The 105,993-nt window shown below is 38.1% G+C and overlaps 5 protein-coding genes and 4 long non-coding RNA genes across 39 annotated transcripts in view; 8 read left to right on the top strand and 1 right to left on the bottom strand.

The window, feature by feature from the left end:
• Nucleotides 1-4,944: 4,944 nt before the first annotated feature.
• Nucleotides 4,945-12,366, top strand: LOC136258876 (uncharacterized). Of its 5 annotated transcripts, XM_066052249.1 has the most exons (6): nucleotides 4,945-5,371; nucleotides 6,548-6,669; nucleotides 9,849-9,921; nucleotides 10,810-11,007; nucleotides 11,428-11,490; nucleotides 12,089-12,366. In XM_066052249.1, exons 3-6 carry the CDS (start codon nucleotides 9,871-9,873, stop codon nucleotides 12,158-12,160), a joined length of 384 nt encoding a protein of 127 aa, XP_065908321.1. In that variant the 5' UTR covers nucleotides 4,945-5,371; nucleotides 6,548-6,669; nucleotides 9,849-9,870; the 3' UTR covers nucleotides 12,161-12,366. The 5 variants fall into 5 exon arrangements, with proteins under 5 accessions (XP_065908321.1, XP_065908322.1, XP_065908325.1 ...); XM_066052250.1 differs by lacking the exon at nucleotides 4,945-5,371 and having other exon boundaries at nucleotides 5,880-6,669; XM_066052253.1 differs by lacking the exons at nucleotides 4,945-5,371; nucleotides 6,548-6,669 and adding an exon at nucleotides 8,113-8,226.
• Nucleotides 12,367-13,949: 1,583 nt separating this feature from the next.
• LOC136257545 (uncharacterized) lies at nucleotides 13,950-23,317 on the top strand. 9 transcript variants are annotated; one of them, XM_066050766.1, is made up of 11 exons: nucleotides 15,121-15,564; nucleotides 15,614-15,680; nucleotides 15,726-15,837; nucleotides 15,886-15,986; nucleotides 16,036-16,275; nucleotides 16,331-16,387; nucleotides 16,440-18,986; nucleotides 19,639-20,154; nucleotides 20,212-20,466; nucleotides 22,636-22,685; nucleotides 22,998-23,317. In XM_066050766.1, exons 7-10 carry the CDS (start codon nucleotides 18,900-18,902, stop codon nucleotides 22,675-22,677), a joined length of 900 nt encoding a protein of 299 aa, XP_065906838.1. In that variant the 5' UTR covers nucleotides 15,121-15,564; nucleotides 15,614-15,680; nucleotides 15,726-15,837; nucleotides 15,886-15,986; nucleotides 16,036-16,275; nucleotides 16,331-16,387; nucleotides 16,440-18,899; the 3' UTR covers nucleotides 22,678-22,685; nucleotides 22,998-23,317. The 9 variants fall into 9 exon arrangements, with proteins under 9 accessions (XP_065906846.1, XP_065906844.1, XP_065906842.1 ...); XM_066050767.1 differs by having other exon boundaries at nucleotides 15,119-15,837; nucleotides 16,440-19,580; XM_066050768.1 differs by lacking the exon at nucleotides 16,440-18,986 and having other exon boundaries at nucleotides 15,233-15,837.
• Nucleotides 23,318-29,587: 6,270 nt separating this feature from the next.
• LOC136258883 (uncharacterized) lies at nucleotides 29,588-32,996 on the top strand. The gene is made up of 3 exons (XR_010703084.1): nucleotides 29,588-29,746; nucleotides 31,226-31,775; nucleotides 32,563-32,996. It is a non-coding gene; the product is annotated as an uncharacterized lncRNA (long non-coding RNA).
• Nucleotides 32,997-34,480: 1,484 nt separating this feature from the next.
• LOC136258870 (baculoviral IAP repeat-containing protein 7-B-like) lies at nucleotides 34,481-39,318 on the top strand. Of its 2 annotated transcripts, XM_066052229.1 has the most exons (7): nucleotides 34,481-34,853; nucleotides 36,035-36,166; nucleotides 36,461-37,358; nucleotides 37,925-38,002; nucleotides 38,184-38,444; nucleotides 38,493-38,546; nucleotides 38,639-39,318. In XM_066052229.1, the coding sequence occupies exons 3-7, from the start codon at nucleotides 36,474-36,476 to the stop codon at nucleotides 38,822-38,824; spliced, it is 1,464 nt and encodes a 487-aa protein (XP_065908301.1). In that variant the 5' UTR covers nucleotides 34,481-34,853; nucleotides 36,035-36,166; nucleotides 36,461-36,473; the 3' UTR covers nucleotides 38,825-39,318. The 2 variants fall into 2 exon arrangements, with proteins under 2 accessions (XP_065908301.1, XP_065908300.1); XM_066052228.1 differs by lacking the exon at nucleotides 36,035-36,166 and having other exon boundaries at nucleotides 34,482-34,853.
• An 8,657-nt stretch (nucleotides 39,319-47,975) lies between these two features.
• LOC136258868 (uncharacterized) lies at nucleotides 47,976-51,116 on the top strand. Its single transcript, XM_066052218.1, has 7 exons — nucleotides 47,976-48,966; nucleotides 49,020-49,292; nucleotides 49,349-49,696; nucleotides 49,793-49,855; nucleotides 49,934-50,158; nucleotides 50,210-50,761; nucleotides 50,811-51,116. The coding sequence occupies exons 1-7, from the start codon at nucleotides 48,846-48,848 to the stop codon at nucleotides 50,840-50,842; spliced, it is 1,614 nt and encodes a 537-aa protein (XP_065908290.1). The 5' UTR covers nucleotides 47,976-48,845; the 3' UTR covers nucleotides 50,843-51,116.
• Nucleotides 51,117-57,808: 6,692 nt separating this feature from the next.
• LOC136258866 (uncharacterized) lies at nucleotides 57,809-60,922 on the top strand. 2 transcript variants are annotated; one of them, XM_066052217.1, is made up of 8 exons: nucleotides 57,809-58,063; nucleotides 58,126-58,363; nucleotides 58,424-58,741; nucleotides 59,474-59,638; nucleotides 59,689-59,850; nucleotides 59,906-59,929; nucleotides 59,986-60,603; nucleotides 60,660-60,922. In XM_066052217.1, exons 1-8 carry the CDS (start codon nucleotides 58,001-58,003, stop codon nucleotides 60,725-60,727), a joined length of 1,656 nt encoding a protein of 551 aa, XP_065908289.1. In that variant the 5' UTR covers nucleotides 57,809-58,000; the 3' UTR covers nucleotides 60,728-60,922. The 2 variants fall into 2 exon arrangements, with proteins under 2 accessions (XP_065908289.1, XP_065908288.1); XM_066052216.1 differs by having other exon boundaries at nucleotides 57,810-58,063; nucleotides 58,115-58,363.
• A 310-nt stretch (nucleotides 60,923-61,232) lies between these two features.
• On the bottom strand, nucleotides 61,233-91,859 carry LOC136258878 (uncharacterized). Of its 15 annotated transcripts, XR_010703068.1 has the most exons (17): nucleotides 91,729-91,857; nucleotides 90,724-90,798; nucleotides 90,090-90,168; nucleotides 89,505-89,936; nucleotides 89,067-89,135; nucleotides 88,851-89,006; nucleotides 88,538-88,784; nucleotides 88,398-88,490; nucleotides 87,515-87,676; nucleotides 86,591-86,651; nucleotides 86,417-86,535; nucleotides 86,224-86,309; nucleotides 86,121-86,177; nucleotides 74,654-74,801; nucleotides 72,954-73,056; nucleotides 72,473-72,648; nucleotides 61,233-61,542 (listed from the first exon to the last, which is right to left on the bottom strand). It is a non-coding gene; the product is annotated as an uncharacterized lncRNA (long non-coding RNA). The 15 variants fall into 15 exon arrangements; XR_010703067.1 differs by having other exon boundaries at nucleotides 86,121-86,309; nucleotides 86,591-86,693; nucleotides 87,454-87,676; XR_010703066.1 differs by having other exon boundaries at nucleotides 86,121-86,309.
• A 15-nt stretch (nucleotides 91,860-91,874) lies between these two features.
• Nucleotides 91,875-103,061, top strand: LOC136258884 (uncharacterized). 2 transcript variants are annotated; one of them, XR_010703085.1, is made up of 5 exons: nucleotides 91,875-91,967; nucleotides 93,488-93,576; nucleotides 94,671-94,752; nucleotides 102,459-102,536; nucleotides 102,835-103,061. It is a non-coding gene; the product is annotated as an uncharacterized lncRNA (long non-coding RNA). The 2 variants fall into 2 exon arrangements; XR_010703086.1 differs by lacking the exon at nucleotides 102,459-102,536.
• Nucleotides 103,062-105,481: 2,420 nt separating this feature from the next.
• LOC136258881 (uncharacterized) overlaps nucleotides 105,482-105,993 on the top strand; it is a 17,702-nt gene continuing 17,190 nt past the window's right edge. For both annotated transcript variants that reach the window (XR_010703081.1, XR_010703080.1), the window contains exon 1: nucleotides 105,482-105,849. This is a non-coding gene — a long non-coding RNA (uncharacterized lncRNA). The remainder of the gene's footprint in view (nucleotides 105,850-105,993) is intronic.

Genomic DNA, 105,993 nt, shown 5'->3' with positions numbered 1-105,993 from the left:
TAATCCACTGGATAATTTATAGGCTTATTAATTAAATGGTTAACTAAATATCATCAATATTGTAAATGCATGTGTGGTCAAATGATAGTGAAGTTGTAAATTGTATAAATGACCATAACTATATGGAACAGAATAAGCTATGAACAAGTATACATGTGCTCCTTGGAATAAGATCTTTCATTTGACATTCAATTGTGAACAATTTTGAGTGCTGCATTGATGATATAAGGACAAAAGTCACCATTTTTGAACATAAAATGTTCATAAAGCTTATAAAGGTCAAATTCGCAATGGCTCCACCTATCAAATTGCATGTCATGAGGTGTTTTGGAAGTTTCATGCTTTTATCACACAATTCTGCTAGCTACTACTATGATATTCAGCACCTGAAATCTCTTTTATTTATGGTAGCTAGCTATACATTTAACACATAGATCAATTATGTGCATTGCTAAACTGAACATGAATTCCTCACGCTTGCTCCCCAGTGCTTTTAGCATCTGGCTCAAACCATAAGTTTTCTACATCCCCAGGCTCTTTAGAAATGATGCAATGTCTAACAACAGACCATTAAGCCATGGCCAAGCATATAGCAAGCATTTGTTCTGAAGTAGTTGTCCTGAAATCAATTTACATAATTCCTTAGAACTAAATGGGCTGAGAGTAAAATTTCTATATATATATAAGGAGACATGTGTGGCAATGTTTTGATTTTCTCAAGGCTTGACACACTTCATGTGAGCCAAATGAGCACAATAATATAGTTTAGTTTCGGTAAACTAGGAAATCAGGTGCCTTTAAATCAGTCATATCAATTTGAATAATAATAATCTCGTATGTTGGCAAAGGGTGGAAACTGGGTAAAGCTTGAATCAGTGTTAAATAGTGAAGTACAGTGCTCCCTTGATTATCTGAATCTCCTATTATCTGAACACTTGGTTATCCGAACAGTAGAAATGACTGCTCTATTAGAGTATTTTGTCTAAGATGTATGTTCTATTAGAGTATTTTAGCAGGGCTCTGTATATAAATGAATGAACTTTGATTATCTGAACATGCTTTGGTCTTGAAGGGGTCGAGGGAGCACTACACTTGTTTGTGCTTTGATTGATTAATAGATTAACAATTTTACTTCTTGATAATTGTCAGAGTCATTCTTCCTCACTGGAGAGACACAACCTACAAACACAGGAACTTGCAATGGCTCCCACTACCCAAATACACACAAACCCGCTCTGGTGTTGTATGGGTCTGGTTGGTTGAGCAAGTATAAAGTAACATTAATTTGAAGATCATCATTTACACAGATGGCTGTTAAGATAAGCTTCAGTGTATAGGAATTGTAGGTTCAAAATTATGAGTGCGTAGGAATCAGTATCTATAATGGTTAAAAAAAAGACAGATCAGCAATTTGTCAAGGGTGCTGTTGATGGGTTATTTGTCAGTTCCTTTATGTACAACTATAAGTCATAGTAGCAGATCGTGACCCCTCTATCAAGGCTATCCCCAACCATAAACAGAATTTTGAAAGGAGGCAATTGATAGCTATAGCTACTTGTTATAGGATGCATAAATCTCAAGTCCTCTAGATCACGGATAAAGTGTCAGGTAGTGTAAGAAGAATGTACTTTAGTAGGATGTCAACAAGGTGATGGATTGTTAAACATCATTTCCGTCCACTGATATTAATTTTATTATTGCTAGGTTTGAGCTACATTACACAGTACATGGTGCATATACATACTACTCACATAGAGTGAAAATATATAGCATGCTGGCCATAGATTTGCATGTATGGACAGAAATTAAGCAACTAAACTGTACAAGAGTGCGCAGAGTAATTTTGTTATCTTGGTAATACCATCACTAGTTTTTCGGTGAATGATTTAAAGTTATCTCCCAGCATCTCATCAATTGCATATAGTCATGTATTTAATATCTTGTGCATGTGGGCATATAAATTGTTGTTTCTTGAGACAAAATCGTGCTAATAAAACATCTACACGGTCACTCTGTACTCATGCTTGAGGTATGTGAATAATTTTAATTAATTATGGTTGTGTGTACTTCATGTAATAACACTCTGGTCAGAACCAGGATCTAACTTACCTAATACTGTCAGAAAGCACTTAACAATACCATTCACCAATATAACACTACACTGATATGATGACTGGCCATAACTCTTAACACACTATTGTTTCCATTATGTGCATCAGCTATCCACCCTGGTCCATCATTTGTGTCTCTGATGATTTCAGTTCCACTGATAATCTCATTACTAACAATTACACCATTTTTTCTCTTGATTATTCACCAAACTGGTACCACAAAGTTAGGATCAACTCCAGTACACATGTACAATTTGCCATTTGATTGATACACACTGTTGTATCTTGTGGACCATTAGTGATAGTGACAGGTACAGATTTATACATTTAGCTATATGTATGTGTGAAGTTTATTGTAATAACTCAAAATTAAAGTAATTAAAATAACATAGCTACGTACATCATCAATAAGACTAGTGTATAGTACCTTGTCAAAGTATGCATGAAAATTCAGCTGGTTTTTGATAGCAGTTTACCCAGTAGGCATGCAGTTATCAAATCACACTTTTTTCCCAAAATATTTTGTACAACAAGTACCACATTGTGCCGTATAACTATTATTCTATTTTATCCAATCTCTAAAAAGTTTGTTAGGGATGCTTCTCTGATCTGATCTGACAATCCTTTAACAACACAGAAAACTTTTATAATCTGACAATATTAAAATGTTGCTGCATCACCTCAGTAAAATAAATAGTTGTTTAACGAATGGCAATCCGTTATCTTATCATTACAAATTGACTGTTTAATTAGAACATTTGCAACAGATGCATAGGGTAATTCTGAATGTAATTTAGTTATTTGAATATTTTGGCGACTATCAGTATAGTTGTTAGTTAATCCTGGGTATGCAAATTATAGTGATGCTTGTAATAAGAAAGACATATGTCTCAGAAATTACCAAACCAATAGACTTGACATCCAGACATCTTGGAATGTAGGCAAGTGCCTGTAAAGAGTCACCCCATTAGGTGTGTGCTAGAATAGTGGAGGATCTAGATGGGTTTTAGGAAATGACTTAAGGGAAGAAAAATAAGGTTTTATGAGATTGGGGGTGGTTTAAAGATTTGTATGCTAGCTACTGCCGACACATGGCATTTAAGGGTATGCAAAATCCCTACTCCTTTTTAAAATCATAGATTCGCCAACTGTAGAACACTGAAAGTTGGTGTACACATGATACACACTGTCCATTAAACATTTTATTAGCTACACTATTCTACTGGGATCAGTCTGCAAGGAGTCTACTGAAAGAGCCTATGTAGCAGGAAGTGTCACATGACACTGACAAAACTTTGTTGGATGCAGCCCAAACCAGGTGGTGACTTGATCCCATAGACAACTTGCGGTCAGGCAAGTTGCTACAATCTGTGACTGTGAAATCATCAATTAACAATGCCAATTTTACACAAAGGCAGAGGCGGCGGAGACACCTATATTTAGGGGAGGCTGCAGGTCTAGCTTGGTGATGCCATAGCCTCTGGTTGTAAGTGAAAGACCAAAAAAAAAAAAAAATGCCATTACCTACTGGCAATAGTTGCCCTCTACCAACTAGACTGTATATCTCTTTATTTATAACTACATACGTAGCTTGTTGCACTGCTCCTCAAAGAATACTGTAACTGCTCTATTAGAGTATCTCGAATGATGCTATTAAGCTAGGCTCTCCATCACAGCTACAGATAATTTTAGAGGGGCTAAGCCCCCCCCCCCTTCCCCATCATTTTTTTCACAGGAGTTGCAGCCTCTCTTGCCCCCCCTTCTTCGCCGCCCCTGCACAAAGGACAACAATCAAGCTGTTTTACAGGACAGACAAAGCTGTGTGAGTGACTTAGCAACAATATTTCGATTGTGGGTTGGAAATTCATCCTTGACCGTTTGACTTGGCATGAATTTGGTGGCCTTGACCTGTGACTTAGAATTTGACTGTGGTTGCAGATCCTGTGTGTCACCTCTTGATATATTTAAGGTCTATGCTTCCAGTGAAGCTCAAAGATGAAGTCAGTAAATCACTGCAACACAGAAACTGGACACACATTCGGGAACAGACATGACAATGCCCTTATATACTCAGGTGTAACTACATAAGTTTTGAGCGGTCTTTAGGTCTTCCCATCCTAGCAGTATGCTGCAGGGTTATCATCTACCTCTTATGTGATGGCCTGGCAAAACGTGTTAGGTATCCACATATAATGGTCCTGTGGGTGTACCTTGGTAGCTACATTATTCATTTTGACAAGGGGTATAGTCGCTACCAATAATCCTGTAGAACCATTTGCAACTGAGAACAGAGAGAGAACCATCATTAGTAATATGATGACACATACAATACATTATTAGTCCTCGGTCTCGTGCGACCACAATCATATCAAGCAAAATGAGATCTTGTGGGCATGGCAAGGAGTGTGTACATGTAAAAAACAAACAAATAAAAAAAGACTAACAACAGCAACAACAATAATTACAAGACAAAATTAAGTTAAGTGCTCGGTTGACCTGGCCAAGAAAATCGTTTGCAAACATGTCATACATTGATGAGCAGCGTTTTTTGATCGACGAAAATACACCTTGATCACTTGATATTAAATCAACACATTTTTTCAAGCTAGATCACTTTCTAAAACGTCTTGATCGCCAGGTGATGGCTTATTCAGCTAGAGCAAGTTTAACTCTTGATCACTTTATTTCATTTTGATCCTGGTCACAGATGGTTCTACAGGGCTATTGGTAGTGGCTACCTCTTGTTTTGATCCACTGCGGTCCACAGTCAGTGTTTATTATTTCAGTGTTTTGTTATTTTGTGCCATTCCAACTAATGCTCATCATGTACCTGTTCCGGTCACGTGAATCGTGAGCGACTAAGCGAGTTGCCAGGTCGAGGAGTTGTGCCTCTGTAAGATTTTAAGGGTGTGTTCTGAGTTTTAGCACTACCCGGATTTAACGCAGAAGTTTGGGAGCTGAAATAACTACGAGCTGAACTAGCATTAAAAGTAATTTTTCCCGGGCTAGATGGACTGCCCTTGCCACCACCCCCAGCACTACGTGTTAAAGTGCTGGACAACTGGAAAGACTAGCAAGGCCACTAGACTTCAAGCGACCCTCGGAATAGGCCACATCTATGATTTGATGTTGATGGACTGCGATTCGAAGAGCGATGACCCCTCAAACACATCACTGAAGATCTTAAAAGTGAAAAACAAAGCCAGTAGTGGTCATGCATTAGTCAACAAGTGGTTACACAGAAGAAAGGTTTCAGGCGCGTAAGTTTAATGAACATAACTTTTGTAGTTTTCAGTTGCGTGTCCTTGTTCCATATGTAATTTAACTCCACACCTCGCTTAATGTATGGCTTAATATAGAGGTTTTACAGGGGGCATTCACCGATCACGTGTAAAGACATTGTGAATGGATATGGCAAAATACCGATACCCACAATACATTAGAAAACTAGCAACTAGATTTTCTATGATTGTACCTGTCAATGTATCTCTGTGCCAAAACTTCTTGCTTGTTGATTTTACAAAATGCTGCAGAACACTCATTATCCACTAATTACACGAAAAAATCCGAGGTTTGTATGTGTACAATTGTACATGTTACTCAGGAATGTCTCCTGCTAAACCTTTATGGAGGTTTTTGAAATATCCGAGGTACACTTATATTTATGGGTGCTGAGAATTTACATATAGTTCGGTTTTTTTAATTTTTTTATAAAGAAGTTTAAGGCCAAATGCATTATTCATTCTACAAGCTGGAAGCTGCAGCCACCAGACTTGCTACACAATATTGATAAACACTAACTATATCTGTTATTTTTCCAGTTCGTGCTGGTAGTTTTCAAAATGCTAATATAATGCCCAGCCCAGTAGTCCGTAAATTATCATGGCTATTCACAGGTAATCTGTAAACTATATGTGTTTTCAAAAGAACTCTGTAGCTTTGACTAGCTCTGCTGGTAAGCCATACCAGCTGCAGCATATACTATTTGAGGGGTTGGCAACCAAATAATTTCTCGCTTATGAGATTTCAAAGATTTCTAAGGTTTTTCTATCATCCCTGATAGATTTTGCAAAGTGATTGGGCTCAGAGTCTTCATTTGGAATGTTCCTAGTCCTCGATCTAGCTGACTTCAAGTTCTAAATGCGAGTACCAGTAATGAATTGTTCAGACTCATGGACATTTATATAAATGCTCCATTAGAGTATAATTGACTGCGTATATCTTGATCTGAAACTTCTAGACCCTGTCTAGTTTCTTATGTGTGTTAGGTTCTTTATAAGTCTACATTTCAAAAGAGACTCTTGGAAGCCTCCTCCCTATGTCCCTGGCCAAGCTTGGCTAGTCTGGTTTTTGACATAAGGCATCACTTTACCATTATATGGAAATGAACTTTAGAAACCTCTTTTGGTTATAATGGCTGTGATTGTTTATTACAGTCAGTGAGTGAATGCAAGAAGACATCATTGATCAGAAGACATCATTGATCAGAAGACATCATGGATCAGAAGACATCATGGAGGAGAATACTAGGACCACAGATGAGATGGACTATCAAATAGTAAGTGTCAGTATGAGTAACTGGTAATATTCAATGTGAGTTGAACAGTTCGAACTATACCTACAATAAGAAGTGTTATATCCCTTGTAGTAGGGATATAACACTTCTTATTGTTTACTGTGATTTAATATCATGCACTACTCCAGCTTGTTTCAGTACTTTTTATCGATGTGCTATGGTCCCTACTCTAGTTGAAATTTCCATATTTTTTGGTGTACTTGTTTGTTAATCTTTTCTGTAAAATATATTATTATGACTGGTAAACCTACGCATAAGAAAGAAATTGCGCCACACTCCCCAGATATCAATTACCGCCTGAAAAGTGAAATATACATTATGTTTTGTTGTCGGCTATGTTCAACCCATTACACAGCATTACGAATCAAGAACTGTTTGAAAAGCACCTCTGCAATCAAATCAGCCAGTATGAAAACGTGAACAATTTCCGTTACAAAGGGAAGCCATTACGTGTTACTGCTAAATTGATACTTTTTTGCTGTCAGCAAAGATGAATGGGACACAAGGAGGACACTGGTAAGTCCATGAAGAATGTATTGTATGTACTGCGGTATGCCAAAAGGCACCTCTCGGGCCGAAGCAACATCGAACAGTGGAAAAATCAAGCCCATAGCCTTAGCCATTGTCAAGTTATGCTTGTCTGAAGGCATCAGTCAGTTAGTTAGTCAGTCAGTTATTAGAAAATTCCATTAAATCATTTAAAAAAATTCCATAGTGATTTGTTGAAAGCATTTCGGGTCGATCTGAAGGCTTGTTTGGGCTTAGTTTTACCTAACCAATACTGCCTCATCATCGTTGGAGAAAAATGAGGCTGGTTTATGGGCGATGTTTCTTTAAAAAAAAAATTTTATGGGCAATGCCCACACCTTTGTGGCTGTACTATCTTATGGTATTTTGGCATTTAGCTAGGTATGTGTTGATGGTTTAGTGGTGGTCACTATAAAATAAACTGTAAAATTATAAGGTTTCCATGTGTTACTACCATATATGCACAGCAGTGTATTGTAACAAGATTAATTAGCTGTTAGTAAAAGTATTCCAGTTGGTAAAAATTACTGTATTACCTCGAATTACAGCTGGTCTCGTATAAACTCCTGGTCCTGTTTAGTTGCTACAAGTATACAGCATCATACGCCGGGTCTCAAATAAAAGTCTAGTGCAGTAATTATTTTTAACCATTCCGGGTGGTATTATAAACAATGAGGTGAAGAAAGTGTAACACAAAAAACAGTGTGTGAAGCCATACAAGTTTACGGATGTGCAGCATCCATACAAGATGTGTAACAGCCATACAAGTTTATGACATAGACACAGTGTGAAGCCATACAAGTGCCGGCTGACCGCAATTTTTTGTTCGGTGCTCCAAGAGGAGAGTGCTGGCTGACCGCAAGCCGTGCAAGTGCACTTGTATGGGATAAATGGTATAAAAAACCATCCCAGCTGAAGACAGCATTCAAACAGAAAACACTTGTGTTCACAGTGCTGCTATTATTTTGTTGATGTTGGAAGCAGTTGGCTGGTTGGAGTCTGATACAAAACGTGTGTATATTTTGTGTTAGAAAAGTGTAACCATGTGTTAAGGTGAATTACTTCTTCATGTATAGTATCAAATCAGTAAGCAAGCTCTCATTTTTGCCTATTGACAAGAGTATATAATAGAAACCAAGAGTGTCGAACGGTGTATTAACCCGTGATTAATGATTACGTAAAGTAACACGGATATTTCAGTAATTGTTTGTTTACGTGAAATGGTAATTTGAAAAGTGTACGTGGTAACGGGTCTTTGTTTGCCAGTTTTCCGTGTTATTCAGCCAAGTATTACAAAGAAAGTGTAGTAAGGACCCAAAATAACTCCAGCTCACTAAAACAACGGTTGCACAAACGAGCGTGTTGCCACGCCTTCAGGGATCTGCTTGGCAGTGCCAGAACTTTAACATTAGCTAATTCCCTTTAATGCTATTATGTTTTTGCTTGGTTTAGTGGCCGAATTGGGCTAAACACAGCAACCCTTAATGGCAATGAAAACGAACAATTACTGAAATATCCGTGTTACTTTATGCAATGATTAATCACGGGGTAATACACCCGTTCGATACTCTTGGTTTCTATTATATACTCTTGCTATTGATGATTGCATGAGCACAGAAATATACAATAGATGTGGTTTTTGTTCAATTAACAATGTAGCTGTGTTGTTTACCAGTTTCCTAAACTCTTTAAGCTTGTTATATAACATAGAACACTAAACTGTACATTATTTCCTTAAACCTAGGCACAGAATTATTGCAATATTGTATCACCATAGCTCAGTGTGTAGTTCTAGTTGTCAAGTTCACAGTAAGACTTATTGTTGCACCTATCCTGACCTTGTGTATATAGGAAAGCATCGCTGTGACTACTAAATGGATAAAATAGCACAAGGGTGTTGGCAAGAGGCTAATACAACACGAGGTAATGCCAAGTGCTGTATTTGGCTTTGAAACCATGCCAGAGTGCTATTTTTTTTTTCATATTTCAAGAGCGTAACTGGTTTAAAGTGCTTTCTGGTCCTCTTTTTTCAGAGTGTTCATTTTGTAGACTCAAAATGCTTTGGTTTTTAGCTATCAGACAATTGGTAAGTGTCTAAATAGTACAAATTTGGTCATAACAGTAATAGATAGCATCATTTTGGCTACTTCTGGTGATTAAAGAATGTTACACATGTGATCAACAGTGCTGTAGTTTCCTTTCAGTGTTGTAGCACTCTTATTTGTTTGATTTTCACCCACACAAGTGCTAAATAATAGTACCGTATATCGTAAATGGTTTGAGGTAGAAAAGTTTTGCAGATTGTCAGTAAACCGCGAAACTTTTATCATGAATATAGTCAGTGCTTGTAGATTTTGAACTCAGGAAGACTATAAACCACAAAGTTTTTAGCAAATTATGGCAGCTTATCACATTGGTGAAACTTTTTCTACCTTGAACCATTTCCAATATATAGTATAACAAAGTGTGTATTAATTGTAGATGTAATAAGTGTTATCATTATAATTTTAGACTTTCAAGTAATTTGTTTTATTACTTTACCAGTTTCTTGAAACCCTCTAGGTCTTGTTTGGGTAAATGCGACTTTATTATTCAGTCAAAAAATATTTTATTGTCTGTGTTATTATTTTTAGTTTAGTTTAAGAAGCAGTTAACATGGAGAACAATGCTAGGGCTAAAGAGGACAGTGAAGCAAACATCAAAAATGTGAGGACTAGTTGTAATAATTATTCTTAGAACATGGTATGCAAGTATGCTTTGATCTTTGATATTTAATGAGGTCTCTAATATCACTGAGAAACCTCCTGGCATATTAGAAACCTTCATGAGTTGGTTAGAAACGTACTGAGTAAGACTTCAGCACATTTACTTGTGTACCATTTAGTAAAATGTACTAGTTATGAATTTGATTGTGGGTTTTAAAATATATAATGTGGTTAAATATAAACACCGAATCATGTTCTAACAAAAATTCTCTTGCCATTCCTATTACTCCTTCAGCCTTCATCTGACCTCGTCCTGAATCACATGAACTCAAAATCACTAATGCTAGAGATATGTTCAGTGTCTCAATTTCATTTGGAAAGATCAAAATATGCTCTGTCACTGCTAATCCTGATTTGGGTATTGGAAGAGAAGAGGTAAAAGCCAAAAAACCTGCAGAGGCTGATCCATGTGTGGCCAAATGAATTATCTTAGCTGATCTCAATAATCGGTTAGGAACCACGCCCTCAGTTCCTAACCTATATATGTGACCACATATGTAAAAAGGTACCTTTTCCACACATTGTACATGCCAGCAAACAAAATAATGTAACCTTTGTCTCCATATACTGATTAAGTTACTCTTACCAGTCAGACACTTTAGCTTCTCTCATTAAAAAGTTATGAAGCTTTAAAGTTTAAGAAAATGGGTCAAATTTTGTGTGTGAAAAAGGTACCTTTTTGCAAATCCAGTCACATAGTATATTGTTTACCCATAGTGCAATTGTGTGTGGACCTAATCAGTTCGGATTTCTACTGCATTTTGTGTTAGCATATTGTCGCCTTTAGTTTAGAGGAAATGCAGTGGTTATTTTATTTATGCCACTACAGCTTACAAAAGGAAATCTCTGTGTACAAACATTTTCCACTGATGATGTACCACCAGAAGGATGGGATGGGAGAGCTCCTCAAGGGTCGATCATCCCTCCTGACTTTTATTCTCCAGGATCGAACAATAGCCTACCGATGAACTCTAATGTTGTTGGTAATTACCAGGAGTCTGTTGCTGCTAGTAACCAGGAGACTGAGGTGAGATACAGGCTTTCGGCTTGCTGGTCCCTGGTGGGGTAGTTAGTATACACAACCTTGTGATGTGTGAGAAGTACAGTAAACAGGTAATACAGTGGATTTTGAGTTTCTATATCTTGCGCATAGCAAGCACAATCAAAATCCACTGAACTGTAGTGTAATGTAGTTTGAATATAAAGGTGTCCCAGGCTGTGTGGCTCCTCATTGGGTACTGTCTTACTCTACACACTGGGGATGAAATCACCTCTTAGTGTGAGATATTTTTGGCATATAGAGTTGTGATGTCAAAATTCTTATGATATAGTCTTTGTATACTATACATGTTGTCCCCATGGGATAGTGAGTAATAAACGTTCAACAAATACTTTACGTCACTAACTGACATGTAATAATACATTGTATACTGTTTTATTTCTATCTTATTTTGAACTTGTGGAGAACTACAGTGTGGAGCCTGTGTCACTTAGCCTTTCTGATAGTAATGTAAGTTATAGATAGTTAGAAGGAACAAATGTATTTACTTGGCTTATTACAACAAAGAGTATTAAAGCCTAGATCAATCTTTGCAATAAATTTTTACTGAGGGTAATTGTACACCAAACTTTGTTGTCCCAATGACAACCAAACAGTACTCTGAATCTATTACTACCAATCAATTGTGATTATTACTAACCTCGTACTGTAACAGACAAATTTTTTTACTGATATCCTTACTTGTAGCAACTCACATAGAGCGGGCATTAATTGGCATATCAAAACAGTCAGGCTATGAAAAAAGGGTGTGGCTCCCCATAAAAGCCAGGATGAAAAAAGATGTTAAGTCCAAGGTGGCGGCCAAGAAATGGCTCATATTATTTCATCAAGCTGGAAATTTGTAATGCAAAAAGAAGAAAACATCTTGAGATGGAGTTTGAAGAGTTTGTTTTGTGTAGCAGGACCTCAGTCCATTAATCTAATATAATATTTTCAAATAGAAAATTTTACATATTGAAAATTTCCAGCTAAATATCATATGGTGTCCAGAATAATTTTATTTGGATAGTAAATCTTACTGTTTGTATTAACATGTTTTACCTGCTAGGACCTACAGGCTATAGTATCATCTCAACATGTAGATGTCACCATTGCTCACAGTGTATCACAATCACAATGAAGATCACCACCTTATCATACTGATTTGACATTCTCATCATCAACCATTGGGCATGTATCACTTCACAGTTTTGTATATATCACTGGTTTGTACATACTGTATTGACTCTTACACCACAATATGTTTTTATATTTTTTAATGTTGTTATACCTGTATTGTCCAGTTGACATAGTTTTGATGCATAATCTATTTGTCTGGGTAACCGTGTTTGCATCTAATGGGAGTTGTGGAATGGACCACTTGAACTACTCTAGTTTCGTGCATTTAGAACAGACAGAATGGAAATAGCACATGTAACCACTATTTATCTATAGTGCCGAGCAGTTTTGATATTTCTGATAGTATGGTATTGTCAAGTCAGACTCAAGTGTCAACTTGATATTGTGGTATGACTAAATTATTGACGTACCTTAGTTTGATGTTATTTTTAGACCTACAGTACTAGAGTTAGACACAGAAATAACACTAAATATTTTCAGTTAATGACAAAATTGTGTTGAAAACCATTTGTAATATATTTACTGCAGTACATATCCTGCTTAAGTAGACTCCTTCACACAGGATTTGTTTTGGCTACTAAAAGACTTATGTTTTAGAATTCACGGTAGTTTTAAAATTGGATGGTATCAATAAAACATTGTCATATTGCTCAGCACTACTTATCTACTGCGTGCATTGAAAAAGTTAATAGATGAGCAAGTATGGGAATGTTTGCAGGAAATTAAATGTTTGGTAGACATGCAAGGAGCTTTGAGATTTATGTACATGCACTCAACAAGGGTGTCAGATCTGTAACCAGGGTCAAAGTCTTGACCAGGCAAAATTTCAATGAGTTGAAGCGTTAATCCTGTGGCTTGTGCATTTCTTATTGAAGTTTAGAGTTTTATTTTCTTGCAACATTGTATAATAATTTCTTACCAGTAACTGTGAAAGAAACACCATTGCACAAATCACAGCAAAATGTCTGCTACAGCTTTGAAACATCTTACATCTTGTGAGTTACATAATCCTGTAATTTAAACTCGGATATAGTTTATTAGTGGGTTTTGAATTCTTCATCTGTTATTAATTTGTTGCCGCCTAGACTGTGGTCACAGATCTACATAATATATACAGCAAGTGCCTGTGTGCGACACCCCATGAGTCAACCAAAGATCCCTGTACAGGTCAACAAACTGCAGTACATTTTTGATCTGACTAAATATGGGCTGGGGCTAGTCTCACGTTTTTTATTTTGTGCGGGGGTGTGAGACTAGGCTGGGGCTGATTGGAGTATAAAATCTCTGGCAGTAGGTATCTGGGGGGGGGGGGGGGGGGGAGGGCTCTGCTCCCACAGCTCAGTATTTTATTTAACACAGGCCATGAAAACTGGATACACACAATATTACAACACACAAAATGTTTCCTTACAAGGCTCTGGTCATAGATAATATTCCACCCCTCATAGTTGCTCATCGGCCTCACTGGCCGTAGATTAAAAGCCCGCTGGTGTAGCTGTGCCGGTCTCCACCCACACACAAAAAGTTTGTCTTTGACAAGATGGTCCATGTGGCCTTTTAGAGTCTGGCCTGTATAATTATCATAAGGTATACTATCTATGATATGATTTTCCAGTGTTTCAGTCGTACACCTCATGATCTAGGCCAGTTTCATGTAAGGGAAAGTATTTTAATTGATCTTTTAATTGTGGTTGCGCAACCACTGGATGCTGTGGTTAGCCATAAAAATGTACAGAAACCATTGGGAAAAGGACAACCACAGACACAAAATCTATTGTCACATAGAATCTAATGGAAATATCCGAGTTTTTAAAGCAGCACTGTAGACTACATTGATTTCTACTCCCTGTGGTGTTTGTCTGCTGTAAATATGCTAAGCCACTAGCGAGTTATGAGCCAATAAAGGTTAGAATGTGTGATAAAAATGTTTTCTGGAGACGAGAAACACACAAGCAGCTGCTTGTTATTCTTGTTTACCAGATGTACAGTATAAGAGCAAACTGTACTATCACCTGGATGATGTATCTGGGCTCCCTGAACACGCTGTTAACTTATTAGCTCTCATGCCAATTCAGCGCTTTCCTGCGAAGTGATTCGCAACAAAAACTATTGTTAAGACTTGTTGAAGTTCCTATGTTATTTTCTGACTTCGAACTTACAAATATCAGCTGTGGAAGGCCTTGTCTGGTGACATTTCTAACTTCACCACCCTATTAACTCGGGCATCTTTCGTCCTATTCACAGCGGACAACCACGAAACGAAAGAGAAATCAATGTAGTTTCTTTCCATGTACAGAAAATTAGAACATACCGTATACTTTGTAAGTTACCGAAGTTTTGCTGCCGGTTATCATCGTTTTCCCAATGGCTTCAATACATTTTTATGGGCATCCACAGCATCCAGTGGTTACGCAATAGACAATTAACACTGATAGCATTCTTAAGGCCTTATGTGAAACTGGCTTGCATAGTTGATTACTTTGCCACGTGATCTTATTTGCCTCCTTTGGAGTTCTCTGTGGAGCGCGAGAGTAACAGAGAAGCCAGGAGGGCTAAACGAGAAGTAATTAACACGTACGTAATTAACACGCTGTTGGACAAGAAAGATTTAAAGCGGTGAGTTGTTTTGACACTATTTTTGCGCATATTAAAAGTGAAACCTTGTGCGAAGTGTACCATCATAGATCCACTAGAACACAACCTTATGTGTTCTAGTATTTGTGACAGATGTTATCCTTCTAATGGGCTAAAGAGGGCTGGATATTGTGACACACCATCGCAGTACTTCTTGACCATTTTGTCCCTTGAAAGGACGCTTCGTGAAATAGGTTGGTGAAACCTTGTGTCAAGACACAGTTGCTCTATAGATAGTATGGTATGACTATACTACTCACTGCTACAGAACTGTAGAAGTCAGTGTTTTGGGCCATTTTCAACCTAGTTCTATTGCTGCAATCATAGATACAGTATACCATAGGGATTGGAAACGGAGACTCGCGCACAAACATATCCGTGTCTCGCATGACGTAAATAGCGTGTCTCATATCCGGCACTCACAACTCTACAAAAACAAGTCCTCTCTTCAATAGAACACTAGCTATAGTACGTTCGCGTTGAGCTGAATCCTGGGTTGTTGATTAAGAAGCCATACAAGATCAAAGGCTTTAAACATAATGTTTATGACGCATTTATTCGTAAGCCCATGTTACGGGCGCGCACTTAATTGTTGTGAATATGGCGTCCAGTGCACCGTCAGCGAGTGCGGAGAGAACCCCCCTTGGAAAGAAGTTAAACAGCCAAACGAAGTATCTACTTATGAAACTATGTGAGTACTTTAAGCAAGAAGCGAAGAAATGTAAAATTTCTATCAACATCACGGAGAGAATCTAGAAGGCCACCGGTATTGTATGTAATGCCTTCTTTGCTGGGTTTTGGCATACATTACGCCATGCAGGGATTTCAAGGACATCTATTAGAATGGAGCACCGCAAGAAAGGTGGTTTATTTACGCCAAGAAAAAGGTGCAAAATGCACTTTGCACAAGCCCGCTCAATTGTAATCGTCAGGTACAAATGTTCACGAGTCCATGTTGATGCAGACAGTTTTGACCCAGATACTGTCAGACAAGATCCATTCATTGTACGGAAGGAAGGAAATCTATCGCTCTCAAAGATTTTGGTAAGTTAAATTTTGAAACCTGCAACTTTGTCACGTACTCCGTCTTAGACCAAACTTAAGAATGATGGTGTTTTCTCTGGGGGTAGAACATTGCTTTAAAGAGTGTTGAGTGATATGGGATTTAAGTACAAGACGATTAATGACAAGAGGTTAGCATTGAAATTGTTTGTGCTTTAATGTCACTACACGTATATGCAGGGTATGCTATGAGTAGCCCTGCACAGTCCATCAGCATCATAAATATTAAAGACGAACGAGGTGCAACAGAACTGAAGGAAGACCGGTTGTGTATTTGGATGAGACTTGGGTAATGAAGAACTTCTAGAGCAATTCCTCATCCAAATCAGCAGTGATAGTGAAGATGGTGATGGTGGTATTAATGAATCTTCCACTAGCAGCAACGGGTCCAAGTCTTCTTCTGGGCTTACTTCATCTGATGTAAGATTGTTTGATATTTGCAGCATTGGTGTTACAACTTGATTTTGTTCCCCAGGAGTCATCGGGTAGCTGGGATTAAACTCTGTGAAGTACATGAAAATACAGATGAAGTGTAAGTGTGTGCACTTTAATAAAAAATACCATTGCTTTATTGTGCTATATAGCAGAAGTTGAACATACCATCCCTTGTATATTAAATCAGTGCAGGAGTGTTTGGCCAAATTCATACAAACAGTGTTATTTCATTTGTTGAAATTTTAGAGTTTTTTGGGAATGTAACTTCAAAAACAAAATGCTGGCTTTAAAAACTGTGTACATGTGTGGTGAAGTGATGAGAAAAGGATTAAAATGACAAATTGACTAAATGGGAACAGAAGATGATAGTCAGCTGTGGTGAATGTGAAATAAAATACATGTTGTTTGGCTCATTTGCAGGAACACCAATGCTAAATAACAGATTTTGAGCTGTTATAATTTGGTTTTTTTCTCTTTTGAGGCTGAAGAAGTTTTTTACCTGAATATAAGCAGGCCACTTATCTTCTAAATAGTGCAACAGTGGCCCCAGCTCTTCTACTTATGCAACTCTGTTTTACACACACAAAATCTGTTTTATTTTTCTTGTAAAAGTGTATTACAGCCTCTTACATAACGGATGGTGAAATCATGCGTGTTGAGGGCGGGTGTGTGACGTCTGGCTTGGCCACAAACATGTGTCAACATGACCATCAAAGGGCCACGCTTTAGAGGCTTCCCCATTGAAAATGTATGGCGAAACTTTACAGTGTCATAACTGGAGTGTCTTACATTCGAATGAAGCGCTTTTAATATATTTTTAGCGGATCGAGAAGCGCTACGTATCGAGCAATACAGGAGGCCCATGCGATGTAGCAATCATAAGTTATTAATCGTTTTTGAGGGTTCAGCTCAACGCGAACGTACTATAGTCATTGTCAACGTACAGCACGAGAAGTATCTCGGTGTGAAAGTTCCTATAGTGACGGTCGCTGGCGCACTGCCGACTTTCAAGACTGACCAGACTGGCGGGGGGTCCGATGGAAGCCAACCGCCTGCACCCACCGTAGTCAGAAACATTCAAGCAGAGAGATAAACGTCATAATAATTGACAATTACATGAACAAATAATTACAAGGGGTCAGGAGTCCAATCTCAGGGTTACCAAGTTATTACTAAAAAGTATGGAGCCCTGGCAAGACCAAAAAATCTACATACAAAACTAAACAATTATACATGGCTTCTCAACAGGTAAACAGATCAACTACATCCCAAGTAGTGGAAGCACGGGAATTAAAGATCCTATATGAACAGGAGATTGCAACACAAGCTGCTTGCTGAAGAATACAATGAATAGTATTCTTCGGTAGATGGCATACATCGCTTAGGAAGCATTGCCATCAGTTGGATTATAGGTTGATGTATGAGTTAGTCACTTACCCTCTGGAAATCGGAAACTATTGTTCTTCCTTTCCAGCCATTGCTGGGTGGCAGTCATTAATGTGTATACATGCTTACTCTGTTAGACCATGTGGTGGTGGTGGGACTGGTATGAGCTAGTTAATGCCTGGCAGTGTAACTGATAGACGCAAGACCATGATGTCATGTGACTAGCAAGCACAACTCCGGTTTCATACAACCCACATGCACCCTTCATGCCAGCTTGTCTACACTACACATTCAACAGAGCTAGTACCTTCTATATAAAACACAATTTAAAGCTCAGTATATTAGTGACCAACTGATAATGCGCATGCTCATTGCTATAATAGTACAACACAATAGCTAACATTAATTTTGCAACACTACACAAGCAAAACGTAAAGGAAGGTAAAAAAAACAACAAATATAACCAGTTACCACCAAGTGTGCACTGATGTGAGAAGCACAGCTCAAGATTCACTATCAATATCTTCTGGTAAATGATACTTCCGTGTTAATGTATTGATAACATGGCTTCAAGTTCACTATCTGAACACTTGGATTGTTCTGCACATACATATAATGGAATATTTTGTTGCTGAATGTGTGTTCTTCATCCTTATGGTAAACAACTCTCAGATTCTTCAGTGTTAACAGTGGTTATTCAGCAATATTGAGTGTAGGTATGGATTCCATCATTGCACCTCCCATTTTCTGTAGGATTGGTTTCAGAACAATCTAATATTTACGTTACACTCTACTAATGTACTAGTAACTAATGACATGGTATATTGGTACACAAAGTTACTGATGTGTCCTCCAAAATAACACAAGTGTAAACTGTAAAATTATTAAAATGTCCAGTATGGTAACACAAATAGTAATTTCAATAAGCTATTTACACGGCACTGACGATGTAAACACCAGAAAACATAATACTTTTCTAACTGCTCTTACTGGCAGGCTTACAAAATAACACAACTGCTAGAAGCGCTGCTGGGTTACAATAAGCTTACCACAGAAGTTAGCGTCAATGGTCATTTCAAATCACTCGTGTACTAGAACACGCACAGGCAATTTCGCCCTCGAGCAGAACAGAAATTAGCCCAATTGTCGCAACGCTTAGGCTGCAATTCTTCTACAACGTGCACAAAAGTGGCTTCTAACGAATTCGCGCTGCACTGGTATCTATGGTGACGGTCACTCGCGCTCGAGACACGGATGGTATTTCACGTCTGTTAATTGCGTCATATTGGGAATTTGTACAGAGATATCACGTGAGTTACTTCCGTTTCCAATCCCTGTTGGTATACTGTATCTATGCTGCAATTAAGGATGTGATAAATTTTACCCAGCAAGTATCCCTATTTTCCAAGGGAAGTGCTAGAAATCTTTTGTTCAAGATGGCCAGTGCCTCAATTTCTGCTTCACAGAGAATATTTTATGGTAGGAACTCTAAAGAATGGACAATCAACCCGGACTGTTTTTAATCTGTATATAATTTAAGCTGTAACTTTAGTTTTGTACTTAAATATAATTTTTTTTTCCTTGCCATGCCCACTGCTGTCCACTGTTGGTCAGACATGTGGTCGCATGTTGTCCGAGGACACACACATAATAATATAATTTGTTTGTAATCATGCATGTTTTCTCATCAATTATTAGTGATGGTTCTCTCTCGATGGTTGAACTAAAGTTGCTTCTTATAGGTTGGAACTTCTTGGAATATAAAGCAACACCAAATAAGGGTTATTGGTTGCATGCTTGTAGTAAACAAGCATAACAAGAGGGTACCATATTCCTACCACAGTTACCATTGTACTCCACACTGGCTTAAGTAGATCAATGGATAACTGTACATCACAGTACATGTATGTGTAATAGAAATTACATAATAATTCTGATAATAAAAATGATTGTGCTTTATAGAAGATGCCGGTGGGTGGTATCAGTGGGTCTCGCTTAAGCAGAGAAGATGAGAATTCACAGTTGAACCTGCTTGCTACTGTTGGAAGAAGCTACACTAGAGCAGAAAGGACTGAGGAACAGCTCTTGCCAGAGGAACAGCCAGAGGAACAGCTGGATTGTGATAGTTGGGAGAGAGTTGTTCAAGAACATCGAAAATTCCAGAAAGACTTGTCAACCAAACCTAGAAATGTTTTGCCCTTATCTTCCATTATTAACAGGCAGTACCCAACAAAACAGTTTGCTAAAGTGAGCAAGCAGAGTGCAGGCATGAATAGTGCAGCTGCCTCTTCATCAGGTCAGGATGTAAGACCAGATAAGGAAGTGAAAGAGTTAGCAGTGTCAAAGCCAGACGATAATAGTGGACGAATTGTAAAAGTACCTCATCCTCAATTTCTACCCCCTGGTGGACTATCAGCTAGATCGCAATTTGTAACTGGTCTCAATAATTTGACCGCTAACAGTTACGACACTGTACTGGTGAGTATACATTATTAGTTGTGTATGAGAATATGAGAACAATACTTTTCTGTGTAGATGTACTCAAGACACAAAGACGTTAACTCTCGTATGCTGACAGTGAAAAGTGTTTTTGGTACTGATAGTCCACCACTGAGAGGTCGGAATGGAGCAGCTACTCAAGGATGCATTAATCCTGGCTACTCTTCTCAGCAAGTGAAACTGCATACCATTCCTGAGGTTGGTAGTCCCTGGAAGCCTGTTGAGATCAACCTGGGGAGATGTGTCACCAGTATGAGTAGACCATGGTACTCCCAAGCTGACATGTGTATGGTGAGTTGTAGTAGTAGTACCTAGTCAATCTATTAGTTGTGTACCGACTGTTCAGTAAGATTAAAAATAGTTTTTTATCAGCTAAATTTTAACTATTAGTAGATGATTGGCTGCTTTCTTTTCATGGTCTTACATGGACTTGCATTTAATGAAAACTTTGGATGATTACAAATATCAACTACTATAGTTGGTGAAATCTTTTATTGCTACATTACTAGTAGCACGTGTAATGGAGGTGTATTAAGTATTCAGTGTAGGTTATCGCACAAATCAAGGTATCTTCACTATTTTAGAGACCTGAGGAATGGCACAATAATCACTGAGGGCAAAGCCTGAGGTGATTATGTGCCATTCCGAAGGTCTCTAAAATAGCGAAGATAACGTGGATTTGGGCGATAACCAATTTAGACTATGGCTCGTGTGGCTCTGGTCACTGCCAACAATGGCAGCTTCCTGATCGAATTAGTGTTAAAACAACTCACTGGTAGGCTTTCTAGATGAATACAATCATCTTTATTATCCAGTGATGTTTTCTTCACACTCTAGTGATGATTTCTGATGGCTGTTGTGACCGGAATCTAGCAAAACTCTTGTCGAACGTGACAAAATTATTTGTTACGGGTATCTAACCAGTTTAGATACTTACCCGCGGGTATCTATTGTATTTTAAATACCTCATTAACGACAAAACTTCAAAGCATACTATGCAAACATGTACCATAGTCTAATTGTGGAGTTATCTACAACCTTGACCATAACACATGTTATTGGGAGTTAGTAAAACACAGAATAACGGAATTGCGGAATAACGAAATAAGCATGCAACTTATCTTTTGCAGATGATACAAATGGTTATATGCTCTATAGCAATCATACTTTATTTACACCTTGCAACAGTTCTGCATGGCACACCACGGCAATGAATAACAACAGCTGGGTGAGTATTAAATGGATGGGTATTAAATGGATGGATACACAACCAATCACCCTAGAATGATATACCTTCGCTAAACTTACTTATCTATACTCCTTAGTGATATAGCTACAAAACGCCAAGACCTAGTTCTATTCTTAGATTAAACTAGCTGCCCTTCATCAAGGGGGTGTCACGTAGGTACACGCTGCAGGTAGATCTGCGACCGCGGTCAAAGTCTTGACCGGCCGAAATTTCGCTTTGACCTGTGACTAAGAACCTTTTTCGACCTTTGACCAGTAACTTAGCGACGATATTTCAGCCCTTTTCGATTGTGGGTTGGAAGCTTTTACCCTTGACCACTGAATTGACACAATTTTGGTGGCCTTGACCTTTGACTTAGACTTTGACCGCAGTCGCAGATCTACCTACAGTGAGTGCCTGTGTGTCACCCCCTTGCTTCATGTGCATACGACCGAATTTATTAGACTCACACTAGAGTTCAGTAGGGACAAGGGGGTGTCACTCCAATAAGCACTGTACTACGATCTGTGACCGCAGTCAAAGCCAGTCAAGATTGATTTTTGATTTTGACCGTTGACTTTTATCGAAATTTTGTCTTGCAATTGGCCACTGACCTGTTTCCGTTTATTTTCGCTATATTTTCGTGCACTACTTACTCGCAAAACTATGACCGTGCTGGGAAAACAGCTTGACCGTTGTTCTTCGTGAAAAACCAGTCTTGTTCATTGACCTTTAGTTTTGACCACGGTCGCAGATCGTAGTACAGTGTATATTGGAGTGACACCCCCTTGTAGGGAAGTCCAGTGGTCGTGTGTCTTAAAATGGATTTCAAAACTCTTCAGGTTTGAATCAAGAGTGTAGGTAAGTAAGTTTAGCGAAGGTAGATTGTTCTAGGGTGATTGGTTGTGTACAATCTGCAAAAGATAAGTTTTGCTAATTTTGTTATTCCGCAATTCCTTTATTCTGTATTCTGCATTTTACTAATTCCCCATGTTATTGGGCATTCATGCATGCTCTTGTAGTATCTTAGCAACACAGTGTTAATGGGGGACCCTAGATTCTTGTTCCTGCCTACTAATATGCTACCATACTAAAGGGTGAATACTGGCTACAAGAGCATGAGTGTTCTATTGGTGTTAGGTTTATAAGTGCCACAGTGTGGTTGCATCACTTATGGCTTACACTGCATAGCAGGCTATGTGTATTATTTCACTGTCTGATTTTAATTGTAGCTCCCTCAGGACTTGGAGAACAACACTATGGAGCCGTTATAACTGACAATGTAAGTTGTGTGACTTGAGTACATTTGTTAGCCACCAGTGAAGTTGGTCAATGGTCATTATTCCAACTAGAAACTGTGATGACTTAACTGCGACCAACTTTCTTTGGCTAACCACATAATTATTGTAAATTGCACATCCGTGGTCATAAGAAGTCTTATTGAAAATGAACCAACAAGACGGAGGGATTTCTCACATTTGATTGGTTATTTTGGTAAACTTTATATGACTACGGATATGCAATTCATGATATGTGAAGGACACTTCACAGACATTCACAAAATGATGTAATCTATTGTATTTTGTGTTATTAGATGATTGACTGACATGATGATCCATTGCCACTTCTACTGCCTATGGCTTTGATGTACTGAAGCAATGATGCAACACTTACATCACTTTGCCACCTACATACATACAATGTGAATTACAGGTACATTCTTGTATTTTTTTTAATGATGCTGTTTTTGTACGTTTTAGTGAAGTAGTTTTATACCTTTTACATGTTTGTACTGTTTTTATTTTGTATTGTGAACCATTGCCATTCAGTGAACTGAACTGCTTTTACCTATTGATGTACAATAATAAGTGAAATGTGATTTATGTATTAAATACAATGAATGAATGCGACATTTGTATACAAATGGTCAATATACTGTATAAGCAGGAATTTTGGCATGAAATTAAAATTGGCGGATGCTTACAAAATCGCCAAATTAAAATATCACCACTATATATTCTAATATTTTAACCAACTGATTGAACAGGTGCAAGTTCAAGCAAGAAGCAAGGTGGTGTATCTAGATGTACTGGAGGTCAGCCTGCGGTTAATCAAATTCTATGATTGTCTGTATAAATTGGGATAGAAATACCACAGATTAAGGAGGTCCTATACTAGTATTTCACCGAACAACTGGAGATAGCTACTGCTCAAAGAACTGAGAGAAACACACAGTGGAGATCAAAACTAGCTACTTGGCATGGAGAATGTTCCCAATCACTTCATTCCCTTTTGCTATACTGTCATGGATTCTCCATCTCGCATGAAACTCTCCAGTATGCAGGCCAACAAAGTAAATGAGAAGCCAGCTGATTTGCTACCATGCGACACTCCATGTTGCATTTCGTCAAATTAAACTCTTGCCAAATACAAATTATTAAGCAAATGCCAAATGTTCTGCTCGCCAAAATTCCTGCTTATACGGTATTCCACATACAATTACTGCACAACAGGAAATATTAATGAAAGGAAAATTTGATGAAGTCACGATCAGCTTTGATGAAATGCAAGAAATCACAAATCTAAACATTGACTATTGAGGCATTTATTGTATTTGACGAACGTAACATATGCATCAAATTAATCTTTCATCAAAATTCCCTGTTGTACAGTATGTGGGAGTGTAAGCTTGCATTAATTTGAATGTGATAAATTGTGGTTAATTGCATCAACATTAGACTAGTTTGTTTACTCCTTTGTAACCTGTTTAATCTCATAGCACATCATGTACTTTTACTATACAGTGTAGGTTATACAGTAGTTGGTATGCAGAGACATGGTAAGTGGTTCATGATATTGCTGCAATATTTTTGACCACACAGTGCAAAAACCTATTAATGCAATTGTTGATAGCTGAGAAGATTTCCTGCAGAGGTCACAGCTCTAGCGTCCATTACATGGAAAGTTCAGTTTGGCATGAATAGCTCAATGTTATGTGGGAGAGTACCTTAGTAACATTGTTGCATTTTTTGCAATAAAATCATTGTAATTGTGGTATGCAAATCATCCAAAATTGGTCCTATAATCAATAAAGTATTCAGGAACCTCTTATAACAGACACACAAATTTTATTGTTATAAGAGATTGTGATTTCAGAGGTAACACAATATAAGATGTCCTTTATGGAGAGGTTAAATGTAGTGCAGTATGCAGCCTGGTATGTAGCCTGATCCTTTTGGATAAATCCTGATTACTTGGGGAATAACAATAAAGTTGACTTGCTGCTGAATGGAGTGTGCATGGGTCTGTCCATCCACACTTGTTTCATGCCCAGACTGTTTTTCCTCTTTTGTACAAGGTGAGGAAGAAACATAGACTATGTAACTCTCAACCTAAAGCCTTAGTCATCAGAACTGAGGTTACACACAGTCAACACATCTATTCAAGCTAATAAGGCAGGCCACTATTTGTGTTGTATTTTTTCATTCTTAATGTAGAGTGTGAGCGGGGTGGGTGGGATCATTACCATAGTACTTGCCACAATATAGCTACATAGCTAGCCTTATTTTCATACCTCTATTCTGATACTCTCTACACAACAGGCAATTTTGACTCTCAGTTAACTCACCATAGCTAGTTAACTCACCATAGCTAGTTAACTCACCATAGCTAGTTAACTCACCATAGCTAGTTAACTCACCATAGCTAGTTAACTCACCATAGCTAGTTAACTCACCATAGCTAGTTAACTCACCATAACTAGTTAACTCACCATAGCTAGTTAACTCACCATAGCTAGTTAACTCACCATAGCTAGTTAACTCACCATAACTAGTTAACTCACCATAGCTAGTTAACTCACCATAGCTAGTTAACTCACCATAGCTAGTTAACTCACCATAGCTAGTTAACTCACCATAACTAGTTAACTCACCATAGCTAGTTAACTCACCATAGCTAGTTAACTCACCATAGCTAGTTAACTCACCATAGCTAGTTAACTCACCATAGCTAGTTAACTCACCATAACTAGTTAACTCACCATAGCTAGTTAACTCACCATAACTAGTTAACTCACCATAGCTAGTTAACTCACCATACCTAGTTAACTCACCATAGCTAGTTAACTCACCATAGCTAGTTAACTCACCATAGCTAGTTAACTCACCATAGCTAGTTAACTCACCATAGCTAGTTAACTCACCATAACTAGTTAACTCACCATAGCTAGTTAACTCACCATAGCTAGTTAACTCACCATAGCTAGTTAACTCACCATAGCTAGTTAACTCACCATAGCTAGTTAACTCACCATAACTAGTTAACTCACCATAGCTAGTTAACTCACCATAACTAGTTAACTCACCATAGCTAGTTAACTCACCATAGCTAGTTAACTCACCATAGCTAGTTAACTCACCATAGCTAGTTAACTCACCATAGCTAGTTAACTCACCATAACTAGTTAACTCACCATAGCTAGTTAACTCACCATAGCTAGTTAACTCACCATAGCTAGTTAACTCACCATAGCTAGTTAACTCACCATAACTAGTTAACTCACCATAACTAGTTAACTCACCATAACTAGTTAACTCACCATAGCTAGTTAACTCACCATAGCTAGTTAACTCACCATAGCTAGTTAACTCACCATAGCTAGTTAACTCACCATAGCTAGTTAACTCACCATAACTAGTTAACTCACCATAACTAGTTAACTCACCATAACTAGTTAACTCACCATAGCTAGTTAACTCACCATAGCTAGTTAACTCACCATAACTAGTTAACTCACCATAGCTAGTTAACTCACCATAGCTAGTTAACTCACCATAGCTAGTTAACTCACCATAGCTAGTTAACTCACCATAGCTAGTTAACTCACCATAACTAGTTAACTCACCATAACTAGTTAACTCACCATAACTAGTTAACTCACCATAGCTAGTTAACTCACCATAGCTAGTTAACTCACCATAGCTAGTTAACTCACCATAGCTAGTTAACTCACCATAGCTAGTTAACTCACCATAACTAGTTAACTCACCATAACTAGTTAACTCACCATAGCTAGTTAACTCACCATAGCTAGTTAACTCACCATAACTAGTTAACTCACCATAGCTAGTTAACTCACCATAGCTAGTTAACTCACCATAGCTAGTTAACTCACCATAGCTAGTTAACTCACCATAGCTAGTTAACTCACCATAACTAGTTAACTCACCATAACTAGTTAACTCACCATAGCTAGTTAACTCACCATAGCTAGTTAACTCACCATAACTAGTTAACTCACCATAGCTAGTTAACTCACCATAACTAGTTAACTCACCATAGCTAGTTAACTCACCATAGCTAGTTTGGCAATGATCCTCGTTAGATGTAGCTACATATTATAGTCGCCCTTCATCATGTGATCAGTTCCACTCGAGGATGAACTTCTTACTTGTAAATTTCATTGCTTTCACATTCTCTTTGCTACAAAGTGCAAAGTAGCTACTGTATGAGACAGCAATCTTGCCAAAAACTGAACTGCACATCCTCAATTTGGTTAATCAGCTGAAACAATGGTTAAATTTTTAACAATGGAATATGTGCGGCAGTAAAAAATACATGCAAGCACTGATGAAGTATGAGCCTAAAGTTGAAGGCACTAAGAAACTAGACACACACTCAGTACCCTAGCTACGTAACCTTCAATGCCCCAAGTTTTGCATGCACGTCATAGAAAAGCCGCAATTTTCAGTTTCTCTGAGGTCCCCCACATTTATGAGCCTCTTAAATCAGGCCTAAAATAGTTTTTAAAACATTGCATGATGATATTACAATGAAACAAGTCCACAAAAGCTAAAGCATAAAGCTCAATGGTTTGTCCAGTCTTTAGAATACTCAGTGTTCTTCAGTGTGGGATCTAGAATAAGAACAGAAAAAAATACTGCGAGATGGACAATGTCAAACTTTAACTGGTCAAGTTCTGTTACCCACACATAGACAAATAATTATCAAGTCTACACATTTTTTATTAAATCTACAACCTTGTCTTCAGGACCAGCGTGGTGGTAGATCGTTCCAGATTGGCTTATTCAGTTTAAACTTTGCATTACCTACCTCTGTAAAAAAATCAGGGGTGAAAATCCATCTTTAGGCACGCTGTATCCATGGATACATTCCTGTCTGAGCATTATATAGAATAGACTCTTTCCAAAACCACGCCCTCTTTAAAATAACTATGGTAACCAACCGGCCGCCATTTTGAATGGGGCCAGTGCAAATAATCTCGATTGCGTTGCGTAGAAATTCGGTGTTGACAGCAGCCCGAACAGAACAGTTTTGATGAACAACAGACTATGGAACTCTTCGAGGTTACAGAATTAGTGTTTCTGGTCAGAGACAGGTGGTTATCAGGGCTGAACAGGGCGTAAAACATCGACAGCACTAATTTCATTGTCTCCTGGTATCTCTCGCCTTGTGTACTAGTACAAGTGGGTACTGTTAGCATCTGTGAGCTCAGCTGCTGCTACAATCACAAGTTTTCAAATGCAGTATAGCCACTGAAGAATATTGGTATATACCTCTTGGACAAGCTCTTGCATTATTAGTGGGCGAATAAATGACCCGCCTTGTATGGTACGTGCAAGATAGCCTTGGTGTGTGTAATCTGAGCCATTGCACATAACAGAAAACAAACAGGGTGTGAATTTCCAGTACAGAATTGAGAGACGGCACTGCCCATTCACCTGTGACTGCAATACAATTTGACATGCCGATGTAAATAAAACTTATTGTGAGCCGGTGTAAAATACAGCTTACAGAGAGCTACCATCTATTACATACTGTGACTACTGGTACACATTGACAATGTACTGTGCCTCACTACTAGTGCTATGTGAAAATGTTGAAATTGTTGTACTCAAGCTGAAGAAGTCAGGAAAGCAACAAACTGAGTCAGAAGAAGTCACTTCTTCAAAGTAAAGCATAGCTGCCCCCTGGTGTGGTGAGTATGTACTCCTCACGCCCACACTTATCTGAGGATAACACATTGGTCAAGTTTGATACGAAACAAGACATTGTAGGGTGGCTACTGTGGTATATGTGTATGATCAAAATCATGTGTGTATGTGGTGGGGTATGATGAACTAATTGTATTATTATTCATGTGAGTTGATGTATTGTAATTTAAACAATAGTACTGAAATGATACATGGGATGGCACAATGGATTGTGCTGTTTTTATAATATCACTGCTTGTGTACATCTGCCAAGTATTCCTGGATACTATGTGGGCTGATGTACCATGCAGCACTATGCAATAATCAGATGTTCTCAAAGATGCATCTTCTATGCTCAGTCATTGAATGTGTTGACTCAGTGGATCATAGTAAGCATGTACCATATACTTACAAAATGTCAGAAAGAGAAAAACCATCATTATTCATTATTATTGATGAAAACCATGTGATACAATATAATGTAAGGTGTGTCCTCAGACACAGACTGCCACAAATGGGGTTGTACCCAATGAGTGGGTGTGGTAAGGAATAACAATTACAAAAAATAATTTAGCAATAGTGTAAGATTCCATTTGGAGCAATCCTTGTCCAATCAGTAATATTCTTCTGGAAGAAGAAACTGCCAGATCAAATATTCTCCTGTAGCTTGATTTAGATATGGTGGTCTCATCAATGAAATTAATACAATCGTACTGTAAAAACAAGGAACTCCCAGGTGATCAAATTCTGACTATTCCTTGCTTATGCTTGATTTATTTGCCTGAATAATCCAAGAGCTTGTCCAAGAGGTATATACCAATATTCTTCAGTGGCTATACTGCATTTGACAACTTGTGGTTGTAGCAGCAGCTGAGCTCACAGATGCTAACAGTACCCAGTACACAAGGCGAGAGATACCAGGAGACCTGAATGAAATTAGTGCTGTCGATGTTTTACGCCCTGCTCAGCTGCTCAGTCCTGATAACCACCTGTCTCTGACCAGAAACACTAATTCTGTAACCTCGAAGAGATCCATTGTCTGTTGTTCAACAAAACTGCTCTGTTCGGGCTGCTGTCAACATCGAATTTCTACGCAACGCAATCGAGATTATTTGCACTGGCCCCATTCAAAATGGCGGCCGGTTGGTTACCATAGTTATTTTAAAGAGGGCGTGGTTTTGGAAAGAGGCACATGATTGTACGGTACACGTGATACCCGAGAGATTATTAATCCCACTCAAAAGGAAAGAGCGAGGGAAAGAGAAACCTTGAACGTAGGAGAGTGTACAGATTGCAGCCAGTCCGAAAAAAGCCAAGAACGTGAATAGAAATTAATCTTTGGGTTTCGGTAAGTTATCTTGCACGCGCGTAAAAGTGTATCTGACATCTTGTACGAATCTCACACTGGTTAATTGTATGTGATGTTTGTCCTATTTCGGACGGTATTAATTAAAAAATTTTTTTTTTTTTTCCTCCGGCCCTAATGGCACTCCCTTCCTCCCACCATAGATAATAGACACCCCATACTGGATTGGAAACTTCTAAGCGCCACCTAATCTATCCGCGCTTCGCGCCCCTTATACTGTACACAGTACCGGGAGTATATTTTATAAGAACATGCTTTGCTTACTGGTGAGTAGTAAACCTACCGCTATGGAATATAAGGTTTGGCCTATTCATAGTGGGTGTACTGATGTGTATTAGCTAGAAGTTTGACAGGCGCGAAAGGTGATACTTGACTAAACTGGAGCGAATATACCATGAAACACATACCAGTACACGTAGCATTAGTTAGTAATAAGCATCAGCCTTAAACTAAACTTGTTCACCCCGCCATTTTCACAAACATGTTCAAATACTTTTTATACGGAAAGCGCCTATACCAGTAGTAGGCCAATCGCCACCCAAGAAACAATCTACTAAACTTACTAGTTAAAGCAACCGAGCTGTATCCAGACAGTAAAACAGAATCTTCGCATGAAAAAGAGTGTTTGAAAACTTCAGGCGCGAAACGCGGATAGAACAGTAGTTTTGTATGGGCAGTATACGTGTGCTTCCAATCCAGGTAGGGGTGTCTATTATCTATGCTCCCACACATCTCTATAGAATGCTAACAAAATATTTGAAAAATTAATTATAACCTACAGCATGCCCAGGGTTCAATGGGCAGGCAGGTGCCCCTCAGCAACAGCAAGATCAACTGCTGGAGGCACACACAGACACTTGGATCTTGAGTGTGATCCCCTGATGCACATAAGTGAAGAACGGAGCAAGGAAAACCCCAAACTACAACGGAGCCAGCCCATCACCACAGAATATGGGGAATTCCACTTCTCGACTTCTCGCTCAGCAGGCGGGCAAGATGTTTATAAGTGGTGGTAGCAGCCCTTCCCATGCCACCTGAAGTGGAAAAAACAAGGGGGGTAAAACTCCCATGCTCCACCTCCCGAATCCGTTCCTCATAGGCACAACGTTTCTCTAGTTCATGTTTTCGAAAAGCAGTAGATAGCGTAGAGGAACGATTAGAAGCTGCAAAGCAGTTAAAAACCAGTTAATTAAGTGTACGTTTCTTGAAAGCGGTGGTTGTATGGGATGGGCTGGTGAAGCCTTATCAAGACACAATGACGAAACGACTGACATTCGCTAATGGTTTACAATCAGCACAGAACTGATTACATTATGTATTTTTTCATCACTTGTTTTTATCATCCAGCAGTCAATCGTAATATAGTTGGAAAAGTTGGTAAACCTAGTGGGTATTTTTACCACACAGCATGCATAATGAGATGTGTATGCATTTTACTGTTCTGTTACAATCATTCTATAGAACATGTCTGGGGTTGTGGCTGGTGTAACTGGAACGGGATCAAGTAGAGAAGATGATAACTCACTGATAACTCACTGATAAACATGCGTGCTACTGATAGAGGAAACAAATCTAGGGCAGAAAGGTAGTGGCTGTTTGAAGAAATAGAATGCCTGGATTGGGTTAATTCAGATGTGTATCAAAAAGTTTGGACCGGATCATCAAGTAAACCCAGTAAAAATGTTGTGCCTTCATCTTCAAATGTTACTGTCATGCGGTCTCCAACGAAGCAGCTTGCTGAAATGAGTGACAGTGGCTATTGCAGTACACAGCTTAATGGTGCAACTACACCTTCTAGTCAGGGCATAAGACCGCCACCAGATGTTACAGAAATAAAGGGGTCTCTAATGCCAAAGTTGGAAGATAGTGGAATACCCCGTCCTCCATTGCCACCCTCTCCACCCCCTCCTCCATTGCCACCCCCTAGAAATGGAGGTTTACAACATCACGATTAATAACTGCTTTGACCACCAATATCCTGGATACTGGTCACAGAACTGAGTACACTATGGTAAGCAAGCATAATTGTTATACATTAATGAGTAATTTAGTATTTTTAAAACATTGGGAGTGGATGGTTTCTGTGAATAGGCCGAAAGTTGGTGACATTTGTATGAAAAGGTTATACATTTCATCAAGAGTTCATAATATATATACTGAGGAGAGTATCCTACTCTTATACCTCTGTAGAAGGGAATATCGTGAAGTTATGATGTAATGACAAGATGTTGTAGTTGGTGACGTATGAGCAGCCGTAAAAATGCAAAAATCGTTAGCACCGTTTCACACTCGCAACGCTCAGGATAGCCGTATTTGCGAATGGCCTAGCAACAGTAGCAAGAAACACCTATGAAGCAGTCTTAACCCATAAAGGAACGATTGTAGTTCAGTGAGAAACGCTTAGAGCCGGAGTTAATTTGCGACATTGTTAGGCACGCATTCAATCGATACCATGTTCAACTAATGACATCATTAATTATACAAAGAAAAACAGGTGAACTCAGAAGTGCTACGTCATAACTTCAAGATATGCCTTTCTACAGGGGTATATGAGAGTAGGATACTCTCCTCAGTATATATATATATTATGAACTCTTGGTTTCATGGAAGTAGCCACCTGATCATTATAGTGGTTATGTCAAGTAGATTTTGACCTCTATTTGCAATTGATTCTATAGATGGTATTATGTGTATGATCAGGAGCATATCAAATCCTATAAGAGAGCATGTAACACTGTATACAGAATTCAAACATGGTTGCTGTATATTATTAACTTTTAAAACTCCTTTATGATTAGAACACCATAAGGAGGCACATGCTCGTTGCCAGCACAACGAAAGCAAAGTGAAGCTATGGAAACAAAGTTGATTGGCACGACGGAAGATTGAAAGCACAGGCATTGCAGGACAGCTTTTCTGCATTCGCTATAGTGACACGATGTTACTCTGACGAATTGTGTTTTTTCATCTTGACAGTACAAGTCTTCCTGTCAAAGCATTAGCACAAAACAATGGAGCAGTGGCCCATTCTGTGTATCCCTGTTGCACTTAGCGTACCTGTTGCATGTATATAGTGCATCACCAACACAAGACTCCATGTTTGAATTTTGCTTATAAAGTTAATAGGATACAGATCTCCACGCTCCCTTGTCCATAGGATATGATTACTCCTCGTGTACAAAGTTGCACTGTGTAATGTGATGGAAATGTTTGTTTAGAGTATTTTCCCCTTTTGCAGCATTCACCAATATTTGAAGTCAGTTTGTCAGTGCCAACAGTGTTTGCCACTGATCATCCACCATCAGAAGGATGGGATGGGAGAGCTTCTCAAGGGTGTATTGTTCCTCCTGACTTCTCTTCTCCATCATGTCCAGATTTTCCTCCAGTTAACACTTATCAAAGCATTCCTGTTGTTGGTAGTTACCCAGAGTCTGTTGCTGCTCATCACCGATATGATTGCTCCACAATATGCTCGTGCTGACATGGTTAAGGTGAATAGTGTTAACATGTGTGTGCGTGTGTGTGCGTGCATGTGTGTCATATTGGGAGTCCATAAGTGCTGCAAGGTTCTAGTGGCACTATAGTGTGTATACTACTTTTATTTACTATACTGTCTATTTCAGCTATCTTGAGATTTGTGGAACTACAGTGTGGAGCAATGTGACTAAAACAATGTAAGATCTGTTAGCAACAGGTATGACTTGTATAGGGTAGCTAAGAAATATATTCTCTGTTTACTATGGACTTTATCCACAATGACGTCACATACAACAAGATGGACGTGTTATTTGGGGTACTAATGTACAGACGCTTATGGAGAAATTGTTTTGATCGATCATATTTCACTCGTGAAGCAAGATACCGACCAGTAGCCAACAGGTATGGGTATAACTATTGCACACAAGTGATGAATTATCTCGAAAATTTTCCGGAATGTGATACAATTCGTTTATTGTATTGTCTTGTAACCATACCTATTGCTTAGAGCTTGATATTTTCTTCCCTGGCTGAAATAATAATCAATCAAAAGAATTTCTCCATAGTCGCCTGTACATTAGTACCCCAAATAACATGGCCATCTTGTGCTTGTGACGTCATTAAGGTCCATTCACTGTCAAGTATTAATTCCATTATTTTGTATTCTTCCTATTAGCAAGTCAGCACTGTTTTGTTATAGCTACCTGCTAACTTGCTGCTTTAATAGGTCGAGGTTCAAGCTTATGCAGTTTGCTATGGCTGTAATGTTGGCTTGAATACCAGCGAAAAAGACCACATGGAAATATATATATACTTGACAGGAAACAAAGAATTTATTTGGAGTGGCCTAATGTGTAATGCAACTAAGAGCAACAGCAATGTAATCAGTTGAATATTTGTTTGTTAGGTTGACAAGGAATTCTTGGTGTCTACCACTTCAATGTGTATTGAATACAAAGTCCTGTCTATTATTCAGGCGTCTCACTTCATCATCATGGACCATAGAACAATCTAGTTGTCCACAACAACATGCACAGGTGTAATTGTTTGCTTTATTTTTGTGTGTGTGTTTTTATAATGTACCATGAGTGTGGTTGCAGCATTTCAGCTTTTTCTCTTCTCCAGCACTAGATGGTAAAGTGCTGACACAGGTCCCTAGTTAGTAGTTGGATAGCTGAGCGTTTACACTTAATAAAGAAAGCGCTAATAAACGCGTTTTAGCGGGGGTGATAATTATATAATTAGCGCGGGTGGCTGAACAGCACGAGACTGTGGTTTACTACCTTCAAAAAATGATTTGTTGTAAAAACCTGTTTTTCAAGCTGTTCCAGCTCATGTTTTCTATCAAAGATATAAGTTCGGTATACAGGTTTTTATTATTACATTACAGAAGAAGAAGGTGGGAGTTGTTTGTTAAGATTGCTAGCTTTCACGATTGCAGTGGTTCGCACCGTATCTTTTACTTCGTCGCCTAAGGCATCGCCACATGGGTGAAACGAGGACTTAAAGACGTATGTCGGTGACTTTTCTTACTAGTGTCCATTGAGGTTTGGAGACACAGACACAGACCAACTGTTTAATCTACGTATACGCAGTCACATCAAGGTTTAAGGTACGGTTTGGTGTCTGTACAGTGCTGACCAGTCCTAGTTCACAAAAAAAAAACGCACAAAGCCTGAAATGGCTCCTGTGATACTGTGTATTTGTTGCTTTATGGACACTTCCTTAATAGCTTATATTGAAAATTAGCAAGATTTAGTGCCAGTGAGGACAACAAATGTGAGTATTATGTTTTGACACACAGCACAACTCTTGGTGTGATAAGATGGTGCAGATCGGGACAGTCTCGAGATGCCATGAGTGGGGTATATAAAAGTATGAAGTGGATGTTAAACTGGTTGCCTGTCACAGTGCTCATATTTATGTAGCCAGTCATTTGTTGTATGAACATTAGGTATAAAAAAAACTCACTTGTAGGACTAGAAACACCACCCCTAACAGCACTCCTAGGATGCGCAATTAGGATTAGGGCATTGTTTGTTGCTCTTAGGTTCGTGGGGTTAGAGTGGTTCCATTGTAGTGCAAAAACCAAAAGCAAGCAGTGGTGCTTTTTCTTATATTCTCTAAGTTTTTTTCCTGGTTTGCTGAAATTGTTTTCATATAACTGTGTGTGTGCGTGTGTACGTACCTACTTGTCTGCCTATGTTTGTCCATACACACCCATGTGATCAAAATCATTAAATGGCCTTGCTTGTAAGAAGTAAAAGTCTATATTAAGCTTCTGCATGAGTAAACTTTGTTCTAAGGTGGGTTCTTTTCAATGGTCTGAAATTTGGGTATGGTAACTCTCCTTAAGACTTTGTGAATTACCTTCCCTTCCAAGTTTTACAGGCATTTAACAACTGAAAAACAATAGTGGAGGCCTCATAGACTACCAGACTATCCTTTCAAGTTATCAACTTGTTCAATGACCAACTAAATATCAACAGCCATAAAAATAAATTTGGTGAAGCTAATTTGATTGCTTGCTTAAGTACACATTAGGTGAGATTATGGCAAAATTTATACTGTGGGTGTGACTAGCCTGTAACTTTAATAATTATATCCCTTTGGCCCCTATGTTGATAAAGAAAAGTGTTCCATTAAACGCAAAAGCCAATATATTGGCTTTTGTTACATGCATGCGTTCAAACGCACATATCTCATAAACGAAATATCCTATAAATATATGGTTTGGACCACGCTACTCTGTGGTTAATGGGTTATACCCTAAGCTTTATCCAAACATTGTAGCATGATCGAGTGTGAAGTAAGGCCAATACGCGTTTAAAAGAATTTTCGGCCGTTTTTAAGACGATGATTGTTATGATCATTCGATGATTGCTATGATACTACCTGTCATAAAGGAAAGACGGATTAAAGAAGGTTAGTAAAAGTTATATGATGTTGTAGATCTATCCTTCATGAGTAGTTTAACACAAACCATGAAGGAATAGGTTGTTCCTACATGGAGTAACAGAGCCCAAATTTATATGTCAAAACACATATTTTTCATAAAATAACTTTCGTTTTTAAGAACCAAAGCCAAAATATTGGCTTTAGGGGCCAAAGAGTTAAAATCATTCTTCGCAAAACTTGTAACAAAATGAACAAAGCTAGGACTTGTACCAGTAGTTACGTGCTAATATGTGAAGTTGTTACTACTTTCTGAACCTTTAGTTAAATGTAGGTGATGGCTAAACCACCTGACTTGAGTCAATATGAACAGTTAGACAGCAGGATGAGAACATTTACATCAAAATGGAAAGGATCACTGGATGCTCATTCAATGTCAGAGGCAGGGTTTGTATATTCTGGTCAGGAAGATCTTGCCTACTGCTTCAATTGTAACATCAAACTTGATGGGTGGACTAAACACATGGATCCATTACTGAGACACAAAGAGGAGAGTCCTACTTGTTCATTTGTCAGACAACAACTACAAGTAATAAAAGGAGAAAAGGGAAAAGTTGAATTAGTTGTTGCTCCTTCTAAACATCAGATAATGTCAAGTATTGTACAATCAAACTCTTTACCTTATTTCAGTCATCAACCTGTCCACACCATTGTGACTGGGTTCAGTGAACTACAATTACCTAATGAGAGGAGAGAAGATGATTGTTCAGGATCAGTTATACGTACAAATTACCAGTCTGAAGTAGAGAGGATGGAATCATTTGCAAGTTGGCCATTGGAGCATCTAGTCCATGCTGAACAGCTTGCTAAAGTAGGGTTTGTATACACCGGGGAGGGATCTCTAGTACAGTGTTTCCAGTGTGGAGTCAGATATCGTAACTGGTTAAAAGGAGATATACCTCTTAGTGTACATCAGAGATATAACCCTGACTGTGTGTTTCTCCAAAGCTTGTCATGCAAGAGTAAAAAGCAATCTTTAGAGCAAGGACCTCGTCTAAAAGTCAAGCAGAAGCAAGGTGGTTCCAGCAAGACTTACCAACTAAGGACATCCAACCTTCCTCCATTGTCTGGGCTATCTCGGGAGAGTATCAAATCAAAGAAGAAGGATGGTCACAGTGTTTTTACTACTTTGGATGCTACTAGTAAAATTCAACAGTCTGTGGTAGGTATATGATAACGTGTTGGTAGTGTTTATATAGTTTAGTGGTTGTTGTATAGTGCAGGCCACCTAAAATATGGAACAAAGTATATTCAGCTGTTATGATTGGGTTTCCTGTAAAAGTCAAAGCTACCGTAGCTCCCATTCATACAACTATAAACTTTGCTATAGCGTGGAATGAACTGTAGTATGGACCAACTGAGAAACCAAGATAAGGTGGACTTTACTGGGGTTCAGTTTAACGAGTCCCAAACTCACCATAGCATATGTGTTGCAAAGCGAAGGGATTGTAGGGAACTTTGAAATTTCAAACAATTTTGTGAAAGCAAGTGATATGAAAAGAGAAGCGATGGAGACTTGTCTTATGTTTCCATCCCTGCCATATGTACAAAAACATATACAACATGTGTTAACTGACAATCAGGACACCTTTGTTATATAAAGGTGTCTGTCCATCCGTCTATACTATACTGTATTGTACATGGAGTGTGTGTGTGTTCTGTAAGTGGGTAGTAGTTGTTTTGAGTGTGCTATCACTTATTCAGTACTCGGGTATTTCATACATGTAGTATGATGAGTCACTGTCAGCACCAGCAACAGGTATCGTCATCATAAGCACTTTGGACGAGGACAACCTCCCTACTAATGTAAGTGTAACATATCATGCTGGTTTTCACAGTTTAAATTGTGTGTTCAGTCTTGTGATATTTTATTTGTGTGTTATCTTCTTACAGGGCCATTTGACGTGTTGTCAAATAATCATTTTATAGTGTATTTTGTATGAGAAGTTGCTGGGGGTTGTGAAGGTAATTTATATCGCTACTGTAGACATTACCAAGTGGACAGTCATTCCACTCACAAACACTGACTAAAAGAAGTCAGTTCAGTACTAACTGTCCACCACAAGAAGGCTGGGATGGAAGTGCTTCTCAGGGATGTATCATCCCTCCAGATTTTTCTGCTCCGGATTCTACAGATTCACCAGAATGTTGTTCTACTCACCCTAAAGTTCGCTATGCTGTCATGAGCCAGGCAAGATGTGCCGTTGATGTGATCAAACCGCGATGGTCACATGCTGATCTGTGTAGGGTAAGCATTGACTATTGTGTTTCTATTTATTGCGCTTCATTTTTTCAGCTAAATAAAGATGTAGAGAACAACAACGTTGATCCTGTGTCAGGGAGTCATAATGTAAGTACGCTGTTTGCTTTATTATCCAGAGGTGTTACTGCATTGCAGACTGCATAAAATCATGTGATAATACACACTTTGTTATTTGTTAGGTTGTAGATGACTTGACGACTTTTGGTCGATGTCAAGTTTGTATGGAAAATAAGGTGGACTTTATGTTCCAGCCATGTGGACATACTGCCTGTTCGTTTTGTACTACACTGATCAGACAGGAATTTACTCAACGATGTCCATTCTGCAGACGTCTGATATTAAGCATTGTTCATGTCTACTTGTAAGAACTGCAACTCCCAGTAACAACATATTTTCTGTAAAAAGTGCACAAGTGTGAGAGGCTAAAGTTTGTAATACAGTAGCTTCTGTTTTGCTTTTATCAGATGCACAGCTAAGGTTATTAACATAGGAGTCTAAAAATTGAAAGTGAAACGGGTTTTTTATTGTTTAAGCTTATTTAAATGTTGATTCACTCTTACTGTGTTCAGGCTATTTAAGATGTTAAATTTGACAGTGATTGTTTTGCTAAACATATTTGTAGCATTACAGCTTACTTGAGCTTGCAGAGTGAATTTTGTTCGAATTATTTAAATACATAACAGCTGTAGTGTAGTGTAGTTGTTTTTTTTTCCCAATAAACTATGATTTTAGTTGTCTCAAATTAGTGCACCACATGCTTTTTGTATCATTTCTCATAATGTTTCATCAGTTGAAGTAAGAACTTGAGGTATTATGTATCATGTTACATGTTAATAGAATCATCTCTGTGTCCCCACATAACCACAAATGCGTACATCATTGCCCTCGTCATTGCGTGGTGATTGCTGTATTGATTTCATAGCTCCATTGGTATACCACTACAACGGTTAGGTTAGTAGAGCTTTCCAGTACATGCCTATAAGTATGGCAGACAAGGTGAATGGGCGAACTATAGGTGAATGCCAGCAATGTTCAATATACTGCATTATGCATGTTGAACTGCCCAGCTTTGTCATGTACCTACACTCCCTCAGTGGGTTATATGGAGGATTTGACACTAGTCAAGTCCACAATATTGGAGCTATGTCAAGTGAGTCAGTAACTTCTGGTAATACTGTTTAGTGGGGTTTCCCCTAAAATGAATGGCACCTGCCAAAATCCTGCATGGTGTACATGTGACAAAAGCCACCTTTACAGAATGTGATCGTTAAGGACCATCCGTAATTCTTCAGAAGTGTCCTACCAAAAATATAAATTTATGAACTCTTGCTCCTACAAGGGGCAGTGAAGACAGGGATCTGTAGTCCCAAAGAGATTATGGAGGGGCTTAGCCTCTCTACAATTATCTCTAGCTGTCATTGAACAATTACATGCGCTGATTGTAAATTACCTAATAGACTAGTCACCCTGAATGCAACACTAAATATTAATGGTGACTGCTGAAATCATTCTCAGATTTGAGCTTTAAAAAAAATTTTTTTTATTATTTGAGGATGGCATGCCCACAGCCCCCAATATAGGTCCACTGGATACTAATAAATTCTTGAGATAGTCTAATAGAGCAGTCATCTTATACAACAGCATGCTACTCAAAATTTTCTTGAGGAGGGGGTGCATCCCCCCAGACCTCCTTTGATTGGCATACTTCACATGCTAGTGTGCTTCACACAGTATAGATGTGTCATCACCCTGGATATACTTTGAGAAACATAACTACACACCAGTCCCCCCCCCCCCCCCCTCCTAAATGAAAGGGTCTCCTGCTGCCCCTGCAAGTGTACTCTGTAACCCTTGATTGTACCTTCTTTAGATATTATATTTTTTCTACATCAGACTAATCAATATAAACAGTTAGGATGAACAGCTGGGATCAAGGTTTATTATGCATATGCGTAGTTCAGAAGACAGTCGTAATAGCTCTATAGCTCTCCTAGCCATAGATACTAGACTTGTATGTCCTAACTGACAATTTTACTGCTAAACAGCATGCAGCACAGTAGCATCATGCACAATGAACTGGAGCAAAAATGGTGAAAAGAAGTCACTCTCAGCATATCTTTGACCTTATAATAATTTTATACTTACAAACCTTTGCTCTTTCATGCACATACCAATACACCTGAAATTACACTGGTGCAGTCAATCACTAATCAGTAAACTATCATCGAAACTATACACTTTGGTGGGAAAGGAAGAAAGATGATGGACCGTATGTATAGTACATTTGTTAGTGTGTGTTGTATGCAGTTTAATATAAATGGTGAACCAGTTCAGTCAATATCCACACTCCCACAACATGGTATTCTGGCTCAACCAACCCAATGAAAAAGAAAAAAGGGCTGGCTACACAACACTAATAGTTGTTGCATAAGGAAGACACTTTGTTATCCAGTTGACTGTTCTATTAGAGTATTTTAGTAACATGCTTGGTAGAACTTTACTGTGAGCATGATCCTAGATTGTACATTATTAAAGGGTGCTGATCATTTGCATACTCTAACAGTAGTCATTGCTGACAAGGAGTAGTCTGTTGTCAATGACAATGTTACAGGCACATAATTGCCGTGGTTTGTATCGTCCAAGAAATAATCTATTGGGACATAAACAAGGGATCTACAGGATTTAGATACCTGTAAGTAGCCAATGAAATTTGAGTAAATCATCTTGCTGTGGTCTAAAGTTCTATATGTTGTTATTATACAGCAACCATACAGTCTCACCATCAAGTTTCATTAACCAAATTATATGTATAGCATATTGGACTGGTATTTCTGTGGTGGTCAACAGTGGCAAGTTTGTTTTATATATTAGTATGTAGCATAAACACATTCACGTAATATTATATACTTGTTCAGTTACTCCAATAAAGCATGCTCTAACAGTACACTACTGCTATACAACATGTCACTAAAATACTCTAATAGAACAGTCAACTGGATAACCAACTGTCGTCCTCTTGCAACAATTACATATATTTTAGTCAGCCCTGCTTTCTTGTCTGAGGGAGGAAAGGGTCTGGTAATCCTCCATAGTCTTCTTGCTACAGAATGCCCATATACCAGGTAATGTTAGTTGGCAACGATAAACTAGGATAGTCTTTTGACTGGAGTCCTTTGTCCTGACCTGGTGGAAAACATAAGGTGGCTGGCTTTGCAAAACTAACATCCACTTAACCCTGTTTTTGTGGTCACATAATATGATCATAAGGTGGTCTTGTTAGAAATAGGCTCCCTATGATGACCACACTGAGGGTAACAGCACTGGTACACAATATTGTTGTTGTCATCACAGAGAGAGAGTTGTTTGAGTTGGAGGTGTTGGTTGATTTGACACTACTTACTATATCAGCCAGGAGAAGATTGAGGACATCTTGGTGCTCTATTTAGAAGGAGGGAAAGATTTCTTTGTATCAAGTGTTAAAAATGGTGACGTATCCCCCTCACCATAGAAGCAGGAGCTGGAAACAGTACTCACAATAGTGACAAGCAAATGTAGAAATAGATCCAGGGGGAGTTCTGAGGTTTCCAGAAACTGGTCAAATATGTTAAGGAAATTAAGATCGATTTTGCATCGATTTAAACATCAAAAGGTTCAGATCAAAGTACTCTAATAGAGCAGTCAACCTCTACACATTAATTTTTGTATTTTAAAAATAACCAAACATAAACTAAAATCATACATCAGTGTTTAGGACCTGAAAGTGTTCCTGGGAGCATGCCCCCACCCCCTAGATTTCCTAGGGCAGCATGCCTCCAGACTCCCTAGCTACACATGCTTAATTTGGAAACTTGTGAAAATTTCTGGAGCTGCTTTTGGCACTACCATCACTGGATATTCCTAAGGTGTTATGGAAACTGGTCTACTTGTTTGGTTTTAGGCTAGGTAAAGTGCAATACTCAGTATTAATTTGCTGTTGCAACATGTACAGTTGTATGTGACAGTACGTGTGACTAAATACAAGTGTATTTATTATTATCAAGTCTACCAGTTGGGCACTGGAGAGTTTGCACAGAAGGCAGAGCCTGTACGAGGAGCTTCACCACTAGCCCAGGGACCTAAGCGAAAATCGTTGAGTTTAGTATCCTAGAGTAAAGTGTACCTGTGAGAGAGAGTATGTGCATGTGTGTGTTGTGTACATGTGTGAACTGCACAAATTATGCAGAAACAATCTTCAGCTTTGTTTTATCATAGTTTTGAAAGCTAGATAGCTATACCACTGAAACTTTATTGTGATGATTAAATATATAAATCACAATAATTATTTGCTCATGCAAGGGAATCAGAATAGGTGCAACCAGTGAGGCCAGAGCCTCACCACATTTTGGCTGAAATTGAAAAATGGCTATTGACATTGACAGTCAAGTGCCACCAAAAACTATTAACACTGACCGGAACAACTCAATTATAAAACACACTAAGAAGGTAGCTAAGTTTTGGTTGGAGGGTCCGACAATTAATAGAAACAACACTTGTTTAACCTCATATGTATCTGTCTTTCACCCACTACATCTTCATGTTTGATTCACTCCATCCGTATTAGCGCCATTACCATCATAAATTATTCTGTTACAGCTTTTTTTTCTCTTTGCAGCTACTTTGTAAACATTCTTTACAGCATTAATTATCAGAAATGGAAATGATATAAAGGTTTTGAGAGTTGAAGAGGTGATGTTTGGGCAGTATTTGTGAATTTGGCTTTCACACACATCCAATTCTTTGACTTTGACAACCTGTAACATAACCTACCAGCATGGTTTTGACCTGGAATTTTTACATAATCCTTCCGTCCATAACATTATGAAACTATAGGTGAAAATTTGAAGCTGATGGTATGCTTTGAGTTATGATATCTCAAAATCATAAGACTGGATGTGTGTTGAAGCCTGGTTTTGTCAAATTCGGTTACATTTTGTTCCTGACATTGAACACTTGTCAGATAGCTAACTATAGCGCCTTATATAATTAGCTATACACACAATATTTTACCTCCAGATATATATATATATATATATGTATATGTTATACTACAGATATCATGGTATTCGAAATATATACCAAAAGATATACAAACTTAGAAAAGATGTTATAGTGCGGGGCTTTGCCTTGCACTATGGCACCCTTTCCTAAATATGTATATCTTTTGGTATATATTTCGAATACCATGATATCTGTAGTATAATATGTTAATACAACATCTCGTCTCCCACTTGGAAGCAGTAACAGCAATTTCTAACATTTTTACACCATTATTAGTACTGGTAAGTAATTTCTTGTGATTAGCATGCTCAAGGAGTATGCACATGTGTTTCAGCCTGCGATCTTCTTGAAAATCGGTCCAACAATCCATAGCAACTGTTGCTAGGCATCAAAATATAGACCTGACCTAGTTACATGCTTTTTGGTGTTTGCTTAGCAACCGTTGCTATGATGTCAAAATCATTTCTAAAATCGGTGGTGGTTGCCTAGCAACGGACAACAATGTTGTTGCTAGGTAACAAGTATTGGTTACTATGGTAGCAGTAGTTGTCAAGTTGGACATCCCTAACTGGTAAAACAATCAAACACTATCTAAAATTTTTAGCCAATCAGATGCGTATATCAAATGTACAAGTGATATACTAATTCTATAGGCTAGTTTGCTGTAGTATATCAAAAATATACCACAAGCTGCTATTGGAGTTTTTGTACAGGACACGATATTGATGTTGTATTAATTTATATCATCTCAAATTTTCCTGCAACAGAATGCCCTTCAGACCCAGGGGCGGATCCAGGGGGGGCACAGGGGGCACGTGCCCCCCCCCCTCCCTTAAAAAAATGTATATAAGATCGAGATACTCTAATAGAGCAGTCAATCACCAATCACTCTAATAAAGCAGTCACAGTGTTCATGGGGAAGTGTAACTTACTTAGGAAGCTATAAATAGGATTTTATTTTACATAATATACGTGATATAATATATTTGGTAAAGGATAACTAGCTATTATTGTTGTGACCTTTTTTTTTTGTTTTGCTCTTCAACTTTTTTTCAGCAAGGTGCCCCCCCTCTTTCCAGACTCTGGATCCGCCCCTGAGACCTCTGTATAAGGACCGAGCCTTACTACTTTCACTTTTATCCTCCTGTTCTCATGTAGCAGTTTCTCAACTTCAAGTGTACTATTTTTAATCTTGTGATGTTAGTGTTCGGTTGTTTGTCCTTTGATGTTTGTTACAGTTTACAAATAGTAGATTATTATTAAATGCTATCCCACTAGGGACCTGTGAAAAGACTAAAGCCTGTGTATACAGGGAGTCTGAAACATGTAATTGAAACATTGAAGAATACAACCAGACCCAGTGGTGACTTGATCCCCCACAACATGCAGTCTAGGAATTATGGTTGGAGATTGGTGCTACCAAGGAACTACTAACTGCTAGATACTTGCTGGCAGATCCACATGGTGGAATATCCCCCCCCAATAAAAATACAAACAAGATTGAGATACTGTAATAGAGCAGTCAGTCAAATAGAACCATCACTGCATACTATTAAGAATCCCAGCTCCACGAGTATACAACATGAAAACTGGCATCTGCAGCACAATCCCATACAGGCACTTTAAGCCTGCTAGGGATATTGCAAATAATGATGGTCCTTTGTATAGCATACATATGACCCATAACAGAAACTGTCACTGATCCTTACTACTCTTGATCAATGCAGACCACTAAACTGAAACGACACTACACGGAAGGCACACCTTAAATGCAAAGCATGCCATGTACAGTCATGTCCCCCAGGTAATTTCTGACAATTAAACCCACTGAGATGGAATCTGAGAGCATGATTAGAAATGATTGTTCTATTAGCGGAGTATCTCGATCTTGAAAGCTCAAGGTTTCTATTGTCTAAATACATACTACCCACTTGAACATTAGACCTCTGAAATTGAATGTATATGGCTGACTTCAGCAGTTTATTAGAATAGCTAGTTATACTGTGTTACTATTCAATTTGCCTGGCAAATTTATCATGCACATTTGGTGAATAGCTTGATTTTGATGTTTCTATAGTGTACAATTGTTGCAGATGGGCCAGGGTTTGCAGTTATTTTATGCAGCCTGTATACAGCACTTCCGGCAATATTGTTTGACTATACACTGTCACTTGTATACAGCTAACTGTGCACATTTATACAACACTAGTACTCATATATTTAGTGTGGGCTTTAATTAGCATGCAGGCTGATTTGGGGGTACAGCATTTTTATGATAGTAGCTATTTATGTAGCTAAAAGTTACAAATAGGATAAAACATCACAGCACATCTATGTATAATTTTTTTTGGAGAGGTTCAAGACCTCCCCCAACCTGGCACTGCTTGTAACATCACTCCAGTAATCTTGTGGGCTAGATAGAGAAGCTAAGAGCAAACAGACACTTTCTAGCCTTCTTATAATCAATCCATGCCTTGGTAAATTTTTCTCTAATATCCGGTTGTAAACGGAGATGGCGTTATCGTGTTGCTATGGCAAAAAGAAAGGGGTGGTCCAGTGCAACGCGACTTGCTTGTCAACTATTGCAGCTACTGGCTACCTGTTGGTGGGCTGTGGTGCAAGAAGGTTTTGAAGTAGTGCCTAGTCGTCATGGTAATGCTAATAATCAAAACGGAGAAAGCCTGCTCAACACGAGAGCAGCAGCAACGGATAGACCTCACTGATATAGATGGTGTTGATAAGGTGCTAAACTTGTGATGGGGGTTGTTTGTAGACAAGATAATGACATACAACACACGACTGATGAACAAGTAAACAATGTACTGTAAACAAGTAACGTGATAAACAGCTTCAACAGAAAATAAACAAAGAAAGTTAGAATAGTAGACAACAATAACAGATACAAATAGTAAACCGATAGACAGTGGTGTAATTCCTGCAGGAAATAAACAATGAGCTAGAGACTTCAGAGGATAGCAGACAACAACACCTGGAAAGAACTTTGTACAGAGATCAACATACAGGATGCTGTCGTCTGCAACCAAAATGAGAAAGAGATGCAGACTTCAGAGAAATAAACAAGTTATGTTGTAGTTGATAAACAACCACAAACAAGAAGAGCACCAGCATATTCCACCAGTGGAGCTAGTAGCTGTAGATAACAGTGAAAGGAACAATGACGTGGAGCTGAGGATTAATAGCAATTATGCCTACACCTTCTGCTACACCACTGTACAGCCACAAGGGGTGAAATCTGTTACACACCACAATGACCACTAACAACAACACTTACACACCTCAGTCCCACTACATGTGATGTCCGACACAATTATATAAATATTGTTGTAGTAGAACATGGATTACCCATTACCACAGAGATGGATATGCAGCCCACTGTCATAGTGATGTTGATGTGGACACCATACAAGATGACACACTATGGATGACAACACAGCATCCACCGTACAATACCTAACAATACATGTACCCAAGCACCACACCACCACTCATGGCCAGTAGTGTGCATGGAGCCAGTGTGGAGTGGCAAAAAGCTCATTGTTGGTCCTCTTGCATTGTTGGGCTGTATTTACAACTAGGATTGTTAATGTGACATCTGCTGAGTTGGATGTGTTAAAAAGTGAGACCATAGGATGGCTATACCATAGATTTTAGATGCCTTTAGATACATCTCTGAATCTATGGCTATACAGAGTATTTATATATGGTATTGTTGCATGTCAAGCTTGTATGAAATGCATTGTGTGAATGTGTATGTATGCATGCACAATTTAGCTAATCGGTGTATTTTGTGTTGAAGTAGTGACAGCATGTGCTACTATATTTGTATATGTAGTTATTCTCATCTTTAGTAAAGACACTTTCAGACAGCTATTGATCACTAGAAAACCTGCATGCCAACAACAAATGCACATGTGGCAGCAACTAGCTATACTATGCATTTTGTTTGTGACCGAAATTGTAAAATGCATTAACTTTCTATTGTGTACTCTTTGCAGTGTATAAACTAACTAGCAAAGCATGTCTGTGTGAAGGAGAGAATCCCAATCATATTTGTGCTAGTTCAGGGATTCAGTAGTGTGCAAGCCTCACCAATGTCCATGATAAGGTTGAATGTCTTGATATTAACAAAACAGGTTTGGTATACTCACTGAAACTTCTATACAACCGCATCATGAAGATGATTCCCTTCAATTTTTAAATTTTTTTTTCCCGGGCTAGATGGTCTGCCCTTGCCACCACCCCCAGCACCAGTTGGCATGTGCTGGACAACTGTTAGAGGATAAAACAGGTTGGACTCAGTAGTCCCTGTGCCCATCAAAGCGGCCCATCTTTGGAGAGACATCAGCTGATCGAAGTGAGATGGACCTGCTACCATGAATGCACACTGTCGCAGAGCGCAACAGTGACAAAGACAGTGTGCACCTCATCCAGGCCAGAGTACGGCTATATGTAGTTGAACTTCGGCGGGTCAGTAGGTCAGCCAGACGTCTATAGAAAGTACTCTTTTCCCATACCCCCAGTAGTAGTAAAAACAAGGGGGGGGTAAAAGAAGGCTGCTCTACCTCCCTAATGCGGTCCCCATATTCTCGCTTCTTCTGTAGTTCGTGGCGCCGATACAATGATGGGATACTGTATTGGCAGTAACTCCGTGCGTTAGGGTGAAAGACCCTTACATCAAAAAAGGCACTTTGTCGCTGCCCCCAGAATCCCCTAGCATGAATATCAGCCCTAGCTTCATCCTGTCGGTTTGCAGACCTTGGTTCAATACTTTCCCCAGTAAGTGGTTGTAGAGGAGGTTCAATGGCCACATCGTAACAAACCTTAGAAAGCCATTCAGCAGTGATGTTTCGAAGATCATTGTGGCGAATGATTCCCTTCAATGTGAAGCCGGTGTTTTAGAGACTTGACATGCTTGAGTTTTACGGATAGACGGAGACTGGGAATCTTTCAGTGCCATGTAATTTAGAGGGTAGCAAAGAGTTGATGGATGGGTAACACACTGCCTGGAAGTACTCATAGTTATTATATAGTAGTTCCAGGCTGTGAGCCAGTAATACAGGTAATATAATTATGCAGATGTTGCCCAAGCTACTTTGTGTAATTGGGTCCCTAGGTATATTCCTGCTGTATTAACTTATGCTTCATTATCTTGTTACAGGTAGTTGGGTTGTGAAGCTGTGTTGGCTAATCTTGGACTCAGTTTAAAGTTTAAAGACGTCAATTAAATGACGTCAGTACGTACAGTCAGCATTTTGGCAATAACTACCCGCGAATTGTTGCATTCAATTTATCAGTTAGTATTGTTTTGGTACAGGGAGTGGTAGTGCCATGAAGAACAGCACTTTAGTAGTTATCCTAGTAGTCTTTTTGTTGTTCGTGATTGTTAACGGATCTGATCTACCAGAATGTGAAGCCGAAACCAGTTGTCCTAGGCCTAGTTGTGATAAAGGTAAGGTAGAAATACTAGGGCGACTCGTCCTTAATAACTATTGAATCTTCTAGTTCCCTTAACGATGTCCACGACCACGTCAAACGTTCTGTGTATCGATAAGGGCTCGCCATCATCTTTTCCGCTCTATCTGATAGAAGACTGTAATGGTACCTACACCAACTTTATCGGCAACACTAGTGGAATCTGTGTGGTTACCGATAAGCAGAGTTCTACTGTAGACCTGTACCTGACTGTCAGCAAGCTCAGCATAGGAGTAAAGGAGCTGAACTGTTTCATCCGGATCGATGGTGTTGCCCGATTTATAACATTGACGACTATAGTGTGTAAGTTAAAGTGTTAATAGTTGATATTAGAGTAATAGCCGTTCTGTTCCGTTTAGTTCAAGTTGACGTTGAATTTGACGTCGTGACTGAAATCAATGGCGAGGCGAGCGAAGTACTACCGGACAGCGACGTTACTGTAACAGATGGCGATAACGTTACGATCACAGCTCGAGCAGTAGGTGGAGAGCCTGGTATTGACATCAGCTCTGTTCCGTGTGATGATATGGGCAATAACAGTGTACATGTGCCTTGCCAGCGAGGATTTCTGTGCAGCAGTCTGCTGTCTGGGCGAGATGTACCTGGGAGATATGCCCAGTACTCCTTCTCGCCAGTCACAGTGAATGAAGCTGGACTAAATATAAGCTTCACACTGGGCAGTATTGTTAGAAATGTCACTTTAAATGGTGAGCATATTATCACTCAATGTTATTAGATAATAATATTATAATTGGTGGGCGAGTTTATGCGTGTTATTGCTGACCTTGTTCTGGTTACCGTAGTGACAGAGAGGCCCCCTAGTCCTCCTGTAACTTCACCCACACCCACAAGCACTACTACAAAAAGTGAGTATCTGGCGTATTATTACTTTGTGTGTGTGTTGTGTGTGTCCCTGACATAACAGTATGTGTTCACCCCAATAGCTCCAGAGGATGATAGTAACACACTCTCCACTGGTGGAATAATAGCCATAGTGTTAGCAGTAGTTATAATAGTAGGCATTGTTGCTATTGTAGCAATAGTGGTACTTGTGTGGAAGTGCACAAGTAGAGACCAGACTTCATCCACCTCAATAGATTATCATAGTACTGAGAAAGGAGTTAATAATGCTTATCAGCAACTCCCTGGTCCTAACCCACATGCAAAAGGTGAGGTGTCTGTGGACATAAGGGCTACTTGATCCCTTGGCCTACTTCTAGCTATGATATACCTGTGTCCCAATTGTATGGATGATGATAAGATTGTGAGTGAGCTAAAGAACACTGACATAGAAATAGTTGACTTGCCAGATGAATCATTGACTTTCATGGATATCAGAAATGAGTTATACTCCTCGCTAGATGATGGCGTGGCTTTAATCGTTTGTGACTGTCCAAGAGCCACCGAGTCTGACCTTCGAAGAGTTGTACAAAGAATAACCAATTTGCCGTCAGAAGCTGTGGAGACTAAAACGTGGACCGTATTTGTCATAAGACATACTGACCAAGACACAAACAAACTATTAGATAGTAATAAAGTAGTAGACATAGTGTATTACACTAGCACTAATGATGCTGTCCAGAAAATAAGATCTCGAGTTGAAGATGGCTACAGGAAATCCATTACTGAGGATGAAGTGAAGAAAAGGTGGTTAAGCGAACAACTTAAGGAGATTAAAACAGAAATACATAGTGTTAGAGATCAGGCTACACAAAATCATGAAGAAACAATGGAAGGAATACAGGTAGTACAGACCGGCCAAGATGTTTTAAGTAAGTTGTTGATTGTTTCTGTAAGGCTTAATATTATATTATGTTATAGTTAAAGAGGCACTAACCAAACCAGATCAATGAAATATGAACAGCAGACAATTACTGGTATCATTTCTCAAGGTGATTTTGCTCAATGATTTTATTGTATCCAACAATTGGTGAACACCTCACTTCTCCTAACTCAGGTCACTATTATTATATTTTGTAATATATTTAGAACTTTATTTACTCACGACCTCATTGCAGTTTTGTTTATTATTTTTGTGTACAATACCACAATCATGTACAGTGTACGTATGTATGTATGTATGGAGGTGCCATATTTGGGTATATATAATAATACCAATGAATATAACATGTGGTCAAGTAAGAAGGATGTTCTCACACTGTTGTGGTGTAATGTTCTCATGAGATTAGTCACTGTTGTGTGAACAAGTGTGGTCCACCCAGTTGTAAAATGCTTTAATTCTTTCACTACAACTGATGTTTACACATGGTAGATGGGACCATGTGTTGTACATGTGTGTAGTATGTAGGATGGGCAGACCTGTACATAGTAGACTAGCAGGAACCTCTTTGTAACAAACATTGAAATTTTATTGTTATAAAGGAGGTTGTTGTGTATAGAATAATATTGGTAGTGATGTGTAGCAACCTAGGAAACTGTCCTTTATAGAGAAGTTAAATGTATAGTGTCTTTAACCAAGAGTTCATAATATATATACTGAGGAGAGTATCCTACTCTCATATACCCTGTAGAAGGGCATATCATGAAGTTATGACGTAGCAATTCTGAGTTCGCCCGTTTTTCTTTGTATAATTAATGATGTCATTAGTTGAACACAATATCGATTGAATGCATGCCTAACAACGTTACTAGCAACCTGATTAACTCCAACTCTAAGCGTTTCTCACCAAACTACCATCATTCCTTCATGGGTTAAGACCGTTTCGTAGGTGTTTCTTGCTAAGCCATTCGTGAATATGGCTATCCTGAGCGTCGTGAGTGTGAAATAATGGTAACGATTCTTGCACTTTTACAGCTGCTCGTACATCACAAACCACATCATCTTGTTGTTACGTCATAACTTCACGATACGCCCTTCTACAGGGTATATGAGAGTAGGATACTCTCCTTAGTATATATATTATGAACTCTTGCTTTAACACAATCTTCTTTATTCCAAAGAGAGTTTCCAGCATACTACATGTTGACATGTGTCACTACAATGTATATGTGTGTGTGTACATCTGTACAAAGGGTTGTTTATGATTGGAATCACTTCACTGACATGTTAGTATCAGAAAACCATCAGCTAATTGAAAGGATATTCATGTTCAAGCCATGCAATATCATTGTTAGTGGTATGCTTAATGTAGTGCTAGTCCTTCACCTAACAACAGAACTCTTAATAATTATTGTCAGATATAAAACCCCAATACATGATTGGCTCACCTTGACTGTGATGAGCAAGCCTGCTATGGATTCCACTCATTCCAGTTGTGACATCAGGGTTGTGTGATGGGTTCCACAGCAATGTACTGTGCAAGCTTGACAAGGTGTTGGCCAGCTAGCCCCTCCCCTTAACACACCAGTGACCTCATCATATGACACGGTAAATTGTAGGGGAATGGGTAACCCCCCCAAAACTGACCAAACTCAGTCAACGAAGGCGAGGTTAACTCTGCTGTAACCCCAGAGGGGTGGGAGGGAGAACTTCTGGGTTGGGATATAGTGAGTTGGTACTAACTGGAGAGGTTATAGAATTGTTATGCTGATGTGGTTCCATACATTGCATTTCTGAAACAAATTATCGTGATTGACTTGTTTTGGATGATAATATGCCCTAATATGGTTGCTTTTTGTCGTTTTGAATTTGAGAGGAAGTGAGCTCATAATATGAAAACATAAATGTTATTACATTTCCTAATATAGCTAAATATAGTACAACCAAGAGTTAATAATAGTAGCATTATTAACTTTTGGTACAATGATAGGCTTTATTCTCCTTTGAAGCTTAGCTGTATTCAGTATTCTATCCTTAGACCTCAGACCATTATAGTCTCATGATAATATTATTGTATATATGTTTGTGATGGATATATACAAAATTACACTATTTGGATACGCACTCCCATATTATATAGGAGTGATTTTGCGTAGGGGTACGTAAAATCACTCCTATATAATATGGGAGTGGCAGCATTTATATAGCGTACCCCTATGCATCAGCGTTCTCCCATAATATATAGGAGTAATTTTACGTACCCCACGCAAAATCACTCCTATATAATATAGGAGTAATTTTGTGTACTCCACACAAAATCACTCCTATATTATATAGGAGTGATTTTGCGTACCCCTGAAATCTATAGCTACAATGTGGTGAATATTATATTCCAGCTTCATCCAGAAGCCATGGTCAGCATATTGTATGTTCCTTGACACTGATGTAGTATGAGGTATGAATAAAATACCCATTATATGTTTCACAATCAACTTGATGTAGTATGGCTGACCCAACTCAGTTGTGGCAAACCACTACCCCTATGCTACGTTGTGTATGTATGCTCACATCAGCACATGTAGTGACAACAATACCTTAACTTACAGTCCAGTTAGCCTAGGTATAATCATATTCAATGTTATGCTCTAGTGAAAAATAATACCAAATTGTCTGCAGCTGTTAGCACTGTTGCTTGTGTTTTGTTTTCACTGTATCCATGGAGAGCGCATGATCTGTGTAAAAAATATTATTTGATAGTTTGCTAATTACATTCTATTATGCCTTATCAGCAAAGTGCATGGTATTGATTTCAGGTGATACAATGTGTGGAAACTGATAATGATTTGTTCATGCTTGTCTTAAGAATCAGTGTAATCTCACCATAACCACAAGATTACTATGTACCTGCTTGACCACATGTTAGTCTGTCTGAGTGTGGAAGTTTATGCCAACAGGTCAGGTAGGGACTTTGGATCACCTCACCTTCACTCATGATAATATATAGCCTCCTGTAGGGTAGCTACTATAGTCTGGTCCCCATGCAGGGTGTAGCCAGCTAGCTCTGATTCTCTTACAGCCTCAATTGTTTCTGTATACATGATGTGCTCACACTTGAATGCAGGATGTTTGAAAGTTTTCATATGGATGTATTATGTGGCTATTTTCTTCTGTGTCCTATAGTGTGGTTGCTATGTGCAGTACTCATGCTATCCTAGAGGTTATCATAGTAGAGTAGTATAATATTTGGTTACAGTACGTCTCATTGGTTATTGTAAACAGTAGCACATGATCAATTATCACCCAATCATAACATTGAAACTATAACAAGTCAGGAAGTCTGCAACAGTTATGTGTCCTAATTATATACAGTTAAGTGGGATGTTGTTGGTATACACATGCACCCACACACATCAAGGAGTCAAACAAGCATTATAATGAATAGTGTCTTTGTTATGGTTAAGCTACATATTGAGAGACCAGTCAATACCAGAACTATGTCTCATATATTCAAGGGATGTGTTGGTATTTGTCTGATCCTGTAGGCTGTAGCTGCTTAAGAAATACTTCACTTTCTTATGTTCTGTTGATGTAACAGCTATAATTGGCCTTGGTCGATAGACTTGCTTGTGCCATATACATTAGTGCTGATCTTATTTCCACCATGATGTGAACATTTACCCAAGTGGTTGAAGTAGTGTGTGTAACAAGTAATAATTATAACAGTAGACCTGCCAATTTCAGAAAAAAAAAACACACACAATATGTCACATGTGCGCACACTACATAACTAGTAAAAAAATAATTTCAGAAAGTGCTTGTCTGTCATTCATGATTGTTTTGATATAGAGAACACATTCAATTTCCCAGGTAATTTACCTAAGCAAGTACACATTTCATTTCCTGTCAGTACACACTCCCATACAGACTGAGATGACACATGGCCAGCATAATGCTGTACTTTGTCCTATACAGGATGTATGCAAAATAACATTATGAAAATAAGAATGCAGATGACTGGTCATCACTATTATGTATGATAGATATGATTTATTCCATACAGCATATAGTATACTATAGGCATGTAGCTATAGTGATGTATGTCAATTTCCGATAACTCTGAACTTATTCACACAGTGTGTATGTACACATTGTACAGATAAATGTTTGGAACACCAGCAATATGTTGGTATTAAAGATATTCGTGCTCATGGAATATGGGCCTTGTTAAATGTGCATCCATGTTGACATTTGTTAGGCCACTAGGTAAACTTGATTAAATAATTGGTTCTCATCACCACCCGCATCCTGACCACTTATATTAATCACATGCATGCACATGTATTTTGATGCTAAAATGGCTGGCTATCATTTTGCAGTACAGCAAATGTGACTTGAATCTTAGAAATGGTGGCTTTAGCTAACCTTATAGTAATAGATCGCTTGATTTGGAGTGTAATGAATAATGAAAAATGATGCATGAAAATTCGCTTTTTTTTTGTGGATGAGAAACAAGGACTGTATGGAGGGAAACTTTGGCAGGGTTTGGTGAATAGCAAGCTAAATTGCATTTGGAGAAATTAACTTTGGCAAATTTAAGCTCAATCTATTGCTAATCTCAGGCTCTGCAAGTAATTGGTGGCTTAAACTTTGGCAAATTTCTGATAGTGAATTGCCAAATTCGCTAAAAGTCCCCCCCCGCCAAAGTTTCCCTCTACATGGTAATCAAATTAACTGGTAAACATTGAAAGTTAACCCCTGCGTGCACTTCATGACCAGGTGGAGGAGAGCTATCCCCAGTTCCATAATCATGATACTTATCATTAGTGGCTGTTTCACAATCATCTTGATGCATGGCTGACATCACAATGCTAACTCAGTTGTGACACACCACTATCTGCATGCCCTTATATGTTGTGTACGTATGCTCACTTCAGCAGCTACAAGTGTTGACAACAGTACTTTGACTTATAGTTAGTATATCAGTTAGTCTAGGTATAATCATGTTATGCTCTAGGGAAATAATACCAGCAGCTGTTAGCACTGTTGTTCTTGTTTTGTTTTTCACTGTATCCATGGAGAGTGTAAAAATATATTTGATAGTTTGCTAATTACATTGATCAGCAAAATGGTATTCATTAATTTGATTCAGATGATACAATGTGTGGTTTCCTGTGTGGAAACTGATAATGATTTGTTTTTGCTTATCTTAAGACATTCCTTCCCAGTCTGATCACAAGATTATTATGACCACATGTTAGTCTGTCAGTCTGAGCGTATATAAAAGTTTATGAATATAGCTGTGTGTGCTCACTGAGTTTATGAATCAATATGTCAACTCTCCATGTCTCACTTGACAGGTCACATAGTTCAGGTGGAACTTATACCTTAACTTGTGATTTTCATTAACTATATACAGTTAATGTGGGATGTTATCGGTATGCAGACACGACATGCATTGAGGAGTCAAACAAGCATTAATGAATAGTGTCTTTGTTATGGTTATATTGAGATACCATGAGTATCATGATTATCAGTGGAACTGGGGATGATTCTCCTGGTGCAGCTGTGGGGGTTACACTTTCAATGTTTACTGAGAAACACTTGACACAACACAATGGTTATAGAGCATACTGCATGAGTGCTACCTTTGCACCACTCATACTGGTTATACTTGTTCACACTGATAAGTCATGCATATGGATAACTGTACCTGGTATAAACATGCACAGTGCACAATATCAGGTTTTCATGATCAGCAATCAGTACATACTCTAGTTCACTTAAGTGTTCAAGCCTTCTCTCAGGGTCCTAATTGGATACAATTTCAAGCATACATTGCATGCTTGAGTACAGACATAGCTAGCTTGCAGACATGGTGTTTTCACATGACCAAATCTGTACTTTATATATATATTGGCATAAATTTCTGTGCACGACTTCATCTATTCAAGCCTAGGCAGGTTAATTGTCATACACAAATGACACATTTGAGGATTTTCAATAGCCAGTTTGACCTTATTATACAGTGACTTCAGTGATTAGATGGCTATAGGTCTGAGGTTACAAACAAAACAGCTATATAGCTACTGCGTAAACTGCAGTTCTGGCCAGGCTAGTAACAGATACTTTACATGGGATCTTACTAAGGCCAGGAAAACTTGATTACTTGTTTCTCTTCCACAAAAAATTGGATTTCCATGCATTTGTGCAGGCAGGAGGTCATTTTTCATCTCCAAATCAAGCTGTTTGTTACTATAAAGGTTTTTAAAGAACTGTACCAATGTAGTGCTGATCACTCAGAGTAGAGAACTGTCTTATTAACATGTACTTTGTATAAACACGAGGTGTCTACAATGATGTTAGTAAAGCCAGTGCTTTGCACTGAGACACAGCATGGCCATAAAGGGTAATTCTAATTTAAAGTTATTTGGTGTGTGTGAGCATGACGACCTATCCTCATAATTTTATGTATACATCCTGTATAGACATATAGTACAATGTTGCATGTGCTGGTCATGCATGTGTCATCTCAGTCATCCCAAACATACGTGCAGTCTGTACCAAGCATGCAAAACATACCAAGCATTTCACAAGCACTGGCACTTCCAATTGCCACTGGCTTCTTCTTATTATGCATGTCTACAGCTCATGATCAAGTATAGCAGTAGTACACATTGCTCAGTTTGTAGTGAACTGTGATACTTATTTGTTCAAATGCATTCCCCGCTCTTGAAATGGAAGAGCAGTAAGAAAATCATACATATACCCATGGAATAGTGCAAGTTTTCATACTAAGGCAACTAAACAGTGGTACATGTGGTGACTGCTCTATTAGAGTATTTCAATGAGGGAAACTTTGGCGGGGGTAAACTTTGGCGAACAGCCGCGTTTGACGAAATAAATTTTGGCGAATCCTCAATTTGTAGCTAATCTGAGTCAATTGGCGGGTTAAACTTCAACGAATTTGTAAGTTTCTCTATATGCGGCGGCCCTCTAAGGAGTGACGTAATGGAGCCGATTATGACAGCGCAGCAAATAATACTAATATAACACTGCTGTGTTTGACTTCATAAATACACTTGTTTTACGTTTTTCTTAAGTGGGTAAAGCTTTTTAGCATAGCCTATAATTATTATGATGTCTAGGGGAAACAGAACAGCCCGCTTACCTCGAGCTATACCGTTTACTGTTCTCTTGACGATGGTGTCATTAAGCTGTAGTCAACAGATCGATGGAGAATATCGTAGCTGTAGTCCAGAAGAGTCTTCATGTGGATCGACTCGTTGTAGCGAAGGTAACTTAGTGACGTCCAGTGTTATGAGCTGCGATTAAAGCCCCTTAATAGTTCCCTTACAGGATTCTACCGTGACTGAAAACATCCTGTGTGTCGACAAAGACAGGACGTATCCACTTCGCTACAACGTACAAGGGTGTGTTGGGGGAAGATACACCCTCGAGCTTCCCATGCAAAACAATTCCGGAATATGCCTTTCCGACATGGGCTTATTTATGACCGTTGCGGATTTGCAGCCTGGCAAGGAACAGTTCAACTGTTATCAAGATTCTCGGTTCACTTCCATGACAATTATTGTCTGTAAGTGTTTATTGTTGTACGCCACGGTGGTTAAGTATATATGTGCCACGCCCTCTATAGTTGATGGAAGAAATCCGTACCGGGACGTCATAATTGAGGTGAATGGTGAGGAGAGAGAAAATGCCAGTGACTTAGTAGAAGGAGATAAAGTGAAGATTGTTGCTCAAGCTGTTGGCAGTGTTGGCAATATTGTTGATTCAGCAATTTGTAGTAGTGGTACCCACGTCACATGTTCCAGTTCATTTCTGTGTAATGGATCCCAGAGTGCCAACCGCTACTTTCAGTACTTATTCTTTCCGTTGACACTTGCTCATGATGGCATTGTTGTTCCCTTCAGGACCAATGATGGGAATACACTAGGAAATGTCACACTCCATGGTAAGATCCTCTATTATACTGTCATGTGGGAGGGGTATGCATCGACACTCACTGTGGTTTTGTACACAGGGCACGTTCATGCACAGCCTACTGTCTTGATTGGTGCATTATATGCATACAAGAACTATAATGTTACTTTGGCTTTTGAGGTGCATAACACATTGACAATATGTACAGCTCAACAATTCAAGGCGACAGCCACCAAGCTGGGCTTAAACTTTTCAGGGCCAACTGTTGCCTACATTCACAGCCATATAATTTATAACAATGCATGAATGGCATGAATTACTTTGATATTTGTACAGTATGCATGGTTTTATTCTGGTATAAGAGACCTATCTTACTGGGTAAGATAGTTAGCCACAAACTTTGTGGGTTTTCCTATAATGAAATGTTTTCCTGATGAAATTCCAGTCACACGGTCCATTGTCTAAATAAGTAAGACAAGCAGTGCTAGGATTCTTCAGCAGTCAAACAGTACAATAGGCATCATGTAATTGTCACCCTGCATGGTTCTGCCTGGATGATCATTACACCATTCCTTCACTCAGAATGTTTATCCACTGAAGAATTCTAGCACATGTCTTACCTATGCTTCTTCACTTGAGGTGTAATGTTAGTTGTGTATAATACACTGATAAATTGAAAATAAGTGTATGCAAGGGATCTGCACACTGAGTAGTACAATACTGTTGGCATGCCACAGTCACTATGGTGTCATATTCATTACAGTAAGAGGGACTATTACTCCGTCGGCCACTATTATAGAGTCACTCTCATCCATGCCACCTCCTGAATCAGCAATAGTTACACTGTCCATGTCATCACCTCCTTCATCGCCAACACCATCATCAAGTATGACATTGCCTGATGCTACCCCTATCGCCAGCCCAGCAGGTTTGCTATTCCTCACATCAAAGTCTTCACCAACTGGTTTGTCTTGTTAGGTGACAGTGTGTCGGATGGTGAAATAGTACTTATAGTGCTGGTAGTTGTTATACCAGTGATCCTTTTCATAGTTTTGATAATTATTTTCTATTTCTATTGGTTGAGAAAACAACATAACAACTGCGTACGCAGGAAAAGTGAAGAGGATGGAAACCCATCAAGTAAGCACTGATGTGTGGTGTGTTGCTTTGAATGTACTATTGGCTACATATACAGTGCCAACTATGGAACTACTTAAAAGTAAGTATCAACCTGGCAGTAGTTGAATCAGGAAACAATGCATGGTCTTGTTACAGTGATGGTCCATACATGTGCTACAGACTCATGTCCCATCAAGTCTCTGAAGGGGAACCTTCTGAGTGAATTTGGTGATATTGTAACTGAAGAAGACTTACCGAATAATCCATCAACAGATGCAATCATAGAGCGGCTTGATAATGGTGCGATTTGGACTACATGTGGATGTGAGGCAAATAGACTGCAGAAAGTGCTTAGTAGATCATCATACAAGAAGTGGAAGAAAATTGTTTATTTAACAAACACTCGCAATAACAATGATCAAACTCATGAAATGGTTCTTAGGATATTGTGTGATAATTTGTCTGATGATGTTGTTTTGAGAACAGTACGAGATCACTTATTAGATATCCAGGAGAAGAAGTCCAGCAGATCATCTTCAGTAAACTCTAGCAAACGACAGATTGATGGACTGTTAGAAGATCAAGAGCAGATAAAAGCAAAGATTGTAGCAAATCAAACGCAGGTGTTGGAATGTCATACTCAAATATTGGAAAATCTAAATAACCTTGAAGTAAAGCAAACTCAGATAGTAGAAAGTCAAAGGAGAACTGAAGAAAATCAAGTTCAGATATTAGAGAAACAAGACCTCCAGATAACACAAGGTCATGCAGAATGTAAGTTGTACTAAACAATGTGAAGCTACGCTGTTAGCAATGTTTTACCTCTGTAGTAAATAATCTCCAGTGTCTAGAATCAAAACTGCAGGACTTACAACAACAATCACATCAGAGTGCATAATGCACAAAAACTACTTTTTTGATAACCTTTTAAAACCTCCAACCAGCATTTATAATGATCATGCAGGTTTATCGTATCATCACAGTTAACATATCTATATGTATATAGTACCTTGTACAGATGTATACTAGCTGGTGTAAGTATATGCGAACACAATGATTTCCTTTTTGTTTACAAACTGTATATAGAAATCCTATTGGTGATTGGCTAGACTTCCTGCTTCACTAGCAATGTACATAGGGGTACTGAGGAGTTGAGAATGGACCAAGTACATACATGCATAACTGGTCACGGAGTAGGTATAGAACAAACACCTTATCACATTTGTAATTATAGATCAAGGGATTTTCACAGGGAGTGTCCCAATACAGTATCCAGTTACACAATATTTAATGGTGCATGGTAATGGTTATTATATTGGTTAGTAGGTTGGTTCTCAGTGGTCACACCAGCTGGATTGTCAGCAGTGTAATCTATTATAATCCATGCATTAACAGTAAATTGATCTATACTAACAAAGACATTCATACACTGCTTGCCTTATATACAACATATCCCAAAATGATCTGGCAGTGTTAACTCATACATATACACTTATTATACTTGTGTGTGTAGTGTAGTGTGTGTAGTGTAGTGTGTACTAGAGATCTCTTGTTATATTCTCACCAGTTGCATGATGCAAGTTCAATTTGTGGTCTCTAGGTGATAATTACATGTTAACTAATCTGTAATGTTTACCACTTGCTGTCAATGCTTGTCAGGTAGTGAGACACCATGTAAAGTAGCCAGGTAGAGTTGAGCTTCAGTCCCTACAACTGCACATCACAAAGACATAATAAAACACACTTAATCACTAAAGTGATGCTAATCAATCATGTTTAATTATCATGTCATTTTACATCACAACCAACACATGACAATGGTGACTTCATTGTTGAAGTGTTTTGCAATATTGTGGGATAGGCCTGAGTTTTGTAGTAAACACATTCCATTGACTGCACTTAGCAATTCTCTACATATACACAGTGTCAATCTTAACTTTTGATCACATTATTTTGTGATCTTTCATCATGAATCAGAAGCATCGCACTATATGTAATGCTTTTTGCTTGTTCACAGGTTATTATTTTAACATACGTACTACACAATAAAATTGAGTTGATTGAGGCATATGCTGCATATCTATACGGAACTATTGAAAATTGTGTAGCCTGATAAGTTAGTACTTGCATATTGCAAGTACAGTTGCTCTATGCGTATCTGTTGACCATTATGGGATAGGAAAATTAATGACCATCATGTAAATTAATTTATAAAGCATTTAACATGGCAGTTATGATGCACATAAGATCCAGTAGTAGTGCACGATATTAAATCACAGTAATACAATAAGAAGTGTTGTATCCCTACTGTGCTCAAGGTACCATAGTGGAAATGCACTAGGGATATAACACTTCTTATTGTTTTACTGTGATTTAATATCATGCACTACTCCAGCTTGTTTCAGTACTTTTTATCGATGTGCTATGGTCCCTACTCTAGTTGAAAAATCTAATTTTTTTGTGTACTTGTAATAATAAAGAATAAAGCAATACCTATTGTTTGGGACTCAGAACCAAGAGAAGAAGCCAACCCTGTTACCTATTATAGCGATGATAGTTTATAGGTCTTCCATATTGACACTACTAGCTCAGCACATTGCTCAACACTTGCACAACAACTAACGCTAGCAGTTGCCATGATCTTTCATGACTAACTCCCACATGTATAGTTGTATTGTTATTACAATAATGGCATCTGCCTACGTGTGTTATACCCTTAGTAGAAAAACAATTACAAACAAGGTATAATATAGCGTCTCTTCAATAGAGCTACGCAGTAGGCATGTGCCTAATATGGATGTTTTTGGGACCAGTTGGTATAGTACTGTGCATGGAGTCCTCAGTTTACATATTGCCAAGTCTCTGGATTATGATTTGTGAATGTAGGTATTAAAGCTGTGTATATGATACATTTCTTCTCCAATCAACACAACTGCATAAGTTTCTGTTTATACAGATAGCAATTATCTAGAATTATTGGAATGAAAATTGTAAACAGTACATCCTGGAACACATGCCACATGGCCTTTATACCACACAAGGGAATTAACTATAGTACCACAGGAATCCATATTAACTTGTTTACTGTTATAATAGCAGTATCCATCAGGCCACCTTATTTGGAATGAACTCCAGCTAGATTGTTCCAGAATGTTCTAGAACCTGAACTGTTATTGTTATTAGAGCTTTACAGTGCAGCACTGAATGTCTGACAGCAACATGTGCTGTGGCCTTTGGATTACCTAACCTAACAAACTGGAACTAGAGACTTAAACATTACTTAACCTACAGCTCCAATAAGGTGAAACAGAAAAGAGCCAAAGAAAAGAAAAAAATCTCTCCTACCCCAGGATTCAAACTGCAGGCCACCGAATGTCTAGTTGAGCGCCACACTCAGTCTCCTCCAGGAGGGATAAACCAGCTGTCATGGCTTGACTTTGTCATGGTGACACATCCTGACAGATTATCATGAAGACCAAATTAGTTGATATGAATTAATTGCATATTGTATTACAATGTACTAGTTGGCATACATGCTGTGGTAGCCAATCAGCTCTTTATTGTGGCTACCAGTTTAGTACAGTGGAGTAGTTTGATTAGTAGTGTGTCTGTGTGGTAAACACATGTTGTGCCATGTCAGTATTGGTTGTAAGGTTTCTGTTATGATGGTGGGAACACTACCCACCAATTGTAGCCCCTCCTTGTCAGGTCATGTGACAAGCCACACACATCTACTATACTTAAAGTTTTACCAAAACTATAATCCATGAACCGTATGATGGAACCTGGGACCACAAGGCTAAACTGAGTTCCTTTATTCATTTTGGTTATAGAGATTATCACAAATATTAATGAGACTATGGACAGGTGCAATGGTACAAACAGGACCATAGGTGTCAGCATTTTAAGGTGCAAACAGTGCAGTAAACAATTGTTTACAGTAGGAGAAAGGAAGGAAATGACCTACCAATACCTATAACACAACACAGTTGTCTAATTTCCAGTTTGACAAAGAAACACATAAAATAGTTTGTTATGCCAATTGAGGACCATTATTGTTGAATGTCAGATACTAACAACAATAATCAGTGTAACAGCAATTGGGCACTTCAATTACATTAAACATTACAAGACATAATAATTATACTGTATAGAGACATAACATTGATAAAACAACATGGCCATCAAGTTGACATTTTCTTGCAACGTAATTGAGATAGGCAGATGTATGCAGCCAAACTGACTCTGCAGTTATGATAGTAGCAGCTGAATACCAAATTAAGCCACAATCTAAATGGCTGAGTAGTGTTCTAATGTGGTTGATAGCACAGCTGCTAGCGGAGGAATACAATTGTTAGTGGTGCAAGCCTCAGGAATTTTCAGACTGACACATTGATTTCAAAGTAGTAGTGACTAAGTGATATTCCAATAGATCACACAAACTGCAAACTCCCCCCACAACTTTTGGGGATGTAGTTACCCTCTGCATTTAGACAGCCTAGCAGTCAGGGCCTACTCTACAAGTACAATCAAATGCCTGGGTGGAACAGTGCCAACCAGACAAGAAATTCAACTTCTGCAACAAAAAAGTGATCAAATTTGGGCATACACGATGCATGATACCATTCAAGTCATGCTGTGGTCTCTAGGCCAACTACAAGTTGGATTAACATGCAACTCACTGTAGGCTGACATTAAGCTTATTATAAGCATACCCATGCAATAATGTGCTTGGTAGCAATTTTGTAGATAAGAATTTAGTGAATTTACCATATGCACATACTTTATTGAATTTTTGGATATCTTTCAAAGTTATTCATGGCATAACGATTACTCCTACTAATTTACTGATGTAGCATTTAAAGTTGTGTATACAACAGGGCAAGTGGCTATGGTGACACATCTCTTCTAGCATGTAATATTTTTCGTGCAGATACTTTCTAGTGTCTTACAATAATAAATGTAACACTTTCATGCCTCACATCAAAGGCAGGCATGGCCTTGATGTAGATGAGGTAGTGGTACCACCCTCCATTTGTTTTATACAAGTTCAGACTGAAATCGATTGTGGGAATAAATTATAATGCTCACGTGATGATTACCTCAAATTGAAATGTTGTCACAAGAAGTATTCAAATGAAGGCGATTCAGTATACTTGCTGTTCTACAAGTTGGAAAAATGTTACTTAAAGGTGAGAGCTGGTCTTACAGTGCATCCACAAGCATTTCAGCACGTTTTTGAATGCAGACACACCCACATTACGGACGGCATGAGTTAACCACTCTGTAACGAAGAGTACCCCTTTAGGTCTTCAGTATATGTTGTGATTAGTCTTTAAACAATGTGAAAGCATTAAAACACTTGTAAATTCCCAGAAAATTTACCCTACTTGACTTTCTGTGATATTGTAGGACTCGTCTATTTATTATAACAATCGTAGCTACAACGTTACTTGCTGCCTAACTATAACAGAATCTTTCAGGCATGCATATAAAACAAATCCAGTTGTTACACTCATGTTGGCATCAAGGCTATCAGACTGAAATGGAAGTGTTACATATTATCTACAACATGGGCACTTGTGATTTACCTATATGTATGTGCTCAGCCCTCGGGCTTTTGGCATACATATCAGGCAAATCACTTGTGCTCCCGTTACAACTATAAACTAAAAAATTATGTTATATAACACTAATGATTATTGTGATGATTCTCTTAAGACTCAGTTCATCATAACCATGACCCTCTCCGAGGTGCCTTCACTGACACAATTTGCTGCTGATACATGGCTAGAACAAGGAAGCTAAATAAAATATAAGCAAATTTCATTGTCAACAAAACACATAGCAATGTAATTAGAAATTGTTTCTTGCTATTTGTTTAATAGGAAATTCAGGAATATCAGGTTGACTGTATTGGTGACATCACTGGCCTGTGATGTACAGGGATTTCACCATAATAACTATACTGGAACACCTAACTTAGTTACAATACACCGTATCAAATTAAATTATACTTCAAGGGCCTAGTTATGAGTCTGTGGAGGTCTTCACTTGGCAGCTGAGTGCTGTGACATAAGACTCCATGGGTGCATCAAATAAAAATTTTGTGTTTGCTATAATTCTTTTTCTGTGCATGTGTGCGTAGTGTGTGTGTGTGTGGTGTGCGCACGCGTGCAAGTCATTCAATTGACATTGAAGGATGCAATTACAAGGTGTGTGTGTGTGTGTGTGTGTGTGTGTGTGTGTGTGTGTGTGTGTGTGTGTGTGTGTGTGTGTGTCTGTGTCTGTGTCTGTGTGTGTGTCTGTGTGCAACAGCCACAACCACCAGGGCCTACTTGTCTGATAAGGATTCATTGAATCAATCACACAAACCTCACAAAACTAACCATCTCTTGTGGCTACAGGAAGGGTACCATAATTGGCTTTATCTTTGTGTAAAAAAATTTCGTACATGCCTACATGGTATAACATCAATATATCCTCATTTGCATCAAAATATGCTTATGTATTAATACAAGCTAATAGCAGGTGTTACGTCACTAGTTGGCCAACCAACTCAATTCCTGAAGAAAGCAGTCTTCCTTGCACACATAGAAAACTAGGTCAAAGAGAAAATGAGGAACAACTGTAAAACAAGTTGACTTATGTAGATGAAACTTGCTTACTTGACAACTTATCAACCACACAGCCAAGTGCTGCTTTTTGCTAAGTACAGCACTACATATTGAATCAACTGTTATTCATTACTTTGCTATAAAACTTTGTAAACTCTTTAGCCACAATAATGTTTTCCCTTACCAAATGATGAATGCCATTACTATGATAATTAGAAACATTACCGCTTGATATTTGTTTAACATTTACAATAAAAATTTGACTAAGTATGCACAACGAAAAAATTGTTATTGGCCAGTAGAACTACCAAGTCATCACAGACTATACACCCCTAGTAACATGTCTCAATGATGATACAGTTATAATTTGGATTAGGTCTCTTTCCCATACAGTAAGGTTTTCAGTAACAGGATAACAGGTTTTGTTATTGTTGGAGAACTGTCACTATGGAGGCCAAATATAAACAACACACACAATTGGCTCAGTGGTTAATACCACAAGTTGATCATCAAACATCACATGATCTCATAGTTCAGGTGTTCAACCCCACCACCTCAGTATTCTATCCATGTCATATGTGTCCCCAAACCCTCACAAAGACACAAGCCTATTTTAGCCACCCCAACACAATACAACTAATGGTACCAGCTGTACTACAAACTGTTAAACTCTGCTTGCCAACCATCGCTTTAAGGATTTCATGTATTTCATTTTGCAATTCAGTAAGAATTGTAATTAAGAATCAATGACCATCCACAGAGTAAATCTGGAAGCATTTGCATGAAATTAACTATCACATGTTTAGCAAGCTGGACAAAATCATCACAGTTTAGTTGTAATGACTACAACACACTAGACACTCTGAACTCCAATGATCTTGTTTAGATCAGTGAATTGTTTAAATACTCAATAGATCCTTCTGATCGGCAGTGGGCCCTAACCAAGAGTTTGTCAAGCACTGCCTCCAGGAAACATTTTTCTGTTCCATCTTCATCGGATCATTTTGCTGCTAAGTTATCTACTTGTATCAATTAAGCTACTCCTGAAGCTTACCTGGACCATCCTTCTGATGTGTTATGTCACTTTAGAGTTAAGAAGTCTACAGTCCATTGTGTTTTCACACATCTTGACCCTAATAAGGAGATAATGGTATCAGCCCCAGAATCTTAAGAAAATTGTGAGTGGCCCATTGACAGCCTTATTTTGGAAGATGTGACGTACATCCATTTTTCCATCTTCTTGGAAGATTAGTTGTATCACACCTACTAATAAGCATGGCTTGCATACTGATCCTGCAAACTATTGCCCTGTAGTTCCTGTCTGGTGTTTTTAAACAAGTTTTATTGCCCTAACTGAAGAAACATATCCCGCTTTTTATTCCTTCTGAACAATTTGGTTTTTTGTCAGGCAGTAGTATTTTGGTGCTGCCAGAAGTCACTTGGAGCATCTGGATGCTCATCAGCATCAAGCCGTCAGTATTTGTCATAGCACCTTTCCATCCCTGGAATCACGCCAGCATGCTGCAGCGATTGGTCTCACATGTCGATTATTGGATGGTGGTGGTTGTGGTGATTTACAGTCGTTTCTTCCTCAATTTGTTATAACTGTCACTAGGAGATCGTCTCACTTAACTGATTTATGCCCGGGCACTTAAACTGCACGATCCTATCACTTCAAATCTTTGGATAGTTTCTTCAAAATTTGGCATGCTGCAATTTTAACAATATGGGACACTCTATCTGCCAATTTATTGCAACAGGTCCATGCCATTGAAATGTCTGCTGCCACTAATAACATTTATGTTGTATGTATTGTACACACATTGCTGAGCTTATATAGTTTGTTCTAAAATATCATTTTAAAAAAATGAACATACACTTATACGTTGATATCTTAAACAAGTGCAAGAAAAAATTAGGAATTTTAAGGATCAAAGAAATAAAAAGTAACAAAACAAGGAAGGTCACCTACACCTTCCAGAGGAGGTACAACACAAATTAAGCACTATTGAAAGGAGTTCATAGTAATTTAAAATCACAGAAATTTATGCGTAGATGAGTTTTGATAAACTGCTAAACTACTTAGACACTTGTGCAGTTAATTTACAACAGTTTTCTCTTCTCAATTTGCTGCTTGGCTCTATTTTGTTTGGTCAGTTATTGATCATGTGACGACATCTCCAATTGGCTGTGTACATTAAAACTAAACCATTGGGGTTGAATGGGGTTGATTGCACCGCTGCATTAAGCATCAGAAAAGGGTTCGATCGGCATGTATTTTACATCAATAGCCTCATAAAATAGCCTCTCTGTACAAAACATATGTACTCACGTGTGCGTGTCGTACCTCCTCTGTACAACTGCAGACAATACCGGTGGACATCTATTTTCTACAATGTACTTCAGATGCCCATGCATAACTGAACTAGGGATTAAATGCCCACTAGTATATCTGCACAATATGCCATAGTTGCAGTAATGTAACTCAAGGGCTATTCAATTAGAGACATGTGGTTAGAAGAACAAAGAGAATTGCAATTAACTTTGATAAACAAGTTCATTTTCAACAAAACACACATAATGCTTACAAGAATATCAGGTTGACTGTATTTGTGACATAACTGGTCTGTGATGTAAAGGACTTTACTTTCTCAACTACTGAACACTTAACTTAGTTACAATACCACAGCCATATGCTTCAAGGGCCTGTACAAATGCATTCCATACACCATTCAGTTGTGAGTATATGTGACCTAATTTTAGAAAACCATTGATATCCACATAAAATGCATTTTATTTGTTATTTGTTTTCTACAGGGACAGAGGAATAGACTAGCTAAGTTTCAGATTCAGAAGTTAAGCAGCGTTGGAAATACAGCACTAGACAGCTGGACGAGCAAATTATTTGATATGTACAGAAGCTATCAAGAAAAGAATCTACAGGCACTTACATAAACCATCATAACTCACTGATACAATGGCGTATGGAATTGAATCTTCGCTCATTGTGTTCGTCATGAATTTGTGCATCCACCAAGGTATAGTTTCCCCCCCCGGGCATGCTTCTGTGTTCGAGAAAGAAGGAAAATTCACTGAAAAACGATCGTCGGTAAATTCTTTCGTCACCGCAACGTAAACAAATGTCTGTAACTTTGAAATCCTTTCGTGTATGGAGATGAAACAAATATTTTTTTTACTTCCTATGAACAGGCGAACACGATGATGCCCAGGATTATCCATTGGAGGCTTAATTTTCCTACCAGTGAGGTGATAAATACTTGCATAAATTTTTTTCAGGAGCTTACATTTTTTACCCATAGTTTTTAAATGCGTTTTATTACAAAAGTACTATTGTGCGTATACCGACAGTTTTCCAAAATTCGGTCACATATACAGATTCAAATGAACTATTCAGTTGCCAGCTGAGTGCTGTGATATTAGACTCTATGGGAATTTTTTTCTCGAGTAATGGGTGATACATGAAGGGAGTATAACGTACACATTAGTTATAGCATGCACATATCAGTCACAGAAAAAAATACACCGTATTTGACTGTTGAATAGCCGTGGCTTGTATAATAGCTGCCCCCAGATAGTAGGCACTACATAGTCTAGAATTATTGTCATAAGAGCTGCGGCTTGTATTCGAATATACTAATGCAAGTGTTGATAAGAAACGTTTTGAAGCAGAAACTGGGCAAAGGAGCAAGGAAATAACATTTTTGAGAGAAGTTAAAATGAATGATAGTATTGAGGGTCAGTCACTCATGAAACCGTATAAACACCACAGGCTGCTGCCACATAAGCCCATAGTCAGTAGTTGTCCTCAGATAGTAGCCACCTTCACATACACTGTAGTAATCGCAAGGTTTTTTTTGCTGAAAGTTATAGTAGCAAATATGGTATATGTCAGCAGACTTAGCCATAGTATGTGCTATATAATGAAGTGATCAAGCAGCTAGAATTCATTGTACCATTACAGAAACCTCACAAAGGTACTCACAAGAAAGTTACAATATTCATCTGAAGCCACATGCAGTATAACATCATTACTAAAGTAATCACATAGTGATTTAATTTGCCATACATTAGTCCCAATAGTAGGAGTGCAATTAATCCCAAATCGCATGGCCTTGTTTCTGTAATTGCACTGTAAAGTAGCCAATAAAAACAGAAGCCTTTTAAGTGCAACAAGAAAGTAATATAATGAATAGCCAATCAAATAAACTGACAATAGAAGCCTATTAAGTGCAACATATGTAGTCATTTTGAGTATCCAATCAGAATTGCTGACACGTGAAGCCTTTTAAGTGCAACAACAAATGATGTAATACAAAGAAGGATGATGCAATCACCTGGTAGAAGTTAATGGCCACATAGAACAGGATAGATGTGTACTACAAACCACGAAGGGTGGTCACTATGTGATTAGTAGGCAATCACACGCATTTTCGTACAATTATTCCCTAATTGCACTCAAATGTGTGTGATTACCTATACTAAATATTGAAATAAATACCTCATTAGCATCAACTATATCAACTATACAGACTTCAAAAGTTATTCATAACTCTACTATTAGATATGTACACATCTGAAATCACTAAATTTCCTGATGAAATGAAGTGTGACTATTCTAAATATCTTATACATTATCATGTTAGCTTCACACTTTGATTTACATGTGTATCTTCTCAACATCCACTTGATGTATACAAGGAATTGCATTCAAGCTTACAAATGAAATAACGAAATTCATACTAGCCATAGGTCTATATAAGTTATCAAGGGGCAAACACAATGCCAGCACTGGTAGAGAATGACCCCGTAACTTGTTGACAATGGATCCCATCTAACATCAAAAAAGTAAACACTACTGCCAGTTACAAGATGATGAAATATTGCCAAAAAAATTGGAATATTTTAAAGATAATACCTCAATATAACTAAATATAGGTATTTCCCTTGAACAAATACGTACACAATTAATATTGATCACAAATGGGAAAGGTACGTAATTAGTAGGGCTGAGACAAATAGCTTAGTTTGGTTTTATAACATTTGGATGCTGTTTTATCCCACCAAAGCTTCATTACCGTGGATACTAACAAGAAACCAGTTGCACAAGTATTGTCACTCCTTGTGGAGGTATTTTGGTGTAGTTATGGTTTAATACTGGGACTATAACAAAGTGTAGGAGTTTGTACTACAGTGTAACTCTAATAACCATCAACTGCTGTTGACATGACATTTGTAACGAAGCTTCGGTAACATTTTCAAAAGAAGCTTCAGATGATGTATTTGTACATTTATTCCAGCCCTAGTTTTCAGTAAGTGGCAAGGCAAAAAAAGTAAAAATAAAAATTGCACTCAGCTACTACCTCTTTTCTAAACACATGCATAGTTTATTTTGATGGCATAACATTTTAATTCTTGTATTTTACTACAATATCTTCGATATTTCAGTATCACAGTTACAGTGGCTTTGTTATCTGGAGCCCTACAATTAATTTAAGATAGGGAAGCTCTAGGATATGACTGATTTGAAAATAATGCTTTTGAGCAGTGCTCAAATATCCAGCCTATTATGCTAAAAATTATGTTTTCAAAATCAAGATTATGTTCTAAAGTTGGCTGTTTTATTAGAGTATATCAGTCTTTCCTGACTGCTGTATTAGAGTAAGTGACTGCTCTATTAGAGTATCTCAATCTTATTTCCGCAAAATGTGAAGAATGATAAGCAACAATAAAAATTTACACATTTCTTGATATGAAATGCAATATTAAGGTGTAGTGTGTTCATGTATTGCTGTGTCTTTTGGCACACGTATTGCACATTTAATTAAAAATCTTGAAAATCGTCCTATTATGTTGGCACAATTCTTGATGCTTTTGCTAGTCTATTATGCTTGAAAAATTATGCCGGCATCATTGGCGTAAGCTCTCCACCAATTCACACACCATTATACTAACATTTACGCATGACTTCATATGATCATATTTCTACCATAGTAATATGTACGTACCTCTTTCAGCCTCACAGTTTGCCAGACACTTGGTCAAAGTAGAAGGCAAATAGAGTCATGGTGGAAAGTAGCCAATAGAAGCACTGTATGAAATCCTACCCACCAGAGCACAGCACACTTCCAGAGGAGCCAAATTCCAGAGACAACATAGACACCATAGTGTTTGCGTTACTACCCTAATAGAACAGTCACCATGAGATTATTAAATTCTTATTCAAACACTTCAAGCACATTTAGTAAGAAAGTTAAGGAGTCAATAAGGCTCCGTTTGATTATGGATGAAATTACAGGGACGGCCCCCTAAGCCTTGTTATACAACAGGTAACACCATCTGTGTATTGTCACATGGCTGTCAGTATTCAGTGGACTGAACAGCTGGATTGAATTTCTACTGAATACTGTATTGTCTAGTAAGGCTCCATTGACTCTAATTAGTGCACAAATAGTAACATCTGTACATCACGTTGTGACACTGCCTCACCTTGACAACCATTCCAGTGGACACGTTAAACACCTTCACTGGTTCTTTACTATTACCCCTCTGTAGTGTGGTTGGTAGTCAAGGAATCTGAGATCATGTGATACTAAACAACACAACACAGTAGTACTAAATGCCATAATTCTGTGATTAAAAAATTTCATGTAAAAATATTTTTGTATGATTTACTGTGTATGACTGTTCTATTAGAGTAGTTTACAGTAAGACTGTTCTATTAGAGTAGTTTGATCTTATGTAAAAAAAATTTGTCTAAGGAATTTTCGTACAAGCTTTGTATAAGAAAATTAGCAAATTATGGTACTAACAACACAGCAGTACTAAAAAAAACAACAGTTGGCTCAATTTGAACATTTGCCCATGGATTTCAGTCAGACCAATTTAATGCACACTTTCAAAGCAGTAGTATAGTGATGGATCCACATGTGGATGTGAGGCAGATAGACTGCAGAATGTGCTTAGTAGATCATCAGACAAGAAGAAAATTATTTGTTTAACAAACACATACAATAATGATGATCAAACTCATGAAATGGTCCGTAGGATATTGTGTGATTTGTCTGATGATGATATTTTGAGAACAGTACGAGATTATTTATTAGATGTCCAGGAGGAGTTGAGCAGATCGTCTTCAGTAAATTCTAGCAAACTGAATATGCACGTATCAAGTGATAGGCACCAATGTTGTGAACGAAAGATTGATAGAGCGTTAGAATATCTAGACCAGATGAATGCAAAGATTGAAGCAAATCAAACTCAGTTGTTGGAAAGTAATACTCAAATACTGGAAAATCAAAGTAACCTTAAAGAAAACCAAACTCAGACACTAGAAAGTCTAAGGAGAAGTGAAGAAAATCAAGTTCAGGCATTAGAAAATCAAGAGCTCTTGATAACACAAAGTCATGCAAAATGTAAGTTGTGCTAAACAGTGTGAAGCTACGCTGTTAGCAATGCTTTACCTCTGTAGTAAAAGATCTCCAGTGTCTAAAATCACAAATGCAGGACTTCCAACGGCAATCACACAAGAGTGCATAACGCACAAAAATTACTTTGTCTATAATTTTTTAACTCTCCGACCAGAATTTATAATGATCATGCAGGTTTATTATATATAATCACAGTTAACATTATTTTATTTGTGCTGTATGTAAATTTGTTATTACCTTGTAGAGATGTATACTAGCTGGTGTAAGTATATGTAAATAATGACTTCCTTTTTAATGATTACAAACTGTATATAGAAATCATATTGGTGATTGCCTAGACTTCCTGCTTCGCTAGGAATGTAGGGGTACTAAGGAGTTGAGAATGGACTAATGGGATATACATCATAACAGGTCATGGAGTAGGTATGATATAGAACAAACACCTTATCACATTCGTAATTATAGATGAAGGGATTTTCACAGGGAGTCCCCCATTACAGTATCGGGTTACAAAATGGTTATTTTATTGGTTAGTAGGTTGGTCCTCAGTGGTCACACCAGCTGGTTTGTCTGCAGTGCACTCTATTGTAATCTATGCTTACAAAATCCATCCTGATACCAATAAATAAAGATATTCATATCACTGTAGCTGCATGTTGCCTCAGTACAACACACCTCCCTTGCTCTGGCAGTGTTAACTCATAAACACACACATATTATATTCGTGTGGGTAGTGTAGATTTCTTGTAGTATTCTCACCAGTTGCATGATGCAAGTTCAATTTGTGGTTTCTAGGTGGTAATTATGTCAACTGATCTGTAATGTTTTCCACTTGTTGTCAGTACTTGTCAAGGTAGTGAGACCCCATGTAAAGTAGTCATGTAGAGTTGAGCTTCAGTCCCTACAACTGCACATCACAAAGACATGATAGAACACACTAATCACAAAAGTGAAGCTAATTAATCACATTTAATTAACATGTCATTTTACATCACAACCAACCATACAAACACAAGACAGTGGTGACCTCATTGTTGGAAGTGTTTCACAATATTGTGGGATAAGCCAGAGTCTTGTAGTAAACACATTCTATTGACTGCACTTAGCAGTTTTCTACATACACACTGTGTCAATCTTAACTTTTGATCACAAAAATCTTCCATCATGAATCGTATTGTACTATAAGTAAATGCTTTTTACTTGTTCACAGTTTGTTTTTCTAAAGGTACTAAACAATAAGCTAATACTTGAGTTGATTGAGGCATATGCTGCATATCTATAAGGAACTATTGAAAATAGTGTACACTGATAAGTTAGTAGCAGGTACAGCTGCTATGGTAGTTGTTGACTATTATGGGATAGGAAATTAATGGTCATCCTGTAAATTAATTCATAAACTTGCATGGAAGCAGCTGTGATACACTTAGGATCTGGTATTAGTTGACATAAATTCTGAGAGCAGTGCTAACGCTGGCATGGCTGATGAGATCACCATAATTATAAAGCAACAGCCTATTGTTTGGGGACTTAGAAGCAAGAGAAGCCAAACCTATGAAGTACCTATTACAGTGATGATAAAGTATAGGTCTTCCATATTGACACTATACCAGCTGACCAGCTCAGCACATTGCTCAACACTAGGCTAACTGCACAGTGCACAACAGCTAACGTTAGCAGCCGACATGATCTCTTACAACTAACTCCCACAGATATAATTGCATTGTTATTGTAATAATGGCATCTGTCTATATGTGTTATACACTTAGTAGAAAGAAGCAATTACAAACAAGGTATAATACAGTGTCTTCAACAGAGCTACCCAGTAGGCATGTGCCTAAGATGGATGGATGCTTTTGGAACCAGCTGGTAGTGTCATGATTATTGTGCATGGAGTCCTCAGTTTACAATTGTGTTATATTAAAGTTGTGTATACGATATAATATTATTCATTTCTTCTCTGCCAGTCAATACAACTGCATGAGTTTCTGTTTACACAGGTAGCAATTAGGATGATGGGTATGAGGGATTCTATAAACTGCACATCCTGTCCATTATCACCACTCCACATAGTCTGTGGCCTTTTGTACCATACAAGTAGGCTATTCTTAGTAACGCCAGAAGCCATATTAAGTTGTTTACTGTTATAATAATAGTAGTATCCATCAGGCCACCTTATTTGGAATAAACTCCTAACCACACCAACTAGACAGTTCCAGAATGTTCTAGAAGCTGAACTGGCTGGCTGTTATGGCTTGACTTGTTGTCATGGTGACACATCCCAGCATATTATCATGAAGTTGAATTAATTGCATATTGTATTACAATGTACTAGTTAGCATACATGCTGTGGTAGCCAATCAGCTCTTTATTGTGGCTACCAGTTTAGTACAGTGGGGTAGTTTGATTAGTAGTGTGTCTGTGTGGTAAACACATGTTGTGCCATGTCAGCAGTGATTGTAAGGTTTCTGTTATGATGGTGGGAACACTACCCACCAATTGTAGCCCCTCCTTGTCGGATCATGTGACAAACCACACACACTTACTGCATGGTGGAACTTGGGACCACAAAGCTAAACTTTTATTCATTCCGTTTACAGAGGTTGTGATTTTTACTGAACACAAATGGGACTATGGACAGTTGCAATGGTGCTCTAAGATTTGTATAATAGAATACAAGCAGGACCATAGGTGTCAACATTTTAGGATGCAAACGGTGCAGTAAACAATTGTTTAGAGTAGAAGAAAGGAAGGAAATGACCTACCAATACCTATAACACAACACAGTTGTCTAATTTCCAGTTTGACAAAGCAACACATAAAACAGTTTGTTATGCCAATTGAGGACCATTATTGTTGAATGTCAGATACTAATAACAGTTAGTGTAACAGCAATTGGGCACTTCAATTACATTAAACATTACAAGACATAATATACTGTATAGAGACATAACATTGATAAAACAACATGGCCATCAAGTTGACGTTTTCTTGCAGCATAATAGAGATAGGCAGATGTATGCGGCCAAACTGACTCTGCAGTTATGATAGTAGCAGCTGAAAACCAAATTAAGCTACAATCTAAATGGCTGAGTAGTGTTCTAATGTGGTTGATAGCACAGCTGCTAGCGGAGGAATACAATTGTTAGTGGTGCAAACCTCAGGAATTTTCAAACTGACAGCTAACCATGCACATTGACTTCAAAGTAGTAGTCTCTAAGTGATATCCGATAGATCACACAAATTGTAAACTACTTCTACACGTTTTGGGGATGTAGTTTCCCTTTGCATTTAGGCAGCCTAGCGGTCAGGGCCTACTCTACAAGTATAATCAAATGCCTGGGTGAAACAGTGCCAACCAGACAAGAAATTCAACTTTTGCCGCAAAAGTGATCAAATTTGGGCATACATGATGCCATTCAAGTCATGGTGTGGCCTTTAGGCCAACTACAAGTTGTAGGCTGACATTAACCCTTTATTACCGAAGTTGTTTTTACAAAACCGCAAGTGTGAAAACTTTTATGGCTTGTGTGAACTGTGTGTGATACGAGTGGACCCCACCCATTAATTAACCCATCAAGCTATATACCGTTTGATAGCCATCTCTCTCTTCTACCAATACAGCTAGAATACTTACAGATCACACACACAACTCACGCGCTATGAAGCGAATCTTCTCCGTATCGCCATGGCATTGAAAGATGGGCGCCGCCATCTAACTAATCAACGCGATGACATCACACTATTTATTTTTAGAATCCTTATCACGTGGGGAATGGAGTAATTCTAACTAAAGCCTCCTAGTAGCAGGGAGAAGGCGAACATGGAGTTTTAAACAGGTATTATTGTTTTGTATACGCTATTTTATATTGCCAAGTGCTATAACTTGCCCATGCTTCTTCCTATCGCCGAACGGTAAACTTCATTAGAAGCGCCCGGTCCTTCTGAGCAGTTTGCTAGCAATTTCAGCTTTGTAGCCCCTAGGAAAAAGGAGTTATGGCTCCGTTTATAAAGGGCACTTGTTATGGCAATATAGTAGCCATTCGATAATAAAGGGTTAAGCTTACTATATGCATACCCATGTAATAGATAATATGTGCTTGGTAGCAATTTTGCAGATAAGAATTTAGTGAATTTACCATATGCACGCACATAGTAGCCTTTATTGAATTCACCTATATCTTTCAATGTTATTCATGGCATAACAATTACTCCTACTAATTTACTGATGTGGCATTTAAAGTTGTGTATACAATAGGGCAAGTTGCTATGGTGACACATCCCTTCTAGCATGTAATATTTTTCGTGCAGATACTTTCTAGTGTCTTACAATAATAAATGTAACACTTTCATACCTCACATCAAAGGAATTCCAGAGGATACATGTACATTTGCCATGTATGCCTCTTTATAGGGAGACATCTAAATGTAAACGTATCCCAGGAAAGTGGTTGTACTTCTAAAAGAGCAAGCCACTTCAAAGCAGGCATGGCCTTGATGTAGATGAGGTAGTGGTACCACCCTCCATTTGTTTTATACAAGTTCAGACTGAAATCGATTGTGGGAATAAATTATAATGCTCACGTGATGATTACCACAAACTGAAGTGTTGTCACAAGAAGCACTCAAATGAAGGTGTTCCAGTATCCTTGCCGTTCTACAAGTTGGGAAATGTTACTTAAAGGTGAGAGCTAGTATTACAGTGCATTTATAAGCATTTCAACACGTTTTTGAATGCAGACACGCCCACATTACGGACAACATGAGTTAACCACTCTGTAACAAAGAGTACCCCTTTAGGTCTTCAGTATATGTTGTGATTAGTCTTTAAACAATGCGAAAGCATTAAAACACTTGTAAATTCCCAGAAAATTTGCTTTTCCGTGATATCCGTAGGACTCGTCTATTTATTATAACAATCGTAGCTACAACGTTACTTGCTGCCTAACTATAATAGAATCTTTCAGGCATGCATATAAACAAATCCAGTTGCTACACTCATGTTGGCATCAAGGCTATCAGCCTGAATGGAAGTGTTACATATTAGCTGTAACATGGGGACTCGTGATTTGCCTATATGTATTCCTTCGCCCTCGGGCTTTTGGCATACATATCAGGCAAATCACTCGTGCTCACGTTACAACTATAAACTAAAGAATCATGTTATATAACACTAATGATTATTGTAATGATTCTCTTAGGGCTCAGTTCATCATAACCATGACCCTCTCCGAGGTGCCTTCACTGACACAATTTGTTGTTGATGTCAGGGCTATTCCGCTAGCTATAGTATGTTCACGTTGAGCTGAATCCTGAAAAACAGTTAAAAATTAAAAGTGGATTTTTTCTCAACAGAGTTAACATTTCAGCCAACCAGATGATTATTGGTAACAACAAAGGTGTCAACAACAGACACGTATGGTTTGGCTCCAATACAAGTTCGGGAAAGGGCTGTAATGGACACTGTACTTATATGGCTTTCCCATAGGAAATGTATTGTGGAAATTTTGATTGGCCGTAAATATTATGTCAAACATTTGAAAACAAGATTTTGAATATTTTTAGCGGGTCAAGCAGTACCACAAAGAGCCAAATTTCAAGATCATGTATAATTGCATCCATGAGTTATTAAATGTTTTTGAGGATTCAGCTCAACGTGAACATACTATAATACATGGTTAGAACAAGGAAGCTAAATTAAAAATATAAGCAAGTTTCATTGTCAAAAAAACACATAACAATGTAATTAGAAATTGTTTCTTGCTATTTGTTTAATTGGAAATTCAGGAATATCAGGTTGACTGTAGTGGTGACATCACTGGCCTGTGATGTACAGGGATTTCACCATAATAACTATACTGGAACACCTAACTTAGTTACAATACACCATATCAAATTAAATTATACTTCAAGGGCTTAGTTATGAACCTGTGGAGGTCTTCAGTTGACAGCTGAGTGTTGTGACATAAGATTCCATGGGTGCATCAAATAAAAATTTTGTGTTTGCTATAATTGTTTTTCTGTGCATGTGTGCGTAGTGTGTGTGTGTGTGTGTGTGTGTGTAGTGTGTACACACGTGCAAGTCATTCACGTTGACATTGGGATGCAGTTACAAGGTGTATGTATGTGTGATGTATGCAACAGCCACAGCCACCAGGGCCTACTTGTCTGATAAGGATTCATTGAATCAATCACAGAAACCTCACAATAGCTAACTATCTCTTGTGGCTACAGGAAGAGTACCGTAATTGGCTTTATTTTCATGCAAATTTTTTTGTACATGCCTACATGGTATAACATCAATTATACATTTGCATCAAAATATGCTTATGTATTAATACAAAGCTAATAGCAGGTGATACGTCACTAGTTGGCCAACCAATTCAATGCAAGACTTCTTGAAGAAAGTCTTCCTTACACACATAGAAAACTAGGTCAAAGAGAAAATGAGGAACAACTGTGAAACAAGTTGACTTGCTTACTTGACAACTTATCAACCACACAGCCAAGTGCTGCTTTTTGCTAAGTACAGCACTAATCATATTGAATCAACTGTTATTCATTACTTTGCTATAAAGCTTTGTAAACTCTTTAGCCACAATAATGATTTTCCTTACCAAATGATGAATGCCATTACTATGATAATTAGAAACATTACCGCTTGATGGGCCCTAACCAAGAGTTTGTCAGGCACTGCCCCAGGAAACATTTTTCTGTTCCATCTTCATCGGATCATTTTGCTGCTAAGTTACCTACTCGTGCCAATGAAGCTACTCCTGAAGCTTACCTGGACCATCCTTCTGATGTGTTACTATGTCAATTTAGAGTTAAGAAGTCTACAGTCCATTGTGTTTTTGCACATCTTGGCCCTACTAAGTTTGTGGGATATGATCATGATATCAGCCCCAGAGTCTTAAGAAAATTGTGAGTGGCCCATTGGCAGCCTTGTTTCGGAAGATATGACGTACATCCATTTTTCCATCTTCTTGGAAGATTAGTTGTATCACACCCACTAATAAGCATGGCTTGCATTCTGATCCTACAAACTATTGCCCTGTAGTTCCTGTATGGTGTTTTTGAACAAGTTTTATTGCCCCAACTGAAGAAACATATCCCGCTATTTATTGCTTCTGAACAATTTGGTTTTTTGTTAGGCAGTAGTATTTTGGTGCTGCCAGAAGTCACTTGGAGCATCTGGATGCTCATCAGCAGCAAGCCGTCGGTATTTGTCATAGCACCTTTCCATCCCCTGGAATAACGCCAGCATGCTGCGGCGATTGGTCTCACATGTCGATTATTGGATGGTGAGGGTCGTGGTGATTTACAGTCGTTACTTCCTAATTTGTTATAACTGTCACTAGGAGATCGTCTCACTTAACCGATTTATGCCCAGGCACTTAAACTGCACGATCCTATCACTTCAAATCTTTGGATAGTTTCTTCAAAATTTGGCATGCTGCAATTTTAACAATATGGGACACTCTATCTGCCAATTTATTGCAACAGGTCCATGCCATTGAAATGTCTGCTGCCACTAATAACATTTATGTTGTATGTATTGTACACATATTGCTGAGCTTATATTGTTTGTTCTAAACTATCATTTTAAAAAGAAATTGAACATACACTTATGATATCTTAAACAAGTGCAAGAAAAAATTAGGAATTTTAAGGATCAAAGAAATAAAAAGTAACAAAACAAGGAAGGTCACCTACACCTGGCAGAGGAGGTACAACACAAATTAAGCACTATTGAAAGGAGTTCACAGTAATTGGATTCTTTAAATGGTAAAATCACAGAAATTTATGCATAGATGAGTTTTGATAAACTGCTGAACTACTTAGACACTTGTGCAATTGATTTACAACAGTTTTCTCTTCTCAATTTGCTGTTTGGCTTTATTTCATTTGGTAACTTATTGATCACGTGACGGCATCTCCAATTGACTGTGTACATTAAAACTAAACCATCGGGGTTGAATGGGGTTGATTGCACCGCTGAATTAAGCATCAGAAAAGGGTTCGATCGGCACGTATTTTACATCAATAGCCTCATAAAATAGCTTCTATGTACAAAACATATGTGCTCACATGTGCATGTTGTACCTCCCCTGTACAACTGCAGACAATATCAGTGGACATCTATTTTCTACAATGTACTTCAGATGCCCACGCATAACTGAACTAGGGATTAAATGCCCACTGGTATATCTGCACAATATGCCATAGTTGCAGTAATGTAACTCAAGGGCTATTCCACTAGAGACATGTGGTTAGAAGAACAAAGAGAATTGCAATTAACTTTGATAAACAAGTTCATTTTCAACAAAGCACACACAAAGCTTACAAGAATATCAGGTTGATTGTATTTGTGACATCACCGGTCTGTGATGTAAAGGACTTCACTTTCTCAACTACTGAACACTTAACTTAGTTACAATACCACAGCCATATGCTTCAAGGGCCTGTACAAATGCATTCTATACACCATTACACCATTCAGTTATGAGTATATAAAGATTCGAATAAACTGTTCAGTTGCCAGCTGAGTGCTGTGATGTTAGACTCTACAGGAATTTTTGCTCTGAGTAATGGGTGATACACGAAGGGAGTATAACACACACATTAGTAATAGCATGTACATATCAGTCACAGAAAAAATACACCGTATTTGACTGTTGAATAGCCGCGGCTTATATAATAGCTGCCCTCAGATAGTAGGCACTCCATAGCCTAGAATTATTGTCATAAGAGTTGCGGCTTATATCTGAATATACTAATGCAAGTGTTGATAAGGAAGCAGAAACCGGGTAAAGGAATTGTTTTAAGCAAGGAAATAACATTTTAGAGAGAAGTTAAAATGAACGATAGTATTGAAGGTCACTCACTCACGAATCCGTATAAACGCCACAGGCTGCTGCCACATAAGTCCATAGTCAGTAGTTGCCTTCAGATAGCAGCCACCTTCACATAGTAATCACCTTCACATAGTAGCCACCTTCACATAGCAGCCACCTTCACATAGTAGCCACCTTCATATAGTAGCCACCTTCACATAGTAGCCACCTTCACATAGTAGCCACCTTCACATAGTAGCCACCTTCACATAGTAGCCACCTTCACATAGTAGCCACCTTCACATAGTAGCCACCTTCACATAGCAGCCACCTTCACATAGTAGCCACCTTCACATAGTAGCCACCTTCACATAGTAGCCACCTTCACATAGCAGCCACCTTCACATAGTAGCCACCTTCACATAGCAGCCACCTTCACATAGTAGCCACCTTCACATAGTAGCCACCTTCACATAGTAGCCACCTTCACATAGTAGCCACCTTCACATAGTAGCCACCTTCACATAGTAGCCACCTTCACATAGTAGCCACCTTCACATAGTAGCCACCTTCACATAGTAGCCACCTTCACATAGTAGCCACCTTCACATAGTAGCCACCTTCACATAGTAGCCACCTTCACATAGTAGCCACCTTCACATAGTAGCCACCTTCACATAGTAGCCACCTTCACATAGTAGCCACCTTCACATAGTAGCCACCTTCACATAGCAGCCACCTTCATATAGTAGCCACCTTCACATAGTAGCACCCTTCACATAGTAGCACCCTTCACATAGTAGCCACCTTCACATAGTAGCCACCTTCACATAGTAGCCACCTTCACATAGTAGCCACCTTCACATAGCAGCCACCTTCACATAGTAGCCACCTTCAGATAGTAGCCACCTTCACATAGTAGCCACCTTCACATAGCAGCCACCTTCACATAGTAGCCACCTTCACATAGTAGCCACCTTCACATAGCAGCCACCTTCACATAGCAGCCACCTTCACATAGCAGCCACCTTCACATAGTAGCCACCTTCACATAGTAGCCACCTTCACATAGTAGCCACCTTCACATAGTAGCCACCTTCACATAGTAGCCACCTTCACATAGTAGCCACCTTCACATAGTAGCCACCTTCACATAGTAGCCACCTTCACATAGTAGCCACCTTCACATAGTAGCCACCTTCACATAGTAGCCACCTTCACATAGTAGCCACCTTCACATAGTAGCCACCTTCACATAGTAGCCACCTTCACATAGTAGCCACCTTCACATAGTAGCCACCTTCACATAGTAGCCACCTTCACATAGTAGCCACCTTCACATAGTAGCCACCTTCACATAGTAGCCACCTTCACATAGTAGCCACCTTCACATAGTAGCCACCTTCACATAGTAGCCACCTTCACATAGTAGCCACCTTCACATAGTAGCCACCTTCACATAGTAGCCACCTTCACATAGTAGCCACCTTCACATAGTAGCCACCTTCACATAGTAGCCACCTTCACATAGTAGCCACCTTCACATAGTAGCCACCTTCACATAGTAGCCACCTTCACATAGTAGCCACCTTCACATAGTAGCCACCTTCACATAGTAGCCACCTTCACATAGTAGCCACCTTCACATAGTAGCCACCTTCACATAGTAGCCACCTTCACATAGTAGCCACCTTCACATAGTAGCCACCTTCACATAGTAGCCACCTTCACATAGTAGCCACCTTCACATAGTAGCCACCTTCACATAGTAGCCACCTTCACACAGTAGCCACCTTCACATAGTAACCACCTTCACATAGTAACCACCTTCACATAGTAGCCACCTTCACATAGTAGCCACCTTCACATAGTAGCCACCTTCACATAGTAGCCACAGGGTTTTCCTTGCTGAAAGCTATAGTAACCACAGCTATTAACAGGTCAAATATGCCAGCAGATCCAGTCAAAGTATGTGCTATAATGAAGAGATCAAGCAGCTAGAATTCATTGTACCATTACAGAAACCTCACGAAGGTGCTCACAAGAAAGTTACAATATTCATCTGAAGCCACAAGCAGTATAACATCATTACTAAAGTAAATATTGAAATAAATACCTCATTAGCATCAACTATATCAACTATACAGACTTCAAAAGTTATTCATAACTCTACTATTAGATATGTACACATTTGAAATCACTAACATAACCTGATGTTTGCCAAGTAAACCCCAGTGGTTTCCTGATGAAATAAAGTGTGATATTCTAAATAAAACATGTTAGCTTCGCACTTTGATTTCCATGTGTATCTTCTCAACATCCACTCAATGTATACAAGGAATTGCATTCAAGCTTACAAATAAAATAACGAAATTCATACTAGCTATAGGTCTATATATGTTATCTAGGGACAAACACAATACCAGCACTGGTAGAGAACGTAACTTGTTGACAATGGATCCCGTCTCACATCTAAGAAGTATACACTATTCCCAGTTACTATGGTGACAAGATGATGCAATATTGCCAGGAATATTTTAAAGATACTACCTCAATATAACTAAATATAACTAAATATAGATATTGCCCTTGCATGAATACATGCACAATAAATATTGATCAAAAATGGGAAAGGTATTTAGTAGGACTGAGATAAATAGCTTCGTTTGGTTTCACAACATTATGATGCTGTCATACCCCACCAAAGCTTCATTACCATGGATACAAACAAGTTAAACCAGTTGCACAAGTATTGTCACTCCTTGTGGAGGCTGTAATTTACGTACTTTTTGGTGTAGTTATAGTTTAATACTGGGGCTATAAGTGTAGGAGTTTGTACTATAGTATACACCTAATAACCATCAATGGTGTTTATTTATTGTTGACATGACATTTGTAACAAAGCTTCGGAAACATTTTCAAAAGAAGTTTCAGAGGATGAATTTATATATTCGTTCTAGCCCTAGTATTTCAGTAAGTGGCAAGGCAAAATAAAAATTTGCACTCAGTTACCCCTTTACTAAACACACAGTATATTTTGATGCCACAACATTCTAATTCAGCTATGCTAAAAATTTTCAAAATCAAGATTATGTTCTAAAGTTGGCTGTTTTATTAGAGTATATCAGCCTTTCCTGACTGCTGTATTAGAGTAAGTGACTGACATATTAGAGTATCTCGATCTTATTTCTGAATCTTGAAAATCGTCCTATTATGCTGGCATAATTCTCGATGTTTTTGCTAGCTTATTATGCTAGAAAAATTATGCCGGCATAATTGGTATAAGTCTAATGACTACTCCACCAATTCACACACCACCATACTAACATGTTATAAGGTTACACATGACTTCACATGATGATCATATTTTTACCATAGCAACATGTACGTACCTCTTTGAGCATTGCAGTTTACCAGACACTTGGTCAAAGTAGAAGGCAAATAAAGCCCTGGTGGAAAGCAGCCAATGGAAGCACAGTATGAAGTCCCACCCACCTTTCCATCTCCAATGCACAGCACACTTCCAGAGGAGTCAAATGCCAGAGACAACGTAGACACCACAGAGTCTTTGTGTTACCACCCTAATAGAACAGTCCGTCACCATGAGATTAGTAAATTCTTATTCAGACACTTCAAGCACATTTAGTAAGGAGGTTAAGGTAGTCAATAAGGCTATAGATGAATTTACAAGGACAACCCCATAAGCCCTGTACTATCTGTGTATTGTCACATGGCTGTCAGTATTCAATGGACTGGACTGCTAGATTGAATTTCTACTAAATATCATCTAGTAAGGCTCCACTGACTCTAATTAGTGCACTAAATAGTAACATCTGTACATCACGTTGTGACACTTCCTCACCTTGTCAACCATTCCAGTGGACACGTTAAAGACCTTCCACTTGTTCTTTATTATTACCAGTCTGTAGTGTAGTGGTAGTCAAGGAATCTGAGATCATGTGATACTAACAACACAACACAGCAGTACTACATACCATAATTCTGTGCAAAAAAAAAATTGTGATATAAAAAATTTCATGTAAAAATATTTTTGTATGATTTACTGTGTGTTTGATCTTATGTAAAAAGTTTCGTGTAAGGAATTTTCGTACAAGCTTTGTATACAAAAATTAGTAAATTACGATACTAACAACACAGCAGTAAAAAAAAAAAACAGTTGGGGCTCAACTTGAGCATTTGCCCACAGAATTCAGTCAGACCCAATTTAATGCACACTTTCAATAGCAGTAGTACAGTGATGAATCTATGTGGTTTTGACAGAAACTCCTTTTAAATTTAGCTCAGTGGCAGTCCACCTATTTCTGTTTATCATACTATATACCAGGACACTTCACTGCATTGAGATACTCTAATAGAGCAGTCATGTAACTATACTCTCTAATAAGGCAACAAAGGTTACAGCTTATAGTCACTACTTTTTCCCTGCAGTAGGTTATTTGCTTCACAGTTTAAAGCATTGGATTTACTGTGATTGCCTAAAATTACTCAAAATCCAATTGCGGAGTTGGCAAAATTTTAAACTTTTCTGTCCTCAGAAGAAAAGTCATAAAGATATATCAAAGCATGAAACCAACGTCCTATTGTTTGCATGGGTAACCATAGAAGTGAATGGTGTCATGACCCCCATGAATAAGTACGCTCCTAATAACAGTCACATGTGGCATAAATTTAGATATCCTAAAACCACAAACAGTAGTCACATACCTCTAATAGTAGTCACATGTGACACCAATCTAGACACTATGAACCCCTAGACAAAGGATACAGTGATTGAGAGGATGAATCAACAACAGTAGGTTTGTACTCCACTGGTGTCCCTGATCACAAAGAGGCACTTCCCTGATATTGAATCTCACAATCAACACATTCCATCTGACAACATGGACACTATGAAGTCATTGGATATTGACCAATCAAAAAATCTACCCTGAAATAATGATGACATGATTACAGTGTTTGGAATTTATAAGGCTCAAAATAATAGGTGGATATTTTCAGTACATCAATGTGACTTTGAGCCAATACCAGTAGGGACTTGATTATCCAAATTATATAAGTGACTGTTCTATTAGAGTATTTTGTGAACTGGTTGACATTCTATTAGAGTACACAGATGGAGTTAAATACATTTAAGTAGCTATTATAATTATCTCAAAAAGTCTGTGATTGAGCTGACAGCACACAAGTGCTTGGTAGTCTGAGTGTACAACCAACTACCACTACACAAAATGGACTCTTGACGAACAACCAGATTACATCAGTGCTCAGTGAACAACTGGCCAGTTGATTGGTAATCAAACATCACATGATCTCATAGTTCAGCCACAATACCTCATGCTAATGTGTAAATTGGTAGTGCACACACATCATACGTACAGTACTAATGTGACCGGATCTGCAAAAAGAGGTTTTATATAGCCTTTCCAAATTTCCAAGTTTGATGAGTTAACTCATAATGTACTGTCTTAAAATTACATCCAGGAATAGTGCTAAGTTGGGAGTGTAGGGTGACCACATTTCAGGCTGGTACCATACTCACAGGTCAAGTTATGGATTGCCAAGTACATGCAATTGGAAAGGTTATAAGACGTAGATCCGGTCACAAATATTGTGTCCCAGAACTCTCACAAACTTTTTTCAGCACTTACCAAGCTGTTGATTGATGAAAATGCATCCACAAATCCATTCCCTCAGTGCCTCATAACTTTCCTTTGCCTTTATGGCTGCTATAGTGTGTACATCTGAATGAAATATTTGTAAACCAGAGGCTTCATTTCTGTGCGCTTACTTTTAACAAAACTTCAGAGACTGCTGTCATCCCGTATATATGTGAAAGACAACAAGCAGAAACTTGAGGTGTGGCTATACTTTTGCCCCATCACCAGACACCTTGTACTCATGAGGATGCGTTTCCCTTTTGCGGTGCTTTAATTTGTGGATTCTGTGCTTCGCTTTTAACATATCAGTGGTGGAATTCCATCTGTTGCTACCTTGGAAGAACATCTCCTTTGCAATATCATTCTTCTTCTCCACAGCTATATTTTCAGAGTAGTATTCATAAAATACCACTCACTCAAGTATGCATACTGTACATATAATACCTCGGCAAGAAAATTCTATTATGTTCCCATAGATCCGAATCATAAGTGGATGGAACATCAAGTGTATATGGGCTAACTGTCTTAGGATCATATCCATCAGAAACTGGATATTCCACTAGAGCTTAGTTTGGTGAATGACTCTATCCACTTCTTCCCCTAATGTATATACAAAAAGTTATATGTACGTGTACTTGCATGTATAGATACCGTAGTTACCTTTGTTTGCAATTCATCTGCAGTACATGAGGGTGACCGTGATGTACAGTGTAATATGTTGCTGAAGTCCTAGAAAATAAACTTGGTAAACAACTATTGTGTACGTTTTTACTTTGGTCAGTAGTTCACAAATGCCTGATAAACATAGAGGAGCATGATATCCTTCTGAAATGTTAGTTGTGAACAAGAAGCCGTACAGCTGACCAATGGCTGAAGTTTCCATTACTTCAGAAGCGAAATGGCTGAGTTTATTGTTATGTCTTCACACTTTTAATGGCTTTTATACAGATAAAAATATAACAACTGAGAATAGTAGAATGACTGCCCTACATGTGGGGTTGAATTCAACTAAGTTCAAAATCAAGACTATCACACTTTAGGCATTTGGACGGCTGGTTTGTAAAATATAGTTAGCGGATGTTACTTGTAGTGACTTGCCTTCCATAGCTTCTGCACAGGTTCCACCATATTATATGGTTGACATCTGATCATTTTGTCTGGGAATAAACGCAGGAGCTTTCTCTTTGATGATCCCAGCATAGGTGGCCATTGCAGTTCATCTCCTCTCTTATCCTCCCATACATAAAAATGCACCCCACAATCATTGATAGTCTTCAGTAGGTTTTGGATCATTGCCCTTTCCGTTTATACTACAAAGTACAAGTTTATGTGCCTCGCCGGTCTCACTGACTTTTGCTATATCTATTAAAGCTTGGATGAGGTGTTCCATTACTCTCAGCAATAGGTGGAGCTCATCACATATGATAAAAGTAAAGTTCCAAATTGAGCAGGGATGCATTTTTACATCCCAGTTTCTCTTTTATTGCATCACTTTCTCCGACATGTAGTGGCAGCAAGCTCATGTCATGTCTATAAAATAAGTACAGTTAGCAACTGCTTCTACCCTTCAACCCAAACAACAAGACACTATGTCATACATTGAAATTGATTCTGTATAGATGCACAACTGTGTATGAATGTTTTAGAAACACAAAGATATTGTTAGCATAATTTCTTTCTTACCTATCGCCTTCGCCGACTGTACACCAGATGCATGAGTTATTTGAGTCGCTGCTTTCATTCCCATTATGAGGAACAGGAACTATGAAGGGGAAAAAGAAAATTAATAATTAATTGTACATACAGTGGAATCTCTATTTAATGGACACTGTGGGACCGAGCAATTTTGATGAAATTTTGCTGTTATAAGGAGGTTGTCCTTTCTCAGAGGTAAAATTTTATTGGTAAGGGCTCTATAGGGACCTCAGAAACTGTCCTTTATGAGGGGTTAAATGTACAGTGTCCTTTACAGGTTGAAGGGAGGTTCCACTGTACCTTGTAATCAGCGCAGAACACAATTTTAACATGGTAAGTATCCCCATCTTTAATCTGGGATTTTATAGCAGTTACTTGTACAACCAGTTAACCAGTCTCTACTCTACAGTGTACGTTTTTTTGGTACTCTTCAGCATTGATGTCACACTTGTAGCACGATTCAGCTATAGCAACAATCACTTGGTGACTATTACTTTAGACAATCCAACAAACCATACTACAGCTAGGTTCAGCATAAAACAATTCAATTAACCAGATAATCGGCAGTTATAATCTGCTCAGCAAGTGATTATGATGTTTCACAGTTCTACCCCATTCTTACCAGCCTGTCTATGTTGGTCAATGATGTGCTCCAATACCATATTGCAGCTAAAGTCGTAGTGCTGAAACCATCGACCTGTAATTAACAGGATTTCAAGTATTTCATTTGTAATTCAGTAAAAAAATTGTAAATAACTATTAATATCCTATAGCTTATAGAGGAAACTAATGAATTCATTCACACTTTTACTGTTACTGCCTGGCATTATTCATTATTGGAGTTCACAAGAGATGTGTAATTTATTACATGGAGAGTTTTACTCAATTACTCTAATAGAACATACGTGTTTGGCAAGTTACAACAATTCTATCACTCTCAATTTCACACAAATAAAGGTATAGATAACTGAGGCTCTACCATAATCACATTGGATATATGGAAATCACAAGGTAGGTATAAATGAGCCAATTTGTCTACAAGATTGAGAATTATAAGAGAAAGATTGATCTTTCATTTCAATTCATATTCTTCCATAAAATCCAGTATTTTGAAATCAATAAATCCATAAATGTTAGATTTCCAAGAAATTCCCTAACTCCCATTACATCTGTTTGATTGTCAGCTTTCGTCTTTCAAAATGAATGAAATTCTTCTGTCATATTAGTTTCAGGTTATTACCTATCCCTCATTAGATTATTATATGTCTCTAAAACCAGTTTACAGGACATTTTCAGGCAAAATCATTGTATTACTTAGAGGGCATCCATACTTGGTAGAACAAAGGCTTTACCTTCCCCCACCTATCAATGGCACTCTTGATAGCACTCAACACCTATCAACAGTTGTCTATCATCAGTAAAGGCGTTAACTTCTTCAAAGATTTTGTACAAGCCGCATTGGCAGTTAGACACTCTCCCTCACTATTTTATATTTTTAATTCAAAGGCTGCAGCACAAGTTGCTGCAGACCTTCAGTGCTGGTCACCGTAATACTAACATAAAACTCTTGGTTGTGATGACAGAAAACGAATTCTCACTTCATTTAAGGACGCTATACAAATCTTACTGAAGGCGCTCATCCTGTAGCATCCAGCGCTAGTATGTTTAGCGTTTCCCTCCGCTGAGATCTCGCTGTAGATCTCGTTGTTGACTCGTCCCAGCCACCCACGCACTTGACCACACTGATAATCACGCGACCTCCGCGTGATCGCCGCGTGATCGAGTACGTGGGCGGCTGGAGACTACAGGCTGAAAAAAGTTGGTTATGGAAAAGTAGACTACTTTCAATACAGCGATACGAGCGAGGTGAGTAGCCAATAGTACTAATAGCTTGAGTAGTGGTGATATTACTCGTGACAGTACACATAGTTATATATTAAAAACTTTCACCAGAGCTTCAAATGGAGAGGATCATAATACTCAGTGGAGGTCCAACTCCAAGCTACTGTCAAACCCACAGCCCACGTTCGTGAGGGCTTGGAATTGCAATGTATTAGGAAACCACACATACAGTAATTTTAAAGTGCAAGCATTAATGGATGCCTATAAACTAGCTAGTTACAACGTACACTATAGTATGTTCACGTTGAGCTGAATCCTGAAAAACAGCTAAAAATTAAAAAGTGGATTTTTTCTCAACAGAGTCAGCATTTCAGCTAACCAGATAATTATTGGTAACAGCAAAGATGTCAACAACAGACATGTATGGTTTGGCTCCATTACAAGTTTGGGAAAGGACTGTAATGGACGCTGTACTTATATGGCTTCCCCATAGGAAATGTATTGTGAAAATTTCGATTGGCCGTAAATATTATGTCAAATATTTGAACAAAAAGATTTTGAAATATTTTTAGCGGATCAAGCAGTACTACAAACGAGCCAAATTTCAAGATCGTGTGTAATTGCATCCATGAGTTATTAAATGTTTTTGAGGATTCAGCTCAACGTGAACGTACTATAGTGTTGTCTACGCTATGTTATATTCATTTGCCTTTAGTAGAGATTTCCAACCTACCAATTTTTCACATATTGTTATTAGCGCTTTACAGTGACCAGCACTGAAGGTCTGACAGCAACATATATATTTGCTAATCAAATTACACCCCTTCAACAAATGTTTCACGAGCTGCTGTGCTATTATGTTGTAGCCAATGTTTTGTACTTCGTAATGCACTTTACTGAATTAAATTTCATCCAGTATTTATTGAAATACACGAAATCAAAGTTTAAGAAATAAAATTCCCCATTGGGAGCCCATACAAAAATCCTGTACGACATAATGTATGGGAAAACACAGGATTTTACGGCACCACTTATAGTCAAATGTTATAGAGTTTTCTGCGAGATTCTGTGACCTGTAAGTCTGACAGAAAGTGATCCTAGGCAAAGTAGATGAATTTGGCATCGGTTTTTTGATGAAAGATGTTTTGTGGTGGTCAACGACAAAAATTTATCTTGTAAAAGGGTATAGCACCATCTAAGACACTTCACGATTCTGTGTTACAACCATCCTAGCATTCAAGACATCCATCCACGTCAATACAAGTATGGTTTGAAAGTGAGCAGTTTGTTGTGTTGTGAGGAATTGCTTTATAGCATGCAAGGTGATGCATAACTTTTCAAAAAGTAGTGTTTGGCAAGTGATACCAACCTTGTAAGGCTTTACAACTATCTGTTGTGATGTTCTGATATGCCCACTACTATTGTTATCCATTTTGTTGCAGCTGCATGACTGTAATTCTAATCAGAGACAATTTATTGTTTCTCTTTATTATGCAATGATGTCATCATATTATATAATAATTACTATCTTGTGTACTTTTTAGAGTGGTAAATAAAGTGAAGTAGTATCAAAAACTTGTTGTCTTACAATAATATTGAAGAATGTTGGAAGTTGATTGTCATATTTTGCAAAGTAATTGTTAATTGTGCCCTGTAATGTCAAAGGTCACTCTGTAATACAATATCACTAATTAATCATCTGTAAATATGTTTGGGGTACCTATAATTTTAATTTTACAGAACTCACGCTATTCTTAGCAAATTACTGACTCAAACATTAACTAATGGTGATGTGGTGAAAATTTCATGTCATTAGGAGATTAATACTCAAATTTATGGCACTTTGGATATTGTGCTTGGTGCTACAGAAAAGCCCTAAAAATGTCGTACACAAAAATCACCGCTTTAGTGACTTTTGCTTATATATTTTGGTAGGAGCCACTGATTGAGGTGCAGTTTGCACTAAAATGATTCTAATAGATAGCACAATATTTGCCATATCAAAGAATTTAAGGAATGTAAAATTTTTAATTTGGTTGGAAATTTCTACCTTTAGTCTTGTGATCCACTTCACCAAATTCAATTCCTAATTTGTGACCCAGTTTGGGAAAACTGGTCTTATCGCCTATTTAAAAGTATCAAGAAATGCTGGTATTCAGTGTGTTGTAGCTTACCAATGGTTAAAGCTACATGTACCAAATTTTCACATGTTTTACACCAATTCCTTACCTTCAAGAGCATCCACAGTAGATGTAGTTAAGTTTCCCGCCATTTTAAGTACGTAGGTTCTTTAACTTGATGTTGCAGGTGAGTTCCAAAAGGGGTGGAAGGTGGGGACTGGAGGCGGGCAAGGGACTAAAATTAAAGAGGAAGGCGTAAAGATGAATTAGGCCAAGTTATAGGCCATTCAGTTTTCAAAACTGGCTAAAGTGAAAGGACATTTATATCGCAGGTGTTTATTCGACACCACAGAGCTGTACAGCTAGCTACATACAGCTATCCTCAGGCTGGCCAGAGCTCCAGACCACTTGTGTGGATTGCCACTGTGCTTGGAAAAAGCATCCAGCGAAAGCTGATTTTTATTATGAAATTTGATAGTGAAATTTGATCGTTTATTCATGTAGCTTTGTGTTCTTGGTTAAAAATCCTCATGGGAAATAAATAAGACCGGTTTTCCCAGAACCAGTCACAGTTTTCCTATTTAACAATAACTGTTACCATGTACAGGTTGGGGTTTTGCCATGGAGATATATTGGAACTGTTGGGGGATTATACTGATATCTGAAATTATTGGAAACAACACAGACAGGTACGTTATGTTGGGCATAACACATTACATAATATTTACTTTATGCAGCAAAAAATAATGTAACAACATGCTACCAGGGACAGATCCAGACTTTTAAAAAGGAGAAGTTCCACCCTGGTACTTGATAAATTCAGTCTAGCTATCTAGCAGTATTATTTCATAGAATTACTCTTCAACAATGTCTCACTGTTAAATCTTACAGGAACTGTGAAAGCCAGTGGCATTTCTTAAGTGACTGCAATAGCTTAAAACCATCAAAATGATAAAAAATTTTTAGAGATGCCTATTTCGTATGAAGATGCTGTAGTCTCGCATGGCCTGTCTGCTTTTTCTCCCACGGTGCTTATCGATTGAGAATTATTAGCACCTGGTTGAAAAGGGGTCTGGTCCAGTTTGCATTACCAAGTCATTCTCTCAGCCAGCATGGTGTTGGTGTTAAGTGTTGATTTGGCCCACCTTTGTTCAAAGCCTGCTAAATGATATGAGGAGCCTGCTTATGCCAGACATACTTCACAAGGCCATCACTGATGCGTGAGGTGTTGATAGAGGTGCTGAGAACAACTTGCTGATGCAAACTGGACCAGACCCTTTTTTGAGCACGTGCTTATAATTTCCAATCGATAAGCACCATGAGAGAAAGAGCGGTCTGGCCACACAATACTAAAGATAGTGGAGTAGTAGTTTTAAGTGATTTTGCAGTAAAATGAGTGTTTGTCACTAGTGGTGTATGTAATGAGTATTTATTTGACTGATAAACTGATTTTGGTGTACTGAATTAGAGACAACTTCACAGCAGCTCATCAAAGGCTCTTCCAAAAAGGAAGAACCCCTTCCCACCTCCCTGGATCTGCCCCTGGCTACATTTTTCAGCCTGAGCTAGTGTAATGGATAATTACTTTACAAAAATAGTAGCCCAGTATGTCCAATGCACGGAACCATATGACATAATCAGTAATAAAGAGTATGAAATGTATCATGATGAGTATTAGATGTGTCAACCATACACTGGATAAATGGCCTAAAGGACTGTACATGTGTAATTTATTTTCAGTAAATATAAGTAATCATTATTTTGTCAATTGTACTATTTGCCAAGCTGTGTATAGCAATTAGAGATGCAACAATGCAATAATTGTATGTTGAGGCCATGATATGTGCATTTTGAAAAAGAAAAAGGGGTTTCATTATTTCCACAAAAAGTAACAATCACCTGTTACATTATAATCCACTTTGTTATATCTCTGTATTGTGATACTATGGAGACAATAATATCATACATTCAAATACCATATCCAGGGCCGCCCACAGGGAGAGGGGGGGGGGGGGGGGGGGCATTTTGCCCCAGGGCCCCTTGAATACCTATTTAAAAGATTGATATACTCTAATAGAGCAGTCAGATCTAGTACTCTAATAGAGCAGTCACAGTATTTCTTCAGAGGAGCAGTGTAGCAAGCTTATAAATAAGGAGGTATGGTTGGTGAGGGGTAGCTATTGTCATTGTTATCATGTAATGACCTTTTTTCTTGGTCTTTAACTTATAGCTTGGGTGAAGTTGTGAATGGAAACCTCCTTGCCCCTGGGGCCCCACTTCAACTCTTTGCCCTGGGCCCCTTAATTTCTCTGGGTGGCCCTGACCATATCATTGTAGCTCTAGTAGCAATAAGATATTCACTACCCAATAATCAGTTAATATACCTCTAGGTCTACAACATGTACCAATTTCCAAAACAGTTCAGTGTGTTCCTGAGGTAGTTACATTGGCCCAAAGCCATTGGTGTAGGGCACCAATTATAGTCCATCGTCGTCTACTCAATAAGTTGCCTACATCAGGTGACATATTTTGCTTGGCATCCCCACACAAAATCTTGTGAATAGATTGTTTGCTGAATTCTTTACTCATAGCTAGCTTCACTTAAACTCCCACAGGGTCTGTTTCTCTGTTGTTTGACGATGACTGTTATTATGCAACCACTAATCCATCATAACTACTTCAAATGGTACAGAAGACAGTCTTATCAAACTGAATGCTGAGGTGGCATCTTTAGTATTCTTTATTGCAATCACATCACATGGTATTGTGTTGTGTGGCCCAAGAAGCCGGCACAACACTACATACATAGCTCCATGCTTCTTAATCTGAATGAAGCAAATTTCAGTATAAGTGATAGTAATATTTCTTTTTTATAATATGTCATACACCAGGAATAGCTCACGCATCACCAGAATTTGAATTTGGTCATTTTTTTTTGGTCTCACCTTATCAAACCAGAGACAGTGTAGTGCCTCAGTTCATTTTTGACCCTGCCTTTCTATAAGTCTGGATCCGCCCCTGCTCACATGCTATAATTGATTGTGGGTTTTAGTTTATATTATTCACATTATCCTAGCCTGTTCACTGTACCACATCACTATAAGTTACTAACTAGAAGTAAATCACATGTATTGTCTGTGTTCCTAATATTGTTAGTGTCTTATAAAGGAGTAAGGCTATGGCTTGATAGATGGAAAGTGGAACACATAAAATCTTCATACTCACGAGATCCAACTGAAATCCACATGGTAAGCCTAAACTCTATTGCATAACCAATGACAATAAGAGAGTTCAGTCTATATCAGTCAGCTATTAACATTCTGGGACCACGGTATATCAGTCCAATACTTGATACGATTACTAGCTCTAAAAGCACCACTTCCTTGTGAGACGTTAACTGATGGTCTGATAGTTGAAACTGTTGTGGTGGACATCATCATCGCTCATAGTAGTATTTGCCTCACTTAGTGACTTGCAGCTTTTACCTGAAATGGTGATAGTTCGCTAAAGATCAAATGATCTGTTTGTTTTTTCTGTGATTTTTACTGTTCATTGAATCCCTTAATCAGTTCTTCCATTACAGCTAACTACCACAGTGATCTTGGTATACCATTGTGTGTACACCAGTACAATATCACCAACCAACCCCTTCACCACTAAATTTTCTGGAAGACCATACAGTCCGCAGCAAATTGCACTATACAAGCTTCACCGTACACTAAACTACTTACCTCTAAGTATTACTATTGACTAAGGACCTCGACTAAGTTGTTTTTGTTTATGTAAATAAAACCAGTAAGTAATCACAAGATGACAAACTGCAAAATATGTTAAAAACAGCTTGAATAAGTAGTCAGTCACAAAGATAATTCCACCTTTGATTTCCAAACTTTTTTCACCTGACCTTTTTGGAGGGCTGCACCTGTTAGCTGTTGGGTATAGATATGTATCACTTCTTTTTGTAATTGCAAGCTCCAAAACCAGCATATGGTTGGCTGTAGTTTTTTTTTCTTCTATTTTTCCTTCTTTACCTACCATGTTCTATAATTTGTAACTGAATAAAATGATTATCATCTAGTTAATAGGGCGACTTTAACTTGTTACACAATCCCGGGTGTTTTGTATGCACATCTATAACAGTGAGATCTACAGGACGATTTTACAAGGCTGAACGCTTGAACATAAGGTGAATTTTGAAGGTGCATATCTCAGTAATTGCTGAGTGGATTTGACTCAAAGTTGAAATGGGAGGTGCCCTACCCTGAAGAAGTTTCCACAGCAAAAGTGGTTAATTACTGTTCAGGCACTATTGAGCTATGGATACATGAAACAGCATTTTCTTGGTTCCGTAAATGGCTCTGTCACGTGCCTGCACCAGCTGTAATGACACACTACTGTGTGTCTTGTTATAGCCTATTTAATATTTTTGTAGTATTGTAATAGAGCACACATTTTTCTGAGCGCTTCTAGCACTAGAATAATTTAGATTATAAAACTTTACTATTCTAGTGGTTTAAACTAGAACTTTCATTTATAATAAGTAGATGAGGTGAGCAGAGTGGTAAAGGGTTTGGACATGTAGGTGTGGAGGTCCCTGGTTCAAAGCAAAATCTAATATAAATATTAGTTTAGTACACTATTAATAAATTCCAGTTAGGTTTGTTTACTGCATGACGTCTGGTTTTTAGAAGTATAGCACATCGATCAACTTGTTTCTTACTTTTCTTATTTTTGCACACTCTACAAAAAACTATTGTAAGCCCAAACGTGTTATCCAAAATTGAACCAATTTTTTGTAAACATTACACAGTTATGATGGATTATTTGCAATATAAATTTGTTATGCTTACACTAGGGTAAACTTCTTCAAGAAATAAGTTGAAAATTGTTTGGAGTACCCATTGTATGGCCATAGAGTTACAACACTAAGTCCAAATGTGTGTAATAAATGTGATCAAGTTCTGCATACAAACATGATGCATTGCCATGTACTATAGGCAAACTGATTAAGGAAATGAGCAGAAAATCAATAGGCAGATAGGTTGATCATCATAGAATAGCTTTACGATAGTTTATAAGATTAAAAGACATTGATAACTGGTTCATTGCACACAATTGCAGGAATGATGACATCATCACACACTTTTTGATGGTCATTAACAAGCATTGTAGATGATTCTTTGAAGTGATATTGGCACTATGTACTAATGAGAGTGCTTGTCTGATTATCTGGTCCTATGTCTCTCGCACTACTCAACTGACAAAGCTGAAACTTTGCCAATCCATTCCTTTGTCTCTCTCTACACATAGAAATCAAAAGAACAAATAAAAAAATTTGAAAAATGTGTAAATACTGATAGTCCTTTAAAATTGGGTCATGTAATAGATGAAATTCTAGGGTGCACCTCCGTGATTTTTTCCATCACTGTATCAGGTTGTTTATCCACTATGGAATCCTAGCAATACATTGCTTATACAATGGCTGATGTGTCTGGAAATGTTGGTAGAATTGGCATCATAATGGGTACTAACTGGTAATGTAAGCAGTGTAGAATAAATTAAAACCCACAATCAATTTTCATATGTGAGTGTATATAAGAGATCAGTAAACTTTCAGTGCTATAGATTAAGCTGGATGTGTTAGGGAATTATACAATTTTTGGAAAGGTTCTTTCACATAAGTGCAGGACCTTGAAGAAATATTTTCAACCATTTAAGATGTATATACAGTGGAATCTCTCTAAGACGGATGCCATTGGGGAAATGAAATATGTCCTTTATATGGAAGTGTCCTTATTTAAGTTTTTTTTTTAATAATCAGTTTTAATGCATGAGACATGGAGCAAGATGACCGGGGTAATGGTGAGACATGGAGCAAGATGACCAGGGTAATGGTACCATGTGAACCAGATATGATCAGTTTAATAGCAACAGAAGTGATGTTATTGAGAATGAGATACCTATGGTGTGTGGCCTCTACTACACTCTCCAGACAATTAGGCACCACAAAAATTTTATACATGTTCCCATAAATACTTGTCCAGATTACTCCATATTTGATTAGTTATCAAGATGGTTGGCTATACAGATTATGTAGTTTATCCTGTAATGCAGTTTGTTCTTTAAGTGCACCAGCTACTATTTTCAGAAGAACTGGGTAAGATCATTAACATCAGTACTTGTATGCGGTTTCATATGGCTTCCCGTAACTTCAGCGCTTTGTCTTGTACTTTGTAGCTATAATAGGCAATACAGAGACAATGTAGTTCGATTGATTACTGTAACTGGCAATAAACCTTTGTTACTTGTGTCTGTGATTAGCGAGGTGTTGTACTGTAGTGCTTGCCATGTCTGGGAATTGTGCAGTGTCCGGTTTACAGAATAGAGAGGTGTCCGCTATTGAGGGGGCATCACACAGGTATTGGAAGTTCAATTTGGGACTTTATGTATTGTCCATTATAAAGAGGCTGTCCACCATTCAGGAGTGTCCGTTAAAAGGGGTTCCACAGTAGTGTAAAAATAGTTAGTGGCTATAGGCTATTGTATATAATAATGCAATTCAAATTGACATTGTGACTGGATCTGGGAATCACCCATGACAGCAGATTTGATTTTTCACCAAGAACACAAAGCTACATGAATAAACTATCAAATGTCATAATCAAAATCAACTAGACTTGATCTGAGAGGTTTACTTTTGCTGGCTGCTTTTCCCAAGCAGTAGTGATCTGTACGAACGGTCTGGGGCCCTATATGAGCTCTGGTCAGCCTGGGGATGGCTGTATGTGACTATACAGCTCCATGGTATTGAATAAAGACCTGTGCTGTAAATATCCTTTCATCTTAGCCAGTTTTGAGACTTGAATGGTCCATAACTTGGCCTAATTCATTCCTATGCCTTCCTCTTTAAGTTTTTTGAACAGCTCCCTGTCCTCCTCTGGCCCCCACCTCCCGCCCCTTTTGGAGCTTGCCTGATACTGATTTAAAATCTATCTAAAATGGTGGGAAATTTAGCTTGTACAGTGAATACTTTGAAACGTAATGAATTGGTATAAAACTTATGAAATTTTGGTACACATAGTTTCATCCATTAGTGAGCTACAACACAGTGAATATTGTGAATAATTCAAACCCGCATTTCTCGATACTTTTAAATAGGTAATGAGACTGGTTTTCCCAGACAGGGTTACATTTAACCTCCTATACTTAAATGCTTCTCACAGTTTCCTAGTGAGATCAAGACACATGTTAGTGTGTTGTACTGCCCACGAAGGCAACGTACCACTTTGTGCAGAAGAACACTATGTTCACACATACATAGTTCCATAGTTCATTAACAGATTGAAACCAATTCTACTGTAGAGTTGCCCACCAGGCAGGAAGTTATAATGCAAATGAACCAAATAGAAAGTGCATAGTAAAGATGCAGCTACCCTAATATGGCTAGTAGAGCATTCAGTATGTTCAGTCACAGTTGGTTTATGGTTGTCTTAGTTGTAAGAGTGATTTATTTCAATTATAACAAATTATAGAACTTTGTGTGGGTGAGATCAAAGGGAAAAGTTTACTTTAAATTTCAAAAAGTACACTTTACGCCAGCAAACAGTGCTTTATTGCACCGCAAAGAGTGCTTTATTCACACTCTTTGTGGTGCAATAAAGTACTCTTTGTGGGCAATAAAGCACAGTTACCCACATGCCTTAGTGCAGGCTAACGGTGAAGGCTGATAGCCTCGCCGTGCTGAGTGATAAATCACCCCAGCCATTACAAGTTCTACCACCAGGTTGCTTTTATAGACATATCTAAATGCTTCGATGATGGGTGGGAGAAGGTAACGTTGCTGTTATGTTTGTTAATGTAAACGGACAAGTCGTGTAGATATCATGGAAATACTTCACTATGTGATTGTGGGATGTGAGTTAACCTGCCACTATACACGATGAACGTCTACATGCCAAACTATGGTGAACTACGCATGAGTTACTTTGTTAAACTAGTTTTTGAGCATTCAGGCTGCTAATAGTTCGTGCAACGTGTGCTAATTACGAGTCCTAGTGTATGGTGAAGCAACATGACTAGAAGCATCTCGGCCATGTGCCTCGTACTTTATTTTTCATATAGCGCGTAAGGCAATGCTTTAACATATACATAAAGCATCCTTTGCGGTGTAATAAAGCACTCTTTGTGGACAATAAAGCACTGTTTGCCCATGAGCTCTAGTGCTGAGTGGGAAATCACCCCAGTCAATACAAGTACTATCACTGGATTGCTTTTATAGACATACTTAAATGCTTCGATGATGGATGGGAGAAGGTAACATTGCTGTTACATTTGTTAATGTAAATGGACAATTCCTAGAGATATCATGGAAATACTTCACCATGTGTCACAATAGAATCAATTGTGGGATGTGAGCAAAACCTGCCAAAATATGTGATGAGCATCTACCATACCAAACTATAGTGAACTACACGTGAGTTACTTTGTTAAACTAGTTTGTGTGCATTCAGGCTGCTAATAGTTCATGCAACATGTGTTAATTACGAGTCCTAGTGTATGGTGAAGCTACATGACTAGAAAGTTCCATAAATCATTTAAAGCATTACCTTGCTTGTGCTATATGAAAAATAAAGCACTCAGCACTTGACTTCGTACTTTATTTTTCATATAGCACTTGCAGCAATGCTTTAACATATACTTAAAGCACTTTATCAATGCATATACTGTAATTGTAAACATGTTGATGTATATATTTTTTGTTATTCCTGTAGCATGGGCTGGCTTGACACCAGTTTCGTCTCTCTAAGTAGTGAAGAAAGATGATAGACGTACCCTGTAATGGACTCCCCTATTCATGGCGAACACAATGGTGCATGTTGCAACTCTGTACTGTATTGTGTTTGTAAATTATAGCCATTTTTGTAATCACCTGTAATTTATTTTCCCGATACATGTTGTACAAATCAGTCTTTCTGTTGTTGCTACTTTGTAGGACTGTAACTCCCAAAGTTGTTGGCATACAAGGCTGGAACTTGGCCAGAGCATACACTTGGCTGAGCAGATTATAAACATCGAAAAATGCACCGGTTTTTGCAGATCTGGTCACAAATGTCCTGGACTGGAGATTCTCTCTGTAGTCTTTTAATGACCCGTTTTCCTATAGCTACAAATTTTTTTGTGCTTTATGGCAAACATAGTGGCTATACAGTGAGATGTGTTTGGCTAATCACGTGATATCAGTGTGCTTCAGATTTACTACTGTTTTACAAACTGAAGCCTTCTAGATGTGAATACTGTTGCTTATATCAGGACCACATGTGCCACAAAACTTTTGCTGAATTAAGTCTATAGTAAAAATTACCTTATATGGAAACATTATACAGACCTGTGTTGTTTTTGCAAGGTAAGTTCAGCAAAAATTTTATTCATTCTACTAGGTCTTAACACTTGTCAAAATTTGCTGATCTGATATAAGACACTCATATTAACATTGATTGTGGGTTTTAGTTTATTCTATTCAGTTCACTCTATAGCAGCTATATAAATTATGTTAATCATGCAAACCATTAAGTAACCACAAATAAGTTTTTTCCTTCATACGGGGAAGAAGTTAGTAGCTTAGTTTCTGAAAGGATTAATAATGTAAAAAGTGAAAGTACCGTTGTATCTTTAAACTCCACCATAATTATAAAAGACTTCTGTGGCCCTATGGTAAGTGCATACATATCAGGCAAAGCGCTCATGTCCGTGGTACAACTATTACACATATAATTAGGCTAATGAATGAACAGATGTGCACTCATCACAAGGCATGGACAACCAAAGTTTCAGACCAACTGGTGACTTGCCCCCCTTAATGAGCAATGTGATTGGAAGTCACTACTTATCCTTGGAGGTTGGTTAGTTTGTAGGCTGCACTTATCATTTAGAGATAAGCTAGGCCAATAGGGTCTGGTTTACAAGACATGTGATACAACCGTGTTTCAAAGGGTATCATACTAAGTGCAGTCATGCAGAATGTTATTACATGAGGGTAGAGGGGTGCATATTGGGATTAGTTCCAATACCACAATATTGGTATCAGTAAAAAGTTGAGTTTTAGCAGTTTACGAGATATTTCACTTAATACTTAGAATAGTGGGTAGAGCATCAAGCTGATATTGCTAACTGTTCCACTTTTAAAGCTTTCTTGTCATATTATTAACATTAATTTTTTATGTTCAATGCTAAAAATATCAGTATCAGAATTGGTAATTTTGAAGCTAGTATCTATGATAGCAATAACTGATATATTGCTATCATAGATACTAGCAACATAGACACTAAGTCTAGTATCTATGTTGCTATATTGGTATAATCCCATATCAGTGCATCTCTAATGAGGGGTGTTTTCCATGCTTGAATGCTATACATCATAATACTCATAAATCAACAAAAAGAGAGTTTATGAGTCATGAACCTGGAAAGTGGGACACAGTTCTTTTATTCCCTGCTACCACTCACTACCAGAGGAATGAGTTATAAAGTTACTGTGTTTTCTGGACATTACGTACTACAGTGGGACCTCAATTGTTTGAATATCGATTATCTGAACAGTATAAGTGACTGCTTTATTAGAGTATTTCGTCATTAGGTGAACGTTATATTAGAGTAGTGTATGTTCTATTAGAGTAGTGTATGTTCTATTAGAGTAGTGTATGTTCTATTAGAGTTATTGTACAGAACTCTGTATAATAAATGAATGGGTTTCACTTTTATATGATTGAACTGGCACACAGGTGATCGAATAAGGAGGTCCTACTGTACTCTGATCTAGCTTGTTTCAGTACTTTTTATTGCAGCAGCAGTACTAGTACTACATTATCCCTTGAATTTCTTAATTTTCTTCTTTTACTTGTAGTATATACCATGTGTCTAAATTAACTCGCACTCCACAGAATACTAACAACCCATACACACACAAAGTAACTTAATTAAACAACTTACACTTACCAATGGTGGATTTTTTTTTTTTTGGGGGGGGGGGGGCACATCCTGCGTACAAGATTGAGATACTCTAATAGAGCAGTCAATCACTCTAATAAAGCAGTCACAGTGTTCATGAGGCAATGTAACTTACCTATGAAGCTATAAAGATTTTACACACGTAATATAATATATATATATATATATATATATATATATATATATAATAGCCATTATTGCTGTGACCTTTTTGTTTGCTCTTCAACTTTTCAGCAATTAATGTGCTGGATCTGCTCCTGTCTTGATTCACCATAGTGGGGCACAGTAGACATGCTGGCAGTCTTTCTCTTGTTAGCTTGTTCAAAATGGTAGTGACAATCAATTGTGGGACTTAGTATTTTATTTATTTATTTATTTATTTATATTTTTATTTTATTTTGGGATTTAGTAATCTTCGTATATCCTCAGGGTGAGTATATATCATCGGCATAGCAAACACCTCGTGGTTGGGTGGCCAGACAGTGGTAGATAAAAACAAAAGCTGAGCATGTGAAGCATGCTAAACTATGGAGGTCTGGAGGGCATCCGCCAGTGTTGAAAACTAATGCTCCGAGATTGAATTTCAGTGTATTTTTAGCAGTACAACATACTTGAAACATTCCAGTAGTGCATTCTTGTATAATTTAGTTCTGTGTCTGTCACAAACACTACGAAAATTAATTTTAGAGGTGCTTGCCACAATCATTGATATGAATTTAAATGCTGCTGAGGAGTCACTGTGCAAGTTGATGGTTTCATAAATTGGATTGATGAATAGAAAGGTGAATTATAGAGTAGTTTGAAATGTTTGTGGTAAGTAAACAGTTGAGAACTTAAGGGATTGGATGACTTGAAATGGCTAGCCGAATTATTGAGGGGGGGGGGCACTTCCTACATCTATGTATATATATATATATACTCACCTG

The sequence above is a fragment of the Dysidea avara genome, chromosome 6 (assembly GCF_963678975.1).
Source record: "Dysidea avara chromosome 6, odDysAvar1.4, whole genome shotgun sequence".
Classification (NCBI taxonomy): domain Eukaryota; kingdom Metazoa; phylum Porifera; class Demospongiae; order Dictyoceratida; family Dysideidae; genus Dysidea; species Dysidea avara.
Note: the sequence above shows the minus strand (reverse complement) of the source record. Positions and strands in the feature narration are given on the sequence as shown.

Bases quoted from the DNA above. Each gene is read 5' to 3' on its own strand.
- LOC136258876 (XM_066052249.1), top strand. From the start codon at position 9,871: ATGGAGAACAATGCTAGGGCTAAAGAGGACAGTGAAGCAAACATCAAA. The intron at 9,922-10,809 runs GTGAGGACTAGT...ATGCCACTACAG, and splicing joins GTGAAGCAAACATCAAAAAT to CTTACAAAAGGAAATCTCTG. The intron at 11,008-11,427 runs GTGAGATACAGG...TTATTTCTATCT, and splicing joins CTAGTAACCAGGAGACTGAG to TATTTTGAACTTGTGGAGAA.
- LOC136257545 (XM_066050766.1), top strand. From the start codon at position 18,900: ATGGTGACGGTCACTCGCGCTCGAGACACGGATGGTATTTCACGTCTG. The intron at 18,987-19,638 runs GTGAGTTACTTC...TGTGCTTTATAG, and splicing joins AATTTGTACAGAGATATCAC to AAGATGCCGGTGGGTGGTAT. The intron at 20,155-20,211 runs GTGAGTATACAT...TTTTCTGTGTAG, and splicing joins ACAGTTACGACACTGTACTG to ATGTACTCAAGACACAAAGA.
- LOC136258870 (XM_066052229.1), top strand. From the start codon at position 36,474: ATGGCTAAACCACCTGACTTGAGTCAATATGAACAGTTAGACAGCAGG. The intron at 37,359-37,924 runs GTAGGTATATGA...TCATACATGTAG, and splicing joins GTAAAATTCAACAGTCTGTG to TATGATGAGTCACTGTCAGC. The intron at 38,445-38,492 runs GTAAGCATTGAC...TCATTTTTTCAG, and splicing joins CACATGCTGATCTGTGTAGG to CTAAATAAAGATGTAGAGAA.
- LOC136258868 (XM_066052218.1), top strand. From the start codon at position 48,846: ATGAAGAACAGCACTTTAGTAGTTATCCTAGTAGTCTTTTTGTTGTTC. The intron at 49,293-49,348 runs GTAAGTTAAAGT...TGTTCCGTTTAG, and splicing joins AACATTGACGACTATAGTGT to TTCAAGTTGACGTTGAATTT. The intron at 49,697-49,792 runs GTGAGCATATTA...TGGTTACCGTAG, and splicing joins TAGAAATGTCACTTTAAATG to TGACAGAGAGGCCCCCTAGT.
- LOC136258866 (XM_066052216.1), top strand. From the start codon at position 57,904: ATGATGTCTAGGGGAAACAGAACAGCCCGCTTACCTCGAGCTATACCG. The intron at 59,851-59,905 runs GTAAGCACTGAT...CTACATATACAG, and splicing joins AGAGGATGGAAACCCATCAA to TGCCAACTATGGAACTACTT. The intron at 59,930-59,985 runs GTAAGTATCAAC...GTCTTGTTACAG, and splicing joins AACTATGGAACTACTTAAAA to TGATGGTCCATACATGTGCT.